The 144,179-nt window shown below is 40.2% G+C and overlaps 7 protein-coding genes across 12 annotated transcripts; 3 read left to right on the plus strand and 4 right to left on the minus strand.

Moving 5' to 3' along the window:
- The first annotated feature begins 36,208 nt into the window (after nucleotides 1-36,208).
- On the plus strand, nucleotides 36,209-71,566 carry tjp1b (tight junction protein 1b). 6 transcript variants are annotated; one of them, XM_083916668.1, is made up of 28 exons: nucleotides 36,209-36,346; nucleotides 50,145-50,201; nucleotides 50,783-50,907; nucleotides 51,025-51,127; nucleotides 51,353-51,668; nucleotides 52,026-52,132; nucleotides 53,023-53,191; nucleotides 53,306-53,450; nucleotides 56,103-56,236; nucleotides 57,216-57,321; nucleotides 57,951-58,101; nucleotides 58,690-58,798; nucleotides 58,890-59,109; nucleotides 60,333-60,517; nucleotides 60,604-60,699; nucleotides 60,813-60,895; nucleotides 61,001-61,211; nucleotides 61,297-61,397; nucleotides 61,497-61,847; nucleotides 62,170-62,400; nucleotides 63,465-64,322; nucleotides 65,207-65,298; nucleotides 65,710-65,925; nucleotides 66,046-66,182; nucleotides 66,571-67,042; nucleotides 67,168-67,385; nucleotides 67,959-68,102; nucleotides 70,903-71,566. In XM_083916668.1, exons 2-28 carry the CDS (start codon nucleotides 50,154-50,156, stop codon nucleotides 70,995-70,997), a joined length of 5,223 nt encoding a protein of 1,740 aa, XP_083772794.1. In that variant the 5' UTR covers nucleotides 36,209-36,346; nucleotides 50,145-50,153; the 3' UTR covers nucleotides 70,998-71,566. The 6 variants fall into 6 exon arrangements, with proteins under 6 accessions (XP_083772794.1, XP_083772796.1, XP_083772797.1 ...); XM_083916670.1 differs by having other exon boundaries at nucleotides 67,959-68,063; XM_083916671.1 differs by having other exon boundaries at nucleotides 67,959-68,042.
- A 3,191-nt stretch (nucleotides 71,567-74,757) lies between these two features.
- Nucleotides 74,758-84,950, minus strand: LOC310949718 (long-chain fatty acid transport protein 2-like). Its single transcript, XM_083917232.1, has 10 exons — nucleotides 84,402-84,950; nucleotides 80,359-80,568; nucleotides 79,185-79,343; nucleotides 78,947-79,071; nucleotides 78,658-78,852; nucleotides 77,414-77,504; nucleotides 76,905-77,103; nucleotides 76,444-76,541; nucleotides 76,190-76,320; nucleotides 74,758-75,404 (listed from the first exon to the last, which is right to left on the minus strand). Exons 1-10 carry the CDS (start codon nucleotides 84,877-84,879, stop codon nucleotides 75,228-75,230), a joined length of 1,863 nt encoding a protein of 620 aa, XP_083773358.1. The 5' UTR covers nucleotides 84,880-84,950; the 3' UTR covers nucleotides 74,758-75,227.
- A 3,971-nt stretch (nucleotides 84,951-88,921) lies between these two features.
- LOC310949109 (long-chain fatty acid transport protein 2-like) lies at nucleotides 88,922-96,813 on the minus strand (the record flags this gene model as incomplete). Its single annotated transcript, XM_083916442.1, has 10 exons — nucleotides 88,922-89,098; nucleotides 89,207-89,337; nucleotides 91,247-91,344; nucleotides 91,702-91,900; nucleotides 92,887-92,977; nucleotides 93,063-93,257; nucleotides 93,349-93,473; nucleotides 94,309-94,464; nucleotides 94,554-94,763; nucleotides 96,357-96,813. 10 exons carry the CDS (start codon nucleotides 96,811-96,813, stop codon nucleotides 88,922-88,924), a joined length of 1,839 nt encoding a protein of 612 aa, XP_083772568.1.
- Nucleotides 96,814-97,929: 1,116 nt separating this feature from the next.
- cep152 (centrosomal protein 152) lies at nucleotides 97,930-112,791 on the minus strand (the record flags this gene model as incomplete). The annotated part of the gene is made up of 26 exons (XM_083917297.1): nucleotides 97,930-99,000; nucleotides 99,396-99,743; nucleotides 99,932-100,014; nucleotides 100,248-100,332; nucleotides 100,417-100,584; nucleotides 100,700-100,775; nucleotides 101,083-101,727; nucleotides 101,827-101,958; nucleotides 102,261-102,521; nucleotides 103,434-103,619; nucleotides 104,174-104,288; nucleotides 104,377-104,505; nucleotides 104,595-104,725; nucleotides 104,817-104,921; nucleotides 105,311-105,512; nucleotides 105,695-105,858; nucleotides 105,971-106,062; nucleotides 106,202-106,349; nucleotides 106,431-106,631; nucleotides 106,979-107,118; nucleotides 107,605-107,745; nucleotides 108,424-108,574; nucleotides 108,843-109,160; nucleotides 109,256-109,313; nucleotides 109,455-109,564; nucleotides 112,705-112,791. 26 exons carry the CDS (start codon nucleotides 112,789-112,791, stop codon nucleotides 98,219-98,221), a joined length of 5,058 nt encoding a protein of 1,685 aa, XP_083773423.1. The 3' UTR covers nucleotides 97,930-98,218.
- A 2,490-nt stretch (nucleotides 112,792-115,281) lies between these two features.
- galk2 (galactokinase 2) lies at nucleotides 115,282-120,920 on the plus strand. The gene is made up of 10 exons (XM_083917495.1): nucleotides 115,282-115,403; nucleotides 115,493-115,581; nucleotides 115,859-115,982; nucleotides 116,082-116,175; nucleotides 116,317-116,463; nucleotides 116,652-116,750; nucleotides 116,971-117,123; nucleotides 117,834-118,044; nucleotides 118,676-118,877; nucleotides 120,475-120,920. The coding sequence occupies exons 1-10, from the start codon at nucleotides 115,354-115,356 to the stop codon at nucleotides 120,680-120,682; spliced, it is 1,377 nt and encodes a 458-aa protein (XP_083773621.1). The 5' UTR covers nucleotides 115,282-115,353; the 3' UTR covers nucleotides 120,683-120,920.
- A 1,584-nt stretch (nucleotides 120,921-122,504) lies between these two features.
- atp8b4 (ATPase phospholipid transporting 8B4) lies at nucleotides 122,505-135,279 on the minus strand (the record flags this gene model as incomplete). Its single annotated transcript, XM_083916443.1, has 27 exons — nucleotides 122,505-122,807; nucleotides 123,987-124,117; nucleotides 124,199-124,337; nucleotides 124,408-124,653; nucleotides 125,233-125,316; nucleotides 125,706-125,929; nucleotides 126,217-126,400; nucleotides 126,790-126,919; nucleotides 127,062-127,167; nucleotides 127,257-127,368; nucleotides 127,453-127,617; nucleotides 127,915-128,030; nucleotides 128,298-128,486; nucleotides 128,607-128,772; nucleotides 128,855-128,898; nucleotides 129,484-129,692; nucleotides 129,784-129,980; nucleotides 130,249-130,337; nucleotides 130,439-130,597; nucleotides 130,752-130,831; nucleotides 131,009-131,079; nucleotides 131,427-131,499; nucleotides 131,654-131,715; nucleotides 131,798-131,896; nucleotides 131,973-132,086; nucleotides 132,183-132,241; nucleotides 135,237-135,279. 27 exons carry the CDS (start codon nucleotides 135,277-135,279, stop codon nucleotides 122,505-122,507), a joined length of 3,594 nt encoding a protein of 1,197 aa, XP_083772569.1.
- Nucleotides 135,280-138,988: 3,709 nt separating this feature from the next.
- On the plus strand, nucleotides 138,989-142,537 carry LOC310949181 (sulfide:quinone oxidoreductase, mitochondrial-like; the record flags this gene model as incomplete). Its single annotated transcript, XM_083916527.1, has 9 exons — nucleotides 138,989-139,186; nucleotides 139,297-139,467; nucleotides 139,578-139,631; nucleotides 139,725-139,919; nucleotides 140,014-140,223; nucleotides 141,051-141,234; nucleotides 141,676-141,743; nucleotides 142,185-142,363; nucleotides 142,448-142,537. The coding sequence occupies 9 exons, from the start codon at nucleotides 138,989-138,991 to the stop codon at nucleotides 142,503-142,505; spliced, it is 1,317 nt and encodes a 438-aa protein (XP_083772653.1). The 3' UTR covers nucleotides 142,506-142,537.
- Nucleotides 142,538-144,179: the final 1,642 nt, after the last annotated feature.

Consider the following 144,179-nt stretch of genomic DNA (forward strand, 5'->3'; position numbering starts at 1 on the left):
TTATATTATATTTGTACAATACAGCAAGAACTGCTACTGCACCAGTGGTGGAAGACTTAAGGAAAAGTACCTAAATATTAATGTCAAAAGAATCCATTACGTTAAAGTCTTGGATTTGTGATGTAATATTATACACGGTGTATACATTATTTAATTGTTAATAGTGTTGCATCAAGTAACATTTTACTGTTGATACACACAGTGCTGATACACAAAGAATTTATGCTGAAAATTTTCTTTCTCATCTTTTTGTGAAATACTGGATCATCACATCAAAAACGGGTTTGTTCTTTAGCGATGCATTATGTTAAAAGTCCAAAACATGTTTTTTAATACAAAACATTAATCTGATTAGAAATTAAAGCTGTCATATTACTGTAGTAAAAATGACGATATATTATATAAGTATAAAGTAGCATAAAATGGAAAGTAAAAAGTACCTCACAACTACCTTCTTGAGTATTTACTTACTTACTTTTCACCACTGTACTGCACAGCCCCAAATCAGTGTGCTGCACACGTTTGTTTACTTATCAAATACGCTCAAGATAACGCATGAAGAGTGTATGCGGAGATTTAGTCTATAACATGGGGGCCGAGTAAAACCTCCAGAGCAAGATAAAAGTAACAAGCTTTCTCGACCCCAGAAGCAGACTGGCCTTCAGCCTAAAGACATGTATTCAAATGCGTGAGTTATCAGGCAGAAACATCCACTGTATTGATGAAGTGTCTTTGAGCGAGACATTGAAGTGGAACCAGAGGCACCACAAAGGTTCCCATTTACAAAAAAAGAAAAGAAAATACAGAAATACAGATATATAACTGCAATTACAATCCTGCCAGTTGCAATTACAGGAATCCGCCTGCAAGCTGATGATGACGGTGCACTTTTTTGTGACCTTTATGTACTCAGGGTAGTTTCACTGGAAGCATTTTCAGGAACGCCCTGCTCCCTTCAGACAGTAACACATATTCACACCTGCCAGCCGGAAATTCAACCACAGCCTGATGGGGTGTTCACTGAGCAGCTGAGGGGTTATGGTCCATGATCAAGAGCACCCCAGCAGCTCTAATTAGGGAGGAAGTATCAGTTATTTTAATTTCCCTCAACAGAATTTGTAGAATAGTATAATATAGTACTGCATTTTGCCAGTTTGGGGATAGAACTGATCTTCTCATCATAAGCCAGGTCTATTATATTTCTCATTCTGTATCACTACAGATCATCAGGCTCACTGTATAACCTATGATAATGATTACAATCAATGCAATTTAGTACCTAAAATAGCACTGCACCAATTCAGCATTGCACTCCTATCACATTTTCAGACTCACATGTCATGATAATAATCTTCCTTGAGAAACATTAACACGGTAATATGGAAAGCCAGAAGTGCACATTTACCTTTTTTTACCTGTGTACTTTCTGTAAATGGCATGCAGACATTTCTTGTAAAAGCTACCAAGCAATCAGAATTATTGTGTAGAACAAATAACTTAGTCTTTATCTTACATGTGGTAATGATGTCATATATACCGTATATTATCTCAGAAATGTGCTTTTTTCTGTTCTTATCTGTATGCAGTTTGTTCATGCAATTACTCAATTTCCAACTCTTCATTATAATCTAATTTAATCCAGTCCTATCTAATCTAATCTAATATCCATTTTTGTTCTCTGGAAAAAGAAGTTGTTGCAGTAAGTAAATAAGGTTCAAATTTGATCCAAAAGTTACGTAACCCACAAAAAAAACGTGCAATGTGACATGGCTCCTTTTTTTTCTGCCTTGTCACTTTCATTTGTTCGCCAACACATGCTTACAACAAGTCAAACAGAAGTTGACTCCACCAACTTCCAAGAAATAAAACCAAATTGAAACCTCAGTAGAAGTTCATTTACCAGCATTAAGAAAACTGATAAGAGCAGATAGAGATCACGAGGTCAACTGTCAGCCGTATAATGAGAGAACAAACAGGACAGCCTTATTCAAACAATAAGTGACCTGGCCCGACCTTAAAATCCTGATCATTCATTATACAATTTATTACTGATAATTGACAAGCCTTTTCTTTTTATCCTGTAAGTATTTTTTTCATTAAAACTTTTCGTTGGAAATCTTAGATAGACAACAAAGGGATTACATCATTGTTCACACTGAATGCCAGTTTCTGTACAGTAGAGGAGGGAAATTAATCTTAGGATGTATGATTTTATTTTGGTAAGGGACAAGATTAAAATTTTCCACAAAGAGAAAGCGTCTTTTAAAAATGATCCGAACCGTACTACGTTTTGTATTTTGTATTTTTATTATTCTCAACTCAATTGCGATACCCCTTACAAAGACAGCGAGCAGCTTCAGAAACAAGCTGTGAAAAAAGATTTTGAAGTGTAAAGGCTATTTAAAGCCAAACTGTGTAACAGATGCGTAAAAGGCCAAAAATGTAGTTTTTCAACCTTAGCTGTTGGCCTTTTCATGCTGATTAACTATTAACACAAATTGTACATACATGTTTGCATCCACATCCAAACAAAGTGTTTTTTTCTTCAACTCGCTTGTCCATTTGAACAATGCAGTTGAAATTAATCTTAAATACATTGAAATATGAGATTTAAAGTATCTTAACCAAATTCAGTTCAATTTATTTACAGTGCCAAATCATAACAAAAGTTATCTCAAGACACTTTAAATATAAGTAAAGACCACACTCTATGACTTATTTAGGATTTACATAGACCCAACAATTCCCCCATAAGCAGCAACAAGTCACACTATCTTTAATACAATTATTAATAACTATTATTATATTATTATATACGATATTAATCCAGCAAACTTGTGCACACAGTGGCGACAAAAACCTTCCTTTTAACAGGCAGGAACTTCAAACAGACCCAGCTCTATGGAGGACGGACATCTCTCTTGACCGGTTGTGGCAGAAGAAAAGGAGAGAGAAAGAGAGAAAATACAGACAGATCGACAGAGAGAGACAAAGACAAACACAAAGACAGACAGGCAGACAGACAGTCCCAGATATGCAAGCAACCACAAAAAATGTAGTTACCTGAATTTAGAAGCGGCAGTAGCTCAGTCTGGAAACCGCATGTCCCACATTGGGATAAAGTATGAAGTGTGGGGTAGCTGGAGAGGGGGCAGTTCACCACCTCCTGGGGCGCAGGTTAACAAAAGGGATTTTGGTCATTCCGAGAACAATGGGGATAGCATTGCTACTACCAATAGGGCTGCTTCGAACTCAACTTAATTCTTTAGTAAATGGAGATTCTGCGTTTAAGTTCTGAAACGGTGTGAGATCTTTCTTCTCTCTCTTTCGCTTTTCTAAAAGAAAACCTTCGTTCAGAAAATCTTTGTTCAGCTTATGCCCTCAGCAGGAGAGAGGAGAGAAAATCATCTTATAGAAAATATGATGAAAAGCTGAAAGTCCTCTTGATGCTGCATTCATCACATTAAAGACAAGTCTGGTACTAATAAGCATTTGCAACTAGATGAATGAAACAAGCTCTTAGCAAAGAACTAGCCAAATCTGTGGAACAGATCTGAGGCTTATGTCACATCATCTCTGCTGATCTTTGACCCACTGAACCAGACAGACACTCACACAGAAGCCTGATATCTTGTTGCGTGATCCTGCAGCTGGAGCATACAATCACGCCTTCATAATGTGCTTTGCAATATTAAGGAATGGTTTGGCATTGAGATAAGGAGATTTGGTTTAAGAAGACAAACACTATCTTATTTGGTTTACTTGAATATGGGCTATTAGTAGCACACTGATAGAAAGGAGGCAGCTGCAAATGCGATAACAATGAATTTTTGGCAACTACAAGAATGTGATGAAGATAAAGACTCAGCAATGGTTAGGAAATGTACCCAATATAATGTAGATTATTGATGCTTTAAACTTCCACTCACTCACTTCTCACCATTGCAGATTATATTATCATGAATAATAGCAAATAGTACAGAATAATTATATATATTAATCAACTACGAGAAGAAGAAAAAGTTAAAGAAATGGTTCAAATTATACTCATATTCTTCTGAAACAGTTTTCTGTAATAATTCCTCATATCCCTAAAATGATTCATTTATAAAGTGACTACAGTGCAACAGATGGGGTCCACAGTAGAATTCAGCACGAACGCCTCAGCAGGCTGAGTTGTAACAGTAACAGTATTTTTCCCTCCATTGCAGCTCAGGAAGGACATACAGTTCAGTCTGGGGAAATATAAAGAGAGAATTTAATTATACAAAGACTGTTTCAAAAACTTTAATATGGTTTCACACATACCGTTTTGTTTTGCAGTGGACTGAAGGATGTTCAGGAACACAATAAAAACACTAAAGTATTATCAATGGTTGTATATGACTTTTATATACAGCCATTGATAAGGAGCTGCAAGCACAAACGCTGAAATGTTGAAATGTTTGTGCTTTCAGCTCCTGAACAGAGTTCCTCAATAGCGATCTGTACAGTCTGAACCATCATTTTTAGTATTCAGTAATCAGTAGTTTAGTGGCATGACACATAATGGCATTTGTAATAGTGGATAAAGAAAATGAAGGCAATACTAATTATGATACACACACCTCTGTGCTCCTGTGTGATATATGATTTAAACTGATATTCAACATAGTACCCATAGACTGGGAACTCCGAGCCTCACGGCCAAAATACGTCCTGATTCCTCCCGGTGCTCCAGTGAAGCATCTAGTCTATGTGCCATAATTAGTAGGCTATATTACAAGTCATGGTGCAAGTGCGGGTATTTAATTAGCTGGTATAACAGAGCTAACACATGTGACACTCACAACACCAACACCTTTTAATTTGTTCTATAGTATGAAGTTTGTGGTTGTAACAACAAATTAGTTGTAAATACAATAGTCCTACACTTATGGTAACACCACCACATGAAGGTCGAGATGATGGAGTTAGCATGCTAATCCTGACAACTAGCCTCCGAGGAGAAGTGAGGGTCAGCGGCTAGCTGTCACTCAAGAGGCCGCGCCCCTAATGATTCATAAACTTTAACCTCCAATCAAGTAAAAACTAGCCTGGTACAAAGAAATTCACCCCCTCAGTGTTGTCATGGAGATATGACCTAAACATACAGACTAGAAAGTGTTTTTTGTACCAGGCCTTATATAGGTTTAATCATGCTGTAAAAACGGCCTATTTAACATGGTCAATGAGAAATTACTCTATTATGAAACCTGCCCCTGGTGGCCATTCCAAGAACTGCATTATTTTGCACTTCGGTATCGGATGAACCTAGAATCCGCTGTGGTTGGGACTCGGTTAGACACTTGGAGAGGAAACTAATCTATATGTCAGTTTCCTGGTGATATGGGTTACTATATGTTTCCATGATTAAGTGACCTCTTTTGACCTCCAGCTCACACAATTTCATTCTGCCAAATGAATTTCTGACGGATTTGAAGCAGCTCATCTACTTCAAAACACACACTGTGATGACACTGGTCTGTGGCTCTGAGGCTGACTGGTTCTTCTAGTCAGTTGATGCAAGTATAAAAATGGTCACCACATGATTTACTGTCTATATATGATACTCACTGATCAAATGGCACCCTCTTCTGGTAAAGAGTAGGCCATCCTCCTTTTTGCACAGCAGCTTGATAAAATGTTATCCAAGGTCATGCTGGTTTGTGCTGCATTACTAAACTAAATAGATTTTCAACACAATGCATTAAGCTCCCCTTTAAATGCCCTTGTTCCATTCTATTATATGTTAATGTTTCTCCTCAGTGCAAGCCTGACATCTCAGTGTAACGGGTCAATGCCCATGACACAATGGTTTAATCTTGCTTTAATCAGGTCCGCAGCAATAACCAGGAAGGTGAGTTGCTGGAGAGCTGGTCAGTGGAGCAGCTGGAGGTTAAGTGCCTTGCTCAGGGGCAGTTTCATTCACATCCCGCAGAGTTTCCAAGAAGGGTAGTGGATCTGAACCTCACAAGCCTTCTTTTGTAACTCCCTGGTGATTTGGTTGTTTTTTCGACAAGTCAGCATTCCCCAAAAATAACTGTGGGTTCTGTTCTAAATCATCTCCAAGGAACTAACACAAAATAGAAACTAGTTAGACACATTTTTTATTCAATGGGGGCATTAAATGAACAAGTGAAGTTACTCAGATGTTTGATCACCCAACAAGACAGGCAAAATAATATAACATATTTTGTCTGCGCAGTGGTGAACAGTTTGCATCGGTGTACTTAAGAGTCTGATAATCTTCTTAGTGCTGATAAGTACCCAGCGAGAAATCAGCTACTGTCCAGATTGTTTCTTCCTGCCCCAGATAAACGACTCAGACAACAACAAAGCGAGGCTCGAGGAAATTTTGGCATGATCGCTTCACTGGCGTGAAATATGCACCTCCCCTCGTTTGGGAATTGCGTTGACAGAGCCGTGGAAGAAGTTTTGCTGGGTCTCCTCAACTTGAAGATGTTTGGCAGCGGCACCAAGAAGTGGTTTGTGAAGAAGCAGAAGAGGCAGAGACCTGGTAGGAGGCCTGGCACAAGGAAGAAGAAGAGATGGGCGGCTAGGATCCTCAAACAACACCGACAGAAGATCCTGAGTGAGCTGGATGTCAGCATAGTACTTCCCTACCTGGTGTATGATAAGGTTTTCTCACTGGGGGAGTACAAGGAAATACTGGGACAGGAGTCCAGCAAGAAACGGACAGAGATATTCTTAGACCAGCTGTCCTCGAAGGGGCCCGGTGCCTTTTGCTCATTCTGCTCCGTTTTAGAGGAAGTGTGTCCCCACCTGCTAACCTCCTTTCTGCTGGATGAAAAAGGTACATCCATTGATTAGACACTTATTAAATGAAAGACCAAAACAAATAATATGGGTAGGAAGCTGGACGAAAGGAAGGCTTTGTGGGCTGATGTTCTCTTTAAAAAAACATTTCAGTGTGCATCATCAAACACTTACAGCACATCGAGCTGTAGCTGCTTTCCACTTATTTGTCCAGTATTTTCACTTGTGCTGCACCTAATTTTCTGAGAGAAATTGAAACAACATAAAAACATATAAAGGGAAGAAAACTACTTTGCAGTAAGCCAGCACCACAGACTAAGAGCCAGCAAAAATAGCTTCTTAAATCTAGATGGCTGAAGGGATTACTGAGCTGCCAGCGGTCCTAACTAGCCTCTGACAACATATGGCCTCAACGTGGCTATAGTCTGCAGGGCCTCGCCTGTTTCTTCACTATTTCAAATCAATAGGCTTTACTTACATTTACATAATACTGAGCGCTCTCAAGAAAATGTCCCGCATTTACAGCTCAGTGTTATCTATGGCTAATATCCCACAATTACAAACCTGTGAATCCTCTGCTTACTCACCCAGTCAGAAGGGAATTAACATAGGAATAAAAACTTTAGTTAACATATTAATCTGTTCCTACAGATGGTGCCCCAGGACAGATAAGGAAAGGTGGCCTCCCTGTGCCCACTAACAGTTCAGGAGGGCAACCGCTGTGCTCCCCTCCCATGTACACTGACCCTGTGTTCGACTCCAGGTAAGAGCCAGTTTACAGCCAAGTGCTTTCCTTTCTATGGATCACTTCATCTTCTATGAGTTGATCAAATCACCTGTGTTATTAAGTTGTTTCCAAACCCCATTACAGAAACCAAGGCGTCTAAGAGTTGAAGAGTGGAAGTACAAATATGTGTTTGTGAGTCTTTACAAATGTTTTAGACTTTTACGATGAAATAGCAAATTATTCTCCTGATGTTGGTCGATTGCCTCTAGAAGACCAGACAGCGACAGACAACTCATCTCACACTCAAAGAACATTGCAAGTGTTTTTCTTATGAATTAAGCTATTTAGTCATCTTTGTCTGCCCTGCAGTTTCCAAAACATCGTCTCTGCTCTCTTATTTTTTTAATTTACGCCAAAATTAAAGGAATACCTTGAATAAAAGGGTCACTGAATACTTGTGGTCACCAGACTTCAGTCCACTTGAGCACCTATGAGAGATTTTGGACCAATGTATATTTGAATCCACCCATGTCTTATTGCTTTGCAATGCAAATGTGTGCTAAATGTGGTTGGTAACAGTGTTGCTCATTTGTGTTCTGTCGCTTTTGTGCCGCGCTGCATAGCTGCATGTCCTGAATGATGGATGTTGTTGTTGTCATATCATCGCATCGATGTTTTGCTGCATGATTTTTGCACTGTCTTGTGCATGCTGATGTTGTTGCTTTTGTCATCATAGTGGCGTCTTATTGTCTTTAATTTCTTAACCTTGAAGGACTGTAGTTTAAATTGAGCTGGCTGACTATCTTTAGCACATTTACAGAACGGTTGATTGTTTGTTGTTCTTTTGTTATTTCATTAAGAAATGAAGACATGGCTGTATTGAATGTTTTGTAAAAATGGGACCTTAGCAATCAATACAAGTGCAAGCCATTTTACACTGCCATATGTCTCATGCTAAATGAAATGACTGAAAAAAACAAACATAAAAAGACATCTGCTGAGCTATTCTTTTGGATATGATAGATTGTCCGAGCAGTCCGGTACTCTGGTGGAGAATCCTGCGAGGCTGCTTTTGTCACTCCGTGTGTCAGGCCCTGTGAATGCATCATGGCTGAGCGTTGGTGTCTTTCTGGGTGTGTGTGGACCCCTGGAGATTACCCTTGGCCCAGCTAACACAGCGGGGGGAGGGGAGAAGCAGAGAACAGTTGACAATGTGCATATGTGTGTGTGTGTGTGTGTGTGTGTGTGTGTGTGTGTGTGTGTGTGTGTGTGTGTGTGTCTGTGTGTGTGTCTGTGTGTGTGTGTGTGTGTGTGTGTGTGTGTGTGTGTGTGTGTGTGTGTGTGTGTGTGTGTGTGTGTGTGTGTGAGGTAGAGTTCTTGCTTGGATGTGATGCCTGAAGTGACGGGACAGACAAGCTGATATGCTCCCTAGACCGTTAAGAAGGCCTCTTTAATGTATGACAGCTAAGTCAGCATGGAGACAGCTATCCCAGTGGTCTGGCCCTGGGCACTGACACACACATACACACACTGACACACACAGGCTGACAGAAACAGACCAACACATACAACACAGCAAAGCAGCACACACAGCCAGAATAGTCACAGAGCCTCCACAGGAGATGCAGTACGCTAACAACGCAATGTAAGTCCTTTTTAAATTTCATTTCAGCGTCAGATACTACATTTAAACGTATTCCAAAGACTACTGAGTACAGCTGTATGTGATGATGCTAACATCGGATGGTGTTAGGAAAGGTGAAACTTAGGGAGGAGGTTTTTGTTGTGTTTGTGTGTTACCTGTAAATAAATGCTGATTCAGATACAGTGTCAGGCCAGGTTGATGTATGCATATCTAGATAAAAATGGCGTTATCTCTTGTGTATTCACTTTTAGGAGAAGTAGGACAGAAACTGCCTCAAGCCAAGGATGCTCAGCTTTGGAATTTGTGTGCCAGCGTGTGTCCCTGTGTGACAGAGAGAAGCATGTCGGCAGCCATGCTTGTTAAAAATGTGGAAACAACCTGGGAATATTTTCAACAGTATCTCTACACAATTTCGTGTGTGTTTGCCCCCCCTTTTGATCCGCACACTTTGTCTGATCCACAGCAGAAGAGCGGATTGATTGTCAGCTGTGTGGGTTCAAAGAGACACTGTGTTTATTAGTTTGGCTTTTCGTGTCTGCCTCTGGTCAGTATCCTGCTGACTGAGAGCAAACACGCAGCATTTAATCACGTCTCTGGGCTTCTGTCTTAAAGGGCACAAAGGACTTGTGTATTTCTGTAAGAACAGCGCGGGAACTGAGGTGAAGCTGACTGAATCCAGTTTAAGGGCCATTGACTGCCATGTTGTTTTCATGGGAGTGTTGTGTTTTTTAAACCAACATATAAAACATCAAAAGCAATTCTCTCAGTCTGAACTCTCATATTGAAGTGCATTAAATGCATGATTACACAGAAATATTGATTTAATAAATGGATTTTTTTTTGCCACAGGATATATCATAACAGAGGTTGTGTGTGTGTTTCACTAGGATGTGTCGACCATGTGTTTGAATCTGTGGCCTTATATGTATATGTGAGGCTGCAGCGATGATGTAAGTCACCGTGCCTTCGTCCATAAGTGGAGAAAATGAGATGCTGGCAGGTTGAGGAGGAGGTGGAGGAGGAGAAGAGGAGAGATTAGCTGGAGCTGTGAGGTTATGCTTCTCTGTGCTGATGACTCACCTCACAGCACATAGAGAGAAAGCACTGCGACAGCACTGAAGTGTGACTGTGTGTGTGTGTGTGTGTGTGTGTGTGTGTGTGCCTGTGTGCATGCGTGCGTGCGTGCGTGCGTGCGTGCATGCGTGCGTGCATTCGTGCGTGCGTGCGTGTGTTTCATTACTCTTGCTCTTCTTGGTGCAGTGCATTCATGTGAAGAGGACTTTCTCTGTGAACTTCTCCTCTTTGTTCGGTGCAAAAGTAATAAATCACGGTGTTACAGCGGTAGTGGTTCTTAGGGCTTTCGTCCAGCTTCGTCTCCTCTGGGAGCAGCCTCTGAGTCCTACAAACCAGCTTTGATTTTGCTGTACAGAATAAAGTGGACAAGAGAGTCTAAGGACACAAGAAAGAAGGGCAGCCCCATCTGTCCCATTTACTTGTGTGTTCTTAGTGCACACGTGTGCCTGTGCATCTTTATGTGAACGTGCTTATGTCTGCGTGCGTCTGTGCGGTGTACAATAAAAGATGTCAGCAGTGGGTTCTCATGTGAGAAGGGTAATGATGGGGCAGGCTTCTCCGAGCCATTACTGTGGAGATGGAGAGGGGGGATGCCAATGTGAAATCAAAGTGCTGCAGTGTGTGTATGGGTATGCAGCGAGCTTCAGACTGCAGCACAACCACTGACCCACTGCTGTCTCAACGCTTCCCCACTGACACACTACTACTGGTTCTCATACTCACTCACTATTATGTGTGCGTGTGTGCGTGTGTGCGTGTGTGTGTGTGTGCGTGTATTTGCATTTGTGTGTGTGTGCGTCCAAAGCAGCATCCTGATCTACTAATAACTGTGCCTTACATGCCTGATAATGACGATCCGTAGCATCTGATTAATCAGCCATCTGAATCGTCCCAGTCAATAGGAGGTGACAGACTGCGCTGCTGGTAGGTTTGTTGCTGCTCTGATGATTCCATTAACGGTGTGTGAGTTGAGTGTTGACTGGATACAAGAGGCTACTAACAGGAAGTAGCAACGCCACCAGCGTGCAGCCAAGACTCAGTGTAGACCTTTTTGTATACAGAGAATCATTTTACACAATGTAATCCTACAGTGAGGTTTTCTGATGGAGCCAGCTTTTTTTCAATTTAGTACATACATTACATAAGTACATTTCACTAGGATCCAAATCTGACATTGATTTTAACTTAAATTATAACTGTTGTTGTTATCTATTTAATGCCAGAGGTACTGAGGTCATAAGTTTCACTTTTTTTTCGTTGCATGGATTTTTCACATATTTTATATGGAATGTAATGTTTAATTAGATGTGAAAGTAAAGTTTTATTTAGAGCAACTATAATCACTTTTTCATATGTACGAGATGATAATGTGAACAATATGGCCTTAAGAAAGGGGTCACTCGTAGTGATGAACTCAAAGAAAATTATTTACAGAGCTTTACTGACCCATCTAGTGAGTTCCAGCTCATTGTTGATCTCTAAAATCCACTGCACACTAACTTCTCAGCACCAAACAGCAGACAGACGCAGTTGGCAACTATAGGTGGTGGGCATATTGGAGCATTTAGCAGCTAAACAGACAGATATTTACCAGAGCGGTTGGTGGTGACCAAAAACAGAGGTTAAAGAGAATGAATATTGGACTTAAATTCACCAGGTGGACACAAACACGACTCTAAATGAATGACAATGTTGCTCCGTAATTGCAGGATGTGTAAATAAGCAACTGTGTGCCAAAATACTTATCATATCATCAATATCACATCATACTTATCATATCATGTCATATCAGCTAAAAGGATTACATGTAAATGCTGTGTGCACAACTTGTTTCCAACCCTCTAGAAAAAAACCTGAACTAAGTCAACTACGGCAACTAAACTAAAATAACATAAGTGTCAGAACATAGTCCCTATTTCACCTTACATTTGTACAACATTACATAGTTCATAAATTAAAGCATTACCATTCGATTTTCCAACTTAAATGAAATTCAGTCAGCATTAAAAAATGCACAAAATGTTTTGCATGTAAATTTAATGTCGCTAAATCCCCTTAAAAATACGATCCTGTTAACTGCATGACAAGATTTTTTAACTATACGGATTCCATAATACACATCAAACCCAGAGATCTGTGTAGAATTAATGTTTCATGTGTATACAAGTGTATTATTGTTAATTTGATACATATTTTTAATTTCTTCTTTCTACATAGATAAGGTTTTAAGCTTTCTCAGCAGAAGATAATGGGATGATTTTTGGACATATGAGCACTAGATGAATTCAGGTTCCTTTAATGCCCTGAAGGGGTTTCTGCTTCACTCACCCAGAAGTAACTAACTGGCAACCACAAAGAGAGCTGTTTTTATAACAGAAAGGGTCTGATGTTCATTCTCTGCATATTATATTAGTCTCTGTTGTAAATGAAATATATAAAATACCCAGTGCTATATAAACATGGATGTTTAGTTTAGAAATAGGGACTTTTACCATTGATTTCATTTCCACACACTGTATTTAGACATGCAGTCCCCTATGTTTACCCTACACTTGCCAAAGAGGGGTTTACACTGGCGGTACTGTTAGCATAACACACACTATGTGGAGGATACTTTCATCCACAGAGCACTACTGTACATGTCATGGGTGCATACATTTTTGGCAACGTGGGGCCACAGAGGGACTCTGTCAGTGCCTGTTTAGCTGTATGGTGTAAATCTTGTGTACACAGCAGTTGTTGAAATGTATTTTCAGCATCATTCCGATGTTTCCTAATGATCACTTTATCACATATTGCTTAGAGCAGCTATCGGGGTATTGTGCTGCTCATGTCAGATAAATGTAAAGTCCTCAGTTTCCATTTGGCCTCCCCGGACCTCTTAAGTCTGTTTGGTCTAGTGAGAGTGAGAACAGCACTTCTCTACTCAGGTGAGCACTCCTTTACTCCTGTAAGACTTCAAAGTCTAGACTAATCGACTTACTCTGAAGCTTAGAACAGTGTGTCAGTCTATTGACTGAAAAACAACCCACACCAGCCTCTGTTTGCTGCAAATGACAAGTGGTGTGGGCGCAGTCCACTGAGACCTGCTGTGTACCGCACCTCTATGATTATAACAAATACTAAGTCACTGTATAATCTGCAGCCTAACTGAGAAACACAGTTTCTGTGCCAAGCATCAACACATGTCACTTTAACAGGACAAGATTAACTACTATTTTGTTCTTTCTGAGAGAAATATGTTCACCAACACCAATAAAACAAATGTTAACTCCAATTTTAGGCCCACACCATCAAGAGTTCCCAATAAAGATCATGATCTCTAAGATACAATGTGGAAGAAACCTTGGGAGATGTAAAAATCCAGTCAAATGCTGATGTTAAACCTGAATGAATACAAATATGCACAAGAGGGGTTTCCAGTAAAAAAAATAAAAATAAAAATAAGTGAAGTAAGTCAATTTTTAAATGTCCAATAGCTGGTGTCAGAACTGGTGACTTTGGCATAATCTTACTTTCTCTGTGTATTCTCATTTCTAGAATTTTAGATTACATCAATAGTTGCTCCGCTGCTTGCTTTGACACTTTTATTTATTGTAATTGACTGTCAATATTTAAACACGTACAGTACATGGTGGAACAAATTACATTTTTAGGTGATGGAAAGAAAAAACAACATTAGATCAAATTTATTCAAAATGCACCAGTGGTGTTAGATGTTGCAAGTGAAGTAAATTTGCAGCTGAAAATATGTCGATGTGATGATAAAACAAACCTTTTCAGAATAATTTTACGTTGATCATCATCATCATCATCATCATCATTCTTGTTATTATTATTGTTATTATTATTACTATTATGGTGAGTGTCAATGGCTGTCTGTTATTTTTCACTTCTTGTTCAATGTGAGCTGGGAGAAGCTCCATCTAGTCAGTAACACCGGATGTATCATGAGTGTAATGTCCAAAATTAAGGTAATTTTGATTTGATATCAGTCAGATACTGTAACATGAGCATGTAATAGTAATAAACTCACTTAGCTGTTACACTCACAGTCCATTTACATTGTTCTGCGATTATTCTTCACTTTGGGATCCAAACCACATGAGCATGAAGGTCATTACTGACCTTGACAAAAAAAAAATCCTAGAGCAATGTCTTTCTGGAAATGTCAAGATGAAGGCCACAAGATGTGACTGAAAGCTCCTGGAAATGTCCAGTAAGTGAATCTTGTTTTTATGCACATTTTCGATTTGCCACACCTTCATTTACATTATTTTTATTAGTTTGAGGTTTGACTGGCACTCTTAATTTTCTCTTAATTTGGCACCTGACTGGTGCCATTAAAAGTCTTTATCATTGTACAGAACACATCCAAATTAGGAGCACTATTCCTGATCAGTGCAATAAAATACACATTAAAACTGGAGACCATCTGGCGATGGGGTCACACTAGCCATGATGCCAAATTGGGTCAGGGGCATAAATTGGTAGGGCAACGGCCCCTTCCGAACTTCTACTTCGGCGCCCTTCCTTGGGTCACACCCATCTTTGAACTCGACCTTCATTTTTATCTCAACTACAAACCTGTAAATTTCAGGACTGCATCTTGCACTGTTATCGGGCCAGGGGCATAAAATGGGGGGCCAAGGCTATTTTCTAACCCTCTGCTTTCAGATCGCCTTCCTCAAATCAAACCCATTTTAGAATTTGTCCTTCATTTTGATCTCAACCACTGTAACGCTTCATGACTGTACCTTGCAAGGTTGCGACGCTATCGTGACAACAAAATCTTGCAGCAGACACACAAACACACACTGGCAAGGTACCAGGATCCCTGTAGCAGCTGGTAAACAAAGAAAGAAAAAACTTAAGCAAACAAACATCCACAGATAACACGTTTTAACATAATAAGTAAAATAAATAAATTCAGTGTAATTTTGCACTAGAGTAAATGCAGACACTTCACTGTAAACACTGCATCCGTGCTTTTCCTACTGTGACATGTCAAAATTTGGTCCTCTGTCAAAAACGACACTACAGAAAATGCCCCAGAACATACCCCCCACCTCCAAAATCAGGACTAAAGGGGGAAAGAGGCCTCGGGCTTTTTTTTTCCCGCCCCTGAGAGTCATCATTTGTTCCAGGAAGTCTTGTGTAACACAAAGACACTCGACTTTCTAAATAAGCTTCGGTTAACAAGTAATTAAAGACAAACTGTAGACTTCCTAAACAGATGCTACAACTGAGCCCCTCCAAATGAATCGGCCCCTCTCCTCCCTCCCTCTCCTCTCCTCTCCTCTCCCTCCTCCCCTTCCCAGTCGCTCCCCTCTGACTACACTGTACACACTCTCTCCCCTACCTCACACACACGGACGCCTGGACGCTGCAGCGTTTTTTAGGAGAGTGTTCCCAGCCCAGGATCGGAGGGAGGAGGCAGGAGGAAGGAGATAATGTCCAAATCCTGATTCGCATTTAAAAAAAAGAAAAGAAAAGAAAGCAACACAAAGAAATTACGCATTTGGATGGATCGCCGATTTGTTTGCGAGCGCTAAAACACGATCAGAGTGTCATTGCAGACATGGGTCGCAGCGGTACGGCACCTTTCGCTCAGCTCCTTGGGGAGTGTTTTCACTGTCGGTCCTTCAGCGCTGGAAATGGCGTTGTGATGCTGAGCATGGAAGACGCAGCGGAGGCGGATGCAAGGGAATAAAGAAATATATGATCACCTGTGCTTTTCTTTGGGTTGGATTTTTAGTAGCGGTGGACAGTACCATGGTGAATTACCAGAAATACATTACTGTTATGCAGCTGGCTCTGGGGGTGACCGCCTCCAACAAAGAACATTGTCTTCCACCCAGGAAGCGTATGTGGTGAGTATGAATCTTGGTGCGGATGATGATGATGATGATGAGGATGATGATGATGATAATGGTGATGCAGGTTGGGAGAAAAAAAGGTGGGCATGCGAAGAGCCGAGCTGTCGCCTCCCACATCTCGTCAAATGATGAGCGGGTCACGGAGCCACGGTGCGCCCGCTCTCACTCTCCAAAAAATGGTATAATATTCCTTTCAGCCGCTGCACCATGTTGTAAGCACCACAAACCCTACTGTGGTCGATACTCAGTATAGATAACTCCCGCGCGCTGGGGAGTTTGTGTGTATGTGTGCGTGCGTGCGCGCGTGTGACACCTATAGCCGAGTGTACGTCCTTCCTCTCTCCATCAGTTTGTAAAGTTGAATGCGTAGGGATGATGTCATAGCCTCACCATTGTTTCTTTGCCTTCAACTTCATGTGCTTTAATTGAATGGACTATTATGGCCTCCACTGCACTGCTGCTGTCACTGAAAATGTCATCATCAAGCTAACCATGTGGTCAACCCTCACCCTTCCTCCTCAAACCAATCTCTACTCCCAACTGCTGTCTTGTAACTAATTAATAAAATGTTGAGCATGAAACATGATCCTCTCCTGTTTTTTCTTTCCTGTGCTGCAGCCAGGCCTCTGTGCACCTCTCATTGCCATGTCTATTAAACATTTTTCTACCCCATACTCTGCTCTCAGCATGTGTGTTTGTGTCTGGTCTGCCCACCTCTTCAATGTCCTCATTACTCTGTGACTGTATGCCAAGGTATATTGCAGTGACCACCTCTCATTGTCTTTCTCTGTTCATTTGTTTACGTCAAGACAGCCCTTATTCCTTTCATTCCTTTTCCTCCCTGTAAGCAGATCGCTGCCGAGGCTGCAACGTGTGTGACATAGTATCCCTAATTACAGCCGGATTACCATCTTGTTTGAAAGCAAAGATGGTTAATTAGGAGTCAATAGGCTCAATGGCACACTGATAGCAGCACAAACTCAAAATATATTGCACGGTGTGGATCATTTAACCACATAAATGCAGTTACATTGGCATGGCTCCAGTGTGTGAGAGGCTTAACTAATATCACCTCTTTAAAGACAAACTCAACCATCTCTGTGTCTGAATGAAGGAAACAAAACACGGTGCTGAAAAAGTGTCATATTGTTTTGAAGATTATCGCGATCAAAGGAGATTTACAGACACTCACACAGTCGCAACCTGAATTTTCTAACACATGAAACTACCTCCATATACATTATTCAAATAGTATGTGTAAAACAGGATGTTTTTAGAGTTTATTAATGGCGTTATAAGGTTTTACACTATCTCTTCATTCAAATATTGACAACAACACAACCACAATTTGTTACAAACTCTAAGAGGAGACTTCTCACTGAAGTCAAAGTGCTGCTGTGACCTCATCGGGGGTCAGACCCTTATCACATGCAGCTTCTTCTTCTTTTTTTTATCCATTGGTCTCTTTGGATAATCATATTGCTTAGTCATCCTCTCATTAGCCTAATTACCCCCCCAGGAGAAGATAAGGGATTTCACTGACAGAGGACTCCTTTCATGTTTCTTCTGTCATTGTTGTTTTGATACTTATATCTCCACATTTAAGTAGACTATGGAAGGAGCTCTTCTTGTCTCATCTACAGTATAGCAGTAATACAAAAGGCTAACCTATTTATGTAACTCTCAGCGCAAGTCCTGGTCTCGTTATATTGAATATTTCTTGTACAGTTTTTGTGAGACACTGACTTACTAGTATTTTTGTTTTTAAACTTTATATAATTATATGTAATTTAACCATACCAGTGATTTTGCATGTTTCTCCACATTTTACAGCATGTGTCATACATTACAACATACCATTATGCTGAACATCTTGCTGCGGTTTGGATAGTTTACTTTTCAAACCAATCAGCATTTACCACTTAACAGTAATTCATCTTAGACAAATATTGCAGACTTTTTATTGTAACTAGATTATCTGTTTGTTGCAAAGTCCAAGGATATTCATACTATATTCACTAATTCGCTAATCAAAATCAGCTTTATTGGCAAACTACTGTGTTTACACAAACAAGGTATTTGACTCCGGTTTTTGTATACTTGCACAGTTTTAGACATAACGGCTTAAAACCAACACAACAAAGCTGAACAAGGTCAACATGAAGATTGACTATGAACAGTTTTAAATATATCATATATATATATGCTGCATGTTGCCTCTCTCATTCTCCCCCATTTCCTATCAACCTTCAGCTATCCTGTCAAATAAAGGGATAAAGGCAAGTGCAAAGGGTGCAGGATTAACTGTGGGATTGTTAATGTAACAGGTTTCTTTATATACAGGAGGTAATTGGATTTGGCAGTATATACAGTGTGCTTATATTCATATTGACAGCGGTGAGTGTGTACAAACTATAAAAATATATAGGCTAATTTACAGGTACATTAAAGTACAGTGGATTTGGGTGTTAAAGGGTTGTTGAAACTATATGTTTGATGTTATGAAACCATAATGATGATGATGATGATTTACAAATTGTTCAACAGCTGTGAAGTAAAAAAACATGTAGATTATTTGGAAATGAACAGTATTGAGAACACTACATCATTTTAAGATAAGGAGATATAACTGGAAAACAAACTGGTATGGTCCTTGAAACTTAATAATTAGAGCATCCCTTCTGGAAATATTGGTAGAACAAGAAGAGCTCCTAATAACAGCCAAAGAACTGAAAAATAACAAAAAGGCTTGTTGCTCACAATGAGACACCAACAGCCACAGTTTTTATCCTATTAACCTGATATTACCAAATACATAACATGGTGATTGTTACAAATACAGGAATACAGAATCTGAGATTGATATTCAGGGTCAGCGTTTATACTCGTCATCCCATCTTCATTATTGTTATAAATATCATTAGCAAAAGAAGTAGAAGGAGTTATTAAAATAACCATTTACACCATTAACGACTAAACCGTATATTTCCCTCCTTTCTCATCATTCTCAACTGTATATTAAACAAGAATAAGTCAAAAAACACACAAGAAGTGTGTGTAAAAGTGTCCACTTAATGATTGCACTGTAATGTAATCTTATGTAGAGTCCTCACTTAGTGGTTTTGGAAATGCACTTTTTTTTTATTGTTATCAGACATACAAACATAAAAATATTTTTCTGATGTAAAGTGTTGTGTAACTAAAAGCATTCGATTGTATACTCTAGTTCTTCATACTTTAATTGTAGTTTGTATTCTTACACAACATCTGACATTGTTATGAGTAAGCAATGTCCCTCATCTTCTCTCACTCTGTTGGTTTAACCTTTTACCACAAATGATATTGGTAACTTGATTAAAGTGACCTCTTGGGTCAGCCCCGCTCTATACTCATTAACACGGTGTGTGCACACAGAAATTTAAAAACACAGCTGGAGCTGAAGCTACCATGAAAATGAATTTATGGCAGTTCGGATAATTGATCAATTGTTTTCAAGTAGAAACACAAAACGTTTTCTGGTTGAATCTAGGATGAGAGGAATAGCTGGTCTCCTCTTTGACATCACTGTAAATTGTGTTAAAATGTAAAAAATCCCTTTGAACACTGGTCATGTGTGATAGCTGTGAATCAATTTGTTTACATCATAAACAATTAATTGAACTATAAAAGAATCAACAGATAAACAGGTACGTAAATAGAATGATTATTTATACACTCCTTATCAATGGTTTGGAAAGACACTACACTGTATTTGCAGTTTGATCATTTTTCATCATTCACAAATACATTTAGAATTACAACAGGATGTGACATCACTGAAAGACACATATTAAAACAGAGGAATTCACTTCATTGCATTTAAATTTCAGAATTGAAGCATCCTGTTTTTAAGGTTGCTCTTTACATAATTGCAGCGTTGACTCTGTCCCATTTCTGGTCAAATGGTCAGAGCTGTTTCCTGTTCTGCTGATCTCTCAGCGTGTGGTGGTGAGATTACACACCGATCTGCCCGAACACTTACACCATCCCCCGAGCAGAGACAGTGTGTGCCATGTGCATCACATTCTCCCAAAATTAGAGGAGGCACGGCTTCGTTTGCCTTTGATAAAGACTGTATAGCAGCAGCAGCTCTCTAAATTAGAATCTTTGCAAACAGATGTTCCTCTTGCCTGCAGTCTTAAAAACCCATTCCCCTCTGCACACAGCCAAAGATTAGCATTAACCTGGCTTAATGAACTTTACACTCTGTTGCAAGCCTACAGGGATATTACAACAAGTCTATTGTGTTTATGTAATGTTTCCTCTTATTTTTAATCTGCACCTTTTTTCCAAAAACAGAAAACAAAAGCCGACAGAGTGATTATAGTGCAGAGAGGACTAATGTTGAATTGTGGGTCTTTTACTGTGTGGGTGTGTGTGTCTTTATTTGTTCTACTGTGTCTGTGTGTGTGTAACATACACTGGTCAGAATTGTTCTCCTTGTTGAGTGTTATATTAGCAGTGGGAAAGATAGGAGGAATGAGGCGTAACATTGCCTATTGACCTGCTGATTAAGCAGTACCCGTTATTCGCTCGAACTAATCGTACCTGATGGCTCCTCCAGGCAGACAGGGAACAGCATAAAGTCCTGCAACTGATTAATGTGTGTGTGTGTGTGTGTGTGTGTGTGTGTGTGTCTGTGTGTGTGTGTGTGTGTGTGTGTGTGTGTGTGTGTGTGTGTGTGTGTGTGTGTGTGTGTGTGTGTGTGTGTCCCGTCCTTTCTTTGTATTAGCATCAGACATCTGCTTGACCTTACCTTATCTGTAAACTACATTATCACACTCTGTGGTGGACGGTGCAGGCCATCAGGGCTCTTTGCATTGATCTTATTCCATTTTCTTTTAAAGTGGATTTTTCTTTGTTCACAGAGACTGCAAAAGGTCCAAAACTCCAATACAGTGGTCCTATCAGGGTTAAGCAGACACTTATTGTGTTGTGAACTCACCACACACCAAGAACCTGACCTGTTTGCTGAAACAATACAGCAAATAAAGAATTAAAAGGGAACAAGCTTAGTCAAAAAGAAGATGCATTAATTCAGATATGAAAGTGTTTATAGGTTGACATTTGGGCAAAAGCTCTAATTGGCTTTCTTGCCTCATGTCATGAATACTAAATACAGTGTAGCGTGTAGTTTGTTAATTACTGATCTTTAGAAGTGCTGGTAGGTGGAAGTTGTTACCTTTCTGAGACAGCTAGCTGTTTCCTCATGTTTCCAATCTCTGCGCTCGAACTAATCATACCTTTCGTGTCCGTACACTTAATATAAAGCTACTGCCTGATCTCAATCTTCTCATCTAATCCACAGCAAGAAAGCTAAGATAATCCTTTATTAGATCCACAATAGGATAGCATAAAAAAAACATACAATAAACTAGTAAGGAAAGAGTGGAAGGGAAATATAATGAGAAGACCAAATAAACAGTTGAATTCACAATATTGCATGTAGGAAATATTGATGTCAGTTTTGATATGCATTAGTCTCCTGGGAACATTGTTGATTGTAAAGTCTGGCAGTAGAAGGAATAAAAAGAAGAATAAGAATAATATGCATAATGTTCCTTTAAGATTATGTCCTATTTCATGAAATTGTGTCATAAAAAGTACAACGGTTGTTAAATGTTTTTTACTTTCCATAACTCTGGCAATATGTTTTGCCGTCACATGCCAAATGGCGTTCATCCACGTGTAGTTTAAAATACTTATTACCGTGATGGAGCGCAAAGAAGATGTTAACTTTCACTCAAAGTTTTATGCATTCTCTCAAACCTCCGGAGCAACACATTACACCTGCATATTTGATAGAGAAGAAGAATTCATCACAGAAGCGATGTGAAATCGTTCGCTGCACATTATATCTGAGTCGGCACAGTTGCTGGCACTATGTTACATTCTGCCTTTGTAGCCTGAAGTGTTTTGGCTGAAATCCATTTCAGAATCAACATCCAAAAAATGAGCCTCTGAAAGCGCAGGACTGCACTGGGTCGGTGATACAGTCCAAGCTGCTTTTCTCATTAGTCATGTTTGCTGTGTTGTTTATGAGAACAACCTGAGGTCGCTTGTAATTGACTCACTGCACATATTGCAGAATGCTTTTTACCTTGCATTTCCAGCCAGTAAGCACCTTACATCCCTTCAGGCAACTATTGACTTAATGCAGAGAGAAAGTGGAAGGTGATGTTCTCTTTCCTCCCATCTTTGTTCATTCCTTTCTCTTATAATTTCCCCTCACTGTGTCTCCAAACCTCTGGAGCTCCTCTGGGCCTGCTGCTGAGCACGCTAATGGACATCTACTGTCTCTGAGCCGCATTATGTAGACAGGATTTTTCCTCATTGAATATTGTGTTAGGTAAATCCTCATTAAGAGTGACTGTGCTCCATGACAGAAAGAAAGGACTAAAGAGAAAAGGAGGCAGCCACAATAGTACCAATTTGAGCTACACTGTGCTGTATGAGCGCTGCGCATTCATGAGAGACAGCTGTTTCTATACTAAATGAATAAAACTGAGCTGTCGTGTGGTCTACAAAATGTCAGAAAATAGTGAAAAGGCTTGTCACAATTTCCTAAAGCCCAGGTGTCATCTTCATATTGTTGGTATTGTCTGGCCAACAGTCCAAACCCAACGGATATTCAATTTACAATGATACAAACAAGTTATCCATAATAATTGAAAAACTAGAACCAAGACATCCTTGGCATTTTTCCTAGAAATGATAAATCAATCATCAAAATAAAAGTCTGGCTCACTGAATGTACAGTGCAGGTATAAAGCCTGACATCTGCCGGATGTGGCTCATGCACCAGATGTCAGACCCCCTCCACTAACTCCGCTATCTGTTTTGCATGTGCACCATCACTGCGTCCGGGGGCTTAGAGCCGCCAAAGCTGATGGTGAATGATTTAAAGAAATACAAACAGTCCAGAGTGTTTTTTTCCCCCTGTAGCCATGGTTAATAACTAATTTGTTTATACTATAAATACGTCAGTTATAAGCAATTAATAAAAATTAACTTTTGTGTTGCCAGATGCTGCATCTCCTCTCCCAGCAGTCTTTACTTAATCAGCTAATGGACCACTTATCTTCTGGGAGAAACCCACAAATATCAGGACCAAAATCAATTTTTAAAAATGTCTTAACATTTATAACTCAAGAATAAAGTGTGAAATCCACAAGCATTTATTAATAGATTACCAATACAATTAAAAAAAAAACAGATAAACACCAGAGAGATTTTTCACAATCTGGCAGCCAAAAGGTTATGAGTACCTTATAAGGTAACTGATCTATAAAGTCTTAGCAATTGATGTATTAACCGTTACTAAAGCAGTTAGTTACCTTTATAAAGGGTGCTATTAGAAAGCGGTACTAATAAAATGTATACACTTCATATAGAGGCGATAGATGTGGCTGCTCTCAGAAGGTAAACCTGCTGTAGATGGATTGATAAACTTAATTCTCAGTTAAGTTCAGCTTTATTCATCCCCGCAGGACAATTTACTTTTTTTGTGAGAAACACAGCAAATTACACAGCAATTAAGCGACAAACATTAAAAACACAAAGGAAAGGTGAGGCGGGGGGTTTTAATGTGGTCAGCAGGGTTCCACCAGTGCTGCTTAAGTATGTCATTTGTGAAGGGTAAAACATTTCCTGAGAGTATTGGTGATAGGTCAGCCAAGTGTGCCTCCTCCCTACATCTCACCATGACCCAGCTACAGTGGGGCTGCACTGTGTTTGAAGCTGCAGTGCTTCCTGAACTCCAACCAGCTTCCCTACAGGGCCTCTGTGACATTAAATCCAATTATAGATTTCTTTAAATGCCATTTTATCCAGCGGGTGACTGTGGCCTTTTGAAAAGCAGAAATGTGACCACACAATGCATTCTTCCTCCTCTTCTTCAGTCTTACCCATGGGCACTTTGTCCTGCTGTGATACATACAACCATGCTGGATGTTTACTTACTTGCCCTGATGTAGTGCTCTTGTTTTTCTTTGTCCTCCACCTGCTTCCTCCATGCTGACCTCAGGATACACCCCAGCCCGACCGCTGGCTCCATCACAGCAGCCTCCTCAGTGAGCACCAATCAGGGCAAACCATCACTCCGCCGCATCAAGGGCCGCATTCACAGGAGCAAGAGCCTGGACAGCATTGATCTTCTTGACTCCAATGTGAGTAAACTGACTCAAAGGCAAAAGCAATGCATTAATGAGCTGTATCACCAAACCACAGACACTATAATATATAACCAAAATGTTCAGAACAAATAAATCGCCATTCTGACATTAGTTAGATTTGGTTGCAGTACTGGCAGATACAAAAATGTCCCTCAGGAATATGTTTCAGCTGTGAAGGAGTCTTGTAGAACCTGCAGGTGTGTTGTGCACCACAACTGTATTTGATTGGTGAATGACTGAAAGAAACCACAGACAATTTTTTGTTTGAAAAAATCCAACCATACACCAAATATAACACCAAAAAAAGGTTTCACAAAGCATTGATTTTTTTTTGGTAATGACATAAAATGAGATACATAACACACAGTGCGTACACTCAGGTCACAAATGGCTGTCTCTTGCAAATTAGATTTTGATTGAGTGAGGCTCTTGCATTTCACGCATGGGCTACAGGTATGGAGTTTGCTTTGATGAGTGAAATTTGTCAAAAAAAAATGTAGGTGTGTAAAACAGATTCACAGTTTAGAGATGGTGGTAAAGGGTGCGTCTTCCTGCAGTGTATGAAGTGGTCCTGAAATGGTTTGCTTGAACCACACTCCACAAATACGATCTACATTTGGATAGGAAACTTGCCATTTCTGGGTTATGTCAATATTTTTGGAATTGTTCGACATTTGTGGAAAATTTTCATTAAAATCAGAGTTTTAATTTTTACTACTTAGCCATTCTCTTCTTAAAAAAGATAAAGACTGATGAAGTTTTATGACAGATGTTTTACATTGTTGACTGTTCAAATCAAATAAATCACTGCTGATCCACTATATTGGTTTCTAAAAAGAAGGTTGCTATTTTATTTGTAGACACACACACACACACACACACACACACACACACACACACACACACACACACACACACACACACACACACACTGACGGCTCTAAATGTTTCTAAATGTTCGAGGTTAAACTTTCTTATCCTCACTTTTAATGATCATGAAATATCAGTGTATTTAAAGACATATCAAAGCAGTGTTTTGAAATAAAAAAAAATCATAAAAACAAAGCAGATCCTAAGATTGTAATACACACATGTACTTTGTTGTTTCCAGACAGTAGACTGCTAGAGGGCCTCGGCCTCCGGGGAATCATATCATGTTGACAGCTCCGCTATGACCTGACTGCTCAAACGCTCAATCTCATTAAAGGATATCACAAAACCAATGAGCTGGTTGAGTTATTGATACAAGTACTGGTCAGCAATAGTAACCTAGGCTGTGGAGAAAATGAGAGTTTCGAATTCCTTCTTGACATATGTTACATTTTTTACAGCTGCTTCTTGCTGATTTGCAGCTGCTAAAAAACAAAACTATGTCGAAAAAGTATTTTACGTTTTTTTAAAAATATATCAAAAATACCCTTCAGTGTTCCTCAAAGGTTTATCTTTAACTCATGAGAGTAACGACTCTCAGCTAAGTGTTGCTGTGTGTCACAGTCACAGAGCTCTCTGACACTGATTTATTAACGAGATTAAGAGACTTCAGACATCCTTGCAGCTCTGTGAGGCTGCATACTAACATGCTGATGTGAAGTACTGTGTTTATCATGTTCATCATCTTAGCATGCTTATATTTGCTATTCAGCACTAATCACAAAGTACAGCTGAGGCTAATGGGAATGTATTAGTTTTGCATGTATTTGGTCATAAACCAAAGTACTGGACATGTACAATTTTATTTTAAATAGTGTTTCATAAAGTCAGAGGAGTTATATATTAAAGTTGTTAGAACTCATCCTGTGGGTGATATTAGTGTTTGAATTTAATTGCATGGGAATAGTTGGGAATGGACACTACAAAACTATAAATGTCAACATCATGGTGACACTAGAGGAGACGTTGCATGGGCACTTTGGATACCTGTACCAACTGTTGTGCCAATCCATTTAGTAGATGTTGAGATATTTCACTATGTAAGTGAAAACTTGGACCTGGTGGTGGTGCTGGAAGAAAAGTAAGGGAATCACCCATTTCAGCAGGATTTATCCTCTTGGCAACATGGATATCTGTATCAAATTTAATGGATATAGGTCTACGAGTTGTTGAGATACAGTATTTCACTGAAAGACAAAAATGATCTGGAGGGGATCACCAAAGTCATTATCGCAGGATCCATCCTCTGGAGATCATTAAGTCTGTACAAAATGTCATGGCAATCCACCTAATAATTGTTGAAATATTTTTGTCTGATCCAAAATTTGAAACAACTGTCTGACAGACTGATGTTGCCATGACTAAAAACATGTGACTGACCAGCGAGGCTGAAACTATGAAAATATAAAGCAGAATTTGCACTGGCTCAGTCAAACAAAATGAATAGCAATGATTGACTGTACGGAGACCTATATTTCAAAAGTAATTACAAAATCAGATCTAGTAAACCAGACAGTGGATGCTTTTAGGCTGTAATTGACAGATTAATGGTGGCCTTGATTTTGAGCCATACACGGCAATCATAAGCCTTCATCTGAATGGGAAAAGGCAGTGTTGTGTTACTATATTACATTTCCTCTCCTGCTCTGTAAGTCATACAGAGCGACGTACCACATTGATGTCATTTGTCTTCATGGCATGCCACTCAGAGGACACTTCAAGCGGCTCAGGAAGCCACTATCTCACCAGAAACTGAGAGCCGAGCTCACGGCTCCTGGCCTTTCCACGGTATATTTCTTTTGTACAGGCTGTGTGTGCACTAGAGGAAAACTTGCTGACTTGCCCAAACTCAAATGCAGCTGATGGAAGTAACAGTCCGCCTTACAGTGAGTGATGAGACTGCAGGATGCTGAGCTGAGGAGCAGTTTCCATTGCATCCTACTAAAATGTCACAACAGACACAAAACTGCATCTGAGTCGTTGATCTGCAGTCGTTTTCAAAAGAAAATCTCGCCTGATTGGCCGTTTCAACAGAAAACAGAGGATATTAATCAACTGAGTATGAATTTAAGTTCATAACTATCATTGCCCATCAGCGTAGAGCTAAATAATCAATAGTAGTTAAGGCTGTGTTTATATCGATTGCTTCTTTTGATTGCTTTTCTCTCTTGATAGTCAGGGGAGGACTTTGGCTCCTTGCCCACTCCCGCTGTCATTTGTGTTGGCAAGCATCGCACTTGTTCACAGAAAGCTTGAATCAGATTTTAGTGCTAAGGCTGCAGAAAGCCCAACAGATATGAAAAGGGGGGAAACTACAGTCTTTTATGCACCCGGTGCCTTTGTGTATAGCAGGGGTTATTGTTCTCCGTTCATCAACGACACCTCATCCCATTTCAAAGCAGCAACATTTACAATATTTCTTAATGCTTTAGGGAGAGGCATTCGTCCATCTGTTGTGGCATTACACAAATTCTTATTCCCTTTATAATTTATAATAATAAATTATAAGACTATAATTTTGTGTATCCAACCACTTTGTTGTACTAAAAAATTCAACCTCTGGAATTAATGCTAAAAAACAGTCACAGCAAAACAACTGTCACCCTTTATATATGCCCTGCTATGTGTGTTTAATATGGATCAGTTTTGAGATGCTGCTGAATATACAGCTTATCCTTATGTGCATTCAATTTCACTATGACAATTGGAAACCCATCTTTTCTTTCTTCTCAAAATCTACATTGTATCCCTGGTGCAGTGAGGTAAACTGAGGTGGCTGTTTCTGTTTCATGTGCCTTGATTTGGGGGTAAGATCTGTTTTTAATGCAGTATTTTTCCTGCCTCCTCAGCTGTTTTAGAAAATGTTACAGGAATGTTTGCTGCAGAGGCTGTGACCAGGTGAGTTGTAGAGAAACTAAGAGTGTATCAGCAGGAACAGATACAACTAAGCCAAGAGGAAAAGCGCAATTAAATGAATTACTCCTTAACAGATCAGGATCGGTCACCAACTGGGGCTTGAGCTTTTCCTTGGTCAAAGTCTTAATCTCTTATTAGTTCTGCAAACCCCATCCCGCTTCTAAAATCCCATCCTTGGCTGCAGTCTGCCGTGGACAGAGGCACTCCCCCATAACCAACACCAAAAAAAGCCCCAGCGTAAGCATTTATTCGCTGCTCAGTCTTCAGAAAGTGCTGCAGATGCATTAATGCAGAGAGCGACTGCAGCTGAATTAACCAATCTGCATATTCAGGGGCTGTTAGAGGGAAATTGTTCCTGTGTGTTGAAGGCGTGGAGGTACACGACGTTGGGAGCTGAGGACCAGTCCTGAGTGAGACACACCACAAGGGTTGTGGAAAGAGAGGGAGGGAGGAGCAGAGCATGGGGGGGAGGGGGGGCGCAGGTGATTTATCACGACTAACACTGTAGGAGGCCTTTATTGGAAGGAGGGGGAGTGGGGGCTGCGATTGGGGCAGCTGCTGATTTTCTTTTAAGACAGGTCTGTTATGTAAGGACATTTTTCTGCTCTATAGGTGGTAAGCCCCGAGGGGTGGTTGAAGGTGATGGAGGGGGTTTGTATGTGACACTGAGGTGGAGCTGGCCATGTGTGATGCGTGTGAAGGTTGTATGCGTGATCCCACAGGCTGCATGGAGGGGATGGCAGATGTTTGGTATGTTTCTGGAGGCTGTGGCTCAGGAGCAAGGCCTGTCTATGTGTGGGACATATGGCAGGTCACTGTAGGCACTCTGCAGTGTGTGTATGTAGCACCATTATGTCACACATCTTGTAGCAATATGTTGACTTCACAGCCTCTGCAGCAGCAAAAAAGAATGGAAACTGAATAATTGCTATTTTATATATGATGTGTGTGATTATTAAGTGTGTTACATGGTTGTAACTGTTATATTAAACCAGTAAAAATGGATTTCCTGTAGCTCTCAGTTGGATCAAAAAATCCTCTTGTTCTTAAAGGATGCTCGGATTATAAACAGCAGAGACCTTGGTTGTCAGTAAAAGATCTGAAGAAACGACTCATGCTTTTGAATTGTTTTTATGGTTGGGCTTGTGTCCCTCATCTACAACAAATCATTTTAAAAGAGAAGACTCAAACCCACATAAATCCCAACAACTCTATTGACTTCCCCACATGATTTATTTCAGGAGAAGAGACCTGGACAATAAGCACCATCAGCAGCTGAGGATTAGTAAAATTGTAGCACTAAAGCAACATCACAATATTTTCCATTCCGAAAATGCAGTCTATTAATACCACAATAACAAGCTTTCATTATAATTTGGGCTTATTTTCAAGGAGGACTTGATGTCCATGTTATTCTCTTGAGTGTGGGGTCAAGTGAAGGACAACCAGCAGGATGATGTCATGTTTGTAGGAATCAAGATGGTGGCCATGGTGGGGAAGTCAAGCATGAAAAATGAAACACCGGGAAGGTTATCGCAAGACAAGTTAATCAAACGCCAGATTTGATGCTCACAGATGTGGTCGCTCTGTGGATTTCTGTTGATTGATTATCATGAGATGAGCTTATAATGTTTTTGTGGAGGCGATATTCTGTGTTTATTAAAATTAGATTTTACAGGCAGCAAGCAGGCTTCTGATTTACTTGTGTTTATCTGCTGCTGTATAATAGAATATATTCAGTCATGGACATATTTACATTAACATCCCGAATATGAATGAATGGGAATTATTTATTAGGGCTGTAAAAGAAAATGCCCATTATTTACCGACAAAGATGTTGAATTCACAATACAAAAAATACTGAGAGCAGGAAATACTCACAATTAAGAAGCCAGTAGCAGCAAATGTTTGAATTTTATGCCTGAAAAGTGACTGAAGGGATTAATTTACATCAGAACAGGTGCTGATTATTCTCTTTCGACTAATGGATTAACTGACTTGTGGTTTCAGTTTTCTTGTTGTTATCAGCAATAATACCATAATCCTGTGACAGTTTATCCTTCATTGATAGTTGAATAAAGCAACCATGCACTGTGATGAATAAAAGCATATTATTAGTGTCAAGTCACACAATAGTGGTTCAAAACACAGCTCAGTTTATGGTCAAAAAAATAAACACCCAAACATATTAAATCAAATGCTTTTTTGTTTTTTTTAATGAAAAATGCATTTCATAAAGCCAAAATGTCTGTTTGAGAATGAATGAAAGGAAGTGTGTACATTTTGCATATTTACATGTGTGTGCTTGCTGTGTCAGTGGTGTGTGTGTGTGTGTGTGTGTGTGTGTGTGTGTGTGTGTCTGTGTGTGTGTGTTTGTGTGTTTGTGTGTATGAATCACGCAGCCTGCTGTGTTGCTGGACATGTAGGATGTGTGTTGATGCCCGAGGAGGCACCATATGCTGTTTAGACTCAGTAGCATCCCATCATGGGCGGACCCGTGGGTGAACAACCCCAGCTCCTTCTTGTGTCTCCCTCCGTCAGTTCACGCGTGCATCATGAGCCAGCAGGGGTTGAAATCACGCAGATTCACTTTCCTCGCGCTCGTTTTCACGCCACCATGAATTATTCTTCATATAGATTTCCTGTTGTAAGGCTGGAGACAGCCATGCTTGACACAGATGAATAGTGTTCGGCTGAAGTCCTGCAGAGGGCAGAGTTTTACTACCTATATGTACAGGAACACGGGAAACATCCATGTTTGCATAGCTGATGCAATAGAGAAAGGAGGGGTCAGATGTGCATTTGGGATGTTGGGTTTGGATCAGGTTGAATGTTTAGCTTTCACATGTGGTGATGTAAATGTTGTAGTTGCTAAGATATGAGAAACAGTGCAGCCGCTAGAATGGGAAGAGGTGCTAGTTTGAGAACTCTTGATACTCATGTGGTTGGTGAAGACAAGCATAGAGTTTAATCTCCCACTCTTCTGATGTATTGTACAGGTGGAAACCTTGAACTTCCCTAAAAGAAAAAATAATTGTGGTTTCTCATTGCATTTATCAATGAATTCACCTGTAGTTGTGATCAAATTAATTTTCAGTTGAATTGAGAAGCGGTAGGGATTTATTCCATTGTCAGACTTCCTTCCGCACTGCGGTAAATTACCCCTGGGTGGTTTTTCTCCCTTTTTCTTTCCTGTCTCCGTTACCCCCATCACCTGGTCTCCAGAATGCCTCTTAGGTCTGGTCCGAAGGGAGCACCTGATCCCACACCACCAAGGCCTCTAATTGCTTTACTCTCATCCTCAGCGAGGGTGCTCTCTTGGGAGAAAAGCCATGAATAGACAACCTCAAATTAATTTAAAGGCCCGGTTGACGTAAATTAAAAAATAAAGCCACTTCATTAATAATTTAACTGGAAGGTTACATTAAGGGTCACTCTGTCTGTGAGATGATATAACTCTTATTGTAAAAGTATTTTATGAACAACATTTTAGGTTTTAGACAAGAGAGTCTCCCTGGGCTCATGTGAAAAGAGCTGCAGAGTATTTATGGTTCATTAAGATAGATAATTAATCCGCCGTCACTGTTCCCAGCTGACTGTGAAATCACAATCGGATTGATCATCATCCCGCTGCTTTAAAAGCTTTTATTCCCCTCAAGGAATTCCGCTTCATAGTTAGAACAGCTGCAATCTGTGATCTAGTCTTCGAAGGCAAAAGTAATTCCTAACTCACCATTTTGCTGTTAAAGACCTCTCTGTCATACACACATCCACATTAACTGATTGGAATTGTTCATCTTTATTATTAACATTAGCGTTCTCCCTCCCGGGATAAACATACTTAGGCGATTGCTTCTTTGCAACTGTATGATGCTGTAGTTTGATCCAGAGAGGATTTGGACATTGGTGGCCTGTTGTCACATGATCCGCAGGGCCGGAGATGTGAGGTAATTTCATGTCACCTGATATGTCTGAGCTCTCAGCTGTTGGTGGGAAAGAAATGAGGTAGAGATTATGGGTTCATTTGGGGAATCTTGAAAAATATGTATTTCCTCCCTGTACATGGGTTCTGGCTTTATTTGGGATTATGATCCGGACTGTCTATCACAAGAAACAAAAGAGAAACCATGATTGCAGTGCGCACACACACAGGGAGAGTTGTTTGCTGCTATATAAATGCTCTTAATATCAAGTACAGTGCCTTTAAAGCGAGTTGAATGTTGGAAACACCTTTTTAATGTGATGATTTATATTGATTTAGTCATTTAATTGCAGCAATTCCACTGCAGCCATTGCAACACAAAAACTGTAAAGCATGCATCTCCTGGCTGTTGACAATGCAACTTTTATTAAAAATTAACTTCAACTACAACAAAGCAAATAGAACACAAAGAACAAAATTAGCTCTATGTAAAATGTGTTGTTTAATTGCTTTAGTTGGCTCTTACATAAAAGCTGACAAAATCCCGAAGCGCAAAGCAAGCTGTATTATCATCTCTATTCTAATGCAGTATCTAAATTTTATACTCCAGATGAAAGTCAAGATATTTCTTTTTATGTGGGGCAGGTGTTACAATCACATGCTGTAAAATCAGCTGCTAATAAGCTGGACAGAGATCAGGAGGCTGCAGCCAAACTCTATCTCCTGCATGGTTCAGCTGCATTTTACTGCTGCACATCCTCAACTCTGCTTTACCAAGGTCACACGTCATTCCTCTATAAAGCACCTTTTGATAAGTGTTTTTCCTAACTGCTGACTTTACAAGATATCTCAAGCTTGCTAGATCATAGTCTCTTTCCTCAGCTCCGAATGTGCTGCACCACGTACAGTAATCATGAGGCATTATGACACTCTGTGTAAGGAATTTCTGTCCTGAACAAATGGGTTGGCTGTCAAGTCAGTGTGCTGCTTGCTCATGCTAGAGGTCAGCGATGCTGACAGAGGACAACACGGAAATCACAGAAATGCAAGCCTCTGTACAGTAGCCAGCTCACTCCCTTATGAGATTACATTGATGTGTTCCAATTTAGAAAACCAAAGACTGGATAACAAGATAAGAAGCACAAAGTTTTGAGTATCATCTCGCAGCTTTGGCAACACAGCATCACATAATGTCATCTGCTCTCTCACACCACTATTGGACAAATGCATTTATTTTTTTCCTCTGCTGCAGTGCTATGTTTAACGTCTGTCATGTCATTTGATAGCTGCGGTCATTAAAGCTCATAGATAGTCATGCCAACCTTTGCTTAGTGGGCTGTTTTTACTGACCTGTGCAGCTGAGAGGGGACTCACTCACCGTCAGGGCCAGAGCACTCTAAAAGACAACCTGCTGTGAATTTGTAATTTGCTTTACCACTCATGTGATTTGTTCCTGCAGTTTATACTTGGTTTGGATCCTGTCTGTGTGTCTAAATGTGCTGATTGGGGGAGATGGGCTGCATAATTCTGTTGCACGGCATGTGAAACTCCCTGTGTGCGGAGCCAGTGATGCAAACACTGCCGTAGCATTAACAGAGGGTATTTCAAGGGCTTCAACAGAGCTACATTTTAAGCAGCAAAAGCTCACAGCAGAGCCAATTCAATCACATGCCTGTAAAAAAAAGTTTGCATTTCCTGGGGGTTCGATAGCTTGATTGAATTTTTCTGCTTCAATACTTTAATACCGTAATGCATGATGATAACTTACAATGTGTCATCTAACCGTCATTCATGCTCACTAACATATAACTATCCTGACATGCTGCCAAAGGTTTGCATGTTATCGGTCAACAAAACTGTAGAGGTGCAGGTCACGGATACATTTACTGTTTTGTTTTGATTTTAGCAGTTTCCTTGTTCCTTTATTTACAACTGCTATGCTTCATATTGATTTTCACATTGTATATATATGCCCTTGTTTATCTAATTCTTATGACCTTGTCCAACTCGCATTCTTCCATTCAAGATGCCCCCGCCCTCCCCTTCTCCTTCAGATCCTCCAATGGAATCTGCGTCTGAGTCTCCCTACGTCAGCAACATTGCAGGACCTCTGTGCTCCTCCAGCATTACATTCAGCCCCTATCTTCTCCTGGGCTCATTAGTGCCAGAGGTAGAGGTGACAAGAACGGTCACACAGTCTCAAAGTGATAAAATGCACAACAGAAGGTGCTGCAGAGAATTAGGTACTTCTGTAAAAGCCAGCACAAAAAACTAAAGTGCATGCGATGGAGTCTTAAGAGTGGAGTTTGGTGCAGTGCACAATTTACATTCTACTGTATATTGATTAAATCTGTATACCCCATGGGAAGGAGTATTGAGCATCGTGACTGTAGGGTGGATTTTAGTTCTCTCCCCTGCATTTTAAATGGCTTTATGCAGCATGTCATTACTACTTAAGTAGCCTACCTCAGCTTTCCCTGTAAAGAGTTTATGTTTGCGGTAGTTAAAAGTGATGTCTGAATATATTTTTTTGGACCGTCTTTTGCATTCGAAACAATATAACATCAAAGTGAAACATCTTCCCCATTAAGGGCCTCTAATCCTCATCCTCCGCAGTTTATTTTGCAGAGAGCTATCATTTTGAAATAAATAGCTGTTTTTCCCTGATGATACACAAAAACACACGCTAAGAAAGGCTTGGGTGATAAAACATCGTGTCCTTGTCCGGTCCTTTGTTTCAAAGGATGCCTAATCAATCAAAGCACTCTGTTTTTGAAATTCAATCTGTTAAATCAATATTAAGGCCCACTTAACATGAGAAAGTTCTTGTCTCATATTTTTTCTTTGTCACTGGCATAATACATAGATAATATGCATCTGGATGTGAAGCTACGGGTGTATAGGTAATCACATTAACAGGATGTCTCATGTATCTTGCTGTTGAATGTTTACATACCAGGTTTGCTTTTAAAAGTATTTTGGAAAGTCTTGGTTTGTAGTACTGCTCAGCACCTGGTTGAGATGTATTGTGCAAATGGTTTATTAACATACGAGCAAAACGAGCTGAAATTATAATATACAGAACCATTTTAAACACCCCCCTCTTAAGGCACAGAAGGGCAATAGCTTCACTCCCACAGCAAAGATAGCTCCCATTAGCTGCTCCCTCCTCACAACAATTTATTAGCTCTCTGTTTGATCAGGATGCTTGTTAAAAGCTCTTTAAAGATAAAATATAACCCCCTTACGTCACATGCAGCAAAGGCAAAGCTTAGAAGGCTTTGTGTGCACAAAGGTCTGTTAGACCTTCTGCAGTCTGTAGCCTGTAAAAGTCTGAACAGCAATAGAAAAATAATTTTACCTGGAAATCAAGAGTTATTGTAGTAACTCATACAACTATTTTAGGCTGCCTTGAATTTATTTTATTATTTTAAACTAGCAACGTTTTCATGGACATATATATCTATATCGCAATTATGAGACCTGAATAAAATCAGAATCAATTTCTGACAGTTAGCTGTCAATTGTAGCCTACGTCAACACAAAATGGCCTATTAGCTATTTCTGTAGAGGCAAAGAATTGGCCAATAAAAAGACCCCCTTTTAGTAGCTAAATACACCATGCACATCTATTCCCTATTTGCAATACTTCTTTTTTTTTTTTTTTTCAAAAAACGATTAATATACTATAAATAACAGCGTTGCAATATTCATTTGATATAATTATGGCCTAATATGGAAAAATGTGATATTCCACAGTGAGAATGCCATCATTGTGGATGAAATCATGCATTAGGCTTTAATGCAGTAGACTTCTGGATATTTTTAGAATAACTCGTTTTTAGTCGGGGTGTTATCCTTTTTAATTGATGCACTGCTTCATCAGTGTATTTTCACCCTCATCGACGACCGCTTGTTCTCACGCTGGAATGGCGCTTGCTGCTGCTGCTGCGGCTGCCGCGGACAGCCTCTCCGCATCCCTTCCCTTCCCCTCCTCCCCCCGCGGATGAATCAGAATGGTTTCTTCCAGGCGAACCTGTCACTGTCACCGCGGCGGTGACGGCAGCAGCCGAAGTGTGAGAGCAGAGAGGGGGGCAAAAAAAGGAAGGCTTCATCCACTGCCTGCCATTGCAGTGCGGCGGCTGCTGCTCTGGAGCCACACCACCACCAGGAAGACCTTTCCAGTCCTTTTATGTAAGATTTCCACAAGCACGCCGTGAGGACCATTGGTGTTTCTAAAAGGTGAATGGGTTTCTCGATCTATCCGTGAGTACGTTATTGTGGGAGAGCGTGTTTCGCTCTAGCCGCAGGAGCTGACTGGATGTGCGTCCCTCTGCGGGCATGAGCGATAACGGTGCGAGCCGAGGTAACTGAGCTACCTCACTGCTAACAAACTGCATCTATGCTAAGTGGTTAGCTTAGTTGCCCAACATACTAACGCAATATTTCTAGTTGCCATACGTGAATAACGTTGTCTGTCGTTGCCATATTGACTGTCTATGGTCTATGCTCGCGGTCGAGCTGTCATCGGGCGGACGAGTTGCCAGGTAACGTTACCCGCGATGAGCTAGCCTGTTAGCTGCTGGAACAAAATGTCGGCCAGCTAAAGGGGTTGATTTGACCAAGAGGGTGTAATAATAAAGGGGGGCGCAAGATGAATAAAAGTGTCAGACTTCAAGAGGAAAAGAAGAGGACGCGAGGTCAGCTGCTACATATGTGACATAAATGAAAGGGAAGGTCAAGCGGTGGCTCACCTTGTTTTGATGGTCCGTTAGTGAAACCAAAGTGGGTGTTTGAGTGAAGCTAGGTGGCTAACGTTAGCTTATTAGCTTGCTTTAGGTTGGTGACACTGAAATACCTGCTTGTCTGTGCCAGCTGTCATAATAATGTCATGTCAGCCGTGTTTGGGGGGTTTCCTGCGGTGTTTGGCATGTAGCATACAGCTCATCCAAGCTCAATATCTCTATTTACATTTCCATACCCAGGGATGGACTGCGGCTAACATGAACTAAAAGCACCTGTTGAATAGTGAAACGCTGGACAGTATTGTTTGTTATCGTTTTGTAAATTTCAAGTTTACATTTGCTCTAAACTAGCCACAAAAGCTAGAAGTATATGGATAGATACCATAATAAACACTGCCCATTCACGTTTATCTGTTGTGCAAAATGACTGTATGTTGAGCCGTGAGATCACAATAAATCCTATGACATTTAAAAGTACATGTTATCTGGGATTCTTTTTATCACAATGTCGAGTTTCTTTACCTTATCCTTCTAAAAGCTCTTAGGAGATAAGAATTGAACTGAACTGATTTGTCTGGCTGTAGAAAATAAACAATGAAGGCCCCTGCCTGGTTGGCCATTAGATTACATAATTTATGTAAGCATCACTAATTGTGGCCAAAGTATCATATATTAAATATGCTCCCAATGTTGTTGTCATCATCGGCCACCTCTACATTTGGGTTGCATTCACTTACTTTGTAATTGGTATGATATAGATCAGTTGTTATTGTTATAACATTAAGTTGATTCTGATTTGTCTAGTTTCTACAATGTTTCTACGATTTAAAACATACAGTACAGTTTCTTAACTATAACATATGCGCAGTACAACGTATAATTGATATATCTTACAAGTATGATGATTCATCACAGCACATCTCCATATTGGACTCAGTAAGAGCTTAAATATGGTAATATCAATGGCCTCATGATAGTAATGGGTATATGAAATGGCAGCTTGGCAGAGCAACATATTTGTCAAATGAAGTGGGGGAGGCACAATACAGATGATATTCGTGGCAGCCATTAGATGTTTAATTTCATGATTAATCAGTATTTTTGTTTGTTCTTTGGAATAATTGCGATGACTGTTGTGCAGGGGTTGTTTCTGGTAAGCATGTTGCCTGTGACAAAGAGAATATCTAGCTGCTCAAGGGCAGCCATACATGTTGGCCTGTAAATCACGGTGACCTAAGCTGTCATGGGAGCAGCAGTCATCTGAGTCATCGCGGTTTTCGAAGGACAAATGTTTCTGATATTTTGCCTACTTTAGGTAAATGTGACTGCAGTTGTGTTGTCTTGTGTATAAAGACTGCATTGAATAAGGGGCTTATCCCTTTTCAGTTATAACATTCCTACATGACAACCAACATACTAATGAGACTGCATTACTGTATTAATGTCATGTGTTGAAACTTGATATATTTTTAAACCTTAGGTATGCATACATGTCAATGCCAAACCAAACGGCTTATTTTATGAATATAAAAGAGATCAAAGTAGATGTCCTCAGGTACCTCTTTGAAGAGATTAAGGGTCTAACTGTAGAGAGAGGGTGCCTGAAAACTATGCCAAAAACATTGTGGGAGACTGTAGAGATAGCACGTGTTTCAGTGTTAGCGATAGCCTAGAGGTGCCACTAGAATAAAAAGGAAAATTATTTAATGAGATAGTCTGCGCTATCCTGAAGTGCTACATCTCTGCTTACACTTATTTTGTGTAATTAGTAACATTGTGATATTTTCATGCGAGAGGTGTGACTTGAGACTGAGATGCACTTTTGACACTCCTTGTTTCGCCCTGCTTGAGCTAATAGATCTAATCCTTTTTTTTTCAATTTAGGAGGATTTTCTGTTCTGCTCTGCAGCCCAGTTTAATCCTGCCCCTCTCTTTATGTCCGCTCAAATGTTACTCTGCATCCTCTAATGGCACGAGATGAATTATAATGCAACTTGTGCCAAGAGAGGGTTTATTTTTTATAATGCTAACACAAAAGTCACACATCTCAGCACAAATAGATCTTATCATAAAGTGTATGGTTTTTTTTTCTCTGTTTTTGTCAAATTCTACAACCGACTGTATCCATGGACAATATATAACTCAAGATTTTACTAGGCTACATGTACTGAGAGGCAATAATCAATGACATTTTGTGGTCACCCTTTAAAAAGGTGGTATCCATCTGTTTTGGCTCCTTACCTATTTGATACTTACTCGTTTGAGGCTAGTTTTTGGAAATGGTTTGAGAACATTGAAACATAATTTCTCTGATACATGGCCAAGCTAAGACTTCATAGCAAACACCTTTTTAAATTTGATAATAAAGTCCATGTCCTCATCGTACATTAAGTCTCTGTGTTAACAAACTGCACCTTTACATTGTTTTTTATAGCTCCAGTTATACAGAAGCGTGCTTATATAAATCAAGTTCATCGTAAATCCCTGTTTGAAAGGGGTGTGGAATTATCAGGATGAAGAGCCTGGCAAAATCTCTCATCAATCACATTTCAACGCAAACCTCCTTTTTCTTATAGTGCAGAAACATCCCTTATCATTACAGTTTTTCATTGGCTGTGTCGTCCTCATTTCAATCACTGTGACTGAGAGGAGGCGGGGTGCAGGTCAGCTGCTCCGCTTATCAGCACATTCCTGCCCTCTTATGTGCTCTGTGTGGGGCACTGATAACTTCCACAGGGCTGATTGAGTTCAGGGCCTGATGTGCTGTTAAATGTGTTCAGGACACACTCAAGCTCTGGTTATGATCACTGACTCCAGCAGGGGCCTGGAAATAGACTCTGCTCACACTGAGCCGCTATCCCTGAGAGCAAGTATTTAGTATTAGTGTTTTATTTTACCATCATCCTGCCACTGCAACTTACTATTCATTTATCTTGCTTTATCTCGTGCTTATGTCTAAGTGCCCATGTTCCGTTCTGTATTTTTACTTATTTATTATACCCAGATATTTTTATGTTATCTTATTTTTATTCTATTGTATTGTATCATATTCAGTTGTACCAGGTTGCCGCAACAAAATAATTTTCCTTCGGGGATAAATAAAGTAATCTATCTAACTATCTATCTATCTTTTTAGCAGCTAAAGAGCCAGAGACTTCCCCCAGGAGTAGTTGGAGCCCCAAAACAGAGCTAAAAGAGAGTGAATATATTACATTCATCAGGTGGACAGAAACATGACTCCAAATAAATGCTGGATAAGTAAATAAACAAAAAGGTAATGCAATACAACTTGGATTGTAAAATGTGTTATGACAAAAGGATAGACAACCAGCAATACAATATGTGCCCTTTAAAAGAGAGGATGTGTCTTATCCCATCTGAGGAACGTGTACCAGGGTTTAATACGAACACTTGGTAATTGCGTAGTTGACAGTCATCCTCATTGTTCAGGACATTAAATAAGGTTTGCCTGCAGGCTTCTTCCATTTTGGAAACTAAAACACAAACATTGGTAGTTAAAAGTACTGCAGCATTGAGTCTATGTAAAGCAGCTTTAAATGATTTCATTATGTATCTGTGTGTCAAGCCATCACAAAGACATTTGATGTATTCTATCCATCTGTCCCACTGACTGCCTGTGGGACCCATCCATTTTTTTCTGTTTTAAAATAGGCTTTATCTCAGTAAATATAGCTTGGTATATCTTTCTGCAAAAGTTACCATGTCATAAATACCAGCACACCACGCTTTTAGTCCCTGAAGATTCCAAGTTATTGGACATAGAACAGTTTATTTGTATGAGAAAAGTTTTTGCAGTGCAGTCCCCAAAGCAATTTCAGTCAAAAGCAACTGGACTTAGTTATTTGTAAAGGAAGACGTTTCACCTCTCATCCAAGAGACTTCATCAGTTCATCTACGCATTTTTGCAGTGCCATTTGTCACTTAAGTGCTGCTGATCGAACCTTTACATGTAGAAGAGCTTTAAAGCTTGAATAGGTAGTCAAGTTTTTTTAAACCCCAATTCTTGGGATATTGTTTATAATTGAAGAATTGTGCTGCAAAAAGAAAGATGGCTTGAGCTAAGGAGCGATGACTGTTTATTTTGCAGAGTGTAATCAGACCTTTTGCATTCTGTAATCATGAATGTAGTATTAAAAAAAGAAGACATAGTAACAGTTGAACTGCTGAAGTGTCATGTAGCTTGGATTCCCTAAATGCGTCTTGGTTGATGTAGAAATAATTAATTTGGAGGCTAGTAAGTAGAAGGTGGTGGAGAGCGCAAACTATGTGTGAAATCTGTTACCACTCTCAGGCTCTGCTGGGAGTCTGTCAGGCTCTCTGTTAGGCTCTGTGTCAGATTATGATTTCACTGTGACACAGCTTGGTGAATGGGATTGGTCTGTTTTTGGGGTAGTTTTTATTTTTATCTCCCTTCTTATTGCATTTTCTGTATTTGTAGTATATTTTGATACTACTGTGATGCATTTCATCTTTCACAATCGCAAACAAATCTGTAACAGCACATGCGAATCCTTTCTCAGCTGAGTCACCCATTGACTTAATTTGGATGCACAGTGCGTACATATCATTGGTCACTGGTGGTCCTGCTCACAGGAAATAGACCGGGAATGCAAATCATGCCCTTGCATAAAGTGATATCAATCTGTAATAACCGTCTCATAAATGTCAGGAATTTGACGAGGAACGGTCAGTCTGTTACAGGCAGTAAGGGATTTTTAAGTGCATGAGTTTCAGTAGATGGTTTATAGTTTAATGTTAAACTACAGCACCCTGAGCTGCCTTAGGTAACCTTCCAATCTTGTCATACATTAGAAATACAGAATGAAATGTTGCAGTCTGATATAGAAGTGTACTAGTTTCTGTCCTCGTGCTCTCATCTGTCTTCTTATCATGATGTGGAAAAGTTGCATTATAAAGAGAAGGGTAGCCCCAGCCTTTAATAACAACTCTGTCTAGTGACTACCATGTTTTTCCTGTTGATGATAAAGGAAAATGCAGTCCTTCATAGACAACAAGGAACGTCTCAGTATGTATGTGGTAGACACATACTGCAGATGCCTGAAGTTGCCTTAGGATGAATTTGCATGTTTGTGCAACCATGCAATGTGTCACTGTAAAAAACAGTCTTAACAGTAATGGAATAAAAGGATTCAACTACTAAAATAAACATAAACACTTTTGACAAGTTGTCTAACCGTATCCTCTCAATGCTGCCTGATTGGATACAAACTACTAAGATGTTTTCCACAGGATAGAAAAAAATGCTCTTTTGTTCGTGTTTTGGTGCAAACTGCACTACAGTGAGCTTTTTTCCTCTATAATGCCATTTTAGTTCACACATTGAAAATACCCTTATGATTTGTTCTGTAGGTGGTATGAAAACGAACATTTCCTGGAGGTGCTATTAGGTGCAGGCTGATGAGTTAATTTTCTCATGAAATAGTCTAGCTTACTGAACACATCTGAATGATACAGAGAACCAAATAACTAGTAGTAAGGATGTCAACATTTTAGCTGTCCCACAAAGTGAAAATTCAATCAAGAAGTCTATAATGACTGGCTGTTAAACATATCGTGTTGCCCTACAGATGTCAGAATTTCCTGAGCATGCTCCCTCATTGTACGCGCCTGTGCCTCATTGCTTTTCTCTTATTCTGCCTCCACCTCTCAGATTTCTCCTTTTTATTTAAGTTTGGTTTTATTTTTATCTGCTCTATTAGCAACCTGCTAATTCTTAGCAAAAGTTTGTGTTGGAGATGAGTTATAATGGTGATTGTGTTGTCTTGAGCTGCAGTATAAAATGTCCAATGTCCTTATGCGGTGTTTATTATTAGCTGTCAATTTGATGGTCAGTAATCCTCTACGGTATGTCACGACATGTTGAGCATAATTTATGCATGCAATGCAGCACACCTGGGAAGGAGGAGCATAATAATGTTAGACATGCAAAGAGAGCTGATGGTTTCTGCTCCGGCTCAACATGGCACCTCAGGGGTTAAGTCCGATACAGCAGTTTACACTGCGGATGGATGTTCGCTAGTACAGAGGAGTCCCATGCTGTAGCGGAACTGCAGATCCCACACAGATCGCTGCCAAACCAGAGGGGATTTGCTTCGATCCCTTGAGCGTGAAGAGAGTTGGAGGGAGGGATACATTTTGTAGAAAGATGTTGGAAGAGGACACAGACCTTTGCAGGGCAGAGGAAGCATTAGGGTGTAGCTGCAGGGTGTGTTTCTTAACCCCTCACCTGTGGTCGTAATTTCAGTTGTTCGAGAGCCAAGAAAAGAGAACGTGAAGGAAGGTGGGGGCAAGTCCCTCCTAGCACTGATTGGTGCGGTTAAGCACTGAGGCTGCTGATGTGCGTCTGCAGGAATCTCCTGCTGGATTTACTGAGGAGTAGCTGGAGGTTGGAGATGCTTTTGTTTGTGTCGTCTGTAATGATCAGGAGGATGAACTGATGTAAGTACCTCTGATCTATTTGAATGCTTAAGCAACAAAAAATGGAGTGAATGTCTGTTTGACTGTAGCTTCTAAATAATGCAAGTGTGAGTATTTTGGTTGTAATGTTTGGTCATTAAGTTATTAAGTTTCTTATCAGAGTTAAAAGGTTTCATCTGATGACCTTATCACTTGTGCAGTGCTGCATCTCTCCTCCATTAGAGAGCCACAGTACAGGGTCTAAACATGTTGTATGTGCAGAGTGTCATTCATCTCTCAGGGGACCCCCTGGCTGATGCTAAGGCATGGGCCTTCATTAGCATGTGAACATGTTCTCTGAGGCAGGGGAGTTTCTGCAGTTGTCAGCGCTCTCCAGCACATCGTTTTCAATTTCTGAAGTGATCAGTCATCTTATTCTATTTGTTTGCTGCTTCACTGCCAGCAGCCACATAGGAGTGTGATCCTGTTGTTTCTGTCTTTGGCCGCAGTGCAACTTGCACAGTGTCCTGAGAGCATCCTTGTTTTGACATAGCAATTTGTTCATTGCTGGCATCGTAGTCTTTGTGTCACTGTCATTCCTGGTTTGATTTAATGGTAGTATAGCTCTGACTGCTCAAGGCCTTGGAATGAATGAGAGATGTTTCTTTCCCTACTGGAGACTGAGCCTCATTTAACTTTATTGCTGCTCTTATCATGTGGAGACACATCTGCAGTTAGACTGTGGAAGCTCATTTGGTTCCCAAATAAGGATCTAGAAAAAAAAAGTGGTGTCTTATCTCAAATTGATACTAGAAATAAAATGAATAAAAATAACACAATATGTTCTCTGCATCATTTAATAGAAGAAATGTATCATGTTTTATTAAATAATTTCAAAGTTATGTTCAATGTTTAAGTTAGTTTTCATCTTATCAGTAAAATTCATTACTAATTTAATACCACGCTGTGTAACCTGAGTATCCCAGCATGAAAATGAAGCATCTACTATTGTAATACTTGTTTGAATAGCTACATTTTCACTGCTCTGGCACAGTTAAGGCTTTGACAATGATCTACCTCTTTGTTTTTCTCAGGCTTCAGACAAGTCCAACAAATGGGCACAAGAGAGAAAGTCAATGTATTTTTTTATGCTGTGTTACATCATTTATTCCAGTCAGTACTGGCATTTAATATAACAAGAGGTTATTAAACACTCTCCAGTGTTCATGCTGCAAGTTTCCCTTAAATCACTCTGTTGCAGCATCACAGCGGCAGAATTAATGAGCGCTATTTTTAGCCACTCTTGTCCCAGAGTGGTCAAAATTGAATAAGGTTCTGCCTCACCCCTAAACCATACTACAGCACAAAATCTATTCTCTTAGTCAGAGAATTGAACACCCCACCATACTGCCTCAGTTCTCTCTCTGGAAGATATATTATTTGTGGTTTTTGCTGAATAGAGAGTTGGGGTGCCAGCACTCTTTAATTTTAATGATACTCCAAAGCGAATACAAAATGAAAGCTTCCCTCTTTACGGGTCACATAAGGTTAGCATTGTGATGACTCTAAGGGTTTTTGTCTCCAAGTTGATATATTCTGCCGATTTTTTCTTTTTACTTTACACCACATATTGATTAAATGCACCTGAATCACTACTTATAATATACTGTAGCAAAGCAGTTGGCTACATCAGTTAGGAAATTCCCATTTGAGGTGGGTTCTGGTTGACTCACCGTTTTCTGTTTTTGTTTTTTGCGGTAGCTACACTAGAGAATCTGCAAAGGGAAGAAAGAGATGTGAGACGGGGCCGTTAATGCAACTCCAGGGACAGCTCCTTTTTAATATTTTACCAGGCAAATGGATATTTGAAGTTGAAAAGAAATGTCAAAATATAAATTCACTTCCAAAGCAGCTGGTAGACTTGCCAGTAGTCACTAAAATCTGCTCATCTTGCTTTGTCCTTTATTCAGACGATGCTGTCAGGTCACACAAATACTTGTTTTTGGCATTGCTCCATTTGAATTCAGTGGCTTGAAGATAACCTTTTAATTGTTGGCTACAAATGTCCCACTCAAATACTAGTAACTTTGGCCTTATTTGTCACTGAACTTGCAAATTATCAGTTTAGAGTTGGAATGATTAGTCGATTAATCGATTTAAAATCATATATATATATATTTTATTTAAGCAAACATATTTAATCACTTCCAGCTTCTCAAAGGTGACTATTTTCAGTTTTAATATTTATCTACGATATTCAATTGAATCTCTTGTTTTGGGTTGTGAGTTGGACAAGATATTTAAGTATGTAAGTATTCAAATTGTGATTGATATTTTATACTATTAAATTGCATTTTTTTCTATGGACTAAATTATTATATAATGTAATGGTTATTATTATTTTCAGAATGTAAGCAAGTAGCAAAAAACAAACAAATACAATATTTCAGAGATGGCTCCAAATTAGAGCTCCAAAGATTAGGGGATTATTTGAGTAGTCAAGTTAATAGTTAATCTGCAACTATTTTCTTTTGATAACTGATTAATTGTTATTGTCCTCTGGTTGCAGGCCTTCCAATGTTAGTGTTGATGTGCTGGTTTTCTTTTCATTCATTCATCTCGGGGTAGCAGGGGTGCTGGAGCCGATCCCAGCTGACATCGGGCGTGAGGCGGGGTACACCCTGGACAGGACGCCAGTCCATCACAGGGCACATAGAGACGTACAGAGACAGACAACCATTCACACCTACGGGCAATTTTAGAGTCATCAATGAACCTAACACATGCACGTCTTTGGACTGTGGGAGGAAACCCACGCAGACACGGGGGAGCACATGCAAACTCCGCCGGGATGCGAACCTGTAACCGTCTTGTTGTGAGGCGACAGTGCTAACCACTACACCAGCGTGTAGCCCTGCTGGTTTTCTTTGTTTTATATAATTGTAAACTGAATATTTTGGGGCTTTGGACTTTTGCTGGGACATTAAATATCGCCAACAAGGATTGCAAAAAAAATTTGATCTGCATTTTTCACCACATGATGACCACATGATTAATTGAGAAACTGGTCTGCAGATAATTGATAATGAACAGATGCAGCCCTATTTAAAATACATTTATAACAGTTTTACAGAACCCCAAAGATATTCACTGTAGACTTTCACAGAAGACATAAAATATTTGCACTATATACTCATATTGCAATATTTTTCCATCTCTGCTCAAAAAGGCTGAATGATTAATCAAACTTGCTGTCGATCAACTAATTGATTAATAAACTAATTGTTTCTACTCTATAATAATGGAAAAAGTGATTAGTTGAAGCCTTGACTTGATTCACATGGGAGTCAGACGCGTAAAAGGGTGATGCTTGAGTATTTCTTTGACAGACATTTATAGTTTGTTCTGCCGAGAAATAAAAGCACACAGGGTTATTGAAAAATTGTGTCATGAACAATATGCACATTGAGTCTACACAATCCATTTTGACCACAGATTTCCTGTCCGTTCTCCACTCAGCTGTGTGATCCATCTGTGGTGTACTCCTGGCTCCCACGTTGCCTGGTTGTAATCCCCCTAGCATGACCCAACCGACATGGTGTGTCTTCACTGTGGAGTGGCTGCCAGCACTGGCTCTGGCTTGTGGCATGAAGCTTCTGTTGGCACCAGTTGTTTGTGGCCATAAAGGGTGAACACAACCGTGCCACAAAAACTCATCAGTCACTGGATGCTGCTGACTCGACTTTAGTACAAACTGTACACAGAAGCAGTGCAGAGTGGACTCAAACGTCTCCTTTTTCCTTCTTTTATGTTAACTTGACTTTTGAGATTAGTGTCTTTGATTCTGAATCTTAAATGTTGGTTTGACTGAATACAAAATGCCATGGTCATACAGTACAAGTGTTTTTTTTTTTTTTATCCTTGTTAATACCTACAAAGAAGCACTTTTGAGGTGTGTGTTTTTTTCTTTATTTACAAACAAGGGCCATTAGTGCCGACTGTGTTTAGATGTACATGTAGCAATAAAGAGTGCTGATTTAAATGCAAAAAGAGCTTTTGTTTCTAAATTAATTCAGCTCTGTCTTTTTTAAACCTCCCACGGTTGAGAGGAACCTTCAGACACGGCCTGAAAATGTCAGGCCACTTGAACAACACCACACTGTTCCCCCTCTGTTACCAGAGCAACAAGCTCTGCAGGAGGAGAAAGCAAAATTACATCCCTTCAAAGTGAAAGGTGAGGGTGGAAGAGAGGGTGGAAGAGGGAGAGAAGAGGTCTGTTTTAGTTTTTTTTCCTCCTAAATTCTGTTTAGTTTTTACTTTAGAGTCCTCCTGTTCTGCTCCATTTAGAATTTTACATCCCATTAATTTCATGGTGATTTATTTGTATTGGATCAGACGCATTAAGCATTCTCTAATCATGTTTTCCAAACAACAAAAATCAGATTTGTCATTTCCCCACTGCAACAAAGGGTGCATGTTTGTGTTTTTACTGCCTATAAAGAATTTCTGAAATAAGGAATGTCAACTAGAAACAAGTACCTCCCATAACTTTGCAGTTTAGTGGCAAATCGTCTATAAATTTAGACGAAATGTTCCAGTTCTTTGCATCAGCGTTTCCAGAGTGCTGCAGCGTTTCCAGAGTGCTGATCAAGAAGACACAGGCTTAAATCTTCCTCCCCAAAAAGCAAACTTTCCAGTGAGGATTCATGCTTCTGTTTTCAGCAGTCTTGTTAATATTCAGATGTCTTTTTTCCCCTCTCTCGAGTGCAGCGTATTCATTGTTAAAGGCCAGGGGGAGTTCCCCTGTTCAAACTTTTGTTGCCCCTCCTTGTGTGAGTTCCACCATAAGCTGCTTGAGTAGTTTGCGACTGTTGCTGCCAAGCTCAGACCATCTGGGGTCAGTTGTGGCGACTTATTTAGTTGTCTGTATTCCCAGACACGAGCTAACGTTTGGCACTTGGCCGACAAGTCACGACAGACATGAGGATAATGTGTTGAAGGAAACCCGTGCCGTAAAACAACAAACAGGACCGAGGTATACAGTCCGCTAAATTACTTCCTCAGACTTTTATATCATAGAAAAAATAACTTATCACTTATCACTCATTATCACTTTTGGGAGCGTCATAAACATACCGTTAGCAGGTTGTCATGATAATGTGGTGCAGATTAATCTTATCATGAAACTGCTGGACTGACATTTGCTATATGTTTTGAGTTTGATGTCAGCTGAGGGTCCAAGCACTGAAACCCATGCTGCTTTTAATGTAAGATTCATTTCCCTTCGCTCATCTGTCATCACATTTTTATGTGCTGCAACATGAGATCACTCTTCCCAATGAGTCCCCTGCCTTGGTGGCTGTACTGCGCAGTACGTGTTCAAGATGTAAAATAAATTACCAGCAAAGCATGAGGGAAATGTCGGATAGTCTCAACTATTAAGGTCACACTCCTAGGATCAATTTACATGACAAATGGGGGTTATTGCATTATGTGCCATGATGTGGGTTGTAATTTGCCCAAACGGATGAACCTGATAGTGTTTTATACGCAGTCATTGAATGTCTAATGTGTCGTGAGATTGGGGTGGAGGTGACAAGATATAAAGAAGAGATAAGATAAGAAGTGAGCTGTGGGGCACAGAGGACAGTGATGACCTAACAGCTGAAGGAGTTGACCTTCATCTCATCCTCTCCGGTTGTTAATCTGACAGACGGTGTGCTTTAATTTCAAAGACTTACTGTCAGCGTGGCCTCGTGGTATCTAGCAGTGGTTTTATCATTGTATTGTATAATTGTATTCGATGCACTGTAAACATGGGACCTCATACTGTGCATCTACTATAGAGGAGAATATGTTAAGGTGTGTGGTCTGTTTGGTAAAGTGTGAGTGCACTGCAGATAAAGCCAAGCCCAACAGAGTGTTATCTGTATCACTGTAAATAGGTAACAGCGTAAAACGTGAAACAAACTCAACAAACTGTGACAGTTTCCACCCTTATTAGATTTTGCATGTGAAGAGCCCAGAAAACTCAGAGAGACTGCAGTAGAGGGAATGAAGTTGAAATGGGCTTCAGTCACATAATAATATTGTTTTCAAAATATATATGATGTTAGACTGTTCGCTGTTTATCATTTTTACTTTCTTTTCAGTGCGTGCTTCTGTTCTCTACAATACAGAATGAAATAAAACTAAAATGCCTCATGTGGCTATTCATTTTCTCAATTCAAGTTAATGCACACTGACTGCAAATCTGTGCCTGAACCACAAGTTTACACAATATAAAGCTAATTGGCTAGATTATGCTTTTCTCACTTGAAAAAGATGATGGACCTTCCTGCAGACTTGGATAAAGGCTGTCTTCACAGTTATCAATTGGAATAACCTAATTATTTTTTGCATGGTCTGGGACTGAAAAAAAATACCCAAATGGTCTGTAGAATAATCAGTTTACGTCATAGAAAACCAGAAAATATTTACATTTGAGTTCTTGAAACAATGAGTTTTTGCCATTCTTGTTCAAAACATATTTAACAGTAAAAGATGAACCATAGTTTCCAATTAAATATCTGTTGATTGACTAATTTCTTGATAGAAAACAATAATTTGGAGCATAGGATAAGTGTTGCAGTTTAAAATGTATTTGCCAGCAGTAGTGAAGATGTAGAACGACTTTGGAAATGGGTGTTTGGTGTTCTACACCAGAAAACGTTGGCAGTGCACATGACTGAATCTCTTTGTCCTTTTATAGTCACAAGGCGATCAAGATTGTCCTGTTGCCTTATTTCATCTCTTTGTACCTGGACACTGTGGGACTTCTTTTGATAATCACACTGTACTGTATCTCTGTCTTCCAGAGCGCAGCAATGGAGGAGACTGTCATTTGGGAACAGCACACAGTAACACTACACAGGGTAGGTATCTGTTATCATCCCTCAGATGTCCTTTACATCCGTCTATGTTGACACTCATCCTGGTCCCAATATCTCTACCCTGCCTGTTTTTGCTATCTTTGCTTGCACCTCCCAACCCCCCACCCCTGCCTTTTTTTCCCCTCCCATTTTCAGGATCACATAATGTAGGAAGTGTGCTTACTGTGTGCACAGTTGCAGATGGAACAGACGAAACAGAGTTATCGCGGAGCTTTTCTTCAGCATGTTTCACTCCCACGTTTTTGTCCGTGGAACCTTAAATAACCTACTCAAAAACTGCATATCGTGCATGTTTTTGCATACAAACTATACAGAAGAAGCAAACTCGCTACAGCTATCATAGTCAGTTTTTTGCTTGCTGGCACTGAAACAATACTGAAGTCTATGTTTTGTAATAATGTAGATTTGGTTTAGAGTCTAATAAAATGGTTCAATGGCTTTTTACCGTTATCTTTGTCAGTCAGCTCTGTCCCTCTGTATCCAGACCTTTTATATTCTGTTCAGTATTTTGGTCCACACAGACTGCTAAATCAACATCCTAATCTGCGTTTCTCTGTGTGCAGGCACCAGGGTTTGGCTTTGGGATAGCTATATCAGGAGGTCGGGATAACCCTCATTTTCAGAGTGGCGAGACCTCCATTGTCATCTCGGATGTGCTGAAAGGAGGCCCAGCAGAAGGCCTACTGCAGTAAGATTTTGTTCTATTATTGGCAGAGCGGTCAGATTTCTAGTTATTAGTATTAAATTACCCTTCCTGCTACAGAAAGACTCCAGCATGTCGCACATCTCTGTGTCCCCTCTCTAGAGAAAATGACAGAGTCGTTATGGTCAATGCTGTCTCTATGGACAATGTGGAGCACGCGTACGCAGTCCAGCAGCTTCGTAAAAGTGGGAAAATTGCCAAAATTGTGAGTTTCAACATCCCATTATTAAACCTTTGAGTATTTTGTGGTCCTTGAATTGAAAATAAAACTGAAGTCAGGAACAATGTGTTGTCCTATGTATATTAATATGGACAGCATTTAGACATTTCTTATATACAGTATTTTACAAGTGAGTAGAGGAAAGGTACATGATGTAGGGAGCGACAGATTTATCTGTAACTGATCTTATATCTTTTTTCCTTTGGCCAGACAATCAGACGGAAGAGGAAGGTGCATGTCCCCATGGGCCGCCTAGGGGAGAGGGAAACTATGTCAGAGCATGACGAGGAGGAGGACAGCTATGATGAAGAGATATACGAGACGCGGAGCGGACGCAGCGGTGCTTATAGTGGTGTTGGGGGGGCCATGGGCAGGCGTAGCGGCCGGAGCAGCGGGCGAAGGGACAGGGAACGTGAACGCAGCGGCTCGCGGGAGAGAAGTCTCTCTCCACGCTCAGACCGGCGGTCACACAACCTGCCCCCACGTCCTGCGAAGGTCACACTTGTCAAATCCCGCAAAAATGAAGGTGAGGCTCACAAAGTCGGGGATAAAAAAAAAGGAGGCCACAAAGAAAATTTCTGAGGTAATTCAGGAAATCACCTGCCATTTTATTTACCCAACTATTACCAGACAGCCAGACTTTGAGGAGAGAATAAGACCTTCAAATCAGCATTGGTCAACTGCCAGAGTAAACAAAAGTTGCCAGCCACAGCAAAATCCAAGTTTACTCAAGTAAATCTAAGTAAAAGAGCAATTAATCTTCTTTAATCAGTACTGTTAATCCCAGCGGGAGCAGGGGCTTGACAGCAAGTGCGGTCAGTGCGATGTGGTCACGTGAACTCTGTGCTAACATGGTCTTTGTTGCTGTCGTTCACTTTGTAAGCAGAATATGGCCTGCGCCTGGCCAGCCACATCTTTGTCAAGGACATTTCCCCTGAGAGTCTGGCAGCCAGGGACGGCAACATCCAGGAAGGAGATGTTGTACTGAAGGTGAGGGAGACACGAAGCCTGGGGAATGTGTAATTTGTATTCTAAAATAATCAACATGAACAAAGCAGCTGAACACTACATTACACTCTTTTTTTTTTTCATTGATGGAGATGGAGAGAATAATTGATATTGTGCTGTAATTGACAAGTACTCACTGTACTGCTGTACTAGTAGATTCTTTCTATTTAAGCTTGCATAACAGCACTTGGAGTTTGATCTGCTTGATGTAGCTCAGTTCTTTAACATTTCTGTGAACATATAAACTGCTTAACTGCAGCTGTACTGAATCAATCGTTTCTCACATCCATCCTTCTCATGTCATATTACTTTGTTTGAATGCCAGCTCTTAAGAAATAAAAGGTTAATCAAATGATTATAGGAAAGAATCTTCAAAATCATGTTCAAGCTTTCAATGCGCGTGTGCGCGTGTGTGCGTGCGTGCGTGCGTGCGTGCTTGTGTGATATGGAAATGGTGCGTAATTTAAAAAAACACAGTCACAAACAGCAGTGATACCAGGCTGTTTCTAATGAATATGGTGGATGGTCAGACCTAGACAGGCGGCAGAAGCACTGCCCGATATAAAGGATATATCATATACGATATCTGATTCTGCTGACCACTCAGAGGCTGCTTCTGGGCCGGATGTAGCCGCTGGGACGCCGATTTAAGTTTACAAATGAATTTGATCCGAACAGACATAATCAGTGTTGCACTGCTTTGCTTGTAATCTTGTGCCTTGATAATGCATTTGCAGCCTAAACTTCTCATATAACAATTTATTGCATTAAATGTGAAATGAAGACATCTTTATTTGGTTTGTCTCATTCTGAATTGAAATGATCTGGCTGTTCATGTCCTGGCTAATGGCTTCTTTCTCTGATTCTCCCAGATCAATGGCACAGTCACAGAGAACCTCTCCTTGATAGATGCCAAGAAGCTGATAGAAAGGTCAAAGGGCAAGCTAAAAATGGTTGTTCAGAGGGACGACAGGGCGACCCTGCTGAACATCCCTGACCTCGATGACAGCATTCCTTCAGCCAACGCCTCCGACAGAGACGGTGAGAGTGGTGTTAAGTGTTGGATTCAGCTGAGATGTGGCGCAGCTGAAAAGCCAGACTTGTCGGTGTGTATTTCAGACTGCAGTTGTTGAACAGTGGCTCTTGTTTGATCAGACATTTCAGATATCCATTCTCTGGCATCCGACCATTCCAATCGATCGCATGACAGACATCGTAGCAGCCGCTCTCGCTCTCCAGACAGAAGATCTGAACCTTCAGACCACTCCAGACACTCGCCCCCACAAATCAGCAACGGCAGGTAAAGACCGTCCTTCCACAAATTTAGATTTAAGGCTTTTAGATGTCATGTAAGAGATGCCAAAATTTAAAGTGCCATTTTCATTCAGATTCAGTTTTGCTTCTTTATTTCCGATTCTTTCTCCAGTTGATATAAAATGTACAATCAAGTACAAATGATTAAGATTTCTTTTCTTTCTTTCTTTTATCCAAGAGCAAACCACATGATTCAATTGCAAACTAACAAAAAAAAAACAGAACAATGTAGTATGTGAATTGTGAGGTTTTACTGATTTTTGTTGTCGTATCCCGTATTAAATTGATAATTTGGGTGTTTTTGTTTTAGGTTTGGGAAAACAAGCATTACATTAGGTTTTTAGAAAGTGTGATGAGCAGTGTTTAGTATATGTTCAGTTTAGTGCATTTTTAGATTAAACGCAGGGTCATGAAAGTTTGGAAAAGGCTCCATTTCAACTGTTATGTTTTCAAGGTTAGAAATTAGCTTTAATTTGAATATACTCCTTAGAAATATCTTAATGTTGAATATAATCTGGCATTTTTTTATGTACACAATAAATCATGTAAAAAACCTTTTTAATATTTGAAATGTAACAAAAGATATGAAGAAAAAGGTTTCAAAAGTCTGGACTTGTTTTAGCTGTATGCACCCTGTAAAAAACTAAGAATTGTCAGATTTATCAATACACAAAATAAGCGCTAGTTACAGCCCTATATTAATATTTAAAGAGCTGTTATCTAACTGATCTTGTCGTAATGTCTGTGCTTCTGTCAACATTTATTAAGACAGGCTTGTTTTGTTTTTGTTTGTGAAGGACTTTTGATTTTATGTTTTGGGTTAATACCAGCCATCAGCTCATTCAGCACTTCTGTGACTGTCACCTTGTTTGAAAGTACCTCATTAAGTCTTCATTTCAACTCACTAGCACACCAGAGTTGTTCCCCTTTCACACTGCTTATTGACCCGAGGAACGTAAAAGTCAAACTAAGTAGGATCAAACGTCTGTTCTCTTTAATTAAAAAGTTCAGTGCTCACCCTACATTACTGTGTGTCGGGAATTTAATGTCCTCTGCCATTTTTGATAGATCAGTTTAAAAAACTACTGATTTATATAATGTGATACTAGAAAAAAAAGGTGATGCGATATGTGAAACAGAAAACTGCATTGGCAAAAAGCAACTATGCTTATGAGTTTCATCAACACTCACTTAATGAGATTTGTCTGCACTCTTTATTTCCTTATACGTCAACAGCTGGAGAATACCGTAAGTTTGTCTTTATTATGCCGTGTGAGTGGTTACTAATAGTAGTGGTAGAAAATCCTGAATAGATTTAATGTAGATTTAAAAGTAGATGTTTTGGGTATAGGACTTTTGCAAACAAAATGCTGGTTTCCCTGACACAAATTCATAATTTCTGCTTGCCAGAGATGACTGTAGCAGCAAATTATTCCTTAAAGGAATATTTTTGAAGTGATGTTATGCAACAACAATTTGACATGTCAAATGTGTTTTGACTTGAGATGACAAGGTTCTGTGAAAGTGTCATAGTACCTCATGTCCCTTGAATGCTTTGGTGGGTAAACCGCACGTTTGGCAAAAGGACAATATGGCTCCAACAATGAAGGAACAAAAGGCTGTCCCCAAATACGAGTGTCAACTGTCTCCCCTTTTACATGTGGCTGATCTTTTATAAGATCTCTCTTTATGTCAGTGAATCTCTGGCTTGATCTTGCTTTATTTCGGTTGAAAAGATTGTATTATGGGGCAATATTCACAATTATTGTACAACTGATTTATGACACATCCGGGCTACTGGAGCACTAAAGTATTTAAATTAACAGACAGGAGATGCTGACAGGATATTATTGTCTATCTCAACCTGGATCTGTGACCTGTGACGTTTTCTCTCCGTTTAGGAAGTTGGCAGTTAAAAGTAGGTCCTCCTCCTGGATGGCTTGAAAAGGAAGTTTGTTTCTCAGCAGCCAGTTCAAACAGGATCCTGCATGGTTACTCGGTCACTCAGCCTGTGAATAAAGCAGTATTTTGCCAATGAAGTTGAGCCAGTGAGGTTGGAGTTGGAGCCAAAAAAGCTGCATTACTTACTTCTGTTCCCATCTGATTTGTCATTTGAAACGCATCGAGAATGTCAGCATTTATCAAAACACGGGGAAATCCTTTCATCATTTACTGACTCGTAACTGGCCAGGGTCACTGTGTATCAGTTTACATGGCCAAACTGTTTAAAAACTGGCACTGAAGCCAAACCTTTGCTGGTCTAAGGCCAGAGCCACACAGTGAGATTCACCTGGAGGACAGAATCCACTGTGACACCTTGGAAAAGCTGCCCTAAAAATAGAGCATAAAAGAGTGCAAAGACAAAGCAGTGACCTTCAAGACCAAGATGCAGCCTCAGACTCGACCCTCTTTTTACCTGTTTTGTAGCCAGTGCATGTCCACTGAAGTCAGGAGAAAAATTAAACAGCAACAGTTTTGTGTTGAGTGCTGTACGGTATTATGGCGTGTAGTTTAGATGTTCCCTTAAAACTGTCCCGTTGCCTCCAAGCTCCACTTCTCCAGAATGCACCATTTTTTAATCTCACATATTCCTTTTCTAAAGATAAATCTAACAAAATACATATTTTTTTGTCTGCAGTCACAGAAGTCGTGATGACGAACGGATCTCGAAGCCGGCTTCAACACCAGTGAAGCTACCAGAGGAGGTTCCTCTGCCCAAACCGAAGGAGTCAGCTATTGCTAGAGAGGACAAACAGCTCCCCCCACTCCCAGGTCAGTGATGTAACGATCAGCCTTTAAAGTGTGTAAGACATAAGACACTTTATTGTAATTGTAGGCAAAATTACATTTGGTAGCCTTCAGTGACCAGCAGCAATATTGAACAAGATAATAAATAATAAAGGTAATCCACAACAAGTTATGTGTGTATAATAAAGTGTTGAGAAAGACAAATTATGCACTTGGTACACCCCTTATTTGTGTGTTGTATCTGGGAACAACATAAGCGTGCGTGGGGTTCCCTTGCATAAATAGCAGAACAGTATATCATGATAATAAAATTAAATCTTGTTTGAATCAGTCATCCATTTTTTGCCCTTTTTGAAAGCACGACTACTGGAAAAAAAAAAAGTTAGACCCAGACGCCTGCTGAGCCTGGCTGAGTTTGCCTGAAGCCAAGTGAAAATAAACCATATGAGTTGATCGAATCTGACGTTCCTCCGCAGCCCGCAGCACTCTGCTGCCTTTCTGTTTGACCTCCCTGCTCAGGACACTGTGTGTGTGTGTGTGTGTGTGTGTGTGTGTGTGTGTGTGTGTGTGTGTGTGTGTGTGTGTGTGTGTGTGTGTGTGTGTGTGTGTGTGTGTGTGTGTGTGTGTGTGTGTGTGTGTGTGTGTGTGTGTGTGTGTGTGTGTGTGTGTGTGTGTGTGTGTGTGTGTGTGTGTGTGTGTGTGTGTGTGTGTGTGTGTGTGTGTGTGTGTGTGTGTGTGTGTGTGTGTGTGTGTGTGTGTGTGTGTGTGTGTGTGTGTGTGTGTGTGTGTGTGTGTGTGTGTGTGTGTGTGTGTGTGTGTGTGTGTGTGTGTGTATACTTTGCCTGTGTGTGTGATTTATTTTGAAGAGTTGTACTTTGTGTTTGCTGTATTTCAGTTGTAAGTGTGATCTGGGAGTGTTGCTTTGTTTTTTTTTTAAACATGTTCAGTTTTACATGTTCATCATCTGTCTGCATTAATAACCTGAGTTTGTGTGTTCGTTCAGAGCCCAAGCCGGTGTATGCTCAGCCTGGACAGCCAGATGTAGACCTGCCAGTCAGTCCCTCTGATGCCCCTGTGCCAAGCGCTGCCCATGATGACAGCATCCTACGGTAATATTAACAGTACAATATGTCAAACCATCATATATTACAGTCTTTAAATCTAAAAATAACTATTTTGTGACCTTTTTGAGCATCTCACTCCTTAAGTTTCAGTTCCCTTCATTAAAAACAGAAGGCAACCATGAGGGAGGAAGTCTGAGTGCAGTTCACATAACAACAGCACATCTTGGCAACAGTTTTCAAAATGCTCCCTCATTTATCTATACAAAGCATTTTGGCTTCAGGGCAGTTAAGACATTTTGTATTTTGTGGTACACATTGGTTTGCTGGCAAGTTGAATAGGCAGCTTAGAATACAACTTCATGCTCTTTTATCTGTGTTTGTGTGTGAGATAAATGGTTTACTGTGGTTAGTTTTGTCTTCAGCAAAACTATTGAAATGTTTTCAAATGTTCCGTAGGACTGCATCTTCCTCTTTCTACAGAACAATTTGACATCTTTGCTTTTTCAAGCACACTAAAGAGTCTAAAACAGTCTCAACAAAAGAGAAACCTGGCTGGCATCCAAGAGTCACTCAACTATTCATAAATTGAAGTTTACATTGGAAGGAGGGAAATTCCATTAAAGTGTTGCCTTGTCAAACACAATCAGACTAACTTTGTTTTTCTTCATCCTTAGGCCAAGCATGAAGTTGGTGAAGTTCAAGAAAGGGGAGAGTGTGGGGCTGCGGCTGGCTGGGGGTAATGACGTGGGCATCTTCGTAGCTGGTGTGCTTGAGGATAGCCCAGCTGCTAAGGAGGGCCTAGAGGAGGGCGACCAAATTCTCAGGGTGAGATACTTTTATTTTAAACACAGCAAGTGTATAACCTGACAGCTGCAATCCAGTGGTTGTTTTTGAATTCAAGAGTTAAAAGTAAAAATGAGTTAGAGCTGGTTTTTTCCTTCGTTTGAATATTGAGTATATAATAGTGTCTGTAAACAGCCATGTTTCATGGGCTATGCGTCCCCAAGTGTTTCCCTTTTTTATTCATGGTTTTACACACTGGCTGCTCCAAAATTCCTCTACCTCCAGGCTGGTCTCTTAGCAATGGCCCAGAGGGAGCACACACAAAAAAAGAGTCTTTCCTCTCGATGTGTTTGTCCCATTTCTTCAAAGCCATATATATCCCTGTTTGTACCTCCTCCTCCTTTCTCCAAGTATAAAGAGGAATAGCTTGATTTCTTGCAGTGCAGTAAAACCTGCAAGTACCCAGGCAATGCTGAGAACAGGAAGAGAAATGTAAATCCTTGTCTAAATAGAGTTTCACACCTCCTGTCATGCACGCTTTGAACGATGAAGCCAACTTGACTTAAAAGTACTACAAAACAGTGAAGTAATTCTGTTGAAAGCATAAAGCAGTAACCTCTTTGTTTACAGGTAAATAATGTAGATTTTGCAAACATAATCCGAGAGGAGGCGGTGCTGTTCCTCCTTGACCTTCCTAAGGGTGAAGAGGTCACCATTCTAGCCCAGAAGAAGAAAGATGGTAAGTGAAGTGAGTAAGGAGAGGAGACAAGAGATTCCCTTCTATTGATCACATTTTCCGTATGTTTCTGACTCGCTCTCCCCTTTTACAGTCTATCGGCGGATTGTGGAGTCAGATGTCGGTGACTCCTTCTACATTCGGACACATTTTGAGTATGAGAAGGAGTCTCCGTACGGGTTGAGCTTTAACAAGGGTGAGGTGTTCCGTGTGGTAGACACCCTCTACAACGGGAAGCTGGGCTCTTGGCTGGCTATTCGCATCGGCAAGAACCACCAAGAGGTGGAGAGGGGCATCATCCCCAACAAAAACAGGTGAGGGCTTCCTGAATGACATACTCAAAGCAGTAACTCAAAAAGGGTCATGAGTGGGGAAGAATAGGAAAATGACGGGAGTTAACTCGACCACCGGTACAGTAGGTGGCGCTCCGCCAACATACAACTGGTTAGAATACAGCTTTTTTTCTTGCGGTTTCACCTTAAATGTGTGGAATTGCCTGTATTGGTAGTGATGTTACATGACATGACGAAGTCCTCCCTCCATTTAAAGGTAAAGCTTGTTTTGTGTTTTTTTTCCACATGTTTTCGGCGCTGTTGCTCTATTTCCTCTTTCTAACGGAGCATGCACAGACGTGTAACCCTATCATAATTCAGGAATGCTGTTTACATGCACGAATAAGCACGTATTGAAGTAATTATCGAATTCGGAGTATGCCCTTAACCCGAATATACGCACAGACTGATGTTTGACAAAAACATAAAGTGTCTTAGTAAAGTATTGAGTCACCACGTGCCGCTTCATTGCGACTTGGCATGTATTCAACAAGTGTCTGAACTCTACTGAAGGGAAGTAACATTATTCTTTCATGCCCGCAATTGGGGTTTTGATGAGGGTGGCGGAGAGGCTGTCTATCATCCAAAACCTCACATAGGTGTTCAGTTGATTTAAGATGAGACTCTGGTGAGTGCGAAGGTCATAGCATATGATTCACATACTTTTCATTCTCATCATACCATTCAGTGACCCCTTCTGGATGGGGGCATTGTGATGGAGGCGACTAGTCCCCTCAGGATGGAAATGTTTCATCATAGGATAAAGGTGATTACTCAGAAAATCAAGGTCAACCGGGCCTGCTCAGCATGGCGACAACATGCCACAGAGCAGGATAGAGGTTAATTGCGTAATTGTATAATGCTCTACACCTGTATGGAAGCTTCTGTATTTGTTGTGTTTCTCTACTTATTTATTCAGGATTTTCCTTCAATATGTCAGCTATATGTATCTATCTATCTCTTCTTTGGCTTCAATTTTAGGTCAGCCATCTCAAAGAGTGACATGCTTGATAAATGTTTGTCACAACAGTCAGCCCCCCCCCCCCCCCCCCCCCCTATATTTATATTAAATGTGCTATCATTGCCATGTAGTGTCCTTAGGTACTGGCTGTGTTGAGGTTAGCCATGCCAAATTTATGACACATCCATTAGCTTGTGTTACATTAAGAACAGTCTCTTTCTTTCTTTCTGCCATTTGTCATCAGAGCGGAGCAGCTGTCCAGTGTGCAATACACGCTCCCCAAAACAGCAGGGGGCGACAGGGCTGACTTCTGGAGGTTTCGTGGTCTTCGCAGCTCAAAGAGGAACCTGAGGAAGAGCAGAGAGGACCTCTCTTCCCAGCCAGTCCAAACAAAGTTCCCGGCTTATGAAAGAGTTGTGCTGAGAGAGGGTGAGGAATCTGACCACGTCTGCTAGCCTATATTTCAATGTGAGACTAAAGCTGCATTCATTCAATATTTTAATATTTCTGTGCAGCTGGTTTCCTAAGACCTGTGGTGATATTTGGGCCGATCGCTGATGTTGCTAGAGAAAAACTCTCCAGAGAAGAGCCAGATCTTTTTGAGCTTGCAAGTATGTTTGTGTACATTATACTGCATATATATTGTAGATGACATCAACTGTCAGTTAATGTTTTAGTACTCCAAAAAAAATGTCTTCATAAATTCCCGTAACCCTGTTTCTAGAGAGTGAACCGAGAGATGCAGGAACAGACCAACGAAGTTCAGGAATCATTCGTCTTCACACCATCAAGCAGATCATTGACAGAGTGAGTATGCCTCCTTCTATCATACAACAGCATTGTAGGTGTTTAGATGATCTCGTCACAGATATATTTTCCATCCCTCCTCTTTCTTGCTTTTATCTTGTGAAGGACAAACATGCTGTCCTGGACATCACCCCAAATGCTGTGGACAGGCTGAATTATGCTCAGTGGTACCCGATTGTAGTCTTCCTAAATCCTGATACAAAGCAGGGTGTAAAGAACATGAGGACCAGACTGTGTCCAGAGTCCAGGAAGAGCGCCAGGAAGCTCTATGAGAGAGCCATCAAACTGAGGAAGAATAATCACCACCTGTTCACCAGTGAGTGTGCAGAGAGTGCATGGTGTCTCTTTCACATGTATTATTCTTCATGAAGTGACTTGGACTAAACATGATTCTCTTTTAGCCACCATCAACTTGAACAATATGAATGACGGCTGGTATGGAGCTCTGAAAGAAACAATCCAGCAACAGCAGAACCAGTTGGTGTGGGTGTCAGAGGGCAAGGTGAGAGACGGTTGTGTCATTCCATTTCGCTGAACAATATTTTTCGATTCCTGTCTGACCAAGCGACACATGCAATGATCATTTCTCTGCTCTGCTCAGGCGGATGGCACGACAGAGGATGACTTGGACATCCACGACGACCGTCTGTCCTACCTGTCGGCTCCAGGTAGTGAATACTCCATGTATAGCACAGACAGCCGCCACACTTCGGACTATGAGGACACAGACACGGAAGGTGGGGCGTACACAGACCAGGAACTGGACGAGACTTTGAATGACGAGGTGGGTCTGCCCACGGAGCCCGCCATCACCCGCTCTTCCGAACCTGTACGAGAAGACCCGCCCGTAATTCAGGACACACCTGGTTACCCTGGATACCAGCACCCTGTGCAGCCTGACCCAGCCAGTCGCATAGACCCTGCTGGGTTCAAGATGGCCGCTCCGCAACAGGTAATGTTTATATCGAGCTTTGCAGGCAGGCCACTGCAGGCTGCACCTGTCAGAGCTGGATGTATGCCTAAAAGTACTGCAGAGCTGAGGAATAGCTCCTTTGTGTTCAGTGTTGTGTTGTGACATTGTTAAGATTAAATGTCCTTTGCTAAGTAATAAACATGTTTTAGAAGCTACCGGTATGTTATCTTTTCTAACCACATTCTCTGGCTGGTGTAAAACTGATTCAGTGTAAGGAAGAAGATCATGGTGTTGGGGTGAGCTGTACTTTGTATGCCCTTGGCAGGCTGTGTTATAAATGTCTCTTAACAATACTTCACAGCAAGATGAGGCTGCTCTGCCCATGCCCTCGTTGTCTCCGACGGTGGTAGCGCCCCCTGCTGTTGAGCAGCCTGTACAGCTTGAGGGTATGCACCTAGAGGAGCCGCCTGCTGCAGCCACAGCTCCTCAGGCTGACTCACTTAGCAGCCCCAGCCCTGCCCCTGAGCTTATTCAGCCCCCACCACCACTACATGAACCCCACCCGTCTGGACCGCCTGGTCCAGAACCAAAGGTACCCGCTGTTTCACCAGCCACTCGGACCGGGCCTGGGCCCCAGCCTGCTGTTTTAACTGCCTGTCTTCTCGCACATGCTTTACACTTGCTCTCTGCATGACATGCCCACACTGTGTGACTCACTGAGCCCACTGTGTGCCTCTGGCTCCCAGAGAAAATGTGAGACAGACTAGTCCACATGCACCACAGTGGGCTGGGAGACCAAAGGGACTGGCACATCTGAGTCTTTGACCAGGGTGAAGACATCCACAACCAGCCCTAACTGTTGCCTCTTACTTCCTTTGCATGGCTCCTAATGTTTTTTGGGTTCTTTTCAGCTTTAACTCTCTTCTGTAGATGAACAATCGTAGCACTTACAGTGGCATCATAATGGTAGATGTGTCGTCTGTTGTAGTGCCAGTAGTTGCATTAGATGCAAACTGAATGTTGGTTGCATGATGAAAGCTAACCTGCAGACAGTACTCTTGGTAATGATTTCCATCAAGCAGTTCTCCCTATGGAACAACAAACTTACATCAGCACACTACATTGTGTCTTCTGTGGAGTAGTTTTGTCCTGAGTAGATGCCAACAAACAAACCCTCTTCCATAGGAAGTACGGAAACTAGATTTGCTGTCTACAGGCTACACATCATATGTTTGAAATGAGGCCTTTCAGAAATGTGCAAAATGCTTGTTAGTTCAATATTTATAAAATGTGTTAATGTATAAAACCCAGTCGAGTTCATATGGATTATCATCATTCTTGAGAGGCATCTTGTCAAACAGGCATTCAGAACTGTTTTCGAATAATGGAGAAAGGTTTGCTTGTGTAATTGCACTTTGAATTGATATAATTACAATAATAATAATGATGATAATAATAATGATGTTATATGTGTTCAGTTCTTCAAGGTTTCATTTTATATTTCAGTATTGAATTTAATCTTGAAATTATTCTTAATCTGGTGTTGAGAAAGCATTTTTCCCTGACCGCTTTCTGTCCTCCAACTCGGTGATTGTTAAAAGCTCAAAAATGATGACGATGTAATGGATGTATTCATTTAGTGCTGTTTCTTCACAGATGTACAAGAAAGATCTGTACAATATGGAGGACCCTGTGCGAATCAACCATGGCCTGAAGCAGTCTTTGAGCTACAGTCACCAGCCGTCGTACCAGGACAAACAGCCATACCGCGAATACGACCACCCGCCTTACGGATACGATGGAGGCGGCTACACAGAACCAAAGCCTCACAACACTGACTCTCACCTGCACTACGACAACCGTGTGCCTCATTACAACGAACAGTGGCCCCCCTACGACCAGCAGACCTCATCCTCCCAGCCCGCAGGGTACCAGCCGGGCCACCAGCAACCCATGGGCTACAACCCCCGGTCCCCCTACGACGACGGACCAGGAAGGGACTACAGCCCCCCTCAGCCGCGCTATGATGAGGCCCCACCTCTGGGCTACGATGGCAGACGACGCCACAGTAAACCTGGGCCCATTCGTTATGATGAGCCACCTCCTCCTCCCCCAGCTGGCTATGATGCCCGCTCTCCTTATGAGGTAGAACCTCACTGCTTCCCCATTAATTCACCTCGATCGCCGGAGCCCCCAAAGCAGTATTACAGTGACTCTGGTCTGAGGCCCACCTACATTCCTGGTCCTCCAAACCGGGGATTTAAACCAGGGATGCATGACCCTATGATGAACTCTGAACCTACAATTCCCCCTCCTAAACCAGAGACACTGCCCTCTCCAGGTGAGTCAGCGATCACTCCGGGCTCCAAACCCCTCCCTCCGCCGCCGCGGGAAGACCTGGATGAGGACCCGGCCATGAAACCGCAGTCGGTGCTCAACAGAGTAAAGATGTTTGAGAATAAACGGTCTGTCTCTATGGACAGGGCTAAAGAAGGAGGAGAATCAGCACTCAGGGTAAGTTCCTCACAGAGGCTGTCCCCTCGATGGGTCAAACATATGCTGTGTATGATATTTTGGATGTTGGGGTTAACTGACTGAACGTCACAGTTTGGTAATTGTAGAAGCTACAATGTCTATAGTGTGAAAATTAACTTTGCAAGTCACGTAACAGGAGTGTGCATCAGTTTGTTTTGTGTGTGAGAGAGTTGTTGTGCCAGTCACCTGGAGCATTTAGATGAAGAGCTGTAAAAATGTCATAGTTAACTGGCATTTAAGCACTATATTGGCAGCGTGGGAGCCTTTTGGATACCTATAAAATTACCAGGAGTTGTTGTAGAAGATGGCATATCTAATTTACAAAACGTGTTGTTGAAAGTGACTGCAAGGGGTCCAACACTTCCAATATTTTCCAACATCTTCAAGATAATCATCAACCCCTTTTATGCCCAAGTCAAGGAAGAAATTTCTTGCGATATGTAGTAGTTACCTGGAGCAGTTCTATGAGTATGTGCTGAACCCTCTATTTTCTATATAAAGTAGGTAGTACATAAGTACAGGATGGGCATGTTAGGCTAAATGTCAGATGGGCGTTTTTGTTAGCTATTTTAGTTTTACAATTTGTACTTGGATATGCAAGAATTTTAAAGCAGCATGATGCGACCAAAAAAAAGGCTCCACGGAGGCCAAATTATCTTTTCCCAAACTGCAGATGCATCAGTCCAAAAAACTGCACAACTGCAAGACTTGAAACTGCAAGCTTGTTTTTGTGAAATGATCATCTGGCCTGTGAGATGTCATGCACAGTGCTTGTGTCCCTGTGCATGCAATCCATTCATGTGAACAAAAATCTGGATAGCATGCAAGAAGCACTAAAAAGGCACCCTCCTTTTGCTTTTCAGCCTGCAGATGTTCCTAAACCTGTGAGTGCACCTGGCCCAGTCCTGAAAGCTAATTCCCTCAGCAACCTGGAGCAGGAGAAATCCACCTACAGGTATGTAGTCCTCATCACAGCACTTCATGCTGCAGAGTAGGTGAGTGAAGGACAACACTGAGATCCTTGCAAAGGCATTTGGTACTTCATTTATTGTTGTTTGAGCTCTACCTAGTGGACACAAGTTACTATGCAGGAGGCCATGTGTGGTGTGCAAAGCACTCAAAGGCAAAGTATCTACTAAAAGTATCAGTTATGCATTTTAGCAGGATCATTAGGAACCTCATTGCTCGCTGCTGTGAGAAGGTCAGCACCAGTCTCATTACCGTCCTGAGCTCCTTGCCTTGTCTGGGATGTTTAGATGGATTTATGTCACATTGTCCAGCAGGCTTTAGGCTCATCCTGCTGTCTGTCCCTGCTGTCTAAATTTCTGCAGTCGTTTTAACTTGTTTCTTTTTCCTTCCTCTGCAGGGCCCCTGAGCCACAGAAGCCCCATACTAAACCCCTGGATGATGTAATGCGCTCCAACCACTATGACCCAGATGAGGATGAGGAGTACTACAGGAAGCAGTTGTCCTACTTTGATCGCCGTAGCTTCGACAGCAAGGCCATGGGCCAACCCAGTCCTGGCATCAACCGCTTCCATGATGTGCCCAAACCAGCTCAACTGTCCTACCCATATAACAGGTGTAACTACAAACCTCATGCCAGCACTGTTGGCTGATGTACAAAACTCCTGAGCACTTTGGTTAAACCAGCTGCAGAATCATTATCGTTTACCGTATTGTTGTTGTCTACCTACTGCAGAGTTGAGTCCATAGAGAAGGTGAGTCCAGTGGAGAAAAGATACGAACCCCTGCCCCAAATCAGCCCGTCATCACAGTATGGGCCCCCCATGTCCGCCATCCCACCCAACACACTGCCCAAGCTCAGTCCCAATGATGGTAAGCTGTCTAACTTTTCCTGCCTGACTCTGAAACTTCATCATGTACTTATCTAGTGCATTAACATTGTACAGATGCAAAGATGTGTCATTTCTGTTGTTTGCGGCTGCAACTAAACTATTTTTATGATGAATCTGGCAATTTGTGTTTCTATAAAATATTCTTCGCAATTTCCTAAAGCTCAAGGTGACACCTTTTTAAATGGCTTCTTTGGTCCGAGCATCAGTACAACACCCAAAGTTATTCATTTTACCATCGCGTAAGATGACTTCAACGATTAATTGCATTTCGATATAATTTCAGCTCTGTTTTTAAGGATATTAAAGTTGAAAATATAATGGTTTGACACTGTATTTAAGTGATTGTATCTTCCTTCATACATTTCCAGGGAACTCCATACCCGAGCCGATGAGTTCACCCAATCCTAAACCCGAGCTGCCAGCTCTCAGGCCGGCCAGCAGGGACGAACCCACACAAGGTGGCTACCTACCCCCGAGGGGCCTTCCCGACAGGTCCCCGGTCAACGGAACTGATACAGCACCCCCAAAGATACTGGGCGCTCCTGCTCCAACTAGCTATAACCGCTACGTCCCCAAGCCGTACACCAGCTCAGCCCGTCCCTTTGAGCGCAAGTTTGAAAGCCCTAAGTTCAACCACAACCTGCTGCCCAACGACACACAGGTGAAGACAGACCTCCTCAGTAAGCCCAGTGTGGTGAGCAACAGCGGTGGGAAGCCTCAGCTGTCACCACAGCCCCTGGATCACGACAGTGGCCTGGACACCTTCACGCGCACTATGGACAACAGGCCCAAATACCAGCACAATAACATCAACGCCATCCCCAAGGCCATCCCTGTAAGGTGAGAAACTCTCAACTCAAGAGACCTGTTTGTTCACAGGGCGCTTGTTCTTGTTTCCTCTGCTGTGCATTATTGTCTTCACTGTTTTGACCGATGATGCTGACTTCTGCGCTTCCAACCCTCAGCCCCAGCACGCTGGACGATGACGACGAGGACGAAGGACACACAGTGGTGGCCACAGCACGGGGGATCTTCAACTGTAACGGAGGAGTCCTGAGCTCTATTGAGACGGGCGTCAGCATCATAATCCCCCAAGGTGCGATCCCCGAGAGCGTGGAGCAGGAGATTTACTTCAAGGTGTGCCGGGACAACAGTATCCTGCCCCCCCTCGACAAGGAGAAAGGTCAGTCCTGTCTTTAGCTCCTGAATATGTGAAAGAACAGTCTCAACATCTGAGAGAAGAAAACATTTGACGTTATTTAATGACCATGGTAAACAAGAGATTTTACATGCGTTATTTTAGATGAATTGCTACATCAGGATAATGTTGAAACAGAACCTTTTATTGGATAATTGTAGATGTGATGTCTACATTATCTAAAATTTTATACATTTGTGACTAACTACAAGTTTCTACTTCACACTGATGCTGCTATACAATGAAACAAAAGCAAATGACTACATATATATGTGAGAAGTATGAACCAATAAATACATGATTTAGACAGTGGTTACACAGTTAGAAATGTCCTCTTAAATAAAATAACATCCATGCCAGCTATATTAAGATTATTTTTTATAGCATTAAGCACAGGGAGAGTTTGGTAATTTAATTAACCAAGCAAGTCAGTTAACAGTTCTTTCTCATTCTCCATGAAGGCTTGGCAAGAATCCATTGTACCTCTTGATTGGTTTATAAATAATCCAGTGTGCTCATTAATTTGTGGAATTTAAATCTTGTTGTGTGTCTGTGCAGGAGAAACGCTGCTAAGTCCGCTGGTGATGTGTGGCCCGCATGGACTCAAGTTCCTGAAGCCGGTGGAGCTGCGCTTACCTCACTGTGCGTCTATGACCCCTGATGGTTGGTCTTTTGCTCTAAAATCCTCCGACTCCTCGTCGGGTACGCTGTCCTCTGTCCTTCTGGGGTCTTTGGGCTGGCTTTTATGATAAGATAGCAGAGATTCTGACTAGTTTTAGTCATCTCATCTGTTTTCCGTATTCCCCTCACTTCTTCTTCATGCATGTGCTGTTTTAGCTTTGAGTTTTTTTCTCTTATTTTCATGCCTAAAATGAACTGAGGAGCCTTTATTCAAATTCCACAAAGTTATAGAAGTCCATTGTTATGGGAAAAACCCGTCAAAGATTAGACACAAGCAGGTCTTGGCTTTTCTCTGTGGTTTAATTTATCATTTTCTGCAGAAAAGGACTGTGCTCTGCGCACACAAACACAGGCTGCTGGAGAGAAAGACCCAGAGCTCAGGGCTGTTTTTTATTTTATACAATACATGAATACATAATCAGCGTTTAGATGGGTGACGTACAAGGCAAAGTAGTATCTTTAGTCACATTACAGGCAATAACCTTTGTCATACTTGTATCACAGGATAGGAAGTCTCTCTAAAGTTACACAGAGCTGAATATTGTATGCTCAGATAAAGAACTTCTACATCACAAGGGGATAAAGAATGGGTTTTGTCCTGTGTTTTAAAACCCAACACATGTAAATTGTAATTTCCACCACACCGTTGATGCTGCAATGAAGGAAAGCTACAACGCGGAGTTTTTGTTTATCAACATAGGACCAAGCAATGGCCGTGTAGAGCTTTCTCAGTTGTGATTTCACACACAACAAAAGAGGCACTGGCGTCCAGTATGAGTGAGTCATTAATTAACTACATGACCCTACCCACAAGCCGCAAACTTTATACATTATAGTAACATAATTATAGAGAGAGACAGAGACACACAGACAAACAAAATCTGAAGTACATGTAAAGTCCACTTTATGTGATATAAATTTTATTTTGATGAGAAGTCCACACTAGATTTTGGGAGAAGGCGAAATATAGCAGCCCCAGCCTCTATAGGGTTGACCTGTAGGCCTGTACGTCTGTTGCACTTGATGTGACATTATGTGCTCTGCTTTACTTGCAACCACATCCAACTCCGATGGGTGTTATGGTGTCACAGTACATCACCAGTGCTCGGTGTGGCAAAAGCATGTTGTCACCATTAGTTAGGCAGGGCAAGATTAAGATACTCTTTAAATTGAGCAACACAATGCATTCCTATATGTTTGTCCCCAATTTTAAATTACATTGTACCACATAACTATTGTACATGATACTTAGGAGAAAAAAAGAAAAAGAATTACACAATTAATTGGTGGCTGTAATCTATATATCTGTATAACCAAATTAACTTAAGATACTTGGACACTGTTTGACCTGCATGTGGGTCCACTCGCGCATCACTACTGTCTGTAGTTCCGCCCACCCGGCTTTCAAATTTACAATGAAAAAACACTGACATTTTGTCGATTAATAGATTTCAGTCCGTCGACAGAAAATGTATCAAATATTTTGATAATTAATTAAGACCTTGCCAAACATTACCCATGTTCCAGCTCCCCAAATGTTGCTTCTTTTCTTTGTCTTGTGTGACAGTAAACTGATTGTTTGTGGGTTTTTGACTGTTAATCTGACAAAGAAAGCTATTTTAAGTGAGTGACTCGTTATGCCCATTTTCACTATTGTCTGACCTTTTTAAAGACCAAACAGTTAATTTAGACAATAATCAGGAGATTAATCAGTCATCAATCAAAGAATCATGTCACCCTAAATACCTTTTACATTAATTACTATTGTACAACTTGATGATCAAACGGCCTTTTATGTATAGCAGCAAATGTCATAATTCATCAGAATCTATTCAACAAAGCTGTGTAAAAGGCTAAAGTAATACATGACGTATGAAGTCACTATTAGTTTATGTGATGAGTGAGTCACCAATTAATGAATGTTAGCCCACAGTTACTCACCGAATTAGCTCGAATCCAGTAACATAAAGAAAACATTTTAGGCATTTCAGACACATTTCTTGGGTCAGCCTCTAAAAGCAGAACAGTAACTATTCAGCACCTATTTATACTTGGTTCTAGTGGATTTGCATTAGGTAATCATTTGTAAATTCGTATCATGACATGACTTTATTTGAGGTGACACAAGTCAAACAGGTAACTCGTACTGTAACGGTGATCTGTGTTACATAATGATAAACAATCTGTGTTATTTACACTCAGTAATAACTTTATTCTCTAGACCTATGGTCATTGAGACAGATAGCTTTTAGCATTTAGCTTTGCATTCCTACAACATTGTTGGACTTTTTTTTTTTAAAGCCTTAAAATCGATGCTGCAGAACCAGAGATAACACCTTTTTCTATTCCACACATTCTTCTTCCATGTAAAAACCTGGTGCCTACATTTACCATAATGCAACTGAAGTTACCTAAGCAACAAAAGTAGCCTCGAGCTACCAGCCTCACATACATAAGCAAACATCAGACAGTTGTGACGTAGATTTTGTGAGAAATGTTTTGCTTTCAGAGAGGCTGTTCAGAGACTCCTTTCTATGAAACTGGATTCCAGCTAATTTGATGGAATACAAATTCATGTATAAAGTTAAGATTCATTAAATTTCACTGATCCATTAAGCATTAACTAACCAAATAAACTCACGGTGAGCAACAGAGATTTATTCCCTGCTTTAACGTTTGCATTGAATCATCATCAGTCGTACATGTTCTTCTTTTATTTGTGGTTCATCTTTCAGAAAAATCTTTTGTTTTGAGCATTTTTTTTTTCTGTAGATGAAGGGAGGTGCTCCAGCAGCTGACATCATGTCTCTGTTTCCTGCAGGTGATCCCAAAACCTGGCAGAACAAATCTCTCCCTGGAGACCCAAACTACCTGGTGGGTGCAAACTGTGTGTCTGTGCTCATTGACCACTTCTGAAGAGGGCAACAGCTGGCCTGTTACTGAATGTGATAAACAAGGGACCTCAGTTTCCCCCCGCCGTGGCGGCGTGCACGATGAAGTATGAACCTGATACTCTCACGTTGTTTACTGTGCCCACAAATAAAAAAAAAAATGAAAAGGCGACACACACACACACACAAGGAGAGTCGGAGGAGTCCAGCATCCCCCACGCTGTACTCTTGTTCTTTTCTTTCTTTCTTTTTTTCCGGTGCTTTCAAGGCTTGCAAAAAATAAAAGATTAAAACAAGTTATTTAAACAAAAGGAACTGAAGTTGGAATGCATGACCAGTGCCACAGACTGAAATATCTCATTTTGACATTTTTAGCTAATTTTGTAAAAGGTCAGAGCGGTGCAAGAAAAAGGAGAATTTTGGAAACTTGTTTAATATTGCAATGGGATTTTTGCGTACTGTAAAAAAAAAAAAAAAAAGACACTCACAAACAGCAAAGTTGGTATATGCAAAACTTTTGTTTGTGAGTTCTGTGGTCATGCGTTTCACTCATGAAGGATCTCTGAAGACTTGAGAAATGCTGAGCCTGACTCATGAAGGCATCGTTAAGATGAAAAAATAATAAAGAAGAATGAAGGATTAGTATCAGACGCCCGTTTGTTCGACGGGGCGCTCTCTGTTTAAAACTGATGTTTTGTAGCAATGTTTTACCGTAGATAAATATACTGACTTGATTTTACAAACTCCTGCTGTCTAGAGATCTATGCATGTGCTATGACTCAGGTCCAGAAGCCTGCTACTACTAAGTTCAACACATGAAAATCCCATCGTACACTGCAAGCAGTGATGCCTTATCTGCATATTAACTTTTCAGTGAAACTTTAAAACATCGGATCCTTCAGTTATAGCGATCACTACGAAAGAAAAAGTTGTCTCTGCATTTTCTCATAAAAAGTGAACTTGGATTTAGCACACGAGAATAATTGAGGCTGATGAAAAGGTATGCTTTCTTTTACTGCTATGCATATGAAGTCTGAGGAAATACAAAAAGCTAGAAGATGTTTAAATTGTGGCTGTACATATTGCTAGTATATGGCCTTGGTTCTCTGTAAATTAACTTTTGTACATCTTTGTTATTTTGTATAAAAGAGAAAATGTTTGTTAAAAAAGAGAAAGCGGTTACATTGGTTATGTTTGTATTCTGGTTATACCCCTGAGCCTTGGAACTGACATAAGCAGTAATAAGTCTTGACTTTTCTACCAACATATACACACTACTTAAGGCATTTTTAACAGTCAGAAAACTTTTTATTCTTATTTACAAACTAGAGAAGTGCTTGGTTTAAATGATTTTAAAAGATGTACTTGAGGGGGTCTGCTGTGAAGAGTGGTCCCTTCCTTTATTTGTGATACTGGATGCTGTATTGTGTGCCCTGAAATGTATTTTTGTACTAATAGACAATTTATTATGGCACATCGGTACTATTTTCTTTTGATATGATAACACTGCTTCAACCCGACACTAGTTTATTTTCCCGTGTGGCTGACATTCTTTTTATTTATTTTGATTTTACTTCGGTTCAACTTCTTTTTTTCCTTTGCAACACATTTCTAAGTATACCACTGTATTAATAAATAAATTCATTTTTAAAGTAACTGCTGTTTGGAGGAGTGTGTTGTGTTGATCTAAACTTCCAGATGTTTTACATATCGACACACCCAGACTGTTTTTCTGCCAAACTGCTCAAAAGATTCCTTTGTGGTTTGTGAAGTTGGCGACTGTATTGTCAGTATGAAACAATTCTGCCATTCACAGCTGCTGCTCAATTTCATCCACATGTAAACTCAGTGAACCGTGTTGTCAGGTGGATTATTGTGCTTACGCTACTGTAACTCCAGTGCTGACAGACAGACTTCATTTAAAGATGGTGCCATGCATCCTATTGGTTTGCTAACGACATTTTATGTTCCTTAAAAATGAATTTCCTGGTGGTGTTTTCTGGTTCACAAGCCAGAAATAAGTTGCCCTTTTTTTCTAAAAAAAAAAAAAAGGAAAAAAAGATCCCATCCAAAAATGTTTGCATGCATTCAGTAGCCTGTTTATTAGGTACATCTTGCTAAAGTTACTGCAACAGCTCTGAAATAGATCCTTAAAAACATTCATGAAGGTTATAATGTTTCAGAGGGATGTTGATTCTGGTTAATCTGGGGGCTGTGGTTTGTGATGCTGTTGAGCTGTATTGCATCATACTGAGGTGTTTGTTGAACCTAGGGGTGGACAATATAATAGAAACAATAATATTCATTATAAGGCAATATAGTTCAACAGCATCACAAATTGCAACACATCGAAAAGATTTTTGACAAAACTGAACATTATAACCGTCATAAATGTTTTTAGGATTTCTTTCGGGACTGTTGTTGGCAACTGAACAGTTGTATGGTTGAGAAGAAAAAAAATCACATAGCGTCCCTTTTAAAAAAATAATAATAATTTTAAATTTTAAGTGTAACTAGATTTAAGATGAAAGTGTATTCTCACTGTATGTGCTGAAAGTTTCAAGTTTCCACATCACACTAGCGTACTTGACCCGTGATAACGAAACCAAAAAAAAACAACAAAAAAGGCCCTTATTCCCAAAACCTCTTAATGCTATAAGTAGCTCCTTACTTGCTCGTTTAGGAGTAACTCTTAAAAAGATGTCCGTCTTAATTTTTGCACGACTTTTTCGGTCGGGAGTATTACACAAAGCATATTAGCACTAAAAGCAGCTCCTAAATCTGTGAAAAGTTAGAAGTAGTCAAGAGGATTCCTAAATCACTAAAGGCAAATCACAAACAATCCTAAAATGGCTGCTGCCCGCAATCCACCTCGTAATACTCAGCATTTTAGAAACCTTTAATGATAGAATGAAGTCTTTTGCAGTTATTCCGACACTGAATTTCCTTCATTTCGTGCACCAGTTGGACAAGAAGTAAGAGCTGTTGTTGTTTGCCCCTCTCACTGTCAGCCATAGTTACTGTAGTTACTGTACATGATACCTGCTAATTGTTACCGAGCTGCCAGACACCTAAAAGAATGTCAATTGCTCATATATACTTCACAAGTTAGAAGCTTATATTACTCTTTGTTTCATGTTAAATCAGTGCCTTAGCCTGCATTTTATTTTAAAATCTTTATTTGGATATGGCAACATACCTCTTACAGTATTTCTATTGATAATTCACTGACTGAGACCCAGGACCCAAGACATCCAATCACAGCTTCATTAAACATGACATCATTCACAGTAACGGGGTCAACCCCGCCCTTTTTCTTGGCTTAAGACTTCTCCCAAGTAAAAGTGTTTTTATCAGCAGCTTTGCGAAGAGGTTGTAAGAGGACACTGTTAGTTAGGAACTTTTAGTGTCATTTAGGAGTCTTCCTAGTGGTGAGATTGAATGTTTTGGGACTATGGGTCCTGGACCAAATGACTTCCAAATCAACAGTCAAACATTAAAGTGAAGCAACAACAAGAAAAGTTCAGTTTCAGGTTACATCAAAAATGTACTTTCTCGACTTTCTGAAACCAGCTGACTTCGACACTTTTGCTATGTTTGTCACGAGACTGAGCTTGAACCAAATATTGGTCAATCACCCCACCAGAGTCAGAACGTTGTTCTATCCATAAAGGCTTCTGGATTAACAACAGTGAATTTAGGGGCAGGAGGACTTAAAGACCCAAACAGATACAGCTGTACTGGAACAGTGTGCAATGTTAGCATACAAGCTGATAAAGCACTGGCTGTACATAACATCAGTGCAAAGGTTCACTGATAAACCCACAACAGGTTATAAGTAGGTCCTAAAAGTTTAATATACAACGTTAATGTTACATCTGTGTAATATCTGAATTTTTTTTTTAATGCAGTTTCTTTTGGCTTAAACTGAAAATTTGAAACGCTACAATGTATCTGTTAAATCATAAATTAAGAGTCAGGGGAAAAAGACAACCAGAGTTTTATTATTAAAAAGTACAACATTGACAGTAAGACATACCTGCATGTCACATACTGTCAGCATTATTGAATACATTTACAAAAATTGTAGCGATGAGATGATGTTAGCGTTGATAAAAAAAAGTAGTTTGATGTAATGTTACAAAGTCAGTCAGTCCCTGAGATTAGTTGACTGTTAAAAAGGTCCATGAATGAGATGTTACATCTTTGTAAACAGGTCGTCTGGTTCATTAGAGTGACTACTTTAAAGTTTCTGTTAGAGTTTTATTTCTCTGTGAACGATCCCTTCGTAGATGTCCTCAGTCATGGGAACGTACGTCTTTTTCTCAGGATCTAAAAAGTATAAAGGATCTTCGATAGAAGCAGGGTTGAATCCCTCCTCTACCAACTTCACTTTCTTCATCTTGAATGTCCCCGTCATCTCCAAGCAGGGCTACAAGACACATATTTGAATTTTAAACTCCAACTTGAGATTGAAAAACAGCTACAAACAAAGAGACAAAACTCTAGGGACGCACTGCAGATACTGATCTTATAAGCAGATCAGAATAACAGCCAGATGTCACAGATCCACATTTGTCTCTTTATCGCCATCCTACAAAATGTAATGTTTCCGCTACATTCACACCAGCAGGCAGCTGAATCCATTTGTAACGACACAGAAATACCCGGCCTCGTGTTTAGTTACATAAAATGAGCCCAGTCAGTTCCACACAGTGAGGGGAACATATTTTAAATTTGGGGAAGAAAGAGCACTGATATGAGCTCTGTAATCAGCAGATATCTGAATTAAAGTGTAATTGTGGTGCAAAATCCTTCCAGGGTCTTTTTTTGGCACTTACATCAAATAAGCTTTTTTTCGTGTAACAAATATTAACAGAGAAATCTAGGAGAGTCGCTAATTACACTAATTAGCTCCGGGCATTACGCTGAAGGCATCAAAACTGCTTTTTAAACCACTTATTCTTCTCAAAATAGACTAAACCTCTGCAATAGCCTGATAAGTGTCCCTACATACTGCACAAAGCAGTAAACACTAAATTGTAAAACTGCTTGTAAAATAATCTTGTTTTAGAAGGTGACCTGAACTGACCAAAAAGGATTAGCAGCATAGAAATGAGGTGCAATCTCAGCTGCAACAGATCATGTTCTGCGTGCTACAGGTGCCACAAGGCTGCCGGTGCATGAAGTACACCATGTTTTTTGTCTTTTTCTTACCTGAATCCTGATGAATCGAGGTCGTGCATACGCTGGGAGGTAGTTGACGACCTGCTTGTAAGTCTGCTGACAGTCAAAATCTTCTCCTTCTTCCAGAGTGACAGCTGCCATGCCAATCCGCCCCTCGTGGCCTTATTAGACAATTCAATTAAACACATATAGAAAATATTAAAAAAGCACAGAATACAGTATTTGCGTTGATCATCACCATCATCATCTAGTATAATACAATGTCTGTTGATGAGTGATTTTACCTTCAACTTTAACACCGTACACATTTGCCTCTGCCACGCAATGAGCCATTGTGAGAATGTCTGCAACCTCTGATGTGGCAACGTTTTCTCCTTTCCATCTGGGAAAAGAAACAAGCAACAGAAACTAAAATTAGAAAACAGCTGTGCAACACACCATGCCAAATGTCATCCTGACCGGCACCAAATTAAGACAAAAAACTGAAACGATATCTTGATGTGTTGTGAAAGAACCAAGCTCATGATGTGTAAATAAGCAACGTGCAAAGTCAGAAATGACTGGGTTAAATAAATTAGGTAAAACTCCCCAATTCTGTCAGTCTTTTAAAATGTAAACACAATAAGATGAATTGATGCTTTAATTTTACATAGTTACGATGCATCCTTCCTAAAAATGTCCAAGATCCATCCATCCCTACTGTACAACACCAACACTAACTAACACAGAATGAGTCACTACTTACCTGAAAGTGTCACCAACTCGATCCTGAAAGTATACAAACTTCTGGTGATCAAACCGGAGCAAGTCTCCAGTGTTGAAGTACAGGTCGCCTTTTTTCAACACGTCACGAAGCCTCTTCTTCTCCGTCTGTTGCTGGTTGCCGGCGTACCCAACAAAGGGAGACCTCTGAGTAACCCTTCCCACCAAAAGTCCCGTCTCACCTGACAAAAAGATGCATGAAAGATGTCCGTCACAGCTTCCCTTAGACCCGAGGTCACATTCAAGTCCGACCAAAACCGAATTAGATCATATTTGCAATTAATAAAACCGATAAAAGCAGCACATTTTCACCGATCCGAAAGGCTGGAAGCAAAAGACAAACAATGAATCAATTATCAACATTTTTATTCAGTGGCCTAATCGATTAATAGTTTTGGCACTGAAGATAATAAATAAGGTAACTCTGCTCTGGCGTCAAAGAAAGAGAAAAAAGAAAACACGGTTACATTAGCACCTGTAATAGTGACCCACCTGTGGCTGCCTCGATGCACAGACCCTCAGAGTTCCTGACAGGCTCCTCCTTCTCAATGTCAAACCTGATCAATGTGTATGGGAAGAAAAACTAGACAGAAGAAAGAAAAAATTAGTTAGTTAAAGCAATTCTTACCTTTCTGGCATTTTTACACTTTTCTTTAGTAATCTTAAAATGCTCTTAATATGTAAAAGAATCCACCAGGTGTTAAAACTCATCAATGTTTAGTTCTCATATATTTCTCATAAAAGTCTGACCAATCATTTTATTCGGTCCGGATAAAATGATTTTCCGAGCCTCCTGCCTGCATTGGGCTGCTCATGCTGCGTTCAAGTGTAGTGGGAAGTTCAAAGTTTCAGACATCCAAAACATCAGACATTCAAAGTGAACCTCCTACTAGCCAAATCGGGGTAGGTCAGTCTTCCCCAAATTCGACAGGCATTCCAGTGTACTTTGCCAATATGGAGGTCTGAAACTTCGGACTTCCCATGGCACTTGAATGCAGCATTTCTTGCACGTGTCAGGGGAGGAGGGAGCTTCAGAGGTCAGGCAGGGGGCAGAGGGTGGGACTTTTGAGGGAAGCACTGCGTGCTCTAACTGAGACATGCAAGAAGGGTAAGAATTGCTTTAAAAGGTGTATTGTCAACTTAGATGCTATATTATATTTTATTTTATATTTTATATTTTATATTTTATTTTATATTTTATTTGTTGTAGATATGTCTATATCTTGCCTCCTTTTATATTTTATATTTACCTTTTATATTGTATATTTTTTGGTGGTTTCTGGAGCCTTGCAACGGAATTTCGTTTGTATACATGAAAATGTGTGTGAATGACAATAAAGTTTGTCTAAGTCTAAGTGTCTAAGTCTAAGTCTGTATTGTTTGTGAACAATTTAACAACCTACAGTTGATGAAGCTTAGCTTTTAGCCTGCAGCAGCTCTGTGAGGCTGTACTTAAGCTGGATTTAATTTAATTTAAGTGAATTTCCCCAACCTCAAAATCCAACATGGTGGCGCCCAGGATCAACAGTAGTTAAAACTGTAAGAATACACTGTTTATTCTCACTTCTGTCTTATTTGTGCCTCATTAGATAATTGTACACACAATACTGTCCGTCACCGATCCGAGCACCAGCGCTATAAGGATTCATCCCCTGGAAACCAACAATGTCTTTGCCAAAGTTCATGACAGTTTATACCATCTTGAGATATTTTGGTCTGGATGTTCCTCTACTTACCCTGTGGACAAAATTGACTCGGCCCACTGCACCGATCTTTGACGTGTAGTTGATGAAGCCGATATTTCCCTCTGTGGCGGCGTACAACTCTCTGACTTTAATGTCCCCGAAGCGATTCAGAAACTCCGTCCAAATGTCTGTTCGGACACCGTTGCCGATGGCGATCCTCACTCTGTGGTTCTTCTCATTGTCTTTCTGCAAAAAGTGACATTTACTCAAGAGTCAGAACAGAGACATGCAAAGCTTCATATCTCTTCTCAGGAATTTCACCAAAGTCGATTCCTTTCACCTTGGGCTGGTTGCAGAGGTAGCGCATCGTTTCACCGATGTACTGCATCACTGTCACATTATACTTCCTGCAGTCGTCCCAGAACTGGGAGGCAGAGAACTTTCTCTTCAGAACAATAGTCATACCTGCAATTAACATCACATAACACAACCTTTATCTCAGTCTAAAGGTATACATCACCTTCATAAGTGCCCAAACTATGTGCGAGAAGGCTTTTGAGGATTTAGAAGATTATTACCTCTCTCGATGGATCCAACCATCCCGATGAGGAAGCCTGCACTGTGGTAGAGAGGCAGATTGATATAGAAGATGTCCTCTGATGTGATTCCACATGCCGCCTGGATGAAGGAGGCAGCCCATATCCTCTCATGGGTAACAACGGCTGCTTTAGGCAAACCTTCCAGGGTCAAACAATAATAAAATCCTCTCAGGTTCTTGAATACAGCATACACAGTTAGTATTAGGTACTGTATATGAGCCACTTCTCCGCTCTCCATTCAGAGGCTGTTTTTTTCTAACAGGCATATATTCTTTAAACCTTAAAACCTTCACCATATCCATTACACCGTGTTTTTAGCCAAATATACTCAGCTATCACACACACGACTCTGCCGACCTCACCAGCGGGTGAATTTGTTCGTTTTTCTCCAAGCTGACCTGCCACTGATTGTTGTAAAGGAGTAAATTCAAACATTCACAGCCACATTTAAAGTACAGATTATTGGGAGACATCACTTAAACATTAGCAGAATTATCACAGCATCATAATCATCGGACATCAGACTAACATTCGGGTCCTTACAGACAGAGTCAGAGTCCTGCCTTGAATGTAAGAAAACAGTATGTGGGAAGATATCAAGCTGCTTTCCAACACGCCTGCGCAGGAAGTATTGGATGAAGTATTATCACAGTAAAAATGTCAAACAATAGAGAAGCTACTAGACATCTTATCTCATGTGTATGAACATTTCACACATCTACAAGTCTCTTAAGCTTCAGCTCCAATTTAACAGTTTGAGAAGATCAACTGCCGACTAGCCAAGAAGAACCGGATGTCTACCCTCACTGGATAAAAACTAAGTACACAATACTTTCCTCCAGTTTCCTCCTCTCTCTCTCTTACGGCCACTCAGTCTGCTGAGGAATATTATTATGCGTTTATGCGTAGGAATACGTTGAGAAAATGAAGTGCCAATGGAGAGGGGTGTTTGATGGCAAGCTAAAGGGGTTGAAATATAAATAAAGCTGCTTACACTTAAACTGCTGTCGCCGTCCACAGCAGCTTCTGTCAGTACTCCTGTCTGCTTCTCCAACTGACGACAGGCTAACGTCATCTACTATTGAAGTACCTCATACCACCCACCAGCCTAACTATCCCTTTAAGGTGTTTCAAAGGAGTTTAACAGCTGTACCTGTGGTGCCAGACGTGTATATGTACAAAGCGGTGCTCCTGATGTTGACGTTGGCTCTGAGGTCCCGGGACATCGGCTGATCTGAGGCCTGGGAGATCTTGTCAGACAAAGTGTTGATGCCCTGGATGCTACAGGCCTCTGACATGAGGTACACACTGATACCTTGCTCCCTTAGTGTCGGTAAAACCTCCTCCACAGCGTCCTGCAGCTCTGCAAACACAGAGAGGCATTCAGGTTCCATACAATATGTCAGTGCGCCATGTTAGGCATTGCAGCACATGCAGGCTTGTGTCATGTTACCTCACATCCCACTGGGACCCAAACACATGGCACAAGCAATCCAGGCTAAATGTGTGCAATTCTCTGAGGGGGAACTCTAGCACCAAAATGGAAAAGCGGAGGAGCACGTTTTTTAGAGTTCCTCAGATGAACACATTGATGAGGACTGAATGTACAGCACTCTGATCGAAACCACATAGGGAAAAGGGATAAGAGCGATTCAACTTTTGTTCCTGATAACCACCGTTAAAGACTGATGTCATGACAACTAAAATGTTAGTAGTCTTTAAGTCTTTTCAGGTCTGGTTGGAATCAACAGATCAGAGGAGAAATACAAAAATTAACCAAAATGATGTGGTAACTGTTGTGTAATCTAAAAAAGAAGCAGCATCACATGGTCCTACGTGGACATTGGACTGTTCTTCATGAAGGTCCAATCCTTATGTCCACACACACAGACACTGAGGCACGTTCCTGCAAAGTCTGCAAGAGCCGTCACACAGTCAAATCATAATCATACATGAGGGCTCTTTCACATACACATTGAGCCCTTTATGCTGACTTCTCCTGAGGGCATTACCCACAATTCATGGCATTGTGACATGAAGTACAGAGTTACAGTTAACAGATATCGGAGGAGCAACCACAACTACTTAATGATGCTATTTTGACAAAAAAAGGGAATTGATTGTTTGATGGTTACCTTTCGTCCACTCTGTGAGCCAAGAGCGTAAAGTAAAAAGTCCCACAGGCACAACTGAACCTAACATATTTTTGAGTTTTCAAGGGAACGTGATATGTCGCAAAGTGTCCCATTCCTATTTATAACGTTTTGAGCCCATGCAGCCTCTCACACTCAAGCACTTACCAGGTAACATCAGTTATATCCCTGAGGGTTCAGGGCTTGGGTTTAGGGGGACACTGGGATTGAGCCAGTGAGTCTGTTCAGAGTAAATGTGCATTTCCATCTGTGGGGTGAAACTCTATAATGTGGACGTGGAGCTTAAGCAAGGTAAAAACATGAAAGGTAGGAGGGTTGTTCTCGTGAGGTATAAGGATGAGGATGGGCTTTGATTCAGGGTCATAGATATATGCGTGTCTGCATGTCATGTATATTTTTGTGTAGGTGTGTGTATGTGTATATGATGAGGATTTGATTTAGAAATGAATGTGAATAATGCAGTAGGGATAGGATTTAAATGTGTTTACTTCAGCCTATACCTTTTCAGACACAAAAGTCTTAATTTGTCTTCATGAATAATGTATTCATTGAGTTTGTGTACCCGTTTTTGTTTATTTCATTTATTGTCATTTTGTTTTGTGTGTTTTTTTTTATTATTATCATTATTATTTATTTTAAGTTTGTGAAATATATTTATGTGTTCGAAATAACAAGAAAGAAAAGGTGTTTGTGTACTGCAATCCTTCAAAATCAAAATCTAGTTTGAAACACTTTTGTTCAGTTTATACTGTATTAATATTGTGCATATTACTAATACATGCTACAGAACAGTAAGCCTAGTTGGTTTCTGGGGCTCAAGACGAAATAAAGAAACTACCACAGTTTGCCGTTTGTACCCAAAGGACACTTTAAGGTGACTAAGGGCGCACTCACACTGTCCTTCCGCACCGCGCCCCGTGCTTTAGGGTACTTGTCCCCCCTCCCTCTCCCCCCCGCGCCCCAGCCCCGTTTGAACTCACACTGCCATGGCCTCGGCCAATACTTCTTGCTGTCCATACGTCATCATGCCATAACACGTCACACGCATTGATCGCATGTTTGTGGCTTTGTTTACAAATCTCTCCACAGACCTCGGAGTTTTGTGCGTCTTGTCGACTGTTTTTGAATATTTTCATCCGACCAAATCTGCAGTAAACACTCCACCTCCGCATCACACCAACGTGAACCTTTCACCGCCATTGTTGTTGTTAAATGTCCGCGCATGGTCCGTCATTCTATTTTCTATGTCCGTACAGGCGCACATACCGCTACCGCCGTAGGGCTCATGCTCGTACACGTGCGCACGCTCGTGCTCGTACATGTGCAAACGGCTCTACAAAAGCCCACCTCTTTCAAGTGAGCCGTGGACGGCCCGCTGTCCGCAGTTATGCGCGGAACGGGTGCACTCACACTGCTTGAACGTACTAGGCTTTAGCTGAAAAAACGGTTTTGGCCTGGTACAGAAGGACAGTGTGAGTGCGCCCTAAAAGATGCAGAGACTGTGAGGAATGGGACTCTTTTAGAGCAAACATTCATTTTTAAGGCCCCTCAGCAGCTCTCCAGCCCTAATAGAGACAGATCATGTTCTTAGCTTATCGGACATTTTTACCTGCCAGGTAAATACAGCTGTCAGGGATGTACTGCTAGCCTCGCGAGAACATCCTGATCTCTGAGCTCCATTGTATTTTACTCACAGATCACTCTGATTACGTGCGGCAGAGAAAATTTGCAGAAGGTTGCCCAAGCGACCGAACCAATCAGCGTTCGTTTTGAGGCGGCTCGAAGTGTGACGGAACGAGAAGCGACTGTTCAGTGTGAACAACATGGCGGCTTCCGCGGATGAGATGAGCGCAGCTTTCAAGCAAACTCCTCGCTAACGCTTTTTTCTCTTGGATCCTTCTGTTGAAATATGGACCGGGCACCTGAAATTGTGCCTCTTATCCGTAAATTCAAGTTACACAAACGGCAAATATCTTTTACCGACATGTTGCCTTGATGCTCTGTTAGTACGTCATACACTTTGTTGATCTGATTGGTTGATTTGGCCTGTCTATCACCAACATAGGTGATGATAGACGGATGATTTATCCAATCAGCAACTAGTATGTCTGCCCCTTCCCAAAAGATCTCCAACCGAGAGTTCACAGATGGATATGCAGAGCAATTGCGAATTATGCGAATCAATCCATCTCGAGGAGTCAGGTTAATGTACTGAAGCAACAAAAACAAATAAAATCCATCTGGAATTGAGTGCTTTATGCAAGTCTAAAGTTGCTAGGAGTGGAAGAGGTATTTATATAAAAAGTATCAATAAAACAACGTAAAAAAAAAATACCCCATTACAGGTTAATGTTTAAAATCCTATTGAAGTAAAAGAACATAAGTATTATCAGCAAAATGTGATGTGTCTGATGTTTTGTTTTATGGCATTATTGAATTGTTAATATTGATGCATTGATGTGTAAGCAGCAGATTAGCTGCTGGAGGAGGAGCTGTTAAACTGTTTTAGTTTGTTTTTTCTTTATTTGTTGTTGTTTCATCTTGTAGCCTTGAGCAGTTCTCTAAAAAGAAACACTGTGAGAAGTTTGGAGAGGAATTGTCTGATATGTTAATAACTCCCACACATGTGAAATGTGACAACTACACTGCTCCTCTGTGAGCGGTCAGATGCCCAAAAGTGTTTGGAACCACTTTAATCTTTAACTATGTATTGCATTTTAGAAGTATATCATACATTTATGTAAAAAAAAAAAAAAAATTTGAAAAGTAAGTAGACTGGCTGCATCTGTCAAATACGTCTAGTGGAGAAAAGAAGTGCATTATTTCACATAAGCATAAAATATACACCCATGAGTGCAATATTTGATTAAAAGCACCACTGTCTGGAAGTTGCACAAACAACACTATAATACTGCAATCACCAGCTCTGTATAAGTTATTTGGACTTTGCACTTCTTTGCATGCTGCCGACAGATTAGAAACCATAAGACCCCGGCCCTCCTCCTCTGCGCCCCTGACACGTTGTAACACTTTTGTGTCTCACCTGGAGAGGCGATGATCACTTTGGCCCCGCAGCAGGAGAAACAGTGCAGCAGAGACTTGGACCTGATGTTGAAGTTGAGCAGAGCAGCCGGACAGCCCAGCTTGGCCAAACCGAGCCAAGTCCAAATGAAACTGGGCTCGTTGGCCAGAAACAAGGCGACCGCATCCCCCTCCTTCAGCCGCGCTTCAGCCTGCAGAGCCCTGGCCACCTTGTTGCTTTGCTTATCCACTTCTCCATAAGTATACTCTCGTCCTTCGAAATGCACAAATATCTTAGTGGGATTCCTCTTCACGGCATCCAAGAAGCAGTCCACGACGCTGTAAAAAGGTTTGCCTCTTTTGTACTTGACGAGCCTGACGCCGAGTTTAATGCTCCTCAGGATGTACGCGCAGTCCTCGCCCAAGTAAGGGAAAAGTGTCCTTAGGAAGGAGAGGGACAGAATAGCCAGTCCGGCTAGGACGGTGAACCAGATGTACATCGTTACAGAGCTCGCTACGCGGGAGACATCTGTCAGGAGAGGCAGGGGTGGATGTTGTGCTGCAACTCAGAGGGAAATTGTGACAAAGTTCATCGTCTCAGCTCGGGGCGGTGCTCAGCTCTGCCCCGCTGACCCCTCCTTCTTTCAGGAATGTTTTCGAGTTGCCAAACCGAGTTTTGCGACTGTTTTTTACACTTGTTTGTATCCATCTTTATCTTATTCTCATGTCGTTTTACTCTCATTTTTTACTGCACAACCTGATTCTCTATAAACAAAGAGAAAAGTGATTCAATAAGATTTATTTCATCACTGACATTTAATAACCTTCTAGAGAGGAAGATCTGTTTTTCACTCATTTTTACCTGCGACACCTCCAGGTTTTGACCCTTAATTGCAGTGGATCTCCTGCTTAATATTATTTATAAGGATAGAAAGTGCCAGCAGAAGAGGAGTAGACTGTAAAACGCTGGTTTATATTAATAACTTCAGGCATAAAGCACATGGCAACTCGCATGCACTCCTTAAACTGGGCAGTGAGGGGCGGGGCTATACATCCGTTCAAAACACACACACACACACACACACACACACACACACACACACACACACACGCTAATGATGTCCCTGAAAGTCAAAGTCAACTTTATTGTCAATGTCTGTAACATGTGCCAGACATGCACAGGAATCGACTGAAGGTGCAATAAGTACAAACAAAGAAACATAAAAAGATAATATATACAATAATAAATAAGAGTGCAAAAGTAACCAGAGGGTATGCAAAACTAAAGAAATGTGATATGCGCAGTGTGAAGGACAAACTGTACGGAATATACAGAGAATGAAAACGTGAAATGTGAAACAATGTAAAGGACATAAAGTGCAGACTACATATGACAAATGGAAATGTAAATAAATTAATTTAGTGTCTAAAAAATGTCAGAATATTGCTTGTTTTTATCCAACCAACAGTCCTAAATCCATATTAAATAAAATACATAATTAAATAAATAAAACTAAAGAATCAGGTGATAAATCCAGATGTATGCTGATGATACAGAGACAAACACACTTGCACCACAGAAACAATTTCTTGATTTGGACTTGACATGTGAGACTCAGTAAGATAAGATAGTTTGGTCTCTGTAAATCATAAATAAGTCATAGAGTATGGTCTATACCTACTCTGCAACTGTTCAATTCGGACTTCTCATGTTTTAAAAACACTATTAACACAGATTTCAAAACTAAATGTTCACTTTAACTTTAATGGTCAGCATTCAAAGACTGGAAAGACTTAAGACTTGTACCAATTAACTTGAAGTCAAGTTTATTTATTAAGCATTCAAGTGTTCAACAACAAGGCAACTTAACATGTTTTACACTGAACAGTAAAGAGCAACTAAAACGTCATTTAATAGTATGGGAAATAAAAACAAGCAAATATAGAATCAGACAGGTATAAAATATACAAATGAAAGTTAGTGGGCAGTGTAATAAATTAATAATCATTTGATTTCATTAATGTCTTCAGTCTTGATTTAAAAGAACTGAGAGTTGCAGCAGACCTGCAGTTTTCTGGGAGTTTGTTCCAGATATGTAGTGCATGAAAGCTGCTTCTCTGTTATTTTTTCTGGGGAACAGAAATCAAACCTGTCCCAGGCACCTGAGAGGTCTCGAAGGCTCATAATGGAGCAGGTCAAATTAATGTATTCAACAAACACTGTTACAATTTGATGTGTATGTTGTGGCAAGGGAGAAATATTTTTCTTGTCAAGGACTGTTTTGCACAAATGTAAATTTTAAATGACTGATCCTTTCGTCAACATCGATGACCTGTTGGTTAATGCCACACTCTGTGTGTGTCTTTACCTGTCAGAGTGTCCTCCATGCTGCTGAGCCCCAGTCAGCTCCAGGGGCAACACAGCCTGGGTCACCCTGCACCCAAACAGAGGTGAAAGGAGAGTTTCTGTCCCTGGAGCTGGTTGGTCATATTGATCAGAAGCACTTTGTTATGCTTCAACGCAGTAATTATATATGTCCCTCCCAGTATATTGATCAAATATATAAATACTTAAAAAATGCTATGCAGGTAATCACACATCACTGATTGATTAGAAAATTAAAGGTTAAATATGGAGAATGAGCAGAACACCGCCATCTAGTGTCTCAAGCTCGTGGTCGGAACAACAGAAATAATTAAAAGCACTCGGGTTGCCATGTTCGTCAGACCCGGTCCAGTAGCCTACAGGAGACCAGAGTCTGTTTGAGCCTGTTTGAACTGATCCCCCCCGTTACAGCTAAGTAAACATGAAAGTTAGCTTGCCGATCAAGGAGAAATTTAGTCATATGGGCGTGTGTTTAAGTGCTGTTGAACTCCTTTATCTCAGACCATGGAGTGAATGCTTGGCCCATATGAACTCTGGTTTTGCCCGTCTCTGCTCACTCAGCTGCTGGGACAAATAAGCAGCTGCAGGATTGGTAAACTCCATTTCACCCAGTGCCAGCCCACAGTAGCTTCACCCAACAACAGACAACCCTGGCAACCCGCAATGCCTGCTGCTATTGGCTGACTAAATATATTTTTTATGGAAAAGCAATACTTTCATTCTGTATCCCTCAAAACGCCCCGTGGGTGAATTATTTTTTATCAATATATAGTTTTTAATGAAGATTCTACATATTCAACCTTTAAATCACAAAAAACTTTACAAATTCCCATTATTATTACTGCTACCAGTAAATGGTGTAACCAATTCATAAGTATTAGACTTTGTTTACTTGGCAATATATTGCATTCATCTACATTTAGGTCTCAATCTCCTGATCACAAGATGGAGAAGGTCCAGAGCTGTGTCAGATGTGTGTAATGGTGTGATCATCATGTAAAGTTGGGAACACATGAAGAAGTCTGGATTATCAGGATACTTTTTTAGTAAGGTATTTAGCACTGAGCTATCAGACTCAGAGTAAAAAGCATGTGGGTTGGTCTCGTAACGCCACAACAGCAACACCTTTCATGTAATGTTAACATTAAGTGGTCAGTTTTGCTGAAATGGCCCCCCCTACCCTCAATGTTAAATATGTGATTACAGCCCTGTTGTGCTTTAAAAGAACCCAGATGGAAATGTATTTAAGGAACATGAAAGTTTTTACACATCCCCGTGTGATAACAAACTAGTCACATGATTATTTTAAGCAAAATACTTTAATTTGCTTTAACTAACGTTACATAACATTTTACAGCAGGAAAGCACAGTCAGTACTGTTAATTTGCCTTAATACGATCTATAACTAAATGTATGAGGTCCAGATGCCTTAGAAAATGAATTTTTAACATTAGAGCTTTAACGTTAAACATAACTCAAACCCAAACAGAAACAAATGATACAAAACTAGAATTAGATAATAGGAAACAATGAATGTGATTAATTAAACCTGTGGTTTTACTGCCTTATTGTGCCATTAACAGTTTCTTGACATGCTGTTAGTTTGAGACCGATATCTCCGACTATAACGACACCTGTCCTGACAATATACTCAGCTGAAGATATGTAACGTTGGAGGAACTAAATAAAAAGCAGCTGCACTACTTTCTTATTGTATTTAAGTAGAAACAGGATTACTTTGTGCTTTTGATTGCTAAAATAAATCTGGTTTAAAACTACATAGAGCAAAAATTAAAGGCCCAGAGTTTAATTCATATAGAATTATTTTCCTCAAATCATTTAGCCCTAAAGAGACAGAGGTAAAAAAGATGCAACAATTATACAAGAAATCTATTGTGTACATGGCACAGATGCCAGCTCCTACACTCACAATAGCCTCAATAGCCTGGAGTGGTACACAGCGAGACATCCCTGCTTGAATAAGAAGCTCACAGCTCAGAGTTTTCTCAACTGGAAAAACTTGCTTTCTTGCTCTAAGCATCTTAGCGCAACGAGCTCAAACATGTTATCTGTAGGAGAATTTAAGTCATATGTATGGAATAACTGTAGAAGTAGAAGTACAACTATAATGGATCAGCGAGGCAATAAGAGCCACTTTAAAGTTTGATCTTGCCTGATGTAACTAAGTTAAATATGTCCTCCGTAAGAGGGACGTAATCCTTGTCTTTTTCATCCAGAAAGTACAGCTGGTCGGTTGTTTGATTTGGGTCGAAACCCTGCTCCACCAGATTCACCTTCATATGCTTGAACGTGCCTGTAACGTCCAAGGAGCCCTGTAATCACAGCAAAATGAATTATTGGTGGGAGGACATTTAAATAAGGCCGAAACTATCAAAATGCTTTGTAAAAATTATATCAAATGACCGGAGTAAAAAAAATACCTGAATCCTCATAAAACGTGGCCTTGCGTAAGCCGGCAGGAAGTTTTCAACATGTTTAAAAACATCTGCGGAGTCAAACCTCTGTCCTTCACTCAAAGTAACGGCAGCCATTCCAGCTCTTCCCTCCTGACCTGGAGAAAGTTAAAGAGTAGTTAATCCCCCAGAATTAACTGTTTGCAGTTCATGTTTGCAATGTAGATGTCTTGCTGTACAACAATACTGAAGAAAAGTTAAAAACCTTATGATTCTCCAGCAGGTTCTAGGTTTTAAAGGAGTTCATTTTTTCTGAGTTTTAAGCAGATTTATGGATGTTCATTTACATCAGAGATAATGATATCCCTGGAAAATAAGTCACATTGGAGCAAAGACTACATGCATCCTGTCTTTGTGTCAAGATTTGACCAGTTCGTGATTCTGAGTACTGCGATTTTTGGCATAAATTAGCACCGTCTAAGTGAGCGGGCCAAACTACAATAACTGACTTCCTGGGAGTTGTATGTCATAACATGCTCTCTTTACCAAACATATATGAAGACACTGAACCCCAAAATTGCTCCCCGTGCTGTGCATGGGTGTGTGAATGTGCTCTGAATGATTAGATTAGATCATCAGTGCCGTCATGTGTGTGAATGTCTGTGTGAATGGGTGAATGTGAAAAGTAGTGTAAAGTGCCTTGAGTGGTCAGAAGACTAAAGGTGCTACATATGTACAAGTCAATATGTGACAGACAAGAGGCATGTTTGGTCATCATGCTGCGTTTCCTGCCCCCTTTACGGTCGCAGTACACTTATTTGAACTTTGCCCTCTCACTGCTGGCCTCTCCTTTGCCGCCTCTGATTGCCGCTTTACATTCATAATCTGTGTTCACAGTTCAGCGGCAGGATCCAAAACACACACAAGACAGGATGAACCTGCACCTCCCCTCATCTGGTCTCACAAGAGCTTTGCACATAGAGATTCTGCAACAGCGTCGCAATGAAGGAACGCCGTCTTTTTTTGTTGTTGTTCACACAGGCCAAACAAAGGAGGCGTAAAGCTGCCGCAGTTGTGCTTTTACACAGAACAGGAAAATTCCAGAAGCAAAAGAGGCATCTATGTCTAGTATGTGAGCCGATCTGACCGTCAATCAGCCGCTCAAAGCCACCCTGACCCACAAACTGCCAACTTTATACATTATAGTAGCACAACTGTCTGTTGGACCGTTGCACACAATGTTTCAGTAAGGTACAGTATTCATAACTAACTGAACGCTGCTTGGTCAAGGTTTGACCTGCCTATGGGTCGACATTACTGTGTGTTGTACCCAACTGACGGCTTTCCCATTCACACAGATGTTGACTCAGCACTGTTGCCGCTCTGTGACTACCTCCTCTGCGGTCCTGCCCATTTCGTCTTTGTCCCTTTCTAACAGACAGCGGGCGTATAAGGTGAAACAGCCCTGCAACAAGCAGACTGTGTGAAAGAGGCTACAGAGACAACAACTAATTACACAATCAGGCGGTCTCTGTCAAGTTGGATATTTTGGCCAAAGTTTAATGACCAGGACACTGTTCTCATTTGACCATGGAAATGTAAATAGCACTGGGAACTGGGGCAATTTGTACCCTTTTATTGCACCATGGGTCCTGGCAGACAGTGTGTCTGGTTAATGGTAAATGAATCCAGACATTTATTTCTCTGTAATGCCCTTTGATTTAAAACATATTCCAGACGGTCAAATGAATAAATCGCAGTGTATGCTTGTCTAACGTTTTTTTGTTCTGGTTCAACAACCATCTGATTACGAAATACCTGCTGAATATGATGTAGTCAAATCATAAACACTCCATTAAACAAGTGAATGACACAATGCTACTATAGGGTGAATGTCTTTACATCTTGGACATTATGAAAGCTCATGTTTCACCACACTGTGATGTTTCATAGACCAAAATATTAATTGAGAAAATTACCAAGATTAATCATAAATAAAAAGAAGGAACACTGCTCACACACTTTGACAAGAAAAAGAACAAAGAGAAGATGTAGAGAGAAAAGCACCTGGTACTTTGACTCCATACACGTTGGCTTCTTTAATGCAGTCAACCATTGTGATGACATCAGCCACCTCAGTTGTAGCCACGTTCTCTCCTTTCCATCTATATACAATGGATAAAAAAACGTGGAGGTTTTTAAGCATCACTTTATATAAGGTAATAATAATAATTATAATACTTGTATAGCACCTTTAAAAACAGAAGTTTGCAAAGTGCTTTGACATACAAATAAAAATACACACATATATATATATACAGTAAAAAAAAGTTCCATATTAACTTATTAGTTATCTAATTGAAGGTGCTTGTAAAGAAAGAAGAGCAATTAGAAAGAGATAAAAAGATGACATCATATGTGATACATGTAAGAAGTGATTTAAAAAGAGGACACTGATTCAGTAAGCCTTATCTCCGCGGGCAGGTTATTCCAAAGCCGAGGTAGCCGGAATATGAAATCACCTGAAAGTGTCTCCGACTCGATCGTGAAAGTAGATGAAATTATCTTCGTCAATGCGCAGCAGGTCGCCAGTGTTGAAGTACAAGTCTCCTTTCTTAAAGACGTCATGTAGCCGCTTCTTCTCAGTTTGCTCCAGGTCTCTCGCGTAGCCGGAGAACGGAGCCCTCACTGATATTTCAGATACCAGAAGTCCAGGCTCACCTGCAGAAGATTAATACAGGACAGCCAAAACTTAATTCTGTCCAGTATTTTGTCTTATGACCAAATATATGAGCTCAGATAGAGCCTGACAGAGCTGCTAGTGTGGCTGTAGACTCTAATAGAGTGCCCTAGTCTCATTATACCTGACAACCCTATTCATTTGTTGTAAAGTTCTTTATTCTTATTCTATTCTTCTTCTTCATTTAAACTATAATAACCACCTTGCTGATGTAGTTTACATCCAAACTGACCAGACTTCATTTTTATTAGGAATTTAATGAAAGGTATTAAGTGCATTTTTTGGTGAAACGTGGATGCTTGACACACGTCTTCAGCCCGGCAGCACAGAAGATTTATACAAACACCACAGTTTCAAGATTAGTGTCACCAATTCAGTATCCGACCAATTGTCTCCTCTTCTGCTCCTCAGTTATGGTGTTGGATAATGGACAGAAACATTATGACGTCACAGTGAAGTTGACCTTTGACCTTTAGGGTACAAAATGTCATCACTTCCTCATTTTATACTACTGTGTGTGAAATGCTGTCATAATAAGCGTAGAACTTCTTGGGTTATGTACAAAAGTGTGTTTTGTGAGGTCACAGTGACCTTGAACATTTGTGCCACATTTGAAGAAAATCCCTTAAGGGATTCCAAAGATTTCACGTTCACCAGATTGGGACAGATGGACAACCTGAAAACATGATGCCTCAGCGCTGGCGTCAGTTGTATGAACCAGTTAATGATCTAAAGATTGTTTCCCAGATTAGTCTTAACTCCACCAGGGATATATTCTGTTAAATGTAAAAAAGAAAGCTTTCTATTCCTGTGCTTCTTCATTATTTTGGACTAAAACGGTCAAATGTAAGGACATTAAGCCTATTCAAAACATGTAAACTGCGCTTCAGGTCTCCATATTCCCTGGGAAAAAAAGAAAACTGAGGACATGCCCTCTGTGGTAACCACAGCCCTGGTACTGACAAACCTTTGGCAGCCTCGATGCAGAAACCAGAAGAATCCCTCAAAGGCGTTCCTTTATCAATATCAAATTTGATCACAGCGTATGGAAAATATCTCTGCAAGATAAAAAGACAAAAAAAATCACTGCTCATTGATGAACAGCTTTTATTTCATAATGTGGAATGAAATATGGGCATTTACCCTGTTGAGGAAGGTGTGTCGGCCAATGGCTCCCACCTTGCCGCTGTAATTATTCAGACCAAAGTTCCCTTCAGTTGCTCCATAAAACTCTCTAATTTGAACATTTCCAAACCTGCTAATGAAGTCCCTCCATACATCAGCTCTGAGCCCGTTGCCTATTGCAATTCTCACTTTGTGGCTTCGATCGTTGGGTTTCTGTCGGGGGGAAAAAACATAAGAACAGTTAGGATTGTTTTTTTTTTATTTCTGGTGACCTTTAATGTGATCGCACCAGCAATGTACGCACCTTTGGTGTGTTGCATAGGTAACGGATGATTTCACCTATGTACTGTATGACGGTGATGTTATATTTTCTGCAGTCATCCCAGAACTGAGAGGCAGAAAATTTACTCCTCAAAGCCATTGTGGCACCTACACACAGAAATCCAATGTGTTTTAATCTGCAGCTGAAAACAGTCTCTAACAAATACATCCTTTACTAATGTAAACTACTCATGCATTTGGGGTTTTGGTATTTTCACTGGATTTGCTGAAGATGAGAAAGATTTTACTCCAGCCTTAGGCGTCAAGAAAATCACTGATTCTGAGAAAACCTTTCCCTCCGTTTACAACCCTGTTTCCAAAACAAGTTGGGACGCTGTGTAAAATATAAATGAAAACAGAATGCGGTGATTTACAAACCATTGAAACCCCACGTGTAATTTGTACAGAGATTTCTCCAGATTTGCTGAATCTTTTATTATTATCATCACTACTGTAGACTCTAGTCTACTGGAGACGATGATATTGAGAAACATTATTCTTATATTGTGGCACTATTTGGCAGTGCAGTCTTTCACAGAGTAGAGAAAGACGAGGAGGGGCTTCATCTTTACTTCAGAAAGGAGGCTCTTTTTATACCGAATCATGTTACTAACCTGTTGCCAGTTAATCTCATTAATTGTGAGACGTTCCACCAGCATTTCATAACTTTTCCAGTCTTTTGCTGCCACTGTCCCAACTTTTTTGAAAAGTGTTGCTGGCATCAATTTCAAAATGGGCATATCATTTTCAAAAAACAATTTCTCAGTTTCAACATTTGATATGTTGTCTTTTTGCTACAAATAAATATTTGTGTCGATGTCTTGCAAATCATCACGTTCTGTTTCTCTTTACATTTTACACAGCGTCCCAACTTATTTGGAAACAGGGTTGTATCACATATGCCCAAATGTGTGTGTGTGTGTGTGTGTGTGTGTGTGTGTACCCTTGTCAATAGCTGCGGCGAATCCGATGAACCCGGCGGTGTGATAGAGAGGGAGGCTTACATAAATCACATCTTCTGAGTTGACTTCTGCGTCAAACAGAAAGCTCGTAATGGTCCACAGTTTGGAATGTGAGACCACCGCTGCTTTAGGGAGACCTGGCCAAGAGCAGACAGAGGTACATGTAGTGTGAGTACGGTTTCTTTTACTTTTGAATCTTAAAAATTGAACACCTGAAGTAGCTTACCTGTTGTCCCAGATGTGTATATGTAGGCCGCAGGACTTTGCAAGGTTAAATGTGACCTTAAATCTTTGGATAGAGGCTCAGAGGAGGCCCGGCTCATTCTGTCTTTGAAGCTCTTCAAATCTGCAGTCCTGCAGCTGTCGGCCACAATGAAAACAGTGGCCTGCTGCTCCAACAGACCGGGCAGGACCTCCACCACAGCATCCTGCAACTCTGGAAATAAAACCACATTTACAAGAACCAGTAATGTAAAAATGTGTAGTACTCATATAAGTTTTGCATTTAAAATTTTACTTCAGTAGAATTTCCTAATACTATTTATGTTCTTTTTACTCAAGATAGCTACTGATGTATCAGTGTGTAATTAGTATTTCAATGTTGTAGCTGGTTGAGGTGGAGCTACTTTGAACTACTTTACATACTGTTAAAGGTAAGTCCAGTGTTACCCAACCTAGGGGTCGGGTCCCTATTCAGTGTCAGCAGAAAAGTCTGAGGAGTCAAAAGAATATTAATAGGGTAGAAAAGAAAATAACATTCATACGTTGGGCTTTTCTCACTACTGGGCTAAGCTCCTTACACAGTTGCATAGGGCCCAGCCTCCTACTCCTGTGTTTATGTTTACAACTTAGCTTAAGAGAATAAGCATGATACTCTCGAGGTCAAAGTAGTGAAATTGTTTTCTGTCTGATCCATGGATGTGTGGGTCTAGCAGCAGACCCCTGTGTTGTTGTCTTATAATCCTCATCAGCAAACAACACAGCCCGATTGGTAATGTCTTTTTGACATGGTGCGAAAGCCCTGAAAATTCAACCTTGATTCAAAATAGATAACGTCGCCTTTTGCAGCTTAATAATCACATTCTGTTTTAAAGTACTCATGAAAAAAAAACAGTTTTAAAATATACATTGAATTCATGTGTGAATTAATTGCTGGGGGGGGAAAACACCCCCAGTGTGTAAAGGCCTTTATACAGTTGGCTGTGAGTGTGGTTACACAAACTTCAAAAGGTGTATATACCTGTTCACGAGAATACGTTGAATATGTTACCATCGCATGTGCATCTTGCTGGCCTTGCTGAATATTTGATTGGTGATCAGAACTCCTGTACGCACAAATCATTTGCTGCCATAATTGCATTGAAGTTGAGCCATTATCTTCTGTTATCACTATGAGTGCAACAACCACCATACTCATCTTCCATATGCAACAGCATCAGGTGTTTACTGGTTGTATATTATAAACTACACAAAATATTGATACCTGATGTGTTTTTCCTGACAATCCCTATTTAAGTTAGTCAACAAAGCTGCTACGTCACCCTCAGGGTCACCCTTACCCTGTACTCGGTTGCTTCAGCCCATGGTTATGAACTCTTTTATGTGTGTTATCTAACTTTTTAGGAGCTGGAGCTGATGGGATTTTTTGTGTGTGGTTCTACGTGTTAGGTACGTTCCCCCCTTTGTTATAAATTAACGAGGAGCTGAAGTTTAACGGGATCTCGTTGATGTTTTTGTTTGGTTGTACGTGCCAGTGTCAGAATAAACGGAGATTGCCTCCAAAGATATCTTGTTGGCCCTTGGGCAATCATTTACACGACACAACGCAGGGTACCATACACCACCAGCCACACCGGTTACACATATACAGTATACTCATTTACAGTCTTTGATACTCATCCATAAATCAAATAGAGACTTTTGACACTCGATTACAATTTTCTGACAATACTTTGGTTCTTTTACATGAATTATATCTGTAACACACGTGTACTTGTAGTTGTGTATGTGTACAGTGTGTGAACCGTACCTGCAGCTGCCACCAGAGCCTTGGCTCCGCTGCAGCTGAAGCAGTGCAACAGGGACTTGGATCTGATGTTATAGTTGAGAAAAGCAGCAGAACATCCGATCTTCACCAAACCCAACCACAGCCACAGAAACATCGGTTCATTTGCGAGAAACAGCGCGACCGTGTCTCCTTCTTTGAGTCCACTCTGCAGGAACACGTGTGCAGCTTTGTTGCTGAGCTCATCCGCGTCCTTGTAGGTAAAAGTCTCATCTTTAAAAAGGATGAAGGGTTTGTGTGGATGCGTCTTCGCCGCGTCTAGAAACCGGTCCAGGATGGAGTAACGAGTCTGCATGTATTTCAAGACACGGTCCTTCGTTTTTAATTTACTCCGCACATATTGGACATCCTGGAAAAAGTGAGCGTGTCGGAATAAAAGGACGAGAAACCCCACAGCCGCAAACACTATCCAGACTATCATGTTTATCTGTGGAGAACTAAATCACCTGTGAGTCGAGTTTTACACTACTGAGAATAAAAAGGTCGGAGCATAAACTTAAGAGGAGGAGCACAGTAGCATAAACATCACGTCAAGGAGTGGAAAAGTAACCGAACTCAGTTACAACATTAACAACATGATTTATGGCTTTATGCCAAATTTAGTCAATTCAAATGCAATATGCTACCATGCACGTCTGGTCCTATTTTGCAGGATCCAATGCAGCACACTTCTGGCTACTACAGTTTGTGCAGCATATGAGCAAAAGGGTCAAAGTTCAAGTGGCAATGTGATAAAAAGTAGTATTGTATTCATACTGAATGCAACAATACATGCAAGTGCAGCTGCAAAACATTAGCTACTAAATGCAAAAAATGGAAAAGTATGCAATTTGGAATGAAAAATGGTTGGGTTAACTGTATTTACTTTGTCATTAATTATTACCAAGAGTAATATCTGATATAAACTACTTTTTCTCTCTTTTAAAAACAGATTTTTTTTGAAGAGGCTCTGCTCCCACACAGATGAAGGATTCTCTTACATTTGCGATAAAATTTATTAAAATGAACTCAATATAAAAAAAACATGTATAATCTATGCGCAGCATATCTTATTAATGTGACATAAAACATTTAAAAAAAACAGACACACTGGAATCTAAATCTGACAGAGACAACAGAACATATGAGCTTTGTGTAAACCTGCACCTGATCTACCCAGTGGTATTTAAAGTACAGGGGTACAGTAAGCTGCCAGTATCAGCCGCTCAGGATAACACAAGGTAAATATATTACTGTGTTGGCAGAGCTACGACTTTTGACCTGTAAACATTTTCATCTGTGATGTAAGACTACCATAAAGAGCACGGCTGCAGAAGATACACGCAAACCCTCGCTTTCATGAGCCGACAGAGATATTCATGCTAAACAGAAAGGTGTTTGTTCAAAGTGAAACACCTCTAGAAACCAGCCTACAAAGTAAATTAACCATTGTTGATATAAGTTAACCATTGCTTGATTTAAAACAAAAAACTCTTGCTGCTTTTTTAAACCTAGACTGAAATGCTGAAATGTACAAGAGGCCAAAATAAATGGCCTCAATAGACATTTTGACCAGAATAGAGAGCTACAAAATGTATCCAGTGTTTCTTTACCGGGAGAAAACTACAGATTAAAGCAATAGTTTTTGTAGTTTTGTAAATCCAATTAGAGAACTTTTTATCCAGGAGTTAAAAAAAAGTACAGATATGACAGTGGTATCAATCATCTCATCTATCTACTTGCAAGAAAACCCTATTTAAAAGGCACCATTTGGTAAGCTAACTGAAATTGTCAAGTCATTTCCAAACTTTTCTTCCTACTTCCCTTCATACCTACTCTTCACTTTATCATTTTTGGTGGTAGAGCGGACTGTCGAAGCCGCTGTCCTGCTGCCGTTGTCTTAACTCAGAGAACAGAGGCCTGGAACAAATAACGTGCTGCTTCTCTCCCTCAGAGCCAGGGGTGGGTTCTCTGTGTGTACGTATCTGTGCATGCTGAAAGTTCAAGGTCTGGGTGTGTGGTGTCTTTTTGGCAATTTCATTATAGACAGTAAGGTCAGAAACATCCGGGGTGAGACCGCCAAACTCTCCTGAGTCTCTGCCTGATGCAGCAGAGAAAGAAAAGGGCTTCACTGGCTCTACTTTCCTGCCTGAGTAAGAGAGTCCTGAAACCTGGGAGCCTGTCTCCGAGTCACTGCTGGTCGCACTCCAGTTGGTCCTTCTCTCATCTCTGACAGGAGCCTCCTGTACGAGGAACGGTTTCCTCTGTTGCTCTGAGTCGAGGCGGTTGTCTGCGTTGCTGGAGTCAACTCCCTGCAGGTACAGCTCCCTGTTTTTACTCCTCACAGACACATTGACAAAATCCACCTGGGATGAAGAAGCCATCTGTTGAGAACGTTTGTAAGAGTGGAGGTGTGTGTGAGCAGCACTTTGTGGTTTCAGTCCTGTATCTACGGAGGCATCCTCCTTCCCAGGAGCAGCAATGCCCTGGTGACTCAAAGGATTAGTCCTCGCTGAATTAGGAGAAGTCTTTTCTGTGTGGGATCTCTCCTCTGGCTTGATGTCAGGGAGCTCAGGTAGTGTTGACGGGTTCTGACTGAAACCTGCGTTTCGACCTGGAAGACAGTCAGCTGTGGGCACAGCCATCAAACAACCTATTAATACAAAATTCCCACCAAATCCATCCATCATCTATCATCTTCAACCGCTTGTTTCTAACAGGGTCGCAGGAGGTGGAGCCGATCCTAGCTGACATTGGCCAGTCAATCGCAGGGCACATAGAGACAGACAACCATTCACACTCACGTTCACACCTATGGGCAATTTTAGAGTCATCAATTAACCTAACACATGCATTTCTTTGGACTGTGGGAGGAAGCCGGAGAACCCGGAGAAAACCCATGCAAACAAGAGGAGAACATGCAAACTCCACACAGAAGAGCTGCCCTATTCCCACCAAATGGATATTTTAAATTTAAGAAACACCCACTTGTACAGTAAAACAGCTCTGCACAGCAGGACTCACTTTGTAAACTGTAGTTCTTTCCAGATTTACTTTTGATAGGCGTCTCAAGCACTTTAGCCATGGCTGCCAGCTTGCTTGCAGCATTCATTATTTTCTTTTCCGCCCTGCAGAAAACAGGAAGATCAATACAATTAGCTCGAGGAGCCGTGATAAAGCAAGCAAACAAGTTTTGGACAATTATGGCCTCTTGCCCTGAAGTCTTTCCCCCGTCCTCCAGTAACTCCTGTAGACAGTTCAGATAATAGCGCCGCATCTTTCTGGCAGTGTCCTGCCTTTCCCTCTGCACCTCCGTGCGGATCATCTCTGCTGCCCGCTCCCGACTCTCCTGGAGGTAACGCAGCATGTCTCCTGACATACAAAAACAAAATTATAATCTGGGATTTTCACTACTTACATGTATGGGAAAAAGACTTGACGATGTCTCTTTCCTCGATTCCTTCAGAGGGGCGTAACATTGAATTCTGGTACCCCTAAAGACAGAATATTTAAAATCCACACAGGTATACATATATAAAAAAATCAACACCATTACCAACCTCTGATCTTTTCCACAGTTGTCAGGTAATACTGCTTCATCTCCTCGAGGCCTTGCTGAATATTTTGTTGGTGATCGGATCTACTGTAAGCAAGAACAATTAATTTGTTTTCATAATTGTATTGAAGTTGAGTCATCATTAACTACTGTACTACTGAAATACATATATCAAATAAAAGCCTCTTGTATTTGCATTTTTTCTAGTTTGAATGCTTAGAAGAACTTCATTATCTACTAAAGCCAGGTTTTGTAAATAAATACTAAGAATGACTTGATTTGAATATTACTGAAAAGTAAAAGTCCTGAACAACACAAACCCTGACGATTCTTTGGCTCTCTTCAGCTCCTCCAGCTGCTGCAGATGTCCCTCCTTCGCCTTTTGTATGCTGCTTTCATGCTCATCTAGAATACACAGATAAATCACATGTTGAGTAAATCTGTTTAAATGACATTAAAAAAACATTTTAAATGCAATATACAGTATACCTTTCAGATGCTGCATGGCAGTTTTGTGCTCTCGAACACTGTGCTGGAGTTGACGACAGGCTTTCTCCAAGTGTCTCTGGAGCTCCTGGTTCTTCTTCTGCAGTTTGCATAAAGTCTCAGCGCACTCCTTCCTGCAACGAGCCGGCTCCTTTCTCTGGGACAAAGAGCCTGGAAATGGTGGACAATTTCATCATGTAAACTTATTGATGGGCACTAAACTATAGTCTAATCAAAATAATTAATACTGCATGTCATATGGATTTTCATAATGCACATTACATACTTTGCATTTTGCTTATTTCTCTCTCATACTGCTCCTGTGTTTCTTTTATCACATCGCTCAGTCTCTCCTCACTTATCTGTAGGGGCATAAACAAAACCATAAAAAGGGTAAAGCAACTTGTTAACATTGTGCTACATGAAATACAAGAGATAATAAAAACAGTATGTTGAAACATTGCATTGATAAACATTTGGGAACTTGCTAATTTCAGTGTGCAGACAGCCTCTGCTTTTCCTTTGTTGCTTTATCCTGCAACTGTACCCAAGTGGGAAAGGACATTTCTGCTATAAATTAAACACTGAGCAGAGCCAGTCCCCTTAAATAATTACGGATAAAATCGCTTATTTCATCTTTAGATAACAGATAACCAAATGAAAACTCACTTTCTTCCATTCTGTCTTGGCTTGAGATACTGCTCTGTTGACTATGTCTTTGCAGGATGTTTGGAAGATGTGTGTTATTGTGCCCTGTGGTGTGGCCCTACTGTTTTCTTCAGTGCCCTGTTGATCTGTTTTGAGATCCCTGAGAAGTTGTGCCTGGACCTCTGCCAGACCAGTCTGAAGCTCTGCTACTAATTCATCTCTGATTTGCTTTCTCTGGGACTGCTCCTTCTCTGCATGCCGACATCTCCACTCCTCCTCTCGGTTCCTCAGAGACTGCTGTAGCTTGGCCTCCATCTTCAGGAGCAGCTCCTTCTTTTGAAGATCGGCATCCTCTCTGGCCTGCTGCAAAGCCTGCTCCAGCTTTTTGTGCTGCTCTTGTAACTTGTTTTGGTACACCTGTTCACCGCGGACCTGGACGACGGAGATCTCCTGTTGTTTGTCTCGGTTCCAGGCTGCTCTAGCTCCGGCCAGCTCCGCCTTCAGCAGGGCAGCTTGCTCTCTCCTCCCTTGCTCCAGCTGAGTCTGGAGAGCTGCCACCTCCTCTTGGAGGTTCTCCACCCTCTGCGTTTCAGAGATCTCCTCGTCCAGCTGGTTCTTGTGCTTCCTATGCCACTGCTCCTCTGCCTTCCTCAGGGCCTCGGATACCTGACGCATTTAGATGGAGGGATATGAATTATCAGAAAAAGAAAAGTCAGTTGACAAAAGTGACACATTTTATCTGGCAAAGATAAAACCATGTCGTACCTGTTGTTCTGTGCGTTTCTCTTGTTGTTCTTCCCATTTCTCCCTCTCGGTTTGGAGAGAGGCTTGGTATTCTGGTAATGAAGTTAAATCTTCAATCCAGCGACTGTAGGCCCTGGTTACGGCACCTTCAACCTGAAACACCACCACTTCATTTGTCATGTACCAATGATACAATAGATGCAAATGTTTGGGGAATAGAGCATGGTATGTTGGAAAGAAGTTGGGCTACATTGTAATGGCCCACTACTTCCTCCTTTCAAATAACAAGGTAAATCAACATACAGCAAGACAATCTAAAATTAAAAAAAATTCTAAACTCAGGTGAATATCAGCGTTAGAAATATTATTGGCTTTGGATTGATTGGTGCCCCTCATACAAAATGTACAATAAAGCATGTTTGGCAAACTAGCACAGGGATTATCAAAAACCAGACCTGTTTGGCCATGTCCTCCAGGTGTTTCTCATGTAGCTCTCTATGGGCTTGTTTCCTGGCTTCCTCCACAGCTTTGCGTTTGACTTTGTCAGCCTCCACTTGCAGCTGCCGTTTCTGGGCACTGAGCCTGGAGTCCAGCTCCTCAACAGTAATTGTCACACTGCTGTCCTCAATCTCATCTGCCTGACAGGTGGCCTCAGCAGTATCTTTGCGTTTCTCTCTACTGGCCTCCTCAAGCCTCTGGACCCAGGTCTTCTCCAACTGCACAGGAAGAATACAAACTTTCAAGTTCAAAATTTCATTTATATAGCACCTTTTAAAAAAAGAGAACATATTTATATATGTGGGTATCGATATCAGTTAGAGTTGTAAGATATCAGCATAACAGATATCTGCGAAAATCCAGTGTTGTGCATCACAGGATACAGATGTAGAAAATAAGACACATATACAGCTGACAGAAGGGACGGATGGTGGCCGGAGAGCTGATACAGGAATTCATGTAGGAGGTGAAGTTATCAGGACTAATAAGAAAAATCTCGGTTTTGTGAGTTTAGCTGAAGGAAAGTGACATCCATTCCTTAGCGAGTACCAGTATCATCCATGTCCCTTGGCTTCACTGAAGCCACTGGAAAGATATGGCTGCGTGTCGTCAGCATACAGTACTTCAAAACTATTAAAGGCAGGCTATGTAATCGGATACAGGTAAAATTGTTTTTAAGAACAACTCCAATGCCCCCACCACAACCTCAAGGACAGAGTTCCACTAGAAGGTAGCAGTCTCCAGGTTTAGTGATAATTCCAGATTGTGAGATACAATAAGTTTTGTTAAGAATAACAGTCTTGTTTAAAAGAGGTCTGGCGTTACACAACACAGACACGGCTTAAATGAGAGGTTTGGATGGGTGTGAATTCTTTATGGAGATGTGAGTCACAATATTCGAGGAGGCTGACTGTGTTTGGAATTTTTTTTAGTCTGTTGTTACTATAACAGATAGGATAGACAGAAGGAGGGCGTGGTTCAGCCAGAGGAACAGAGGGCTGTATCCTGGGCCAGAGGGAGAGACAGAAATACACAGGATAGGCACGTGAATGCATGGCCAGTATGCAGCTACATGTCAGACTGGAATTAGGGACTTGAGGGAGCTGGACAGTTGGTACAGGAAACAATACCTTTTGTAGTTCCTCCTTCCAAGCAGCCTTGGCCAAAGCTACGTGAGAGTTCACCTGCTGCTGGATCTCAGTCTCCTTTTCCTTGGACCAGTGAGCTTTGACCTGGTTTATTGAGGTCTGATGCTGAGCCTCAAGTTCAGCCCTCAGCTTCGCCACAGCTGCACCACTCTCTTCTCGAAACTTCTGCTGGGAATGAGAATCAAATTATTAATCATTCTCAGTCCACCGGCAATCTATGTCGGATACAGGCAACTTCATCACTGTGAAAAAGACCGAAATACAGCATGGAGATATAAAGTAAACAAACTGTGAGTCTGAGTGAAGACATACACAATCAGTACAGAAGTAAATAGTAACGTACTAATTTTAATTAGGGCTGTATCAAATAGCTTGAAGCTTCATTCATAACATAGTCATTCAAGTTCTAAATCAATATTTGAATGCTTCAATTCAATTCAAAAAAACTTTATTGCTGTGCAGCTTTTTTCTTTGCATGTCTAATCCATCTATTTAAACTCTTTTTTTGCAGAGTTGCATCATTATTTCACTATCATTATTTTATCTGTCTGTAGGTTTGCCCTAGTATAAATCAACACAGAACAATTCCAAATTATCATTTACCCTACAATAGTGTATTTTATATTTCATTTTTTTATTTCTCCTTGTTGATGGGCATAAGAACCAACTGCTTCTGATAAACATATTAGGATCTTGCAAACCTCATTTTCTCTGATCAAAGCCTCCTCCTCCTTCTCCTTGCGTAGGTTTTCTTCGAGCATGTCCTTCTCCTTGCAGACAGATATGTAGCACTCTTGCACAGCCAACATCTTATCATTGGCCTCAGACAGCTGGGACCTGTGAAGAAATATACATTAATGAGCTTTGCCACCCGCAAAGACTTCCAGATAACAACAATTGTCCGTGGCCAGTGCAGAGGACTCACTGTAACTGTTGGACCTGCTGCTGGTGCTGTGCAGTCAGCTGTTCAATCTGAGCATCATGGTCCAGCATGAGCTCAGTTCTGATGCTGTCCACCACGTCGTCCCTGTACTGCTGATGAATCCGCTCAGCTCTACATGAAGGAAACAAAACTTTATAAATATGTAAATACCCACTTTATGATGAAAACATGACATCAGATTTTATTTTGCTCCTTCTTACCTCGCAGCAGCCTCCTGCTTCTCTTGATCCAGGTCCTGGATCATCTCTCTCATCTTGGTGCAAAGCTCCAAGTTGGCACATCTCACCTTCTCCTCACTGTGCTTCAACTCCTTATTCTTCTTTTCTAACATCTAGAGTTTGGATAGAGCACCATCAGTCGTCATATACAGTAATTATATTTTATTATTAAAATTGAATTGATTTGACGAAACAACAACCAACCTCCACTTGTTCCTGCAAGTGTTGTTTTTCTTCCTTTAGTCTAGTGAACTCTTTCTCAGACTCTCCAGTTATATCTAGATGTTTCATCTGACTGGTCTCTCTGACCTGTAAACACAGGTGACGTTTTTTTAGAACCATTTGATCTGTTACCTCTTATTTATACATTGTCTTATGCTTGTGCCATACCATGTCTTTGATGTCATCGTTTTTTTTTTAAACCAACCCAACTGGATAATTGTGGTTAGAAACATGCATGAATATATTATTCTAATCCTTTCAGGTCTATATGTTTAATTAGTAATTAGTAGTCAGCTTACCTGAACCAATTGCATGTTTTTCTTTTTTCTGTGTTTATTTGAAAGAATTCAATGTATCTACCTAAATCTGAATCATAGCCATCAAACAGTGTATACCAGTACAGTTTTAAATGCTTTGCTCAGCTATGCAATATTAAGGCTTGTCTAGTGTCTAGTCGTGTAGGTGTTAGTTCTTACTGAAGAGCAGAGCTTGGCTTCATCTAATTGGGTCTGCAGCTCAGTCACTCGACCCTGACAGAGAAGGAGCTCCTCCTGCAGCTGACTGATCTTCTGCCGCTTCCCCTTCAGACTTCCCAGGCAGCGCTGCATCTCCACTCGCAGCAGCCGCAAAGCTTCATCTTTGGGCAGCTTGGAATCCGACAGGTGAGCCAGGGCAGCACTGACCAAACAGTAGGGAAAGTTAGATTTCAATTGATAGGAGTGGATATATTAAAGTAGAAATATTGCCAATTGACAAAGTTTCACAGTCTATACTAGCAGCACTCGTGACATGAAGACAAAAAGGACAGCATCAGTGTGATTGTAATGATGACATGTCTCTGATCTATAATCATGGTTTACCTGTGAAGCAAGCCATTTTTTGTGTTTGTTTTCTTTAATCCTAAATCCACACAGGATTCAGACAGCTGGTTCTCCAAGTCACTGCTCAGGTCTAATGCAATAACGCCATGTTTCATAGCAGATTCATACAGAGTGATTTGCTCCTTCAACTCAGCCAGATCCTCCTTTAGAATAACATTTTTAAAAAGGTTAAATCAACTAAGTTACATTTTGTGTAATAATGTTTTGAGAGTGGTTCCATTGTGGGGCAGGCAAAGAAAAAATCAGAGCGCAGACCTGTAAGACTCTGTTCATGTTTTCACTCAGTGCCTTGGCTGATTGGGTCTGTTGAAGTTTGATTTGTAACTGACTCATCTCCTGCACTGAACCTAAAGGAAATAGAACCGCAGCAGAGAAGAAACAATCATTTGGAATTGAGCAAATTAAAAATAAAACACATGTGCATAGAAGTAGTTCATTCGTGTTCTGTGATTACTTCTCTGAGTTTAAGTCTCCACATTAGCTCACTTGTCTGCAGCAGCTTAGCACATTGTTGTTGATTCTCCTCCAGACGCTGAGTGAGGGTGTTTACGACTCGGGCTCTCTCCAGTTGTTCTTCTTCTCTTTGGCGCTCCACCTGCTTCACCTGTTCTCTTAACCTCTGACCGACATCAATCTGGACCCAACAAAACAACAACACAGGAGTTTACCATGTCTGCACGCGGATTACATCTCCTGTGACAGTAAAACTACAGACCTGTTCGTTCAGAGCCTGCAGAGTAGAGTCCAGTTTCTGCTCTAATGTCAACAGTGTAGCGTCATGCTGCTCCTTTATGACAGTAAGGTCTCTGTCATGCTGCTGCCGTGTTTTGGACAGTGTGTCAGAGCGACAAAGCTCCAACATCTGCTGTTTCATGCTATCTACTGCAGCCTCTGCCACCCTCTGCTTCTTCATGTTCTGCACACAAAATAAAAACTACTGTATAAACACACTAATGTCCAGATTATAAAATCAGCAGAATCCTTTTGGGTCTGTTGGAGAATCATTTCAGTGAGACATTCACATTATTTCATATCGGATTTTTTTTATTTCTGTAAAGTTAACACTGCTTTTGAATGAACTGAATAAATCCTATATAATGATAATGATAATGATAATGATAATAATAATAATAACAACAAGACTGAAGTCTGGTCCTTTAATTACAGATTGACCTGATGTTTTGCAGGTCTTGTATTTAGATTTAAACAATTAAAAGAGAGAAGAACGAGGAAAACAGTGGTGTGTGGCTATGCAGAACTAACCTCGTGGTCTCTCGCAGTAAGGACCTGTACTTGCTGCTCCATTGCCTTCAATTTGTTTTGCATTTGAACCTCTCTCTCCTTGGCCTCTTCAACCAGTTGACTTGATTCCTTTAGACTCACGGCGAGGCCATCCTTTTCATCTATTGATGATAAAAGAATTAAAAAAAAAAAAATTAAGTTACTTTACCCCAAGCAGCATATCCAGCAAGAGTTCAAGAACAAAAAAGATCAGTTTTGCTCCAAGCGTTTCTGTCGATAGTTCAAGCCCCCGTAACAGCCAAGTGAAGACGGATCCTATTTTGTTTCCTTCTAGCAATCTTAATCAATGCTACAGATGAAGATAATCAGCACTTTGGCTTTTAATGGTGTATCAGCAAAAACAAACATATTCAGAAAGTATCAAGTATCAAACACAATGTTCAGACATTGTGAAACACTATTGTTTAAAAGAGGCGGTCCCTTATAAGTCTTCAAGGTGGTGAAGTGAGTCGATTCATTTCAAGCTTGTGCAGTTTGTTTAATTTTTCCACAACAGCTTACATTTTAGCTTTAAAAAAATTAAAGAGAAGATAACAACATATCAATAAGTGAAAAACAATTCCAACCCTCCATTGTGTGAAACATACCTTTGGCAATTGCAAACTGATGCTCGACATATCTCATATTACGTCTTGAATCCTCCAGTTTTCGCTCCAAGTCTTCAATTTGCCTCTGCTGAGCCTTGTTTAAAATCTGCAGCTGGGCAAGCTGCTCTCTATCAGCAGTTTCTGAAATACAGCACACAATTTATGTTTATCATATTTCAATCACTGACCCCCTTTAAATAGTGTAGATTCATTTTAAGTTTCAGTGGAAAGGCTAAATGCGTGTTACTCAGAGCCAGCGTGACTGTGGGAGACTGGAGGAGCTCAGAGAGACACATTTGTCCCTACACTGGCAAATTTGAAAGCCTGTACTGCACTTTTGCTCATAATGCAAGATCATACTTTGCTACTCCAAAGGAATAGGAACCCTTAAAGGGAAGGGTCGGGGGAGAGGTATTCAATTGGTTATAATCTCTAACTCACCAGTAGATGATGCTATATCCTACACAATGTTTCTTTAATGTAATATAATTTCTTTTTCCACGCAGGATTTTTTTTTTATTATTATGAGTCAATTTAGTTAGAAACTAAATACTGAAGCCAGTGTTTCCCATCAGATTACTGGGCAGGAACCCAGGTAAATGTGTTTTGTCTGCAGACTGATGAATCTCAATGGTAAACTGAAACTTTGCTTATCTGTAATAACACTGTTAAAGGATGAATTTGTTCAGCTGATTCAGGAAATTCCCAAATTAAGATTTATGATTGAAAGCTACTTTTTTTAAACCATTACTTTGATTTACATTTCACTGTACTACTGTGCTATTAATACAGCAACTTCATCAAGACTGTCAGACTCACGTTGTGTCGAGTCAAGGAATTCTCTTTGCAGGTGGTCAAATTGACCTTCTTGGTGAACAGCCTGTGAGTTGAACATCTTTGGCTGATGGACAGGAGGGTGAGGATTGTAGCTGGCCTTGTGCTGATCTACTCCTCTCTGAAACACTCCAGACTTTAAATTCTGAAGATCGAACCAGAAGAAACACAGTATGTTTGAAATAAATATATCACTGTGTTCATTAACTAAGTTGCACAAGTAAACTATTTTCTCTTTTTCAAACGCAATACAACTCTATGACTGGTGGATTGCCAGACATCCAGATGTTTATTTCAAATTATTAAGAAAAAGGTAAGGGAAATGCATGTATATCTCATACATAAATAAGTACATCTGAAATCACATGTATGATATAATATAAAGGTAAATGTAATCCACTCACTTGAAAATGGTTTCTACCGTTGTGTTCCCCGTAGTTTTGGTCTTCTCTGCATTCTCCTTCTCCATTATACATTAAAGCCTTATTAGTACATTGAGGGTATGGTTTAGACTTGTACTCGTCTGTGGAGAAATCATTGATCTCTGTAGATTTTTCTGTGCCCGTGCTGGTGTATGTGTAATCTCCCTCGGTGAACTGATGGTCCTGGTTCCAGGTGTGAGGCAGAGGTTGATTTTGAAGGTGATGTCCATTGATCGGAACAGGTCCATTCTCATAAGTGTACTCATCATGGGAGCGCTGATCATATCCAACTTCACAGTTCTTCAGAGAAACATTCACAGTAAAAGTAATAAGTATTTTTTCCTTTTGAAGTTCTGAAAACGAAATCTATCAGTAAAAACAAACCAACAACCTACCTGTTCATGAGAAGTTGGCCTTTGATCTGACCATTGCTGAGTCCATGCAGACTGTGGGCTGAGTGAAGAGGAGAAAAAAGCCTAAATAAATTACAATGCAATCAGGTAGGCCTGATTTTTGTTTTGTTGTTTTTTTTAACACACCAAGAATGCTCCAAATCTGAGATTACTCATGTGTTAACAGCAATGTGTGTGTTACCTGTTGGCAGTGTTTTTACTGCTGCAGGGAGAGTACTCCAGCTCTGGGGAGGAGTTGTCTCTGCTGTCCTCCAGCATGTCATCCGGCAGGTCGGTGAGCAATTTGTGGAGCTGTGGAAAAACAGCACATGGAAGTGAGTCATCAAGGTTGCTCCGCAACAGAGTTATAAAGTATTCCAGATAGAAAATGTCAGAGCACTGACAGCCTGAGATGTGTGGGGCACATGTGAGGCGATTTTAAAACAAGCTAAAGCAAAATGATATTGTCTTGAGGGGAATATGGCCCAATGTAGCCGATAAAAACATTTTGTGCAGGTTTAAGCGTTCACGAACATGTTGTTCTTGTATGCGTCATTTTTTAGCAGAACGATAAATAATTTAAGTCAAGAAACATTTTCAAAGACTCACTGGTTTAAATATGAGGATCTGCTGCTTTCAGGTTTTTATATAAATCAGTTATGAAGAAGGTTAGTTGAGTAGTAGTTAGCAGAAGAAGTTGCAGCCCTAATTGAACAGTTAGTATAAAATGTGCAAATACTTCTTTTTTTTTGGACCATTCAATCAAACTGATAAACAAACTACTGACCAACAACAATGTACTTTTTCTGTCAAAACATCCTAGCTCTTAATGACACAAGTCAAATTCTCCTCTGCATAAATAACAGACTGACCAGACTTAGTTTACAGCCAGCAATGTCTGATGAACAAGCAGAGCCAGCTGGACTTACTTCCCACAAGGACTGTTGAATATTCCTCAAATCCTCCACTGTGTCCACAACTGAAGGACCCATATTATCTCGCTTACACATTTAACTAAGATTCAAGTGGCAATTCTGCTTCAGCTATGAAGCCACATGATTTCCGTAGAGAAGACTTTCAGCGTGAAACATCCAAAACGTGGCAGGCATGTTGTCAGCTCCCTGCGGTATTGTTGTGTTTTGCTCCCAAAGAACTCCATTGTAAACAGGCAAAACATATAGCTAGGCTAACTGGAGCAGAAACATTCCAATTACTGGTGGCATACATTTTCCACTTGGCCAACTTGCATGTACTTAACAGGAAAATATCCAAGAAAAAAATCCATTTGAGAATTAATATTCAAAGCCCCATTCCTTTGAGTATTGCAGCCCACTGGTCAGACTTTCAGTGACAGCTTCTTCATGCTTGCTTTAGTTACTCAAGTACAAGTTGGGCTAAGCACAGAAACAAGGTAACCTAAATAGAGTGAAAGTAAGGAAACCACAGGGCAGAGCTAGTTTCTGTGTGACACACCTGGAAGGAGGCATGTTTGAGCCAATAATAGCTTAGGTTCATAGTGCAACAGATTGTAGGCGTGGGTACTAACATAACATACCTGTCTAGCTGTTAAGCTGATGGTGCTTGTGAAATTCAAACACAGCTCAAATGCTTCAGCAAAAAAACCCAAAAGACCACATTAACTCAGAAAAACGTCATCGCAATCTGCATATTCAATGAAGAAAAAGTTATCACAATCAACTTTACTGCCAAGTACGTAAACAGATTACATAGCTATAGCATTATCATCGCAATAAAGACAAGCAATGCAAACAGCACTGCACATACCACAGGTTATTGTTCTATAATTCAAGGATGCCTGTGACATCTCCTGCCGTCTGATATGTTGGAAATATGTACAATGAAGAAACCAGCAGGGGCTCAAGAAATCACAGTACTTCACATAACAAAATCGCACTGGCAAGTGATAGAAGCAGGCAATCTTAAATACTTCTTAAATCCGGGTGTCAGACAGGGCTGCCATATCTCGCCATATTTCAGGGTTCCTGCATATTTTTCATTTCAAAATTCCAGACTTTTCCAGACTCAAATTTCCAGACTTCTTTTTAAGTCAATATTAAACATCTGAAAACAGATTGTTAGATGCTTATGTCAATAAATGGTTTTGAAATCCAACTTTTAACACATATGTTAAATTCTGACTAGGTATGCTATTGTGTTTATGTAATTACAAGACATTTTTACATACGTATTGTAGCTCATAAAAGTGAATGAGCTCAATGTTCAAAGCACAGCATTTTATTTAAGCTAATTGCTAAAAGAGTGCAATTAATAACTGTGAACCTGCAACCCATACACACAGTAACAGTAGGGATGATCAATTAACCAGGGAACTATAAAAGAAAACATGCAGTAACTCTTTGCTTCATTGGATTTAGATGGAGTAAACATACTTGAACGAAAGGAGACTTTGGTAACCTGACAACCTTCTACAGTCAGCTAGATTAGTGAGACAATAGTCTGAAAACAATACAAACATTTTCCAAACTCTTTTTTCCATCTTACACAGACCTGGAAATTACTCCAATTAAATTCCATACTTTTCCCATACTACGTAGGAACCCTGATATTTGTTCCTAATTTGTGCTCAGTAGTCTCTGATTTCACCATGCTCAGGCCCTTCTAATTTATCACAATAGCTGGAAAGGAGATCATTATTAGCTGGCTTACAACACTTTTTTTTTTTTTTTTAAAAGGATGCTTCACAGGTTTCAGTTGCCTTCTTACAATTAAGACATTTTCTAGTGCCTCTGGATGGTTTCAACAACATGTCATACTCTGTATGCCTTACTTGTTCAGAGTATGACATGTTGTCCTATACCACCAAAGGAATATGCTTTAGTTTTTGATGCAATCCCTCCCCTTGCTGCCATGACCAGAAGCTCAGTATTTCCTGAATCAACTTTACTACCACTGGATCTTCTTGTTACTGGTGTTGGTTGGATCTGTTGCTTCTCTAAAAAGATCATTAAAAGCTAGAATACATGTTTATTTCTTGCTTGATTACAAAAGGAAGTGTCTTTGTTCCAAATGCCGTTTCCTACTGGAATAACCTTCAGGCCTCCCTTTCATGTGAGAATCTCTTCTACCAACGCAAATCAATACCATAGTCAGTTCGACCATATTACTTGCAAAATCTCATTCATATATCAAAATTGTCCAATCATAAATAATATTTTTTCATTTTTGAAAATTAATTCAAAACAATACAGTACATCAATCCTGTATTCTAAAAACAAGAAACATATTAAAACTCTGAATCAATGTACCCTATATAGTTCTTTTGTAAGCTGATTTGTTATTTCTGTCTATGTTCTGATCCCCTGGCATGTTCTGTTTTGGTTCGTTGCTGCCAACTAGACACACCCTGTAACTGTAACACACATGTTATCCTAAAACCTTACAATGTTGTAGCTATGAGTCTGATAACTTACCTCTTGCTCTCTTGCATAGTCCTCTTGATCATATTCTTCTTCATCATGCTGGGTTTGAAGAGCAGCACTGTCAAAATCCATAGACATGATGAACCTAGTGGTGAAGGGTGCTCTGTGAAAAGAGGTGCAAAGACACAACCGGGAAATTATTTGTTAAAGTGTGATGTTAAAAATAGGAGGATAACTCCTTTTAACTCAGCTAACATAACACTATCACCAGGCGACTATAGTCCAATAGAAGCACTGAGTAGATGCATCGAGCAAATCAACAATTGGACGGAGCAGACTTGTCTCCAATTAAACAAAGAAAAAATTAAATGATTGTTTTTGGAGCCAAGGAAGAACAAACCGTAATGCTAAAACCCACAAACTAAGCCAGCAACTTAGGTATAGTCATGAACCCTGACTTGAACTTCAACAGCCACATTAAAACAATTATAAAGTCAGCCTACTATCACCTAAAGAACATATGAAGTATTAAAGGACTTGTGTGTCAGCGGGACTTGCCCATGCATTTATCTTCAGCAGGCTCGACTACTGTAACAGTGTCTTTACAGGTCTCCCTAAAAAGTCCATCAGACAGCTGCAGTTAATTCAGAACTCTGCTGCTCGAGTCCCAAGTCCAAAAAAGTAGATCATATCAATCCAGTCCTTGGATCTTGACACTGGCTTCCTTTTTGTCAAAGAATTGATTTCAAAGTGCTTCTTAGCTTAAAAATCACTGAATGGTTTAGGATCAACATACATTACAGATCTTCTCAGCCACGTACCATCCAGACCTCTCAGATCCTCTGGGACAGGTCTGCTGTGTGTCCCCAGAGTCAGGACTAAACATGGAGAGGCAGCGTTCAGTTTTTATGCTCCACAAATCTGGAACAAACACCCAGAAAACTGCAGGTCTGCTGCAACTCTTAGTTATTTTAAATCAAGACTGAAGTCTTCTCTATTTTGCGCTGCTTTTCAGTAAACTGCACTGTAACTTCTGTAACTGTAACCACCGTCTATATGCACTAAATTACCTTTTGTGTGTTTTAAATGACATTTTGTGTGATTTAAATGTATGTTTTATGTTTTATTTGTCCCAATACGTTTAATGTTTTATGTAAAGCACTTTGAATTACCTTGTTGTTGAATTGTACTATACAAATGAACTTGTCGTGCCTAACAAATAATAACGTTTACATTAAAAAGCACTGATATAAGCCAGTCACAGCAGACACGTGGTGTTCACTTACCTGTTGATTAATGGGACGTTTCCTCTGGTTTGTTGATTATTCCTTCATTCAAAAGACGTTATTAACAGCTAACGACATTACTGTTTACATCACGAAGCAGTGGCGCTAGCTTACTAGCGTTAGGTGAACTGTTAGCTTTGCCTTAGCAACAACGAGCCCGACAAAAGATAGAAAACGACCTGGCCATGCTTTGAAAAACCTCCACCGAAGACGTTTCATCAAACATGTAGATTCTTTAGCCAACACATACAACTATTAGTGCTAGTTTGGGTGTAATTGTTCAAGCAGTAAACTATGTGCGGGACAATGCTAACTCTTGCTAGCCGACTGGACGTCCACTTTAAGAGCCGCAGACTCGCCCACTTTGAAAACTCGCGCGCAAAGCAGCGCCAACAAACCACTGCACTCGACTATTATATATTTAGATATTTATATGTTACACATGCACACAACAGGCAGTATTTCACTAACCGATTTATATACTGGTTTAATATACATTCTCGGTAACAAAACATGCATGGCAGAAGCTATTTAATAAACATTATTGTTGTTGTTGTTGTTGCTGCCAACCCCGGAACTAAGAAGCTGTATACGCTTCCATGGTAACAGCGCGTCTAGAACTATGGGAAATGTAGTAGCCGTGTTTCATTGGAAAAGCGGATACGATAAAAAAAACAACTATGTTTTTTGTTTTACGTTATTGAAAATGTACAAAATAGATATGGCAACGTGTATATTTATATATTATATATTATTATTATTATTATTATTATTATCATTATCATTATTATTGTTGTTGTTGTACAGTTAGGTATCACTTTGATGAGAAAATTATTATTTTTGGCTCCTTTTCTCACAATATTGAATTTAACATAATTCATCTGTTCATATTACTAGGTAAATTCCATATACATAAAGTCCAAATGTTCATTCCCATTATTTCTAAATGAATTTAAATATATTTTAAGTGTCTGTCGTATGTCGAATCCAACATAAATCTTTATCAGCTATTGCATTTCATTCAAATTACATTCGGTGAACTTGTCTGTCATTATAATTTATGTGTGCCTTTTTTTCTTTGTTCCTTTTTCAGTTGTTTGTTACTATTTGATAATGAATAAAGTTTAAACAAAAAAAAGAACCCGGTTGAACCACGCCTCCTGTCCATCGGACACTTCCTTGTTTTTGCTGCTGCAGCCTGAACTGTTTCAGAGTCAGCTGCTTTGTTGCAAACAGCAACTTAACGCCTCTAAACTGAGCCGAACACATTTTTAAGAACTGACTGCTGGTCAGCGTTTCTGTATCCGGGATCCTCCTCTGACAGTCAGCTGATCGCAGGCAAAGAGCTGCAAAACGCTTCTCTGAGCTCTCCTGTCTGGCAACAAGAATTCAAAGTTATTTTCAACAGGTAGAAATGGCCACAAACCCCCCCAAGCTGAAGACTACGATCACTGCCAATGAAAGGTGAGTAGCAGTAAGATATGCTGATTTTCAATCAGATGTGTGAAGAAACAAATGTAATACTTCATTTCTTCGTTTGAAATTCTTCACAGGCTGCAAAACTTGAAAAATACTTTCGAAAAAAAGTATGGGGCATCTCCTCTCTTCTATGCATGTGCACCAGGAAGGGTCAATCTAATAGGTAATTTAATTTTGGATTTAGCTGACATACAGGTAACTCTTCAATTTTAATTTTAATTCCAGCATATTGGGATAATGTAGCTTTGTTTGCTTCCAGATACAACGGACCCTCAAAAACAAAGTTGCATTATGAAAACAGATGTTATGTTTCTTAAATCTGCTGAGAAAACACAATTTTACTATTTCGCTCATTGCCCCAAAAGTTTGTATTATCTGTCAGATGGCCTATGTTAATGTTAATCCTGTTAATCCTTTTTCAAATGTCTCATATGTGACAGGAGAGCACATCGATTACTGTGGCTATTCTGTTCTCCCAATGGCCATTGAACCAAATATCCTTGCGGCCGTCTCTGTGAACAATTCAGGGACAATTTCACTGGCCAACACAAACCCTCTGTACAAGTAAGACTTGAACACCCATGATTATTGTTAAAAATGTGCATTGTGCTTGTGCAATTTATTCAGGGTCTTGAAATGTAAAGCATCATCATTTGTTTGCAGGGACTTCACTGCGTCATGTCCAGAGGAGATTACCATAGACAGAGACAATCCAAAGTGGCATTATTACTTCCTCTGTGGAGTGAAAGGTATTCAGGTAAGTACTGACTACTTAGTATCCAATCAATGCTGTGGTAACGTGATACCCCCCCCCCCCCCCCCCCCCCCCACACACACACACACACACACACACAAACACAATGTGTGGGTTAATATTCCTGCTGTGCGTTCTTTGCAGGAAAAGTTTGGGATTGCTCATTTAGCAGGGATGTCATGTGTCGTAGATGGGACCATTCCTCCGAGCTCTGGCCTGTCCAGTTCTAGTGCCTTAGTTTGTTGTGCCGGGCTTGTAACAATGGAGGCAAATCAAAAGTCCCTCTCCAAGGTAAATTACTCTACAATTCAGTTTTCATTTTACACATCCACATAAGAGAAAACAAGCAAAAAATATAATATATATCAGCAGAAAATGTACTATATTTCAAACAAATGGTAACTCTAGTGGGCCACTACTCAATGTAGGATTGCACTTTCTATTGAGTTCTTTTCTCATTATACTTTGTAATCCTCTAGGTGGCGTTGGCTGAGATATGTGCCCAAAGTGAGCGCTACATCGGCACAGAGGGAGGCGGCATGGACCAGTCCATCTCATTCCTGGCAGAGAGAGGAACTGTACGCCACTTTCCTTTCAGTACAAGTTGTGCAAGATGATCAGGGCCATGTGTTTATCCAAAATAAAAACATTAAATACATGTGTAGAAGAATGCAAAGAAATGTGTGTTTGATTGGTGTAAATTATAAGGACTGACTGAATAATGATTTGTTACAAATTCTCTATTTAGTTAACAGTTACCACTTGTTTAATGACATTTATTACTTAATTGTCTGTAAGGCAAAGCTGATAGAGTTCCAGCCTCTGCGGGCCACTGATGTCAAGCTCCCAGATGGGGCCGTGTTTGTGATCTCCAACTGCTGCGTGGAGATGAACAAAGCTGCTTCCTCTCACTTCAACATCCGTGTGGTGGAGTGTCGAATAGCAACAAAGGTACGGTGATCCTGTCCAGTGGTTCTCAACCTGACTCTGAGGGGGCAAAGAGGGATTTACGCATCAGGAAAAATATACGTGCATGACATTGTCTCTGTATTTAGATGTGTTTGTTGTTGAGGAATACTAATATCTTAAACAGAAATGAATCACATCATACAAACTGAATGTAAATATTTGCTTTTACTTATTTATTACACTATACGTATATTGCATGTACACAGGACACAACATTATCACCGGTGGACAAAAATGTAAAATGTGCATCCTACAGTATGATTGATCTTTAAAAAGGAAACTAGAAATCTATAGGACATTCTGCTCTATAAATCTGCATACAAGAACCTGTCAACAAAAATATTTTTTTCCATAAACATGATGAGAAAGCCCCTATGGGGTTTCTTTTTAATCATTAAGATTGGGTGAAGATCTCCTGGAGTGGAGAGAAAAAGTATCATGGAAATGTTGCATCCCTTGTTGAAGTATTTGATTTAATTAATTAAAAAACAAATTTTAGCCCACTTAAAACATTTTTTATGTTAAAATTACTATGTCTTTAAGGGTTTTGCAAATAGTGAAGCGATGTACTTAGAAACAGGAGTGAATTGTTTCCCCAAGTAATTCTTTTCATATACCTTCCTACCTATAGTTCAAGTGGAGAGAGGGCTAAATAATCTCCCATTTCAATGTCCTGGTGGGTGTGAACTCAGATGCTGAGCAGTGCGCGAGGTCTGGACTCAAGCAGAATGTTGAAGCTGGTGCAGGTTCAGACGGAGCTGAAGGCCTCCCTGGAGGAGATGCTGGCTCTGGTGGACGAGGTGTTGCATCCTGAGCCGTACAGCCGCGAAGAGATCTGCAAGGCACTGGGCGTCACCTCCGAGCAGTTTTCCACAGAGCTGCTGAGCGCCAACACTCAGCATGGTGAGAAGCATGTCTGTATTTTTATATCTCACAACTGAATCAATCTAACATTGAAATAAATAGTTGAGCAATCGACTAGCTGATTGAGAGGTTAGACGATGACAATTTTGATTATTGATAAGCAGTTTTATTATAATGTTTCCCAAAAGCTGCTCAAATCTGTCATTTAGGAATTCAGATGTTAGATGATCAGATCATAGATGAAACACACTTTAAAAGAGATTAATCAATAATGAAAATGGTAGGTAATTGAAGCCATAATAACTTTGATATAGAACTTGGCAACACATTTCTTTTTTTTAAATACACTATTGTGATATGAGAATAAACATCATCTGGAATTTTACTTTTTGTCATATTATGATATTTGTATTTACCTGGATTTATCAAAACTTAATCGTTATTATACATTTAAGCAACACAAATTTCCAACCATATTCATCTGCTCCAGCTGAGAGAAATGACAGTACGCAGCCATTACTAATCATTTCTTACGTAAAAGATATATAGCATTTGTTCAAAAATGCCATAATATTTGAATGTGTTAGTATAAACCAGAATTTTTTGGACATCATCTCAACCAATCACATGAATGACTTGCCAACCATCTTCCTCTTCTCTTCTCTCTCAGTGACCCATTTCAAGCTGCACCAGCGAGCCAGGCACGTGTACGGTGAAGCTGCACGGGTGCTGCAGTTTAAGAGCGTGTGTGACTCTGAACCCGCTGAATCCGTGCGGCTCCTGGGAGACCTGATGAACCAGAGCCATGCGAGCTGCAGAGACCTGTATGAGTGCAGCTGCCCTGAACTGGATCAACTGGTTGACATCTGCCTGTGAGTACAGCTCACTGCTGTCACACAATTCGACTCAGGACAGAATGGGATCAAATGAAATGCAGTTTTAGAGATTTAACCTATAAAAAGGTTCAACTTCAGGCAAAATTATTAAATTAAAAGTTATGTGACTGAATTCCATTTAGCTGTTTCAGTCTCAGGGTCCTGGCAGTGTGCATGCTGGCCTCTAACTCCATCCTAAATTCAAGATTCAAGATTCAAGATGTTTAATGTCATATGTTCACTAAAGACAGACGTCACACTGCACAATGCAATTCTTACTTTGCACATCTCCCTGGTCACAAAGAAAGTAAAAATGAAATAAAAATATATATTTAACTTAACAGTGTCAGAAATAGAATTTTAAAAAGCTACAATAAAATTTAAGTTTTAAAGTAAAAAAAAATGTAGACTAAAAATAAAACTAAATGAAAATGAAAATGAAAAGATGGAATCTTAGCACTTCCAAGGACAGTATAAATACTTATTGTACCCAGTATTATTACTTATATACACTGCATTATGGGAATATAGCAGACTCAACTGTAACTGCACACTCCAAACTAAAGTTTTTTACATTCCCATCAGCCTCAGATTTACTTTGTGTTTAGTGCTAATTAGCCAATGTTACCATGTTACGCTTAAACAGTAACATCAGCATGTTGACGTTAGTATTTACGGTGCATTCCATTAACCTCAGTAGTCAAAACTCAGGACTGGGAATCAAAGTCACACCCAAGTTTCTTTTTTTTTAATACAACATCTTTATTTAGAATGTAAATAAATATAACTACAATTCAAGTATGAGATCAATCTCAAATAGTCACACCTCCTAAATGAGATGCATACATACTATCCACATTTTGAAAACATCAGTTGTTGGAACTAGTGATTTTATATGATAAAATTAGTCATAGTCAAAATGCCACAACAATGGAGTTAGAATAATATATATATATATATATATATATGTACATATATATATACTGTATACATATACATATATATATATACATATACATATATATACATATATATACATATACATATATATATACATAAGTTTAAAAAATATATAAAATAAAGACAGAAATCGCACAAGTTGACCGCGTTCCAGTTATACATTCGGAAAACCTTTATATTAACCAGCCAGTTTAGCCATGGTTAGTAATTTCGGCAGATAACAATTCATTATGCTGTAATTTGGGTTTACAGACACTGTAGCAACATTTAAGATGGACATTACTGCGTGCACATTTATCTAATTCGGCGCCAATAACAAGTGCGAATAATCAGTGTATTCCGGCAGCTTTAACTACTGTTGATGATGGGCGCTGCCATGTAGCATTGCGAGGTCCGAGAGATGTCCAACTGGGAACTCGTATATTCCGACTTCTGGAATTTAACTGGAATGCGGCATTAGCTCAAAGTACCTCTGTGAAGAAGTACAGCCTCATATTGAAAAAAGCAAATTGGAAGTAAATGTGTATATTTAGTGCTGATTGGTCAGCAATGAATATAGCCCTGTGTACTGTATACAGTGTATTCAGAAATAATGTCTTTCTGAAATACCGACTCTTGTTTCTCTTGGTTACAGGAAGTCGGGGGCAGTGGGCTCCCGGCTGACAGGAGCAGGTTGGGGTGGTTGTGCTGTCTCCATGGTTCCCGATGAGAAGGTGGAGTCTTTCTTAAAAGCAGTGAGCGAGGCCTACTACCTCCCCGATCCACGCAGAGCAGCAATGGAAAAACAGAGTCTGTTTGTGTCAAAACCCGGTGGGGGAGCTGCAGTTTTCCTTGAGGAGTAAAATGAATCTTCCATTATCTGTTTATACAGCAATCATTAATTTAAATACAATGCTGGGGGGAATAAATTACACTTGTTTACACTTCAGAAGGCAATTAATCACAAGGTAATAAAACCTTACTTTACTTCATACGGATTATTCTGGAAGGGCCCACAATTGTTGTGAATTATTTCTTATGAAGTGAATATGCTTTTTGTCTTTCAAATCATGAAGGTTTTTATAATAAATGATTTTGTTCAACTAATTCGCTGTTTTACTGTTTAGCTTCAGCAAATAAAGAAATAGTCAGGTTTGATTTGTGCTGCTGTATAAAATCCATCCATCCTTTTGTACATTTTATACAGCACATGAACATATTGTAGTTAATATAGTTACCAAAAAATCCTAAAACATTAAATATTTCCAGGCTCTCTACATGTGCATTTGAAGTAGGAGTTGGGGCAGCATAGCTTAGACATGTTTCTTCTGTGTCGGCTTGTTTTGTGTTAGAGGTGTGAGAGCAGTGGGGATTACAAGATTACACGCTGGGCTTGAGTTTCTGCTCAGGAGCAATTTTCACTTTATTACAGAGCAGTGATGATGCAGGCTCAGTTGTCGAAGGCACCCTGTACTCAGTAGTGTACTGTGCTAATTGTACCTGGAGCATTTTATCACATCTTGTCTCACCTAGTTAGTTTTATCTTTCACTCTTTCTGGTCTTTAAAGCTAATATCCACAGTATGTGTTTGTTTTGTTCATTCTCTTTATGTTGAGAAGCAGCCTAAGAATCAAATCTAAACGGACATCATGTTTGGAGCTTGATAATGATCATTCAGTTGTGCAGAGACTGTGCAGTGTTTAAAGTGAGGGGGTGAATCTGTATTTAAAGAGGGTTTTTTTTACTTTGAGAATATCAGATTCAAGCCATAAATTCCAGATCCATACATTTCCTTCAATAAACTGAAAGAACCATTCAGTATCAAATAAAAAAGACTGATTATCTTTAGCAGGAACCGTAAAAGGCACAGCATGGGAAAACAGACATACTGGCAAAATATGGAGTCAGTAAAATATATTTAAATCAATAATTAACTTGTGCTTATCATCATATTCAGCAGCTTTAGGTGCATACTTACAGAACCACTTTTATTTTAGCACTTTGGATAAAGGCTGAGAGATATTCAGTGCATAGGCTTTACAGATATAAGTTGGGGAAACCTTTATTTTCACCTTTGTCATTTACACATGTAAATGATGTTTGTGTTTTTGACAGCTTACGGTTCCTCTTTAGATCAGGATCAGCTTTAATTTTGGCAACTCGTGCATAATGAGTGACAATTTGACATGACTATATGATCAAGTTACAATGTGCTTAATTTAACTTTTGTATTTTTGGTAATGATGTCATGATCTATCCAGGGACAGGGGTCGCAAATTAGCCTTGGCTAGCAATCTGTATCATGTTAACGTAACCTGTTAAGTTGTTTGTTACATTTTATTTTTTTGCAGTGTCCTTGACAAAGTAATGAATACGTAGGTAAAATGTTGTTCTAACATATAATGGCTATCCTCAGGATCAGTTTGCACATAAAATAAATGCCTTAAGATTAAAATGTTGTCATATCATCAGCTTTCAATCAGCTGGCTTATTTTTGAAAACGGTTGCTCTAGATGTTTTGATTGACCTTAAACAATAAACAAATTGCACATGATCCACACCTATAAAAAATGAGGTATGCCTGTGTAGTTTGACTTGAGCATAACATTCGCCCAGATAAAGGGCACTCAAACCTTGAGCTTGGTCTGTAGGGAGTGTCCTTTATGTTAGTCCGGTCCGGTTCAGTCAGTGTGCTGCTGAGTCGGCTTTGCTCTGCTGCTGCTTTCTGGTGCTTGTGTGCTTTTCATCAGAGACTTCGTTCTTTCTCTTTAACACATTTTCTATCCAGCTCGAGCCGTGTGGTGTTCTTTCAGGGGAGCGGGCGGGGGCCACTGTGCTCATCTTCATGTTTTTGCCTGAGGTAATCAACTCTCCGTAGCCCTGTTGGTGAGAGAAGGCATATGCAGAGCGGCGGGAGCTCGTCCTGCGTACTCGCCTCAGGTTCTGCTCCTGAGGTCCTTGTCTCTTTCTGGACTGTTCGAGACGAACCTGTCAACATACAGCAGTGGAGGAAGAAGTACTTAGATCCTTTACTTAAGTAAAAGCACCAATACCACGTAGAGTAAATACATTGCATTTTAAATTATCAGCAAAATGATCTTCAAGTGTTAAAAGTAAAAGTATACATTCTGCATAAAAGTGGCCCATGTGATTGATATATTATAATGTATGGCATTATTGGATTGTTAATATTAATGCATGAATGTGTAAGCTGTCAAGGTCGAAGTGCAGCTATTATAATTGCATGGGTCCAGACTGAATCCTAAGACTCCACCCAGTTGACTGCTCTGTCTGATATCAGGCAACTAATTAAGTCCAGTGGTTCCCAACTTATGACTCCGTTCCAAAGTATCTCAGGATAAATCTGAGGGGTCATACGACGATTAATAGCGCAGAAAATAAGGAAAATTGAAAGTTCTGTTACACATATCTGTGTTGATTACCAGCCGCGACAGCAATGCTGCCATTGTTTTCACTTTGTGAGTGTGTGTGTGTGTGTGTCATCATGATAAAATGTGGTCCTGGAGACACCTGCTATAGCGAGAACTAACACAAAGGCTCATTTGATTCTTTTTTTCAGATGTTTATATGTATATCTGTCTGTCTGTCTGCGGCCAGATGATGTCACCAATATAGTGTCCCAAGCATTACAGGTGTGTAGCTGAGATCAAAATAGAGCTTGAGGTTGAAGTAGGGAAGCCAATTTGGTGATGTGGCTGGTGTGATCCCATCCCATCAAGGTCTCTAGTTATTTTGAATTTTCACTGATCTTTGCTTTTTTGGGGAATATTGGATGTGTGATTTCTTAAGGTCTCAAAAAGACATTTAAATCAAATCATCATGGAAGGAGCCCCAACTCAACATCATTGAGTTGGGGTCAGAAGTCCCAAAGGTTGGGAAGCGCTGGTTTACTCTGTAACAATGTGTTATTTTAATACAATTTTACAAGCTGAATCTGATCATATATTATGTAAAATTGTATGTAATGATACTAGTAACTATAGTTATCAATCAGTGTAGTGGAGTAGATGTATAGAGTAGCATAAGATAGAAATACTCAAGTAAAGTGCAACTACCTCAACGCTGCTTAAGTAAATGTATGAATCTGAAGAGAAACATCAATGAAGTGTTTGCACCAATGCTCTGGCTACATCAACGTTATTGTACCTTATCTGTTTGAGTTGGGAAGAGGTCTACTCTAAGGAAGCTGATGGCTATCCCGGGCACAACACACGACACAGTGGTGAGCAGAATGACCAACCACACACTCTTCTCTGATAGACAGTTACGTGCTGCACCTGAGGACACACATGTATTTATACTTAATTTCCATGAATCAGTCATTTTTCTTCACGTGTTACCAACTGAACTAAACTTACCTATGAATGGAAAATTACTTGGAAAGATGCCAAATATGCCATCACTTTGCAATGCAAATAATATGGCAAAGTACACAACCAGGCTCCCCCATATGAAGAAGTGATTGACAGCTGTCCAGTAGTGTGTGTCGAGTCCAATCTAGGAACAGATACATGCATCTTAAACATTTCTTCTGATCAACAGGGCTATTTTTGTCTGTTTATCTTACCTGAACACTTACGACAATGACCAAGGACGTTGCTATGGTAACAGCTAACGCTTGTTGGTCAGAAAAGTGGGAGCCGTCCTCTTTCACCATGACAGAGAAGGCTCCGTAGGGAACAAAGAAGAGCAGCAACGATGTGCCCATCCCCTGCAGCGTGCACAGGAAAAACTGGCGTTTGTTGAAGAGAAGGTTTTGCTGGCCGGGTTTGTAGAGGCTCGGGAAGCGAAGGCTGTTCTGGTCACTGACATCCTGCAAGAAACAGATATCATGAGTTTTATGTGATATAATTAAATATTATTGTAGGGATATGTTGATAAGCACTGAGGGCTTCATGGTAGTTGTATGGCAGATGGTTAACTCAGTATGACATGAACGATACACAATATCTTATATTGATACGTGGAAATCAGCTCTCTCTCTCTCTCTCTATTCTCCTGCTTCCTCTTATCGGCTAATTAGGGGCGTTAACTCTTTTAGTTAAACCAGCCAGATTTAGCCATGACCTCTATCAACCAATCACATCTGTGCTGTCAACATTTAAATTTATTTTCCTCTCTGTTCTCCTCCCAAGGTCATCATTTCCAGCACTCGGGTCTGAACTCACCAGAAGCCTGATCCTCTTCTCATCCATCCAGATCTCAGCATCCACTTCATTCATAACCATCACCAGTGTCTAGACTCCATCAGTGGGTATCCTACACTAATCTAATCGCCACAGATTTCTCTCACTTATCATCTTAATTCTAAATGTGTAATAAATAATTATTCACTTATATAAAGTCTCTCCTGATTGAATTGAAAAGTCAGTGCTTCATTATAATCACTTACTTGATCAAAAAGTCCCATCGCCAGAACTGGTAAAGATGTATAGACTATATTGAAGAGGGTAATGAACCACTGGTCATACACAGTCTGTGGAGAGAGGACAGTTGTATACATGATAAAATAAAAAAACGGGAAAAGGGTTGTACCTTTATATCTGGCCTTTTAAAAAGATCAGGTCAGGTGTGTGTAGCCAAATTCAACAGTCCCATTTCAGAGTAAAACTGCTGACAGAAAAAGTAGATGAGGCTCTTAAGATGCGCAAAAGAATCTTGTGCAAAAGCTGATACAAAGTGAAAATATGTGACAAAAAGTAAATGTTTAGTCAAAGGACACTAAAACACTAACAGACAGGTGAAGGGAGGTTAGAGGCAATAGACGTTCCACAGTTACTCATCAGCTATTCGTCAGTGATAGTTTTTCTATGAAATGGGATTGTTGATGTACATAATATATATTACGGTAAACGGTTTTCTTACCTGAGCTGAGAAACCACAGAAGAAGCCATACCAGAAGTGTACCAGCGTGAAGGCAAAGTTCTTGTAGAAAAAATAGCACAGGAAATTACACATGCGGAAGTAGGACCAGCGTCCGTGCACCAACAGGAGCCGCCGGAGATACCGAAACTGAGCGAAGGAATAATCTGATGCCAGAACCGCCTGCATCCCCTCCTGACCGCTGATGCCGACACCGATGTGAGCAGCTGAGGAAGAAGTATGCAGTGTGGATCACTGCCCTTTGAAACTAACATATTCAATACATACGTATAAAAACATTGTTTACACTTTGAGTCGTCAGAAGGCTAGAAAGGTGCAAGTCCATTAATCATTGACATACGGAATTATATCAGTAGAACAAACTGCGCTCATTGAAATGTCACTTTGAAACATAAGAAAGCTAAATCTAGCTATTGAAATTACATGATGCTGTAAAAATGTTCCTTAACAAAGCTTATGTTTATTTAGCTGTGAGTTAATGAGTTAGACTTACTCTTGATCATGCTGACATCATTGGCTCCATCCCCAATCGCCAGGGTAACGACCCTCTTGTGCCTCTTCACCAGCTCCACCACCTGGGCTTTCTGCATCGGAGTGACCCGGCAGCAGATGACTGTTTTACACAAACAGGCCAAGTCTAGTAAGACATGCTCCAGCTGTGGCTCAAGAGCGTGAGCCTGCAAGGAGAACGCATACATAAAATGTATTAAGCACATAATTACCAATATGTAACGTCCACCCCCTACAGCCCTACAGAGGCAACACCAAGCAACAGCTGAATGTAACATTTCCGCTGAGCTGTTGCTGCATCATTCTAGGCGCAGCAAGGGAGCAGCTCCCCTGTGAGGAAATGGACGTTAATGAAAACCTGTAATAGAGCCGAGGTCCCTCCGCAGCACAGCGGCTCGTTACAGACTCCGCACAGTCAGCAGCAGGTATAGGGATGACAAACTCAACAACATAACCATCGTTTGACAAACCTGCAAGCATCAGCAGTAAAATAAAAACGAGCAGATGATAAAATTGTAATTCCAATGATCTAATGCAACACATTTGAGTATCTTACCAAACTGTGTCCATTGATGACTAAGGCATACTCTGCAATGATGGCTTCTTCAAACACGGAGTCATCTGCCTTCTCAAAATCTCCTGCCCTGCTTACAAGACTCAGCCTGAGAATGTGCTCTTTAGAACTCCTGAGAGAGAGGAAGGCCGCTTAACGTATATTTTCAGCATGTTTATAAAAAACTTTATTAATCGTTTGCTGAATACAAAAAAATATGTGAAATGAAGGCACAGAATTTTAAAGAGGTTCCACATGTGAGGCTATAAACTCACCTGAGCTGCTGCTGTACCTCCAGCAGTGTGTGGCCAGAGACAACAAACACCTCATTCATGTCGTCTCGCAGAATGTTGCAGGAGTAGCCGATGTTCATCGCTGTCTCTGAAATGTTTTACACAATTTACATCTCTGTAGCTTTCATCTGTATCAGTTTTCTGGTCCAAAAGGTCGATTTAGGTGAATTATGCTACCTAGTTTGTCTCCTGTGAGGACCCAGATCTTGATGTCGGCTAGATTAAGACAGGCAATGGTTTCTGGGACTCCTTCCTGAAGTTTGTCCTCGATTGCTGTGGCTCCTAGAAGCTTCAGCCAGGACAGCAGTCAGTCTGCAGAGGCTAAATTAGTTTGATCGCTTCAAGGATGTAAATAAGAGGAGGCCAATGTTACCTTCAAGCCCTGCTCGATCTCCTCGTAGAGAACAGCCAGCTGATCCTCGCGACTCTCAATTACAGTGCTGGCAAACAGAAGCTTCTTTGTCCAAATATCGAAATAATCCTCGTCAAGATCTTTGTAGGCCAGAGCTAACGTACGAAGGCCTTCTCCAGCAAATTCCTGCAGAGAAGAGCAAGTCTTTTTGAAGTATTCATTCCTATGACAAATGATGTGACATTTAATTTAATAAAGGTAATTTTCAGGAGACGCAAATAAAGTATCAATCCAGCAATTTCCGAAATTTTGACAAGACTATATATTGCATAGTAGCAATACTGCAATAGTATTATGTAAACTCACTGATGTTTTTAGTACTTTGTCTGGTTTATCCACTTTTACAAGTCTTTAAATAGATGCACGGTGCACTTATTTAAAATGCAGAAATTGTGTGATGTTATCCAACTGAACAACACTTACACTGAGATGTTCTGAGGTAGTGTACATGAGGTCTTCACTGGATGGATCCAGAAGGTCAAAGATAATAGTGTCAGCTCCTTTGGAGTAGAGTTTAATCTGGCCCTGTGGGTTTCTCACTATAAAGCACAACATGAGTTTTCTGATCAAATCCTATTTGCACTCATACAGCAAATACATGGATCACAGAACACAAACAGAAAAATGTACATAGACTGTTAACTTCAAGCTAGTCTTAGAAAATAAAGATGTATTACTAATTATCACAGGTATTATTAAAAATGCTAAATAAGTCAGTAGAGAAACAGACTTGCTGTTAATATGCACACTATGGCACGATGAAGACTAAGTGAGCATTGTTGTGCTGTTATAAGTGAAGACCTAACCAATGACACTCATTCTCTTGCGCACGTTGTTGAAGTCCAGTATGGCCAGCAGCTGGTAAGTAACAGCTTGTCCCATCTCACACAGTGTGATGGTCTCAGGGGTTCGGGTCCTGCAGACAAACCCAAAGTTTCGTGCCGCAGTGACCAAGGCTCCCTCGTCAGGTGACTGGGCCTGGTACACCAAATTACCTTCATGTTAACAGAAAGGAGAACCACCACTTATATATATATATATATATATATATATATATATATTCAGTTATTTCTGTTCATTTTTACTGCTACTTCTGGACCGTATGCACAGTTTACCTTCGCTCTTCTCCTCTGGCATGACAGTGTGGCACAAAGCCAGAAGTCTGAAGAACTCCTGTGCTGCAGGATCCTCCAGTTTAATGGCTTCAACCAGGCTGCCATCATAAAACTTAAAGTTTCTGTCACAGAGAGCGTTGAAGGAAAAGTCCACACAGGCTGTTTTCTGAGGGCACATGGACCACCAACATAGTTTATTAGTGTTTTCACAGAGTTAAGAAGTTTCGATTGTTATGCCTTAGACTTACTTCTGTAATTTCCACCTTCTGCTCAAATTCATCATAGACGTCACCTAAGAGAAAAAGTTATGGCTTAAATATCAGAAATATTGATATCATTGTGATAGGTTATCAGTTCTATATGGGGGATCAGTGTTGGTGTTTTGAAGTTCAAACTGACACCGTTTCTTTTGAGTGAAACCGCTGATTGATAAATGTTTTTCCCTGAAATCTAATACATAATAAATCCGACCAATGTTCATGGCAAACATAATGATAGTTATTTCTGTTTCTCAAAATTATAATTATATAATTTCAAAAGGCTTTTCTGTATTTTATTTTTTTTTAACATTTATCATTATGTCACATTTTGGTCAACAAATCAAATTCATCTATATACAGTATATATATATGTATATGTATTAAAAAATAATTGAAATAAAATAAGACAGAATTGTTTATTGTGTGTATATTCTTACATTAGAGCGTTTCAGACAGATGGTGAATTCAGGTTTATTCAGACAGACAGTATGAGAAAGATAATGAGTTTTTTTTAAACACTAAAGCATGAAAACATGTTTTGGTAGAAACCGAAAACGCAAGTATGAACCTGAAAATGACCATAATATGGGATGTTTAAAGACTTAAAAGCACCATACCGTACGTCTGTCCATTAATTGAGCACTTGCTGAAGACCATGATGTTTTGGGTGAGGGTGCCCGTCTTGTCTGTGAAGATGAACTCCACCTGGCCTAGCTCCTCATTCAAGGTGGTGGTGCGAGCTTCCGCCCCAGTGTCCGTCTGATTGTAGTACATCCTCTGGTCCCAGTTAATGAAGTAACTGTGGCCGAGCCGCAAAACCTCCACACTGAAGGAAGATTTAACCGAACATTTAATTGCAAAAAAATAGTGGTAAGAGAGATGTTATATAGCATTTTGGAAATACATGTCGTCCTTACCTGACATACAGTGAGATGGGTACTACAGTGTTGAGGATGATGATGTAGGACCAGAAGGTGAGGAAGCCAGAGAAAACCGCACTGCTCTGAAACTCATCTCGTTGCAGAAACACCTGGAAGGTTCTGCCAATCCAGTTCTCCCAAACAGTGTTCCCAATGGCCAAAATAACTCCCATACAAATGAGGAAGGCAAAGATCTGAAATAAGATAAATCATTTTATGTTCTAACAAAATAGTTGTGGTTTAATAATAGCATCCATAAAAAAAAAAAAAAAAAAAAAAATTCCGGTTCCGGCGCTGTGTCGAGCGGCAGCCAGCATCAGTTACTCTCTTGATTATGTTAGCTTATTGTCACTCTGATCCTTTCCCACCTTTGTATTGAAACTGTTGCACAATAATTTCCCTCGGGATAAATAAAGCTTCTTGAATCTTGAATCTTGAATGTAAGAGCAACAAACAACTTACCCACAAAACCAAAGTGTTCATCAGTTTGTCGATACTGGTTCTTTTAAATGTAGTCCCTCCACAGTTCTGCATGAGTTTGGTTTGCAAACCTGTTGAAGACATCTATCAGTGTTGGGCGGACAACAACAACAAGAGGGTGAACGGCTAATGGATCTGGAGGATGAAAGCATCCAAACAAAAAAAGTCATACCAGCAAAGATGACCATCCCAAAGCACCACTCAGTGTTTCTGAGTACACAACCTCGCAGCAGCATTTTCTCATTATCCAGAGGGTATCTATTGTCTCGCCAGTATAAAGTTCCTGTGAATTTATCCAACTTGCTGTTCGGCGGCTCACAAATGACTTCTCCTGAGGAAGAAAGCAAACGCAGTCTTAGCAACACCAGTCGTTAGTTTACATGCATTCACACTACAAAGTCAACATGTCCATACAGTAAGCCTGAAGTGTCCACAAGTGATTTATTTAATGTAAAAATAAACGTATATGTCAAGCGACATCTTACCATCAAAGTCCATCAGTTTTGTAACATCTCCCAAATCTAAGGTGACGGTCAAAGACTGACGAACTTTCAGATTTGTCTCTCTGTTTGGGGCGAAATGGGAAAAAAACAAATCTATGATGACATAGAAATGTAACAGTGAACCGGTTTAATGTTAATCAAATACAAGAGTTGTGACCTCTCAGTTTCCTTACTCATGTGTGCTCGATTATAGTTCACATTTCTTCCGTTTTACCTCCCGTAACCAGTGCAGCACTTACCCGTCCAGCTCTGCAGTCTCAATATAGCACAGTCCATAGGGCTCACTGCTACAGAGGAGGAGGATGTCAGCCTGTGTGTAAAACCAATACGACACAATCAGTGGTGAGAAAATAATATCAATAAATCAATGTCTGCCCCACTGAAGTCAGCGGCTTCTGAATCTCCCAGAAGAAACCTTTAATTGTTGACCACAACCTCTTTTATGTGAACACGAGAGACAGAATTAAACATCCTCTCCTCAGCAGCACAAAATCCTCCAATCATATTTTTCATGTTTGTATACAATGCTATATTTTATTCATGTAATCCCATCATATCTTGTCAATCTCTCATCAAAAATATTTGACTATACCATTGACCCTGTGTTAACTTATATATATATATATAACTAATAGAAATTTGAATACTTCTACTCACTGCAACAAACTGATTATTCTCTAGTTTGATGATATCCCCCACTCGAATGTTCATCCATTTCTCACTCTTCAAACTTAGAATTTGAAAAAAACAAAAAACAAACAAAACATCATGATTAAACCACATAAGTGTCCTTGGACACATAGTACATAATCATTTGTGCATGTAATTTTGACTCTTCAGCAGTAACACAAAACATCTTTTAAATGAGAAAGAGGATAAAGTACCTTCCCCTGATGAGAACCTGAGACTGGCGGTTGTTGACTTGCTGGTCACTCTTATGTCTGAACTGAAATTTTTTTTTAAAAGTGCTAATTATTTTACCATGTGAGATAAAAGAGGAGCATTTACAAGTGAACAGTTGCACTCACATAATCATCTGTGGCATCCTTCACAGCGGTGATTACCAGCACCAACACCAAAGGCACGATGGTTGTGAACCAGGACAGAGAGGAAATTTCTGGAATTAACTAAAGAGAAGAGCTGGTTAGCTCAAAAAACATTATCAATATAAGCCAATATATGTCTACGCATAGTTTCCCCTACCTGCAGAATCAACAGCACTAAGAAGTAAGCGTTTGCCACCCTCTGGAACTGCTCAAACAAGTTGATAGGCAGGAAGGTGAGGATGTTGTACTTTGAGGTTTTGATGTGATTGTCCTGAATAAGCACACATTCAGAAACAGTACTGATGAAATAGCCACCGCCTACACGTGTGAGTAAACCAAACCTGCTGTCATTTTGAGGTCTACTTACTGCATAAGAGAACTTGTCATTGTAGTCCTGAGCGTTGGCTTTCACATGGCGTTCCTTCTCTACATACACATTATCCAGAGACAAGTTTATAAAAGTTCACATACATACAATAAATAAAATACTTTAGACTACTATCTTTAAAGTAGCAGTGAGAGTTTCCATGGGAACGGCATTATTATGAAATATTATTAAATCCCACATGCAGTATATATGCATGCATATATAGTACACAATTATCCAGTTCATGTATATCCATGAAGTGTTTATTTATTTATTTAGTTGCACTATTTGTATACTGTACAATTCACAGAACACTTGACTTGTAAATTGACATTTTATTTAAACTGTATTATAGGTAATTGGTGCTTCTTAAAAATATTTATTAATATTAAAACCTATTTTCTAACATACTGTGTGAACAATATAGTCCTGTCTATTCTTTACCTTTATGTCCAGATTCCCTTGTTCCTAGCTGCTATGTCTACTTCTATGTAAGTACAAATTAAATGTATGTATAGGCCTACTCACATCTGCCTAATGAAGTTGAATATGATTCTGATCTTTGATTTTGCTATTAAAGTCTATTGAAGAGGGGTAAGCCCTCAGACGGTCTCAACAGAAACAATACCAGTTGAATTTTCATGTGGAAAATGGCATGAAGCTCCTTCTTTTCTTCCAGTGCCTTTTAACAAATGGATTCAACTACGTACAGTGAAAATGGCAGAGACATTGACAGAGATGGCACCTGCCATCCCCTTCCTGTCCTACAGGAGTGCTTGGCCCACGTTTCCACATCTTCTGCCCTCCACTTCCGCCTGCAAACCCACTCCCAGTTCCCTCTTCAGCTCTCCAGTATGTACTCACTCTTTTGCCATTATTCCCTGCCAGACTGTCTTTTGTGCTATCCCAGCCATAGCGTTCCACCTGCCTTATGTGACCCATTTAATGCGTTTTTTGCTGGAGTATGGTCTGGCTACACCGGCTTATTATTCTGGGATAATGGAGAAAAAAGAGCTCAATCACAATCATCTTGGGCAGAGCTAAGCTGATGATGTCCTTGTAAAATAAACAGTTTTGCGGATATTTATCCCAGCACTGTACATCAGGTAAGCCAGACTAGATAAAATACAGCTGTAAGAGTATGTGGCGCGTCGACTGGTCCGAGCTTGCCCTTTTTTGCCCAAGAACTCAAGACCTCATCTGTAATTACTCTCTTTGGCATTCATTTCATGGCTCATATGTCAAGGTGATGCATTAAGACTCATTATCATTCACAGTCATGCTTCTTAAACAGTCGCAACAGGAAATAAATTCATTCACAACAACACAATAAATGCCAGTCATCTGTAAGATGACAAAACCATTTATCAAAGCACTCTTGACTTTCAACACAGAAATGCACAAAGCAGCAGACTGCTATATCTGTCGTTTCCAAACGAGGTTAAATCATTGTTGAATTATGCATAACGCACATGCACAGAGCTGCAACGGGATAGACCTTCTCACACAACACACTGGCCTCCTCTTGCTATCAGTTACTATGATGATTAATTATTAAGAAAGGCTTTGGTCTGCTTAAACATTTCATTAGAAGAAGTGTAAATGCAATAATGTTTTTCTGATGGAGCACAAAGTTATCTCGGCTTTCTAACAGACTGATTTCTGGAGGAGCTTTTTCTTTTCTTGAGTAAGACTGCAAGTTTGAGCAGCGTACAGAGAAATGCTTCTTAAATGCTTCAGGAAATGATTCAGACCTGAGTTTAACATCGATACAGGAAGCTTTTAGATGATCAGTTCCTGCAAGTACATTTTTGCCAAAAGGATGACAACACAATAACTGTAAAGTTCCCTCTATTTTAGGTTTTAATATAATATCAAATGTACTTGAATCACTTAAAAAAATAACCAAATTGGAGTCTCTCCCTGCGAGGCATAAGGTCACTTCCCTGTGTAATGCTACAAATGACAAACAAATGCTCATGACACACACAGAAGTCACACATGCCCAGAGAGCCTGGTCTCTCTAAACCTGTGCAGTGCACCAAGTCAGGATGACGAGTTACAGCCGCCTGAGAGACAACAGATGTCTCCAGCTTTTGAAAAGCCAAACAAAAGATGAAGGTGTACACCTCAAATGAACCTGCAACCAGTTACACAACAAACACATGTTGTCTTGTTGGTCTCCTCTCGTCGTTTTAGATCTAGAAAATAAAATGTCTTACCAATGTGAGTATTTCTCCTCCAGAATGCCATCTTCTCTGGGGACCTCCCAAGGGTTTCCCTAAATGTTGTGGAAAAAAACAGGTTTAATATAAGTAATAAATGCAATTACTTCACTACTGTGCTTTACTTGAACCTTTCCATTTATTTACTCCACTGTATGTCAGAGGCAAAATCGATTTATCTGATAGCTTTAGTTACTTTGCAGATCTAAATTATTAATACATAATATGATCAACAAATAAATTAGATGTGATGTATTATTATAGGTATGGATGGGATAATACACATTCATCTGAAATGAGACATTATGAGTACTTTTACTTTTTGTACTTATATTGAGTACTTTTGTAGTTTTATTTAAGTAACCATTTTGAATGCAGGACTTTAACTTAAAACATCTGAATACTTACTCCACCACTACAAGTACTGCACTTAAGTACAATTTACTTTACTTAAATATTTCAACTCACTTTATACTCCACTACATCTATTTGACAGTTTATTCGCTTTACAGATTGAGAGTTTACAAACAAAATATACGAACGAGCCTTTCAAATTCATTGTTATAGTTTAATTGAGGCGACTGTAAAACTGATTAAATCAATCAATTCAATACAACAATTAAATGCTACTTACACATGGACCCATCAGTAAAGGTCCTCCAGTCATATGATAGGCTATATAACAGCAGGGTAATCCCTAGTGAACAGTGTCTCCTTTGCAAAAGATCCTGGGTGAGCAACACCAAGCTGAGTGTAACCATAACAAATGTAGAGTTAGCCTACTTAAAAAGAAATCTATTTGCGTGGATAATAAATGGTTATTTCTTACCTTGCACAAGTTGGTCACATGCGCAGCCTTGTATTGTCTCCATGTATCCATTCATTTATTGCAAGCTCCGATCAATTATCCTCCTCCTGAATGATGAATCACGATCATGGATGCTCTGGTGTAAATGAACAGCAAAGCCTGTTCAGCTGCGCTGAGAAGAAGAAGAAAAAGAAGAAGAAGAAGAAGAAGTCAGCTGTGTGGGGCGTGAAATGGCTGCAGAGATCAACCAACTGAGGATCCCACCCCCAAGGGAGATGACATGGAGCATCTCTCTCTCTCTCTCTCTCTCTCTCTCTCTCTCTCTCTCTCTCTCTCTCTCTCTCTCTCTCTCTCTCTCTCTCTCTCTCTCGGTATACAGATACAGGATCTGTTCTTCCAGGGAGTCCTGGAAAGCGACAGATGAAAACAAACCAGGAATGATTTTAAATAAATGTATGTAAATAAATCAGATCTGTATTGTGCTCTTACAGTTGTGTTTTTATAAGTATTTACCAGTATTGTAAAAACATGATCAGTTAGTTTACACAACTTGGTTAGGGATCCATATTTTGTGAGTGAGTGTGTGTGTGTGTGTGAAGATAATCATTTGTCACATTCAGTGTTGTTTTAATTGTGTCCATCGACATTGTGTTGAGCTGGCTCCTCTGATGGTTTATTACTCAGAACCATCTGAGGAGCCTTCATTGGAAACTGACTAAAAAAATACCTGGCAGGTGATTGGATGAACCATCTGTCAATCAAACTCTCACTTAAGTCAATCAGGAGCAGAGAGAAAGAAAAGTCTTAAGTGTCGTTCTATTCTCTCAATGAAGAAAAGCTCTCCAGTTCTGATTTGAACAGTGGTCGCTTCTTGTGCTGTTGCTCCCGCCTCCCCCCTCAACTGCCAGTAGCTCCTCAAAGGACACCGACTGGTCTGCGGACAACACAAACGTGCTATCAGAAGAATCTGGCTGCTGTGCAATGTAACCAGATGTTGATATTTAAGATGGGAAAATGGATAAAGATCAATTAATTATATAACATCATGCTGCACGTTGTTTGATATACTGAGTCATTGTGGGAACTGGGAAATTTAGCGAGAAGTATAGCGTCACAACCCTCTCGGACACAGTCAAGTGCAGACAGACAAGAGGAAGGCAGTGTTTGTCCAGCGTGCCAGTTCGATCTATAATAATAACAATAGAGTGATTTGTAGAAAACACTAACACAGTCAATTATAACTATAGGCCTACCCAAAGGCAGATTAATGCACAGGCTGGCCCAGGCTGCAGCCTAGGGGCCCTGGGTGTGCAGACCATTTTAATTTTTTTTTTATTTACTACACTGGGAGAGAAAAAACTTGCCTCATATTGGGGCCCTTAGAAACATTTTTAAAAATTAAATCACTGATTGGATTGATATGGGACACATTTACCCAATCAGCTGCCATCATGTGGCCGGGTTCATAAGGTCAGTTTTGTTGTCAATGATACGTCACTCACTGTTAGCAGACAGTATAGCAGCAAAATGTCAGAAAGGAAATGTGATAGAGGAGCACGAAAAAGAACGACTGAAAGAACAATGGGACCGAGATCTACTAAAGAAAATTCATAAATGACAGGATTTTTCAAGGTTGCGGACTTTTCTTATGTTCTAGCGGGGTTTTTTTTCTAAAAAAGCATGATTAATAATGTAGGGGGCCCAAACAAACAGTAACCTAGGGGTCCATGACCACCTTATCCCGCCACTGGGCCTACCAGCAGTAGGCTACCACGATGCTACTGAATTTCCCTCATGGAGCCTTGAATTGTCTAGACACTGGTTCCCACAAGATGTCGCCAAAGCTTCACAGAGTTTGCAAAGCTTTCTTGATTTTAAAGAATGTAATATGTAAACACACACACACACACGTATACATACAGAGAGGCAGGCATGACGAACCAGACTCACACTACCAGCTGGTACTGTCATGATCGCTTGTGATTGGTCGAACGACAGAGGAGGCGGGACGAACGCTGTGGACTTTGTTCTCTGTAAATCTCTTGAAGTGTGGTAGAAGTTTGTTAACAGTCAACCACTGACTGGTTACACTGCACACAACAGGCTGGACTTAATTCTTCAGAATTCTGTCTAAATCGATGGTCAGGCACATGGGCAAGGCAAGTATCATGCAAGTCTGGTCTTTTTCTCGTCTTATTTATAGTTTTTTATTTCAAGGTGCTGAGGCTCTGCCAGCTGATCAGGCTACTGAGCATGCAGCAGTAACCTCAGCTCAGATTAGGCTTCACTGATGAGGATGAAAACTGTTGAGGAACTCAATGGACATGGAAATTGAATTAGAGCATTCATTTATTTATTTATTTATTCAATATCCAATTGTAGAAACAGGAAATAATGAAAGGGGTTTCAAATCCATTAATTAATGCATTATTAAATAGAGGAACTATATAAAGATTTTCCAAATTAAGCTTAAATAAGTAAACAAAAAATAAATATGTCATTTAAAAATAAATTGATGACTATTTAAAAATCTATTTAAAAATGCAGTCTTAAAAACAGACATAAATGATTAAGTTCATTAACCGAATGAAGAATAAAACTTTTTAATAAGGCATTTAAAAGGGTGATTCCTTCTCTTTTTCAAATCCATTTCTTTGTGGCTTTTTAAAATCGAATATGGGATTTAGTAAAGTTGTGCTTCTGGAAAACCGTCTTGCACCTCAGGAGAGGGAAACGGGGAACAGTCCAAGCTGTGTACAGTAAGGATGGGGTGTTGTTGACCCCAACTGTGGAGGAAGGAGCACTTTGAGGAACTCTTGAATCCGACATGTTGTAGAGGCAGTGCTAGAGGCTGATGGGGGATCGTCGTCAATATACCTGAAGTCACTAAGGTAGTCAAACTCCACAGTGGCAAAGCCCCATAGCTTGATAAGATCCATCCAGAAATGCTGAAAGCTTTTTGTGTGGAGGGGCTGTCTTGGTTTACACGTCTCTTCAACATTGCGTGGGAGTCTGTGAGGAGTCTTAAAGAGTACAAAAGAGTGGTAGACCCAGATGGTGGTTCCCCTGTTCAAAAAGGGAGATCAAAGAGTGTCCCAATTCCAGGGGTATCACACTTCTGGCTGGCGTCTCCCTTAGAAATAGGATGATAAGCTCAGCCATCCGTGAGGAACTCGGAGTAGAGCTGCTGCTTTTTTGCGTTGACAGGAGCCAGTTGAGGTGGTTCGGGCATCTGGTAAGGATGCCCCCTGGGCGCCTTCCTAGGGAGGTGTTTCAGGCACGTCCAGCTGGGAGGAGGCCTCGGGGAAGACCCAGGACTAGGTGAAGGGATTACAAAGCCACACTGGCGTGGGAATGCTTTGAAATTCCCCAGTCAGAGCTAGTTAATATGGCCGGGGAAAAGGGAAGTTTGGGGTCCCCTGCTGGAGCTGCTGCCCCTGGGATCCTGGATAAGGGGTTGGAGATGAATGAATGAATGATCACAACTATATTCAACTGAAAGGCTTACTGTTACTTTAGAAGTAAACTGCCAGAAAGAGTAAACTGCCAGAAAGAGTAAACTGCCAGAAAGAGTAAACTGCCAGAAAAAGAGTTGGCTATACTGAGTATACCCACTTCCTTCCCTTCCTTCCACTACACCCCTGCAAGTCAGCTTAAAGATGGTCAATTTATCAATAGCTATCTGTGGTTAAGCTACAATCAAATTCATAATTTCATTGCATGCATCTTCATCTGCCAACTAAAATGATGTCATGTTATTCTTTACACACAGAATGGCTGCGGTGCATCTTCTGAGGCAGTGCCGCTCCACGGGCATGGCTGTCTCTCATTTTCACACCAGCAGCCGTGCCTCTTCCAAACAGCACTACAAAATGCTGGTGCTTGGAGGCGGCAGTGGGGGCATTTCAATGAGTGCACGGATGAAGAGGATGATGGGAGCTGAGAATGTGGCTGTGGTGGAGCCCAGTGAGGTAAGGATCCAATAGATTATGATCATTATTTTCCATACCTCTCCTTGTGTATCACACAAACAGTAACAGTTTATTCTGTCTTGTAAAGCTGGTGTCTCCTATTTTTTCAGATGCACTATTATCAGCCAATATGGACCCTGGTTGGTGCTGGTGCAAAAACTGTAACCTCATCAGGTCGTTCCACCGCAAGTGTTATGCCATCTGGAGTGAAGTGGGTGAAATCAAAAGTTCAGGAAATAAACCCAGACATAAATACTGTCCGCACAGACGATGGGACTGAAGTATGTTTGCTTTAGGAAACAGTTTTTTTGACAGTATGTATATTCAAGTCTGTATATGTATATTGATCTATTTGCATCTGGCTCTATTTAGTCTTTCTTTCCCATTGCAGATCTCCTATGAGTATTTGATTGTGGCTCTTGGTTTACAACTCCATTATGAGAAGGTGAAGTAATGCCTTGTTCATTTATAGTAAACTTGTGCCATTGCATACAAATTAAATAACATCCCAGGAAACTTATACTCTTCTTATTTGTAGATCAAAGGACTGCCAGAAGGATTTGAATATCCAAAGATTGGGTCAAACTACTCAGTCCAAACTGTGGAGAAAACGTGGAAAGCACTGCAGGACTTCAAAGAGGGCAACGCTATATTCACTTTCCCCAACACTCCTGTGAAATGTGCTGGTGCTCCACAGAAGATCATGTATCTATCTGATGCCTTTCTCAGAAAAGTACTTACATTTCTGAATGAAATGAGAGTGTTTAGCATTTTTAAATCAAGTGTTGTTCAAATTAAAGGAAGATGTGTTTCTGCTACTATCCCAGACAGGAAAAAGGGTAAAAGCCAATATAATATACAACACATCTCTACCTGTGCTCTTCGGGGTGAAGAAATATGCTGACTCATTGTGGGAGATTGTGAAACAGCGTGACCTACAAGTGAACCTGAGGCAAAACCTAATTGAAGTGCGGGCAGACAAGCAAGAAGCTGTGTTTGAAAATCTTGACAAACCAGGCGAAACCAAAGTGTATGAGGTAACTATGTCACTCTACCTCCACAGTAGCTTCTACATACCACCACATTCTACCATACCAGTCAGAGACCAGTTTGGCCATCTTTAAGAGGCTGTGAAAGGGTCTGGCTTCAAGTTTGAGGGAATCTATTGGTATCCTAAGAAACTAAATGATCCAAGGAATCTGTCAGTACCAATCCACCTCATTCCAACTTGTCTGGAAGGCGGTTAAATAATGCTCCAAAGTCAGGCTAAATGCTAGGACGGGACAATCTGGCAGGGCCATTTGCAAAGGGGTCCCTTCACCTCTGACCTCAAGATAGCTGAATGAAAAGGGGTTTTATGGGTACCTACAGAAATGACCACGTCATGATAATCATGACGTTTTCTCATGAAGAACAAATGTGTTATTTTATTCTAAAATGGAGAATCTGAATATTTGTGCTAACTGGGATCGATAAACAGTGCTGAATGTCATAATTTTGGTTTGACTAGAAAGCTGCGACACATTCAATAGATTCACTCTAGATTTACAAGTCAGCTCACCACAGCCTCTGAGCCCGCCAGTTGGAACATTAAAATTTTAATGTTTCATGTTATTTAATGCACGAACTACATGCCATGAGTCAGTGCCCCACTTGGGCCACCCCAGTCAAAAAAGTCTGGACACGCCCCTGCATACAATGGACAACCTATTCCCCGATGTGATACACTTCCTCTTTAAATCCTTAAAATTATGGTTTTTTTTGTCAATTGTGGCTGTATGTTATGAACAACCTAATACACTACATTGTGTTTCTTCATTTGCACCTAAAGAGACTCTTAAACTTTGCTGTTTCACTTCATCAGTATGAAATGCTTCATGTCACACCACCAATGGGACCCAATTTGGTGATTAAAGGCAGTCCACTGGCAGATGAGGCTGGCTGGCTGGATGTCAACAAAGACAACCTCCAACATAAGAGGTATCCAAATGTGTTTGGGATTGGAGACTGTACCAACCTGCCCACAATCAGAACGGCCGCTGCAGTCGGTAAGTGATTATTGTGGCATTAGTTCACCATCAGTTTAGCTTAAAAACAAACCTCTATCTCATCCCGTAAAAGAACAAGTTGTCATAACAAACTTCCCCTAACTAGAATATATTAAATGATTGAACCAGAATGTAGACCAAATTCACGTTGTTTGCGTCGATCAGATGCAAGAAAATTGGCCAATCTTTGAATGTGCTGTGGATGGATACTCTTCTATACTTGGTGCACGTTGTATAGTTATAGTTTGTATAAAAAGGTTTAATGTGGATTTTCTTTCTGTATACTAACTGCTAAAGGAGTCTACTAGGACAATTATTATGCTGTTTACTGTACAGAATTAGTATGAAGGAGGGATTTGGGACACATTATTAGGCTTGGTTCATAAAAAGAGAATTTACACATTTATCTAAAAAGCTTGCCATTTGTTTTCTCGTTCTCAGCTGCACAGACCGCTATCTTGAACAGAACCATCAGCAAAGTACTGAAAAATGAGAAGCCTGATAAGACGGTGAGTGACACTCTTTTTATGTCTACGTGCCAGCGACAGTGACATTTTATAGGGTATAAGGTCAACTTTAATCCGACAAAGTAATGCTTTGAAAAAATGCTGTTCATCATTCAACGCCATAACTGAGGAACAGAAGAGGTGACATTTGGTCAGATACTTAAATTGTGCCATTAATCTTGAAAGTGGTGATTGTATGGATCTGTGCTACCCGGTGGGAGATGTGTGTGAAGCATCCACGTTTCACACAAAAATACACTATTGTTCAATTCCTTCAAAGTCATCACAACACATATTATCTAAGTCTGGACAGTTTGCATGTTAAACTGCAGCTTGAATGGGCAGTATTTCTTGTTGATTGTGACAAATATAAAAATGACTCTGTTGGAAGCACCTCTATTGAAAAATGTGCAAACACATAATCAGTAACCTCTTTGTTTACAGTATGATGGCTACACCTCATGTCCGTTGGTTACAAGCTACAACACAGTGATTCTGGCAGAGTTTGACTACAATGTACAACCACTGGAAACGTTTCCCATCAACCAAGCCAAAGAAAGAAGAACCATGTACCACATGAAAGCTGATATGATGCCACACCTCTATTGGCACGGGCTTCTACGGTATGTACTAAAGGTAGCCTAATGAACATGGTGGTGATGGATCGTAGCTCATTTTATTAATGTTCTTTATTTATCTTCCATCAGGGGCCTTTGGGGTGGACCAGGACCATACAGGAAACTCTTACATCTTGGGATGAAATGAGACCTCAGCATCAGTTTGCAAGTTAACAGCTAATTCCTTAAACTTTTAGGGAAGTAAGAATCAAATTAAATCCATCATCCTCTAAACAGGTGGACACATATAGGGGCTAGTGTGGTGGTGATACAGGGTTTCCCACAGTACATTACAGCTTAGGCGGCCACCTGAGCCACACACATCTGACGCTTTAACTAACGTCTTTTGCCTCCCTGTTTAGTTCTTCAGCTCTATTAACCTGGACCACTAGACACAAGTTACTTGCACGAGCCAAGTTATTAGGATGAGACCAGCTTGTTCCCAACTACGGTTCGGAGCGTGGAAGCTGTAAAGGTAATTTACATATACTGTATATATATATATATATAAATATATATATATATATATATACATTTGTTTATACGGCCCAGAACACATTCAATGATAAATTTGTTCAAATTTAAATGGTAACATAATGTAAATGAACAATTAAAAGTGTTGATTACATTCATTCATCTTCAACCGCTTATCCCGGGGTCGGGGTTGCGGGGGGTGCTGGAGCCGATCCCAGCTGACATTGGGCGTGAGGCGGGGTACACCCTGGACAGGACGCCAGTCTATCGCAGGGCACATAGAGACGAACAGAGACAGACAACCACTCACAATCTACGGGCAATTTAGAGTCATCAATTTTGTTTTTTTCAGAATATTGAAGGGGTGTTTAACTCTACAGCTGTAACCACTGTGTTAAGAGTACAATTGGAGTATGCAAATAATCCAGTCTTAAAGTTCATCTTCAGTTTAAATGATAAAGCATCTAGTGAGTGAAAATGTTTTTTCTTCACGGTAATAAATCATCATCTGTGCTACTTAACATTTTGTATGAGTTTACGATACAAACTACCACAAGTGCTTTTTTTAACACTTAAAAATCAGTTGAAATAAAGTTGTGTACATAGTGATTAATTTGAGCGCTTGACTGAGTTATATTTAAAGTGTTTGACAACTACTGCATTTAAAATCTAAAGACAACTTAGGGTTCACACACACACACACACACACACACACACACACACATAAAATTCCTAAAAATAACAGGCAAACTCACAGCCCAAAATGAATCCAAATCACAAATTGTGTTAACATAGGCTATTTGGGTTAATTGTGTTATTGTTAGTCTATGCATTGAATATAATATGAAATATCCATAAAACATGTCACTTTGTCAGAGGTCCCCAGTTTACTCAATGATAGAAAAGGTTGGGAACTATTGATCTTTTGTTTATTTTTGTTGCTGATGCAATGTTTCTATCACATATTACAGTTCAGAAATACATTTCAAAATACAGTCAGATATAATTCACATTACCAGAAGCTCAAATCAATTTAAATTCTTCTAGAATATTGGTGCTTCTTTTTATTTTTATTATTTTTATTATTATTATTATTATTGTTATAATTATTATCAGTTCTCTGTTTTTGAAGTGTTATTGAGGTGCAAAAGTGTCTCAGTTCGACAGTAAACCTTTTGAGGCTGGATTTGTGGATGTGGAACTTTCCCAGTATGATGAGGACCTGCACACGTAGTTTACATCGTCCGGACCATGAAGTGCAAAATACAAATACATTATTATGTATACTTTTACTTGTTTTTTTCTGTTAATAGAATAATCCAAATCTTTCCAAAACACATTTGTATAT

Source organism: Echiichthys vipera, assembly GCF_963691815.1.
Source record: "Echiichthys vipera genome assembly, chromosome: 7".
Taxonomy (NCBI): domain Eukaryota; kingdom Metazoa; phylum Chordata; class Actinopteri; order Perciformes; family Trachinidae; genus Echiichthys; species Echiichthys vipera.

Excerpts from the sequence above, each read along its gene's own strand:
- tjp1b (XM_083916668.1), top strand. The coding sequence starts at position 50,154 with ATGGAGGAGACTGTCATTTGGGAACAGCACACAGTAACACTACACAGG. Across the intron at positions 58,799-58,889 it reads AGCCCAGAAGAAGAAAGATG|TCTATCGGCGGATTGTGGAG; the intron begins GTAAGTGAAGTG and ends CCCCTTTTACAG. Across the intron at positions 65,926-66,045 it reads CTGTCCTACCCATATAACAG|AGTTGAGTCCATAGAGAAGG; the intron begins GTGTAACTACAA and ends TACCTACTGCAG.
- LOC310949718 (XM_083917232.1), bottom strand. The coding sequence starts at position 84,879 with ATGTACATCTGGTTCACCGTCCTAGCCGGACTGGCTATTCTGTCCCTC. Across the intron at positions 80,569-84,401 it reads AGTGATCATCGCCTCTCCAG|AGCTGCAGGACGCTGTGGAG; the intron begins GTGAGACACAAA and ends CTGTGTTTGCAG. Across the intron at positions 79,072-79,184 it reads GGTTGGATCCATCGAGAGAG|GTATGACTATTGTTCTGAAG; the intron begins GTAATAATCTTC and ends TGTTAATTGCAG.
- galk2 (XM_083917495.1), top strand. The coding sequence starts at position 115,354 with ATGGCCACAAACCCCCCCAAGCTGAAGACTACGATCACTGCCAATGAA. Across the intron at positions 116,176-116,316 it reads GTGGAGTGAAAGGTATTCAG|GAAAAGTTTGGGATTGCTCA; the intron begins GTAAGTACTGAC and ends CGTTCTTTGCAG. Across the intron at positions 118,878-120,474 it reads CAACTGGTTGACATCTGCCT|GAAGTCGGGGGCAGTGGGCT; the intron begins GTGAGTACAGCT and ends TCTTGGTTACAG.